The 139,452-nt window shown below is 53.5% G+C and overlaps 4 protein-coding genes across 32 annotated transcripts; 1 reads left to right on the top strand and 3 right to left on the bottom strand.

Annotated features, from left to right (window-relative positions):
• On the bottom strand, window positions 16,926-27,273 carry MIIP (migration and invasion inhibitory protein). Of its 4 annotated transcripts, none has more exons than XM_005665007.3 (11): window positions 27,190-27,273; window positions 24,967-25,163; window positions 24,428-24,751; window positions 23,843-23,939; window positions 19,776-19,884; window positions 19,642-19,694; window positions 18,889-19,018; window positions 18,625-18,721; window positions 18,168-18,293; window positions 17,572-17,703; window positions 16,926-17,273 (listed from the first exon to the last, which is right to left on the bottom strand). In XM_005665007.3, exons 2-11 carry the CDS (start codon window positions 25,078-25,080, stop codon window positions 17,187-17,189), a joined length of 1,269 nt encoding a protein of 422 aa, XP_005665064.1. In that variant the 5' UTR covers window positions 25,081-25,163; window positions 27,190-27,273; the 3' UTR covers window positions 16,926-17,186.
• On the bottom strand, window positions 35,468-65,395 carry MFN2 (mitofusin 2). Of its 24 annotated transcripts, XM_021095353.1 has the most exons (22): window positions 65,136-65,370; window positions 63,793-63,925; window positions 63,341-63,408; window positions 61,898-62,034; window positions 60,788-60,851; window positions 59,274-59,452; window positions 54,473-54,608; window positions 50,125-50,287; window positions 49,377-49,501; window positions 48,555-48,663; window positions 48,322-48,429; window positions 47,107-47,260; window positions 46,706-46,773; window positions 46,445-46,566; window positions 44,658-44,784; window positions 44,152-44,256; window positions 43,819-43,921; window positions 43,160-43,380; window positions 42,176-42,331; window positions 39,664-39,860; window positions 38,689-38,823; window positions 35,468-37,597 (listed from the first exon to the last, which is right to left on the bottom strand). In XM_021095353.1, the coding sequence occupies exons 6-22, from the start codon at window positions 59,446-59,448 to the stop codon at window positions 37,528-37,530; spliced, it is 2,274 nt and encodes a 757-aa protein (XP_020951012.1). In that variant the 5' UTR covers window positions 59,449-59,452; window positions 60,788-60,851; window positions 61,898-62,034; window positions 63,341-63,408; window positions 63,793-63,925; window positions 65,136-65,370; the 3' UTR covers window positions 35,468-37,527. The 24 variants fall into 24 exon arrangements, with proteins under 24 accessions (XP_020951012.1, XP_020951017.1, XP_020951018.1 ...); XM_021095358.1 differs by lacking the exon at window positions 60,788-60,851 and having other exon boundaries at window positions 63,341-63,425; XM_021095359.1 differs by lacking the exon at window positions 61,898-62,034 and having other exon boundaries at window positions 63,341-63,425.
• On the bottom strand, window positions 72,195-103,969 carry PLOD1 (procollagen-lysine,2-oxoglutarate 5-dioxygenase 1). Its single transcript, XM_003127577.5, has 19 exons — window positions 103,322-103,969; window positions 96,045-96,136; window positions 94,468-94,595; window positions 93,860-94,023; window positions 92,099-92,211; window positions 89,966-90,029; window positions 87,789-87,886; window positions 86,604-86,705; window positions 85,909-86,040; window positions 83,911-84,032; window positions 81,275-81,379; window positions 80,694-80,819; window positions 80,041-80,182; window positions 79,326-79,439; window positions 78,603-78,668; window positions 77,943-78,047; window positions 75,641-75,787; window positions 75,068-75,193; window positions 72,195-73,699 (listed from the first exon to the last, which is right to left on the bottom strand). The coding sequence occupies exons 1-19, from the start codon at window positions 103,395-103,397 to the stop codon at window positions 73,544-73,546; spliced, it is 2,178 nt and encodes a 725-aa protein (XP_003127625.1). The 5' UTR covers window positions 103,398-103,969; the 3' UTR covers window positions 72,195-73,543.
• On the top strand, window positions 110,233-115,896 carry KIAA2013 (KIAA2013 ortholog). Of its 3 annotated transcripts, none has more exons than XR_001309242.2 (4): window positions 110,239-111,427; window positions 113,232-114,085; window positions 114,879-115,000; window positions 115,645-115,896. XR_001309242.2 is itself a non-coding variant. In XM_005665001.3 (4 exons), exons 1-3 carry the CDS (start codon window positions 110,401-110,403, stop codon window positions 114,939-114,941), a joined length of 1,944 nt encoding a protein of 647 aa, XP_005665058.1. In that variant the 5' UTR covers window positions 110,239-110,400; the 3' UTR covers window positions 114,942-114,988; window positions 115,645-115,896. The 3 variants fall into 3 exon arrangements, 2 of the variants coding, with proteins under 2 accessions (XP_003127624.1, XP_005665058.1); XM_005665001.3 differs by having other exon boundaries at window positions 114,879-114,988; XM_003127576.4 differs by lacking the exon at window positions 114,879-115,000 and having other exon boundaries at window positions 110,233-111,427.

Genomic DNA, 139,452 nt, shown 5'->3' with positions numbered 1-139,452 from the left:
GTCCAAAGAGCTACTGGGGAAGAAAACCCTGCAGGGAGGATAAGCATCAGGTACATCGCCTGTCTGCCCCGTGCCCACTTCCCTGGGGGTCTATGCATCAGGGGGCTGGCCCTACATTTCAAATTGGCCTCCATAACCCAAAGGGAGCCGGCTATCCTGTGTTCCGTGATGAGGCAGAACATGAACTCAGGTAGTCAGTGTAGGAGCATGGGCTTTGATGCATTCTTTGATATGGCCATTGATTAACATTAGTGGTTGAAGGGCTCCAGAGAGTAATTCCCGACCGGCCTTGTTTACCATAGGAAATGTGCCTTCCCCGACATGGACCTCAATCTCTAACCCACTTCTCAACTGGTAGAAAAGGAATGAGGAAGGGTGACTCAGTCCAAGGGAAGAGAAAGACAAAGAAACCATAAAACTTAGGGGACATTTCCACCCCTAAAACCCCTATTGGGCAAGAACTGATAGAGGTAATTGAGCAAGGTCAATGGGAGAAAATCACATCTTTCTGGACTCCACCTTGGTACCCGCCCATCTTTAAGGGATAAAAACCCCTGCAGGACAATAGAGAGCAGGGGCTCTTCGCCCCACTCCCAGCAGCCCTGGGAGCTATGTGCTTTCCTGTAATAAAGGCATTGTTTGCCTGCTGCCTGAGTGTTTGCATGGTTCATTCTTCAACTGAGTAAACAAGAACTCAGATTCCAGTAACTTTCCGGCATCAGTGAGACCTAAACTCCAGACATTCGATGGCGTTCCACCCTCGTGATTGGTAGCAGTTAGAGTGGCCACTGCCTCAGCTGGGAGGGATGCTGCTCAGCCGATCAGGGGCCTTTCTGAGCCATCACGGCTTTCCAGCTCTGCAGCAGCCACTAGTCTGAGCCAAGTGAAGGACTTGCCAGCACCATGGGTCCTGGTGGCCATCTCTATGTTCCCAGCCCCTAAGGTGCCCTCCGTGCTGTACTCCAGCGGCCAGAGCTTGGCCATCTAGGCCTGGGGGGCATGTCAAGGAGAGCTGGGTGCCCAGCAAGACCTGGAATTCTGCCAGGCCCACCTCCCAGGGGACCAACCAGTGTTGTGGGTCTAACACACCTGCAGGAACAAGAATGTTAGGAATGAAAAAGAAAAAAAAAAAAAGAATGTTGGGACGAAAGAAACATATTTCTGCTTGTTTGAGGGGTAAGTGGTAGGAACTGTCCTGCCTTTGTTCCTTTATTCATTCAACAAACCCTACAGGGGTGTGGGCAGCAGGCTCCTGAGCTAGGGGCTGGGGATACAGCATTGAGCACAGTCAAAACACTCTGCCTTTGAAGAGTTTCCATTCTGGTGAGGGGAAGACAGTCAATACATAAAATAAATGAGTAAAGCACATGGGATTTTTGAAAGGGAGATGTGCTGTAAAGAAAAATAAGAGAAAAGGACGGAAAAAGCAAGTCTGCTGGGGTGGAAGAGTACACATTTAAATACAGTGATCAGGAAGGGCCTCCCAGAGAAAGTAATTTTTTGAGCAAAAACATGAAGAGAGAGGGAGGTGGGGAGCCAGGCAGAAGCGGGGGAACACGGAGAAGCCGGTGCAAAGGCACTGAGGTAGGTGTGAGTCAGCTGGGGAGGCTGGCAGGGGTGAGGACCGAGGAGCAATGCAAGGTTGTTCAGGGCCTGTGGTCACTGTAAGGACTTTGGCTTTTGCCCTTCCTCGGGCGGGGACAAGTCCGCTTTGAGCAGAGAGGCAGCACGACCCGACTTAGGGTTTTCCCGCAGTCCCTCCGGCTGCCGTGTTGGACATAGGACGGGTGGTGGGGAGAGGCCTGAAAGCAGGAAGGCCAGGTAGGAGGCTGACCTCAGCATTCAGGAGAGAAGGTGATAGAGGCTCGGACCAGAAGGGAGCTGCAGGGAAGAAGGGCAGGGGCCAGATTCTGGGTGAACTCGGAAGGTGGAATGGACTGGACTCGCTGCCAGGCACTGAGGACCATTCAAGGGATCTGGCCTGGAAAACCAGAAGGACGGAGTTGCCTTCAGCCGAGGTGGGAGGGTGGGCTAATTAACTCATCACCTCCAACGGACTGCTGGGAGGGAGGGCAGGTGCTGCAGAAGCACATGGAAGGGGCCGCCTAACTAGATTGCGACAGGGCTTCCCAGAGGAGGTGGATTTAAGCTGCGATCTGAAGGAAGAGCACACAGGCTGGGGAGGAAGGACGAGAACCGGCAGAGAGCAGGGCTGCTGGGAAGACCTCGACGAGGGCAGCTGGGGGGAACTTCCAGCAGCCTCAAGGGGCCCGTGTGTGGCTGAGGGCGAAGAGAGCAGGCTCCAGATGAGGCCAGAGGTGGGCAGGACCCGCTGGGCTGCTTACTCAGCACCCAGAAGCAAGGAGGCTTGGCCCTCGAGCAGCCCAATCAGACTGAGAAATGGAAATGGGTTAAGAAATAGCCGCAAATGAGTCATCTCAAGCCTCAATTCTGAGCCTGCTATGCAGCTCTCCCCAGCCTGCATCCTTCCCCACAGGGGCCCCTAATTTCAGAATGACCAGGTCAGGCAGGGCTCAGCCCCCAGGGCCCCCTGTGCTGGGAGCTCACTCCTGCAAAAGCCCAGATGGCAAGGCAGCCTTTCTTGCAGGAGCTGGGTCCCCATCACCCTCCACATGACTTAGATTAAAGCAAACAGGAGTTCCCACGCTGGCAGATTAAAAATCCAACTAATATCCATGAGGCTGCGGGTTCAATCCCTGGCCTCTCACTCAGTGAGTTAAGGATCTGGCATTGCTGCAAGCAGCTGTGTAGGTAGCAGAGGCAGCTCAGACCCGGTGTAGCTGTGGCTGCGGCATAGGCCAGCAGCTGCAGTTCAGATTGGATCCAGCAACTTCCATATGATGCAGGTGCAGCCCTAAAACGAAAACAAAAATTAAAGTGAACAGCATCCAGAAAGTCTTTTTCAGACCCTCAATGCTTCTTTTTTTAAAAAAGAAAAAGAAAAGCCCCATCCTCATAAAATGCAATTGAAGGTACTCAGGTCTGTGTTTGTTTTTAAACGTTTGGAAAAGTCAGACAAAGCTGGGTTCAAATCCCACCACAGCTGAGCAACTTGGAACAAGTTGGTTAACCTCCCGGGGCCTCTGTTTCACCCACTTCACAGGGTTGTGCAAAGATTAAAGGAGATGATAAATCTTAGCACAGAGCTGGGCACACAGGAAGCTCTCAAATATTCATTGCCCAACTCCTACAAAGACAAGGATCTCTTCTAAGTATGTGGCCACCTAGTGGGGCCTCAACCACATGAACAGATGGAGGCCGCCATTTTCCCGGCAGCCACGCCACCCCCAAGTCCCCTGGACCTCAACACTGGAGCACCTTGCCCCTGGCATCTCAGGACCTCCGCTGGAAGACACAATCTCTGTGCAGACGTCCTTGAAAAGATTGTCCAGGTCAAAAGCTGATGCGAGACATGTAGACACACCGGGGAGAATTATTTCCTCGCAATACTATAGGCGACCACTTACTGAGCAGTTACTAGGCACGTGCCAGACCTTATGACACTGGCCCTTGGATAAGTTTGCTCTGACTTCGGCAACAAAACGCCACAGACTGGGTGACTTAGCAGGAATTTGTTTCTCACAGTTCTAGAAGCTGGAAGTTCCAGACCAGAGTGTCAGCAGCTTTGGTTGTTCCTGAGGCCTCTGCCTCCAGCTTGCTAGTGGCCCCCGTCTCGCCGGGTCCTTGCATGGCCTTTTCTCTGCGGGTACACAGCCCTGGGATCCTTTCCTCTTCTTTCAAGTACCCAGTCCTACTGGTTATGGGCCCTGCACTGATGGTCTCCTTTAACCTTAATTTACCTCTTTTTTTTCTTCTTTTTGGGGCCATGCCCCTGGCACATGGAGGTTCCCAGGCTAGAGGTAGAGTCGGAGTGACAGCTGCCGGCCTACACCACAGCCACAGCAACGCAGGATCTGAGCCAGGTCTGCGACCCACACCACAGCTCATGGCAATGCCAGATCCTTAACCCACTGAGTGAAGCCAGGGATTGAACCATGGATTCTAGTGGGGTTCATTACCGCTGAGCCATGACGGGAAATCCCATAACCTTAATTTACGTCTTTAAACGCCTGTCTCCAAGTACAGTCACATTAGGAATCAGAGCTTCAACATATGGATTTGGGGGGAACACAACTGTGCTAAATTACACGAGCCCATTTATTCTCCCCTATATTCCACGAGCTAGGCATTATAATAGCACAGTTTCCTGCAATTTGAGTGAATAACATACTTCTCTGTGCCCCTCCCCCCAACTCTAAATAACGCCAAAGGGAGAGGGAGCCGTGGGACTTGGGGTCTGAAAATCCCAGAGCAGGAGGAGGCCGCTTTCTCCCAGGGACTGTTCTAAGACTTCTGGTACTTGACAGATCTGAGGTCGCGAGGGCACGAGCGCCTTGCCCAGAGATCCTCTGCCAGCAATAGCAAAGGAGACTTGAACGTGGGAGTTCCCGCTGTGGCACCATGGGATCTGCGGCGTCTCTGCAGCACCAGGACGATCCCTGGCCCGGCACAGTGGATGGAAGGATCTGGATGCTGCAGCAGCGGTGTCGGTCACGACTGCAGCTCAGATCTGATCCCTGGTCTGGGGAACTCCATAGGCCGTGGGGGTGGCCAAAAAAGAAAACGAAAGAAAGAAAACAGAAAAAGGAGACTCACAGTCTGCAGGAAGGGGGTGGGAGGCCAGCCTGGGGACCCCAAGCAGGATGGCTGGGGGAGGGGCGGCACCCCTGGGCCAGCAGGTGTCAGCCTCCTGCGGAGAGCTCTGTGATCAGCGGGCGACCCCAGCCACATCACATCAGGATGACCTCGGAACCCTCTCTGCCCGAGCACTTCTGGAAGGGCTCAAAGAACCCCCAGCTGAGGCGGTGGGAGGGCAGCCCCAGCTCTCGGGGGTCTGCCTGAACCCCGGGCCCCCGTGACACCACTTCTCCTCCCCCAGCCTCCCTCCCTCCCCTCCGTTCCCCCAAAGGCTGGGCAGCGGCAGCAGCGGCAGTGGGGGGACAGGGCCATCCCGGACCTGGCCCCAGAGTGGACCCATCGGACAGGCCAAGCGTGGCTGGGAGGTGTGGGGTGTGAGCTGCGGACGCAGGGCCGTCAAAACCACGAGAGAGATGAAAAAAAACTCCTTCCTAGTCAGAATGAAAAGTGAGACTGAGAGAAACTGAGTGAAAAGATCTCTGCAAAAGAAAAGCCAAATGTCGGCTTCCATGAAAGAAACGCGGCCAAGCAGGTTATTAAATGACTAAGGGTTAGGGCCACGGTGACAAGGACGGGGCCCCCTTATAGCACGTGTATGTGTGCATGTGTGTGTGTGTGTGTGTGCACGCGTGTGCGTGTGGAAGGGTGCATGCGAGGGTGTGTGAGTGAGGCTGTGTGCCCACAAGCGTAAGAGGGCGTGTGCCCTGGAGATTATGTGTTTGCACAGATAGAATGAACTAGTGGTTACCACTGGGGAGGGGCCGGATGGGGGGGCAGTGGTGGCTACACACTATTGGGTGTCAGGCTCCAGAGACGTCTTGTACAACACAGGGAATGGAGCCAATATTTTGTAAAAACTGTTACTGGAGAGTAACCTTTAAAAGTTACATAAGCATTGCTTTGAAGGTTTTAATTCAAAAAAAAAAAGACAAGGAGTTCCTGTTGTGGCTCCGTGGGTTAAGAACCCAACTATATCCGATAGGATGTGGGCTTGATCCTTGGCCTTGTTCCATGGGTTAAGGATCCCACGTTGCTGTGGCTGTGGCACAGGCCGGCAGCTGCAGCTCCGATTCAACCCCTAGCCTGGGAACTTCCATATGCCGCGGGTGTGGACCTAAAAAGAAAAAGAAGGAAAAAAAAAAAAAAGACAGGAGGTAACAAGTGTTGGGGGGAGTGTGGCTGGAGTAAGGACCGGTTGTGTGCTTATTGGTGGGGGTGTGAACTGATGCAGCCACTATGGAAAGCAGTATGGAGGCCCCTCAAAAAAAGGAGTATCACATGATCAAAGAAAAGGATCACAGAGTTCCCATTGTGGCGCAGCGGAAGCAAATCCGACTAGGAACCATGAGGTTGCAGGTTTGATCCCTGGTCTCGCTCAGTGGGCTAAGGATCCGGCATTGCCGTGAGCTGTGGTGTGGGTCACAGACGCAGCTCGGATCCCAGATTCTGCATTGCTGTGGCTGTGGTGTTGGCCGGCGGCTACAGCTCCGATTAGACCCCTAGCCTGGGAACCTCCATATGCTGGATGTGTGGCCCTAAAAAGCAAAAAACAAAAAAAAGAGAAGAAAAAATGACGTGCGTGTGCATGGCTGTGTAGGGTGTGCAGGCACAGGGTGTGTGTGTGCGGGGGCGGCTTGTGCATCTGCACGTGTGTGAGAGTGTGCCATCAGCCAAGCATTCAGGCTCTGCCCAGCTGCACAGCGGCCCCAGAGCAGAGATGCCCCTGTCGCCAGGGGAGGAAGGTGAAGCTTGGGGCAGGAAGGTCACATGCGAGGGTTCCCCAGCATGGGGACCACACTCAAGGGCCGAGCTTTGCAACTGCTCTCTGCTGAGCTGCCCCAGGAGTCCAACACAAAGCCAGCCCCAGGAGGCAAGACATGCCAGGATGGTTGTCCTTGTGGGGCCTGGGGTGCCGTTTCGACACTCAGACTCTGGAGTTCATAGGGGTCTGAGTTCAAATCCCAACGTGGTCATGTGCTAGCTGTGTGATCTTGGGTAAGTCACTTAACCTCTCTGTGCCTCAACCTCTCCACCTATAAATAGGGATAATAACCTTGCCTCAGAGGGTGGTTTGGGGCACTCAAAGAGTTAAGAGAGGCAGAGCTCTCAGAACAGCACCGGGCCCATAATAAGCACAGCATAAATCTTTCCCGTTATTCATTGCCATAGCAACGAGCTCCTGGATTTAATAAGTTCTGAGAACAGGTGAATCCCAAGGTTATAACATCCCGAGATGTGTCAGGAGTGGGAATGAGCCTGGCTGCGGGCACAAAGAGCGGCCAGGCTGAGTCCCAGTGTGGGGGTGACCGGGGCAGAGGCAGGTGTGGTGGGGCGGGCACCTTGTCCCCAGGCTTGTCTGCTGCCCAACACCCCCCACCCCCACCATCTGCCCGAGATCTTGCCAACTCTACACATGGACTAAGAGAGGCTGGTCCATCTGAGAAGAAGATTCATATTTCCAGGCAGAAAAAATGTGGTCCAGGCCAGGGCAGCAGGGTCCAGGTGGAGGCTCTACTGGTTTCCCCAGTCCCCTCCACCCCCACCAAGCGCAACCAGGAATTTCCTGGCCTGCAGGGTCTTGGTCGGCTTGGGCTGCCATGACAACGCCCAACAAATACAGGTGCTTCAACCACAGAAACACAGTCTCGCTGTCCTGGGGGCTGCAAATTCAAGATCCAGGTGTGGGCCAGGCTGGGTCCTTGTCAGGCCTCTCTCCTTGGCTTACAGGCAGGGAACCCCTACCCTGCAGAAGTCCCCCAGCCCAGTAAGGTGAGAAGATCCAATGAAGATCCAGAGACACAGGAAGATGCAGGCCAACGAGGCGGCCCGGTGAGGGCAGGCTTCCGGGGGCTGGGGTTCGGCGAATGCCTGCAGCCAGGCAGGGAGGCCAAGGCCAAATCTGGGCAAGAGCCCCAGAGGAGGAGACAGAGGGAGGCTTGTGTAACCCCCATGCCCACAGTGGCCACGTTCCCACTCTCCATGCCCAGACTTTGAACCCCAGGATTCTTGGAAGGGCCTTAGTGGTTTCCAGGCCTCCGACCCTCCCACTGCAGCCCAGCAGAATTCTCACCCCCACAACCAAGTCTCCCAGAGCTGCAGGCCTCTGGGGGCCCACCCTAGCGGGGACACTGGGACAGAGCCCTGCGTCCATCACTTACTGGAGAAACCACCTGAACCTGAGGCCTGGAAAATTCTCAAAGGGCTGAGGTGCCAAAGCTCCCGAGGCCTGGTCCCTGAGAATGGTCTCTTCACTCTGGGAGCTGGGGCCCAGTGCGCCTGCATCCTTCGGGGGCCCTGCCAAACGTCGGGGTCTGGGGAGGGGAGTCTTGGTTGAGTTTCAGGGGCTGGGCTGGGGGCTCCTGGGGAGGGAGGGAGGGAGAAGCCTCTGGGCCTCTGGCTGCAATGAGAGCCTGAGGGAGAAAAACCCTGTTATCAGGGCTCAGCCGGGTGCCACGACAGGGGGATATCCCCAAAGGCCACCTAAACCATCATCAGGCACCTAGTCATCACCAGGGCCCAACCTCATGCCACCCCCCACCAGGCACAGCGTGGTCCCATGGGGCTTGGGCTTCCCCTGCCGACTTCCTGCACAGCCCCAGGCGGCCACTTGCACGGCCCAGAGGCACAGGTGGTAGGCAGGGCTCTGGTCACCTCAGCCCCGCTGGCTGACTTAAACCCCCCACCTTCCTGTGGGCAAATCCCTAAGCCCTAACGTGCTAGACTGCTGGCACTGTCACCGCGCTGCTGCTCGGCCGGAAGGAGCGGTGGGGAGAGTCAGTCTCCATATCAATTTCCCTGATACTTGATTTCTTCTGGTTCTCTCTTATCTCCCCAGGGAAGGTGTGCGCTCAACAGACGTAATTCCATGGGGCCCATCAGGATGACATGGGTCCTGTGACAGGATGGGATGGGGGGACAGGAAGGGCTGATGACAATTGTGATGTCTTATGGGGCCAGCCTCTTCTCAGGCCGGCCCAAGAGCAGGTCTCTGCCTGTCTGATCGCCTTCCTTCTCCCTGGTACTTTCACCCTCTACAGACAATGACACTGCGCCAGACAGATGAGACGACATGCCCAAGGTCACAGCCAAGAAGAAGCCAAATTGGGGAGGGAGGGGTCTGAACCTCAATCTCTTTGAAGTCACGCTCTGTGCCCTTCCGCCACATCAGGCTTTCAATTCGGTCCCACCCTCTGCCCCCGGCCCCCTGCGTTGTGGCTCAGCAGAAACAAACCCACTTAGGATCCATGAGGATGCAGATTCCATCCCTGGCCCTGCTCAGTGGGTTAAGGACCCAGTGTTGCCGTGAGCTGCAGTGTAGGGTCACAGAGGCAGCCTGGATCTGCCATTGCTGTGGCTGTGGCCTCAGCTGTAGCTCTGATTCAACCCCTGGGAACTTCCATATGCAGCCCTAAGAAAAAACAACAAAAAAACAACGGTCCCCACCCCCCCCCAGATGAGCTGGCAGGTTCCGGGACGCGCTGAGTAGGCACTTCTGTTGCAACAAAATGTAAATCCTCAGAACATCAGGGTGCTACATGCTCAAGAGGCATCTGGGGAAATAACTCTGGAAGACTCTGTGCTTTGTGTTTTGGGGGCCATGCAGGGTCCACCTCAGAGTGGAGGAGAAGCAGGAGGGAAATGGTCCCCCACCCCCCCACCCCAGGGAGAACCACCTCCTAGAGGGCAGGTGGCAGTCAGATACTTCTGTTCTTTGGGAAGTTAGAAGGGTCCCTTGGAAGCCAGCTGGGGCTCCTTTGTCTCCACACCGGCCCCCACCCCCGCATCTGCTCACTGAGGGACTGGGACCCACAGCTGCGGTGGCCGAGGCAGATGTCACAGCTGGCCCCCACCTCCCATCCTAGGCGACCAGAGAGCCCAGGGGGCGCTGGCACTGAGCCAGACCCAGGACAGCATGGTGTTCTGAAAACTAAGAACAGCTCTGGAAGCTACAGCGCGCCCCTGGGGTCGCACCCCTGGGTGACACTCATTTCAGATCCCCCAGCTGTGTGGCCTCTATCTTCCCAAGACCTGGGGGCTCATTCTCTCAGCACCCAGTCATGGCACAGCCATCCTATGCCACGTGCTGTGCTAGGACGGAGCTGAGGTCAAGGCCGGCCTGGCTCCCGCCCCTGAGGAAATTTACAGCTGAGCAGAACAGGATCTGCTGGGGGCACAGAGGCGGGCCTCTGCCTCCGCTGCCTCAGCCAGTTCTGTGGGGTCAGGGAAGGCCTCTGAGGAGCGGTCATGGGAGCTGAGGCCAAGGAGGAGTTCGGGGGGTGAAGAGAGCTTTGGGCAAAGGGAATAGCGTGGGTGAATGCCTGGGGACCAAGGGGAGCCAACAGGCTTAAGAGCCAGAAACAAGCTTCAGCAGGGTTGGAGCCTGGCCTGTGAGGGGTGGGGGAAGTGAGAGGAGGGAGAGGGAAGCAGAGGTCTGGCCCTGCTCCCACCTTCTTCCCGGCCATTCCTGCTGCATTTATATATGTGGGTTCATTCTAGCTCCAGCACAGGCAGCGGGGCTCCATGGCTGGTGTCTGGTGCACCACTGTGCCCGCAGAGCCTGGCACAGTGCCTGGTCTGGCACATTAAGAGTTCGATGCATATGTGGTGAATGAATGAATGAGAATAAGTGAATGACCTGTGTGGGTCTGCGTCTCTGATGTGACACAGATGACAGAGTCAGACCCTCTGGTTTTTTTTTTGGTTTTTGTTTTGTTTTTTGGGGTGGCCACATCCATGACATGTGGAGGTTCCCAGGCTGGGGGCCCAATCTGGGCTGTAGCTGCTGGCCTACGCCAGAGCCACAGCAACGCTGGATCCTTAACCCACTGAACGAGGCCAGGGATCAAACCTGCATCCTCATGGATGCTAGTCAGATTCGTTTCCACTGATCCGAGGTCTGGAACTCCCAGACCCTCTGTTTGGTTTGGTTTTGTTTTCCCACATCTGTGGAATGTGGAAGTTTCCAGGCCAGAGATCACACCTGCACCACAGCAGTGGCCTGAGTCGCTGCAGTGACAATGCCAGATCTTTTAACCACTAGGCCAGCAGGGAACTTCCAAGACCCTCTGTTTTTCTTCCCAAATGACTGACACATCAATTTTGGAAAATGTGGGTGATCTTGCTTTTTTCCTTTGGAATTTATGCTACATACTTGGAGCAGACAAACAAACAAACAAAAACACTATTATTGAGCATGTACGGTGTCCACAGAGAAATTAAAGCATTATGCAGATGGAAAGCAGCCTGGAGGAAAAAGCCAAATCCTGAGCTACAGTTGAGTCACTACGTTTGAGAAAACAATAAAAAAGTATCAGTTAAGGAAAAAAACACCACCCCTGCTCACGTGGAGCTTAAATTCTGGCAGGAGAGAGAAAATCTTCAGCCATGAGCCTGATGGTTAGTGACAGCATGTGGGGGCTGAGATGGAGCAGAACAGGGCACGCGCAGTGTACAGTGGGATGGGGTGAATCCGAGGGGCCCAGGGATTCAGGGAGGCCCCCTTGAAAGACGAGACACTCCAGCTGAGATAAGGAGCTGGAAGGTGGGAAGTGGGGGACAAGAAAGATCACGAGCGCAGCCTCACATGGGGAGGGGAGGTCCAGAAGATTTAGGTGTGGCTTGCAGTGCCTGGGAGGGCACAGTGACAGTCCTGGAACAGTGGGGGAGCAGGTTGAGTGAGGCAGGGCTGAAGACGTGAAGCTCTGTGCAGGGGTCTCTCTGCCTGCGACCTACACCCTTGGAGTCCCTTAAGTTTGGAAAAGCCTATTCCTAGAGTTCCCATTGTGGCTCAGAGGAGTTAAGAACCTGACAGCACCCTTGAGGATGCAGGTTCCATCCCTGGCCTCGCTCAGTGGGTTAAGGATCCAGGGTTGCTGCAAGCTACTGTGTAGGTCACAGATGTGGCTAGGATCCCACATGGCTGTGACTGTGGTGTAGGCCAGCGGCTGTAGCTCTGATTCTACCCCTAGCCTGGGAACCTCCATATGCCGCAGATATGGCTATAAAAAGAAAAGAGAAAGAAAAAGAAAAAGCCTATTCCCCCAAAAGCCTATTCGTACAGAGTAGCTCTGGAGGGGCAGCACGGGCAAGACAGAGCCAGAAGCCTAAATTTTCAAAAAGAATTGTGGTTCCAGAAGAACCACTTGCCCTGACGAGTTAATGGACCCGGCACGGCAGTCTAGACTTGCATGAGGAAGAACCTTTTCTACCTTGTCCAGCTGTTGCTCTTCTGGGTCAGCTGAACTTAGAAGGTGACCTCAGCTGTCAACTTTTTGGCAGAAGGCTTCCAGATTCTCTTTTCCCTCTGGCTGAAGAATTTCCAACAAAACCACCAACTCCCACAGGCTCTGACTTAAAATCACATGTGGAACAACAAAAAAACCAAACAACCTGACTCAAAAAAGGAGCAAAGGACCCAAACAGACATTTCTCCAAAGAAGATATACCCAGGGCCAATAAGCACATGGAAAGACACTCAGCAGCACTAAGCATTAGGGAAAAGCAAAGCAAAACTGCAGTGAGAAACCATGTCACACCCATTAGGATGTTTTTTTGGCGGTGGGGGGGAAGGGAGGCAGGGGGGCGGAATGTGAGCCTACATCATGTAAATGTTCCCAGGCCAAGACTCAAACCCACGCCGTAGCATCGACCCAAACCACAGCAATGACAACGCCAGATCCTTAACCCACTGAGCCACCAAGGAGCTCCTTTTCTTTTCTTTTCTTGGATGGCTATTACTGAAAAAGCAGAAAGTGTGTGGGTGAGGATGCGGCGGAAGTGGAATCCTGCATTGCTGGTGCGAAGGGAAAATGGTGCTGCTCCTGTGGAAAATGGCAGTGGGTTCCTCAAAAAATTAAACACAGAATGACCATATGATCCAGCAATCCCTCGTCTAGGTTTATACCCAAAGGAGCTGAAAGCAGGGGTTCAAACAAACATTTGAACACCCATGTTCATCGAAGCATTGTTCACAATCACAAAAGGCAGAAGCAACTCAAGACACCATCAGCGGATGAATGGATAAACAAGATGGGGCAGATCCATATAATGACATACTTTCCAGCCTTAAAAAGGAAGGAGATACAGGGAGTGCCTGTTGTGGTGCAGTGGAAACAAATCCGACTAGATCTATGAGGACTCGGGTTTGATCCTTGACCTCACTCAGAGGGTTAAGGATCCAATGTTGCCATGAGCTGTGGTGTAGGTTGCAGATGTGGCTTGGATCCTGCGTTGCTGTGGCTGTGGTGGAGGCCGGCAGCTGTAGCTCTGATTCAGCCCCTCGCCTGGGAACCTCCATGTGCCACAGCCGCAGCCCTAAAAAGAAAAAGGAAAAAAAAAGGGAAGGCGATTTTGACACATTACAACATAAACCTTGAGGACACCATGCTAAATGAAAGAAGTCAAATAAGAAGCAAAAAATACTGGAGTTCCCGTCGTGGCGCAGTGGTTAATGAATCCGACTAGGAACCATGAGGTTGCGGGTTCGGTCCCTGCCCTTGCTCAGTGGGTTAAGGATCCAATGTTGCCATGAGCTGTGGTGTAGGTCGCAGACACGGCTCGGATCCTGCGTTGCTGTGGCTCTGGTGTAGGCTGGCGGCTATAGCTCCGATTCAACCCCTAGCCTGGGAACCTCCATGTGCTGCGGGAACAGCCCAAGAAATGGCAAAAGGACAAAAAAAAAAAAAAAAATACTGTATGACTCCACTTAGAGGAGGTTCCTGGAGTAGTCAAATGCATAGAGGCGGAAAGTGGAATGAATGGTGGTTGCCAAAATCAGGGAGAGGAAAATAGAGCGTTGACATTTAACTGGTATGAAGTTCCAGTTTTGGAAGAAAATGCTGGGGATGGTTGGTGGTGATGGTTGCACAGCAATGCAAATGGACTTAGTGCCCCTAAACTGCACGTGTCAACGGTGGTAAATTTTCTTGTGTATTTTTTTTTCTTTTGTCTTTTTAGGGCCACACCTGTGGCATATGGAGGTTCCCAGGCTAGAGGTCTAATCGGAGCTGTAGCTAGTGGCCTACACCACAGCCAAAGCAACGCCAGATCTGAGCTGGGTCTTCAACCTACACCACAGCTCACGGCAATGCTGGATCCTTAAACCACTGAGCGAGGCCAGGGATCGAACCCACAACCTCATGGTTCCTAGTTGGATTCGTTTCCGCTGCACAACGGGAACTCCAGGTGTATCTTCTCAAACAGCTAAACATACATTTTTAGAAATTGATAAGGGAGGAGTTCCCTAGTGGCCTGGCAGGATCCAGTGTGGCTCAGGTCACTGCTATGGCACAAGTTTGATTCCTGGCTCAGGGAACTTCCACATGCCTCAGGTGTGGCCAAAAAAATAAAAATTAAATAAGGGAGTTCCCTGGTGCTCTAGTGGTTAGGACCTGGCACTTTCACTGCTGCAGCCCTGGTCTGGGAACTGAGATTCCACATCAAGCTGCCACAGCCAAAAATAAAAAACTGATAGAAAACATTACATGTGGGGAGTTCCCATTGTGGCTCAGCAGGTTAAGAACCCAACTAGTATCCATGAGGATGCGGGTTCGATCACTGGCTTCACTTAGTGGGTTAAGGATCCAGCATTGCTGCAAGCTTCAGTGTAGGCTGTAGATGTGGCTTGGATCTGGTGTTGCTGTGGCTGTGGTGTAGACCAGCAGCTACAGCTCCAGTTAGACCCTAGTCTGGGAACCTGGATATGCCTCAGGTGTGGCCCTACCAAAAAAAAAAAAAAAAAAAAAAAAAAAAAAAACGTGCATGGAAGCGACTTTGCTGCTTCAGACACTAGAATCAAGTGGCCAAGCACAACCTGCTGCTGAATCTGCCCAGACACATATCGTTTGGATCATAGAGGCATTTGAACTTGAAAGCCTTGGGAGGGGATGTATGTTCGCCAGGTGGCCCTGAGCCTGCCTACCTCGCCTGCCTGCCTACTAGAGGCACTGGAGGTTGGAGCCCCAGATGCAGCAAAGGAAGACTTTTAGGGAAGAGTTCTCAGTACCTGTTATTTTTGCAAAGGGCCCCCGCTGCACAGGGCCTAGGAGGTGACTGACGACAGTAACACTCACCCAGTATCCCCCTCCAGGTCCTGACTTGCTGCTGTCAGGCACAGCCCATGTAACTAGTTTCAGCCAATGGACCAGGAACAGAAGTGACCTGTACGTCATTTCTGGGCTAAAGCAACCTTTTTTTTTTTTTAATCAGGTGCTCAAAAAAACTTTTTTTTTTTTTTTTGTCTTTTTAGGGCCACACCCGCAGCACATGGGGTCAAATCAGAGCTGTAGCTGTCAGCCTGTACCACAGCCACAACAATGCCAGATCCGAGATGTGTCTGTGACCTACACCACAGCTCAGACAACGCCAGATTCTTAAACCCACTGAGCAAGGCCAGATGCTAGTCAGATTCATTTCCGCTGAGTGACAAAAGGAACTCTGCAAACTTCTGATTCTTACAAAGTACTGTAGAGGAGTTCCCATAGTGGCTCAGCAGAAACAAATCCGACTAGCATCCATGAGGACGTGGGTTCAAACCCTGGCCTTGCCCAGTGGGTTTAAGGATCCGGCGTTGCCGTGAGTTGTGGTGTAGGTCACAGACCTGGCTCGGATCCTGCATTTTGGCTGTGGCGTAGGCCAGCTGCTATAGCTCTGATTCAACTCCTAGCCTGGGATCCTCCATATGCCATGGCTGCGGCCCTAGAAAGACCCAAAAAAAAAAAAAAAAAAAAAATACTGTAGAAATGAACCCAAACTAACAGGTGTACATGTACACATGTACAAAATTTTAAACTTCTGAAAAACAATCTATAAAAGTCAATGGTTAAAATAAAAAACAAACTTTTAAAGATTTAAAACCAGCACTATAAAACTGATTTTCTTAAAATAGTGATTTTTTTTTTTTTTTTGCTTTTTAGGGCCGCACCCACGGCATGTGGAGGTTCCTAGGCTAGGGGTCCAATTGGAGTTACAGCTGCCGGCCACAGCCACAGCCACAGCCATGTGGGATCCAAGCCGTGTCTGCGACCTACACCATGGCTCACGGCAACACCAGATCCTTAATCCACTGAGCGAGGCCAGGGATCGAACCCACAACGTCATGGTTCCTAGTCGGATTCATTTCTGCTGTGCCATGACAGGAACTCCCTCAAAATAACAGTAATTTTAAATTGCTTGTTGTGGCTGGCCTTCTAGGCTTATTTACATGCTTTATTATGGTCAGATACAGAAAGGGGTCTATTTTAGAATATCCCCATGGTGGAGCCTTCACTAGCCTGGGTCCCCAAAAGACATCAGAACAGAGACCCCATATGACCCAAGAGAGATGGGCAGTATGAGCTAGTGGGCAAGAGATAAGGCTTTACGTCAAACCACTGAGACCTGGGCATCAGTTTGTTAGTGCAGTATAACCGTGTTTATCCTAATACATGTGCTATGAACAAGGAGGAGAGAAAGGTTTTCTCGGCTTGACAAGCTCCAAGTGGGAGCCACAGGAGCCCACAGCCCTAGCTCCTCCACCCCTCTAAGCTAGAGATCTCAGAAAAAGCATGTGCTTTCCCTGGGCACGTTCCCCATCTATTCCATTGTTATCCTAAAAACATTCCCCCCAAAATCAGGAATTTCATATTGTTCAACATGTGCAGAGAACTCATTCAGAAGGTCAGATTTGGGCTCTTGGCCAATCCTGCCTCCAACTCCCCCCCTCCTGGCCTTTGCTTCCCCATGTGTCACTGCCAGGGCTTTGGATCACCCGTGGCTTCTAGGGCTGGGCTAGAGAAGGAGGGACAGAGCCACCTTGCCTAGGGACTTGAAGAGAGCCCTTTCATCCCTGGACCCCGGCGTCAGGTGCAAGGAACGGGAGGGGCTCATTCACCCTCCACCGTCAGAGCTCCGCCTCGACCCCAGGGGTCCCTCAACCACAGATCCTAAGTCCCTTCCTGAGATGGCTTTTTTTTTTTTTTATAAAAGTAAGCAATAGATTTATTAAGATAGGATGCTTGTGAGAAATGAAAGTGGGCAGGCAAGGCACTTGTCTGGTGGGGAGGCCATCTATCCAGAGCTGGAAGGTACACAAAGAGCCACACTTGGGGTACTGGATCCACCCCACCCAGTGCAGGTCGTCAGAGCACCCCTCCCCAGGTGAGGGGCGGGCGGTCCAAGGCCAAGGCATCTCGCAGCACTGAGGGCATCAGCAAGACAGACCCGGCACATGTGGGAACCTGGTGCTGCAGGGAGCTCTGAACTTTATTTACAAATGTGTCACAGCATCCCCCACCCCGACCCTGGGGTCCACTTCTCTGTCCACAGGAAGGACCAAGCCTGGATCCATTCACCTGCCCAGCCTAGGAAGGTGGGACCTGAGCCCACCTCCAGCTGAGGCTGGCCAGGACTCCCCTCTTGGGGGCACCCCTGCCAGAGGGCAGAGGCTGAGACGATGGCCAGGCCGCTGTCCTCCTCCAAAGGGCCAGTCCTCAGGGCTTCGGCCGGGGGGCACAGGGAGGGGGCACTGAGGGTTCTGACCAGATTGGGATGGGAGGTGGGACCCGTGTTGGCCCAGCCTAGACAGTGAAGGGAGAGGTGTCAGTGGGGGCCCCCATGAGGACAGATCACCCCATCTCTAGTCTCACCCGCTTCTGGATCTCAGACTTGGGGTCACCCTCCAGGATAGGGGGGGTATAGCCAGTGGGGAGCAGTGGAGCCCAGGGAGGTGACAGGGGTCGGGGCCAGGGTGGGGCGGGATCCCACAGAGAGTGGCTTCCAAACCTGGCACTCCCACCCCAGTCCTGCCCTCCAGGGACCCTGCAGGCCCCGGCTGGCCCCAGGCACCTGTCCCTCCCAGGGCACCCTGGGCTGTACCAGGTGTGACGTGGCAGCAGCCGACAGCTTCCGGTGCTGGGCCTTGGAGACACAGGACCAGAGGTCCAGGCTCTTGGGGGCTGAGCTCTTCTCAGACTTCGGAGGGAGAATGTCCCAGCCCAGCAGGCAGTGCTGTGGATAACACGGGGTTAAGGCACCTGCCTGGGGCGGGGCTGCCGGCAGACTGGGCACCCCCTCCTGGAATGGCAGCATCCTTTAGGACAGGACTGTACCCCCATGGAGGTAAAGGGGCCCCTTAGACAGCTACAGTGTCCCCCACAGACTGAGGCTGCCCCCAGAGCAGGGGCCTATGTCCACCCACTGTTACCCAGGCCTCCCTTTCCTCATCCTGCTGACCCAGGGCCTGGGCCCCCCCACTCCCATGGAGCATGTCCTGTGTGCCAGGCCCCACCCCCGGCCCCCAACAGGGACTGAGTCCCTCACCTGCCGCCTCATCCTTTTGCCTGAGGACAGCATGCTGTACCCCCCTCAGAGACGGGCAAACTGACTCTTCGGCAGCCCTTCTCTTCTCCCCAACCCCAGCACCCCCAGCCTCAGTTGGGACTGAGTGGGGTCCCCGCTGACCCCTATCATACCCAGGAGAGACAAAGGGCGTCTCTATGGGAGGCACCTCGGAAGCCTAAGGACCTGGGTTCAAATACCAGCGCTTCCTCCTGGCTGACCTTGGATAAGACACCTCCCCTCCGCCTCAGCCTCCTCATCTGTAAAGTGGGTGAATAGCAGAACCGACACTCGGCTGCTGTGGCTCCATGAGACAGTCCTCCTAAGGACTGTGCACACGGCACGCAACACACAAGGGTACGAGAGATGGGGCCCCCTCTGTGCCCTCCTAGAAGCCGGGGGTGGGTGGGGAACCAGGCCTCCCTCAGGGAAAAGCACAGTGCCAGTGACTCAAGTGGCCCAGCCTGAACTCCGGAGACTTGGGTCCTTGAGCCCAGCCTTGCTGTGTGACACTCCCTGGCCCCCTCTGGGCCTCTGGACCCACCCAGGGGTCCTGGGCCAGTCGGGGGGCAGCCCCATGCCCATCCTCACCCGGGGCAGGGCCAGCGTGTCGGAGGCGTCGAAGCTCTTCCGCCGGTGGATACGGTACCGATGCGGGGGGTCCAGGATGGACAGCGGGATGCTCACCCTGGGCACAGGGACAGTAGGAACACTGCTGCAGGTGCCTCCAGGTGCCATGGGGCTGCAGCCCCAGTCCCAACTCTCCCTCCCTCAAGACCGCGGGCCCCAGGCTCTGCTCTCCTCCTCAGTGGCACCTACAGCTCCCCCAGTGTCCTGCCTGCTCCGGCCACTCACCTGACCTGCACTGGCTCTGCCAGGGTCCCAGGCCCCCGCTGGTCCCGTGGCATCCTGCACAGGCGGCACGGGGTGCCGGGATCTGAAGGCGCGAGAAACAGGCGCCGGGTGACCCGGTAACAGTAGACACCTGCGAGACCCATGAGACACAGAAGCCCCCCTCAGCCAGGACCCCGACCACCCAGGTCTGGTCCGCCCACGTGCACACAGAGCACACACACGTGCTCACATGCCAAAACACAGCACTGCCTCTACTCAGGCATGACACACACGTGCATGTGTGCACACGCTGGCACCTTCACATGCAAACATCACCTGTGCAAACACAAAGCATAGCTTCAGAGTCACGTTCATGGACCAACGGGCACATAGCTACACTTGTAATCACACACACAGGACACACATGCACGTGTATCGCATGAACACGCCTCACACACATGCACACACGGGTCTGCTGCATGCTGCACGTGCAAAGGGGTCAGGTGCTCACGTGACTGAGCTGGCACCCCCACCCCCACAGACGATCCAAGTACAGAAAGGAGCGGCAGATGGGGGACACACTGGAAAAACGAGGCAGCTGGGAGGAGCATGAGGGGTGAGGCAGGTGACACAGGGTGGCACCACTCCCCAGGAGGCCAGGCCTCGACTCACCCCTCCCCAACCCAGGGCCTCCCTCCCCGAGTCCCCCACACCTCTGCTGCCTCCCCTGGCCTTGGCTGGGCCAAGGGGCGGCCACCAAGGGTTGACACTCACATTCGTGGTCCCTCTCCACAGTGCCGCTCCCCCGCAGGTCTGGGAACTGGGGTCTGTGAGGCCGAGAGGGTTAGCAGGCCCGGGCAACACATCCCCAAAGCCGCCCTGCCCACCCCTCACCCACCCCTGCTCACTCGGGGTCACTGCAAATACACTCCTCCTTGTTGGCTTCCCGGAACTCCTGCAGCTTGGAGAAGAAGGCCTCGGACTTGCTGGTGACAGGAGAGCTGTTGTCCAGGGACCCTGGGGGAGATAACGCACAGAACAGCTGCTGTGTGGCCAAGACACAGGGGATGCTCGGTGCCATCATCCCAGGCCACCTGCTGTGCCCCCACTGTGCCTCGTACAGACCTAGAGAGGACCTTCCATTCATCTGGCTGTTGATTTTGCCTCCGTGTCTGCCTACCCTCATGCATGTCCAACCATCTCTGCAAAAACTATTTTTAGGAGTTCCCGCTGTGGAACGGCAGGTTAAGGATCCAGCATTGCCTCTGTGATGGTGCGGGTTCATTCCTGGGCCCAGCACAGTAGGTTAAGGATCCAGTGTTGCCATAGCTGCAGCACAGGTCACAGCTGAGGCTCAGATTCGATCCCTGGCCTGGGAACGTCCATGTGCCACGGGTGTGGCCGAAAAAGGAAAAAAAATTCTTCCCAGACCCTTTACTATGGGCCAGACACTGTTTTATGTGCTGGGGAAAGAGCAGCTACCTGGATAAAACCCCTGCCCTCGTGAAGCTTACATTCTAATACATGGCGACAGATGAACTAGTCACCAAAGAAACCTGTGAAAATACTGAAAGGTGACACCTGCTGGAAGTAAAAGAGAGTGGGGAAACTGAGCTTGGCAGGGCAGGGGCACCAGGGGAAGCCTCTCTGCAGAGGTGACACCTGAGCAGAGACCTGATGAAGGGAGGGAGGCATGGGGACATCCCAGGCGATGGAAGAGCAAGTGCAAAGGCCCTGGGGTAGGCGTGTGCTCGCTCAGTATACACACTTGAGGGACACCCAGGAGGTGAGATGGGGAAGGGGGGGTGAGGGTGGAGGAGAGGACGCTGGGAAGCCGGGGAAGGGGTTGGGGACAAGGAATGTCACAATCAGATCAGCCATGTCCTTTTAAGGATTCCCCTTCTGGCTGCTGCAAGGTGAGGGGAGGCAGAGGCACCAGTTAGGAGGCTACTGTAGGCATCGTGGTGGAGACAAGGAGCCACATTCTACAAATATGTTGAAGGCAGGGCTACCAGGATGTACGATGTGTCTAAAGGAGAGGAAACACCAGGGCTGATGTCAAGATTATGGCCATTAGGAGTTCCTGTTGTGGCGCAGCAGAAACGGATCTGACTAGCATTCATGAGGACACGGGTTCAATCTCTGGCCTTGCTCAGTGGGTTAAGGATCTGGCGTTGCTGTGAGCTGTGGTGTAGGTTGCAGATGTGGCCTGGATCCCGCATTGCTGTGGCTGTGGTGTAGGCCGGTGGCTACAGCTCCGATTTGACCCCTAGCCTGGGAACCTCCACAGGCAACGGCACGGCCCTTAAAAAAAAAAAAAGGCAAAAAAAATATGATGGCCATTAGCTCCATAAATGCAATTGTCATTTACAGGGCTAGGAAAGACTGCAGGAGGGACAGGTGGGCAGAAATAAGGATGGCGACTTCGGCTGTGACACCAGTTGAAGACACCTACTGAGCTCTGCAGAGGAGGAGAGCTGGAATTCAGAGGAGCGGCATAGGCTAGAGACAAAAGTGGCGGAGAAGAGAGCGTGCAAAGCCTGGGCACTGTGGGGGCCCCCGGGAGCCTGGAGGTCGGAACGAGGAAGCGGATCCATCGGAGGAGCCTAGGCAGGGCAGCTGGGTTTCGGGGGCGAAGAGCCGGGGGAGTGCCTGGGCCTGGAAGCCAAGGGAAGCGAGAGCTCCAGGAGGGAGCTTTGTGTGCCCACTGCTCAGGGCCAGGCCTGAGACCTGAGCTGGGAGCCGGCGATGCAGGGGTCACTGATGACCTGGCTGAGGACAGCGACACGCGGGCGGTGCAGGGCAGGGGCAGCTGAAGCCCGACCTAAGAAAAAGTCGGGGAGAGAAACTGGAGACAGGGAGTCTAGAGGCCCCTTTTGAGGAATCGCGATGTAAAGGCAAAACAGAGGACATGGACAGAGAAGGAGAAGAAAGGGCGCGAGGCTTTATCAGGAGGGAAGTCAGGCTGCAGCTGTCACCGGAGCAGGTGTGAGGCTTGGCCAAGTTCCTCAGTCTCCCGGCACCCCAGCCTTGCCATCTGTCACTGGGGACCATGACAGCATCTACGGGATCAGGTTATTGGGGAGAGTCAAGGCCTTAATGGGAGCGAAGCAGAGGAAAGGAACCGCGCCCGGCCCACGACAGGCATGCAGCGGACTCAGTTCCCACTGATGTGTTTCGACGCTGATGGGACAGAAAGACGCTGGAGGGACAGAGGAGAGATTTACAGGGAGTAAACCCTCCGGGAGCCAAGAGGGATGTGAGCGAGTGGGCAAAGGCAGGGACAGGCCAGGCTGGGAGCTCAGAAAGGGGGGAGGGGAGCATGCAGTCACAGGACACGGGACGGCAGGGGTAGGCACCTCCACTCTCCCGGGGATGGGAGGCAGGGCAGTGAGCTGACGCCCGGGGAAGTCCTTGGAATGAGACCACCGCAGGGTCCGGGAGCCCCACAGGGAACCCATCTTGGAGCAGCAACTCGACCTCTCTGTCCCCGGCTTTGCATCATTTCCTTCCATTGTGAAACAGAGGATGCAACAGCACCACCCTCCTGGGCCCGCCCACTCACGCACTCACTCAACCAGTGTTGGGTTGAGGGCCTACTACGTGCCAGGCACCGTTCTAGGCTCAGGCTCCGGGAACACAGCAATGAAAAGACAGCCAGGCCCCTGTTCCATCGGAGCTTATGATCTACTGGAGGAGTCAGACAGGAACCAAGCAAACAGGAGGACTTCCTGATGGCTGATGCAAGAGGCAGTGATACAGAGGCAGCCATGCTGACATGGTGTTCAGGGCACGCCTATCATTTGAGCTGACTGCTCATGAAGAAAAGGGAACAGCCAGGGAGAACGGGGGGAGTAGTGCCAGACAGGGGGAACGGCAAGTGCAAAGGTCCTGAGGTGACTGTGAACAAGGCTGCTTCAAGGACGAGCAAAGAGGCCAGAGAGGCTGGAGCAAAGAGTCAGCATACAGCTCCAACTGGACCCCTAGCCTGGGAACGTTCATATGCCGCGGGTGCGGCCCTCAAAAAGACAAAGACAAAAAAATTTAAAAAAAAGTCTAGACAAGGATTCTGGAATTTACTAAGTACTGAGTGACGTGATCTGATTCCCATGTTTAAAAATTCATTCTGGGAGTTCCCTCGTGGCCCAGTGGGTTAAGGATCCAGCACTGTCACAGCTGCAGCTCTGGATGCAGCTATGGCACAGGTTTGATCCCTGGCATGGGAATTTCTACATGCTGTGGTGCAAGTGAAAAAAAAGAGAGAGGAGTTCCCGTCGTGGTGCAGTGGTTAACGAATCCCACTAGGAACCATGAGGTTGTGGATTTGATCCCTGGCCTTGCTCAGTGGGTTAAGGATCCGGCATTGCCGTAAGCTGTGGTGTGGGTTTCAGATCAGATCCCGCATTGCTGTGGCTCTGGCGTAGGCTGGTGGCTACAGCTCTGATTAGACCCCTAGCCTGGGAACCTCCATATGCTGCGGGAGCGGCTCAAGAAAAGGCAAAAAAGACAAAAAAAAAAAAAAAAAAAGAAAAAAAGAAAAAAAGAAAAAAATGAAAAAAGAAAAAGATTCGTCCTGGCTGCTGTGTCAAAAATGGATGGTAATGGGGTGAAAGAAGCCAGAGGGAGACCAGCCAGGAGGCCGCTGAGGCTGCTGGGGGGGTGGGGGGATGGGCGGTAAAATGTAAAGCGATGACACACATACAGCATTTCACAGGCGCCTGGCACACAATAAAGGCCAAAAAAAATATGGCAGCTCTGACTCAGTCATTCATTCAACAAACGCTCGGTGAGCACCTTCTGTGCCTGTTACTGTGCCAAGGGCTGAGAGAGGAGACACGGTACTCAAGGTGATCAGCAAGGAGGGTGGAACAGCCGGGGGAACAGCAACAGCGCCTGGTGGGGGCTCAGCAGGTACACAAGCAAGCTGGGGCCTCCATCCCCATCTCCCAGGTGAGGTGCGGGCGTGGGGCCATACCTGCAATCCAATCATAGCCCAGGTACGGTCTGAGGCGCCAGCTCCTCTCTGGCACCGGAGACTCCTTGTTGAAGGTGGTCTCAGACACGGACGATTCCTGTGAGGAGAGGGGCGAAGAGGAGCAAGGGCCAGGCCAGCGGGCCCAGCCCCAAGAGACCTCATCATGCGGGCAGAAAAGGGGCTGACGCTTAACTTACACCCTGACATGGGCCCCAGGGCTTAGGTGCTGGAAGACAAGAATTTGCCCCCTGCTCCGCTGCCTTCTATGTGTGACTTTGAACAAGTCTGTCCTCTAAGCCTCAGTTTTCCCATCTACATAATGGGGCTGGTCATCCTGTTCCCAAGTGCTGTCTGAGAAACAAATGGCCACAACTTATCAAGCACTCAGGCTGAGCTGGGTGAGACTCATAGTGTCTCCTGGGAGCCTCTCACCCTGGAAGGGAGGCTGCCCATGAGAGCACAGAGGCCTGGTCCTCCTCCTTGCTCCAGCCTCTGCAGTGTCCCAGGCCAGTCCCATCCCACCCCAGGCCTCAGTTTTTCAGGGCAGTGTCCATCGATGGACGACACCCCACTCTCCCAAGTTACCTTGCTTTGTCGAGCCAGGATGGACCCCTGAGCCTGTGCCTCCCGGGTTCTTCGGTCATCCAGCTCTGCTGAAAGCTCTGGGTCACTGGAGTCTGAGGTGGCCAGCAAGGGAGCTGAGTAGGATCTCTGTGGGCCCAGGGACTCCTGGTGTTGGCGCTTGGCAGGTGGGAGAGAGATCACCCTGGAACTGGCCCCACCAAGCCAGGATCTATCACAGGGGTCACTCTGGTTGGCATCCTGTGGGCAGGCCACCCTGAAGGCTACTGACGTCTCCTGGGAGGATGGTATCTCTGAGTCGCTGCTGCTGCAGGGGTCCTGGCTTGACTGGAATAGAGAGGCCAGGTCGCCCAGGTACACAGCCAGATGGCCTGCACCAGGCACAAAGGCCTGGTCGTCATCCTTGCTCCAGCCTCTGCAGGGTCCCAGGCCAGTCCCGTCCCACACCAGGCCTCAGTTTTTCTCATCAGTAAAATGGACACCCTGTAAGACCCCAAAGGGCTGGATTCTCCCTTGCCCAGGGACTTGGCCAAGGTGCTCACCTCTGAGGCTGCCTTGGCCACAGCCCGTCGCACGGCATCCTGCCCGGCCCGCAGCTGCCTCAGGAGCTCCAGGTTGAGCTGCCGCAGCTGCACCAGGTCCCTGGTCTCCACCATCCTGGGCGTTATCGGCTGGCTTCCCACGGCAGGTGTCACAGGCTCCCAGGTCACAAAGCGTCCTCACGGCTGGGTTCTCTCACCTGAAGCCAAGACAGACAGCATGGTATAGTGCTAAGGAGGCTACCCAGAGGAGCCAGAGGCCTGGGTTCAAATCCCTCCTCTGATACTCCCTTATTGTGCCACCTCAGACAAGTTATTTAACCTCTCTGGGCTTTGGTTTCCTTAACTGCCAAACGGAAAGTAGCAGCATCTAACATCATAAAGTTGTTGTAAGGATGAAAAGAGGTAATGCATATTAAATCTTAGTACAGTGCTTGGGACACAGAAAGCACTCAATAAATGGCTGTTATGATTAAACTGGCCAGGATGTTTCCTAACATGTCAAAAGAGAACAATCCCCTTTTAACGACCTTAACTACACATGTTTGTTTGTTTGTTTGTTTGTTTGTGGCTGTGCCCAAGGCATGGGGAAGTTCCCATGCCAGGGATGGAACCTGCAACGACCTTAACTACAAGTGTTTGTTTGTTTGTTTGTGGCTGTGCCCGAGGCATGGGGAAGTTCCCATGCCAGGGATGGAACCTGCGCCACAGCAGTGATCTGAGCCACAGCTGTGATAATACCAGATCCTTTAACTACCAGGCCACCAGGGAACTCCCATAACTAGTTATCTAAGACAATTAGGGCAAGCCCACAAATGTAAATAAAGCATTAAAGCTTTTTCTTTTTTTTTCTTTTTTAGCCACTTCCCAGCCTATGGAAGCTACCCAGCCAAGGATCAGATCTAAGACACAGTTGCGACCTACAATGAAGCTGGGGCAACACTGGATCCTTTAACCCCTGTGCCGAGTGGAGGATCAAACCTGTGTCCTGGTGGTGCAGAGACGCCTCAGATCCCGTTGCACCAAAGAAGGAACTCCAAGCATTATAACTTTTGGATTTAACACAAATCAGACTTCAGAAGGGACTCTTTCCTCTCTCCTACCCTGCTTTCTTCTTCCTTTTTTTTTTTTTTTTTTTTTTTTTTTGCATTTTTAGGGCCGTACCTGCGGCATATGGAGGTTCCCAGGCTAGGGGTCGAATCAGAGCTGTAGCTGCCGGCCTACACCACAACCACAGCAATACAGGATCCAAGCCATGTCTTCAACCTACACCACAGCTCACAGAAACGTGGGATCCTTAACCCACTGAGCAAGGCCAGAGATTGAACCTAAGTCCTCATGGATGCTAGTCAGATTCATTTCCACTGAGCCATGACGGGAACTCCCTCCTTTTATTTTTACAAATGAAGAAACCAAAGTTCAGAGGAGTTAAGCAATTTGGCCCAAGTCACACAGCTAGTAAGTGCCAAAGTCAGATTTTGAATCCAAATCTGGCTCCAGCCTTTCTTTCCCCAGGAGTGTGGAAGCTGCCTCCCCCCTCACCCCATCCAGGCTCAGGGATACACCCTAATCCGGAAAAGATTTCTGCAAGCTAGGGGAAGGGGCTTCCTCTTCCCTCTGAGCCTCAAGCCCAGACTCCTCCAACCAGAAACCCAGTCTCCCCCCAGTACACGTTATTCCTTTCTAACACTGGATTCAGTCAGATCCCCTACTCTCAGAAACCAGCCCTGCCCGGAGCAGAGAAGCCAGACTACACTGGACCCGCCCCCACCTATACCCGTGCAGTTAAGTGGGGGGCAGTGGAGATTCGAGGAGACCACTCCGCCGGAGTGCAGACAAGGGGAGCAAACAGCCTGATTCCCAGGACCAGGAGTCCCGGCCCCCACCCTTATCTGACCAAGTGTTTCTGGGCTAGACCTATACTCAAGGGTCTCCGTTTTCGCACGGGGTTAAAGAGAACAGCCTATCTGCCCTCCTCCAGCTCCGGCCGCGTTCTGGAGAGCTAAAGCTGTGCCACCGCAACCGGAAGGCCACATTCAAAAGGAAAACCGGGCAGCAAGAGTACCAGAGGTGGTGCCGGAGAACTCAGGAGCGGGACACTGGGAAGAGGGAGACAGCCTCCCTCTTCTTTCCCATCGCGGGCCCCGGCCCCTCCATGAGGACGAACGGAGGGCAACCAACTGAGCCGTTCCTCCGCATCCCTGACCCTGCCGCCCCGGCACTCACCGCCAGGAAACGCGGGCAACGCCCAGCCAGTAGCAGCCAGCGCGGCCGGGAGCTGTGCCCCGCCCACCCCATGCGTCACCGGCCGGGGCGGGGCCCTATCTGGCCTCCCTGATTGGTCAGATGCGGGAAGGCGGGACGCTCCCGCGAATGTAACTTCGCCTTCAGAAGCAGCAGTTTCAACATTGGGGCGGGGATAACAACGGAGCTCAACAGCTAATTGGTCGACTTCCTAGGTCGGGTACAAGCGATCGAAGGTCAGAATGGGGCGGGCCCCTGGGGAGGCGAGCTCCCATTGGTCAGGACTAGGCCGCGGGCTAGTTGGTGTTCAGTGGCGGCAGTTTCAGAGTCTGGATCTGTCTGCGTTCCAGAGCCAAACGATGCAACTCCGAGCGGGAGGGTAGGCGGCGGCTAGAGACGCATGATTTCCATACTTTCTTTCGAATGTTTGTGCCTATTTTGTGCCAAGGGGCACTGCACTAAACACCGGGATGAGGTCCTTGCCTGGAGCATGGCGAGTGGAGACAGTGGGTAAGATATGAACACGGATAACTTAAGACTCAGTCTGTAAAATATGGGCAAGTTTATAGGGAATGCCTACTTTTCACCAGGTATTGTCCATATCCCAGTGCATGCCAGCCTCATAAATGTGCTTTAAGGTGGGCATTATTGGGACTTCCCGTCGTGGCTCAGTGGTTAACGAATCCGACTAGGAACCATGAGGTTTCAGGTTCGATCCCTGACCTCGCTCAGTGGGTTAAGGATCCGGCGTTGCCCTGAGCTGTGGTGTCGGCCGCAGACGCGGTTCGGATCCTGTGTTGCTGTGGCCCTAGCCTGGGAACCTCCATATGCCGCGAGAAGCGGCCCTAGAAAAGGCAAAAAGACCAAAAAAAAAAAGACAAATAAATTTAAATTGACCGTATGACCCAGCAATTACATTGCTAGCTATCTACACAAGAGAAATGAAAATGTGTCCACACAATGACTTGTACAAGAATGTTCCTGGCAGCATTATTCCTAATAGCCACAAAAAAGGAGAAATAACCCAAATGTCCATCAACTCATAAATGGACAAACTAAAAAAGCTATCCAGACAGTGGAAACTACTTGGCAAGAAAAAGGACTGGAATACTGACCCAGGCTACCACGTGGATGAGCCTCAAACATTACACTAAGTGAAAGAAGCCATACATACTAAAAAAACATATTAAATGATTCTTGTTACGTGAAATGTCCAGAAAAGACAAACCTTTTTTTTTTTTTTTTTTTGTCTTTTTGCCTTTTCTAGGGCCGCTCCCACAGCATGTGGAGGTTCCCAGGCTAGGGGTCCAATCGGAGCTGTAGCTACCGGCCTACACCACAGCCACAGCAACGTGGGACCCAAGCCGCATCTGCAACCTACACCACAGCTCATGGCATTGCCAGATCCTTAACCCACTGAGCGAGGTCAGGGATCGAACCCGCCACCTCATTCATGGTTCCTAGTCGGATTCATTAACCACTGAGCCACGACAGGAACTCCAAGGCAAATCTTTAGAGACGTAAAGTAGATTAGCGATTCCCTGAGTATGAGCTGGGAACAGAGAATTACTGCCAATGGACTGAGGGACCGTTCTGGGGTAATGAAGACATCCCAACACGGGACTGTGGGGAGGAGGGCTGCACAGCTTCACAAATTTGCTAAAATGATTGACTTGTACCCTTAAAAAGAGCGAATTTTATGGTATGTAAATTATAACTCGATAAATTTTTTAAGTTAAATGTATATGACCCACTTATTCTACTTTAAGGCATTTATCTCAGGGAAAGAATATTGCCCATATGAAGGCTTATGTATGAATGTTCATAGCAGATATACTGTAAATCCACTTGTCCATCAAGTGGTGAATGGATAAACAAATTGTGACATATCTGTGCAAAGCATACTCTTCAATAATAAAAATGAATAAACTACAGGTACACACACACTATGGATGCATCGCAAAACAGTGATGCTGCGTGGAAAGGAAAGAGGACAAACGGTACCGTCCATCTATGTAAAACCTGAGAAGACGTAAACTATAGTGAGAGAAAGATCAGGGGTTGCTTGGAGACAGGTGGGAGGGAGGGATGATGAGAGGGCATGAGGACACTGGGGGGATGATGGCTTTGGTTACTTTTTTGTTCTCTTGGCCACCCCTGGGGCATGTGGAAATTCCCGGGCCAGGGATCAATCCTGTGCCACAGCAGCAGCCCAAGCCACTGCATTGACAATACCAAATCCTTAACCCACTGAACCACACGAAAACTCCTTATTCACTATTGATTGAGGTGATGGTTTCAGAGGTGCGTACATTGGCCAAAACTTATCAAATTGTTCACTTTAAACATGGGCAGTTATTGTATATTGATTCTGTCTCAAAAAACGTGTTTAAAAGGTATGAAGCAAGTAAACAAACAGAAATGTGGCTTTAGAGTTCCCTTGTGGTGCAGCAGGTTAAGGATCAAGTGTTGTCACTGCAGAAATGGACTGCTGCCACTCTTGCGCCACAACGCCCCCTCAGGAGTGGCCTTGGAGGGCAAGGATGAAAGTTAATCCTCCTAGGGGCTCAGAGCCATGAGCTGTGCACTTGATCCTTCCTTCGTGAGGAGGGATGAACAGCCTGAGGAGCAGGTGATACACATCTGCTGATCAGTGGCAAGGGGCTGGAGGTCAGATCTCAGAAGAGCAAGGTCGGAAGATGAGCCAAGGAGAACTGGAGAAAAGTGGAAGACGGACTGATGACGTCAGCGGGTGGGGACACCGAAGATTACATCTTTGTGTCTCAAGTTTCAAATCCATCAAAGAATGTCTGCTGCAGAGAGATGGTCTCCGCCAGCCGGAACGGATGCTGCAGGTGGTAAAAATCAGTTGGTCTCTGCTCAGCCACCCCAGTGTGAGTGCAGTGGGCCCAGGGACAGAGCAGCCAAGGTGACAGGGGTGGTGAAGTAGCCTGGGCTCCTTCCCAAAGATGTGTCTTGCTGCTGAACGCCTGGTCTGCAGGACCAAAGCGAGCCCTCCGTATAGCATCTCCAAGAGACCAGCCCGCCATTGACCTGGTGGCGGATCATTACATCAGACCCCCTCTGACCCTGGTGGGAACAATCAGGTTGACACATTGATGCCGCTCTAGGTAGGGGCTCTCCTGACCGTACTGCCTCCTGAGAGCTTCAGACTGCCTCATGTATGACAGTACGGCCATGTCTTGCACCAGGGGACCCATTTTCTTGGCAAAGCGGGTGGGACCATGACCATGTAATTAAAGAATCTGCTGATCTTACCCGGGACCCCAACACCCAAGTGGAAGTCCTGCTGAGGACTTAGGGTCCATGTTCTGCAGCTCTGCTCTCCAGGGAGGTGACCCCTGCTGCTGTGTCCCCTCTGACTAGAATACATGGGGACAGGAAGCTGAGGGTGGGAGCAGGGTCCTCTCCCACGTACTCCCAGTGACGGGATTGGCATTTCCTGTCCCTGCAAACACTGATTGTGTCAGGTTGGAGGTTCCAGGGCCTGGGGATGGGAAGCTTCTGCCAGGGGACACGAGCGAGAACTAGGGTCCCAGCGTCCCCATGAACTTGAAGATGTGACCATCATCTGGTCTTTGGGCCCCCTGTTGGGGGAAGGTGAAGAGAGTTGCTGTGCTGCTGAGGGTAATATCTTCCCATCCATCTCCGAGTGGAGTCAGGACTGCGGGCACAAAGTGAAGCAGAGGTTTGTCCAGAGCCTCCTGGGGTGTCTCTTGATGTCTCCACACCCACTGGTGACAGTAAGGGCAACTGTGGCAATCACAGCCCACCCAGGGCAAGACAGCCAAGGATGAAGGACTGGATGAGCTCACCAGACCAGCCACACCTCTGGCTGGGACAAGGACACAGAGCACAGGAGGACGAGCGACCGGCCGTACCACCTCGAAGGGGACTCTGTTGGATGGGATTTAGATCCTTCCCTCGGGAGCAGAGGGGGAGGCAAGAGCAGATCTGAGCAACTGGAGGGGTGACCCCTTCAGACCTTCTTGGCCTTACTTGCCTTTTGTTTCGGCTCTGCCTGGGCTGAGTGATCTGATCCAAATACCCCCTGCCTGAGCCCTGCCCCGCTCATCACCACCTCCATGGGCCCAACTGGTACCCAAGGGTTTTCCTATGCAACCTAGAAATGCAGAGTCAACACCCCACACGGCAAATCTTCAACCAACTAGAAGAGCGAGATGGTGGAGAAATTCTGCCCCCTTCATCCCCACCAAGAAATGATGCTGAGACCCATTTCATTGCTCCTCAGAGTCACCTTTGGTGACGGCCACTCCACCAAGCACACTTCTGCTGTTTCTCCCTCCTTCCGATGCCCCCCTCCCTCTCTGCGTCTCTCTGGATTTGTCCTGCCGATTAAAGTGAGGGTACGCAAGCCCTCTGCTTTGGCTCTGCCTTCAGGGAAACCTGGCCAAGGCGCCATCCACATGCTGACGCCCCAGCACGTGCATCTCCAGGCCAGGCTTCACCTGGACCTCAGGTTCACGTGGCCAACTGTGAAGAGGGACATTCAAGGCAGCCTGTCCAAAAGGAAGCGCCTGATCTTCGCCCCCCCAACCTGCTCCACCGAAGCTTCCCCGGCCTACCATGTGCCCCGGACAAAACTCGAGTCAGCCATGACTCACCCAGTCCGAGAGCACGTGACATCGTCTCCGTCTTCACAGGTCTCCCAAACGGACCGCTTATCCTCCATCTCTGTCACAACCACTGGTCCAAGGTCCCACCTCTCCTCCCTGATCTGCAGTCGCCTCCAGACCGCACTCCCTGCTTCCCTTCTTACTCTCTGTGTCCACTCTCCCCACAGCAGCCTGGGATCCCGTGGGGTGCGTCAGCTCATGTCACCTTTCAGCTCAGAACTCTCCCCTGGCATCCACCTCGCTCGCAGTAAAAGCGAGGTCCTCGTGGTGGCCAGCAAGACCACAGTCTTCCCTTTTATTTTTATTTATTTATTATTATTATTATTATTTTTTGTCGTTTTAGGGCTGCACCTGCAGCATATGGAGGTTCCCAGACTAGGGGTTGAATCAGAACTGTGGCCACCAGCCTACGCCACAACCATAACAATACAGAATCCAGGCTGTGTCTACGACCTACACCACAGCTCACGGCAACACCAGACCCTTAACCCACTGAGCGGGGCCAGGGTTGAACCCACATCCTCATGGATCCTAGTCGGGTCCACTAACCACTGAGCCACAACGGGAACTCCACCTGATTCCTTTTTACACCTTATCTTCTCCACTTCCCCGCCTCTCTCACTCCTACCACACTGGTCTCATTGTGTTCCTTGAAGATACAGGGCATGCTCACACCTCAGGGCCTTTGCACATGCAGCTCCCTCCCTCAGAGAGCCACAGGGCTTCATTCTCACTAAATTCATTCAGGTCTTCCTCCAAATGTCATCCTCCCAGCAAGGAGGGAGGGCCTGTCGCAGCCAGTCTTTCGTTACACCCTCCCTGCCCTCCCCGCCACACTGGCCCTTCTCTTCTCACACTCTTTTACTCAATGGTTTTGCCTGCTGTTTGCCTTCCCCCGCTAGCACATAAGCTTCATAACGGTCTTTATCTACCTTTAAATCTTCATAAAGATTCATAAAGCTTTTTATCTACCTTATTCACTGCTGCACCTCTAACGCCTAGATCCTGCTCAGCACACAGCAGGCACTCAAATATTCTGCTGATTTAATAAACTTCATTTGTTGTTCCTGCTGTGGCCCAGTGAGTTAAGAATCTGACTGCAGGAGTTCCTGTTGTGGCTCAGGGGTAATGAACCCGACTAGAATCCCTGTGGATGCTGATTCACTCCCTAGCCCCGCTCAGTGGGTTAAGGATCCAGCTTTGCCATGAGCTGTGGTGTAGGTCAAAGACGCAGCTCCGATCCCGCGTTCCTGTGGCTATGGCGTAGCCTGGCAGGTGCAGCTCCAATTCGACCCCTAGCTTGGGAACTTCCATATGCCACAGGTGAGGCCCTAAAAAGACAAAAAAGAAAAAAAAAGAAAAAATCCAACTGCAGGAGCTCAGGTCACCTTGGAGGGGTAGGTTTGATCCCCTGACCCAAGCAATGGGTTAAAGGATCAGGATCGGGCATTGCCACAGCTGTAGCTCGAATTCAATCCCTGGCCTGGGAACTGCCATGGTTATGGGTTTGGCAATAAACAAACTTCTTAAAACTTCTTCACTTGTACAAAGGGGAAAATTGATCACTAGATTTCTGAGGGAATTTGAAGTCTGACACAGGCTAAGCTCTCAATAAAAGTTGACTGTTGTAATCTCAAGCCTAAGAGTCTGACTCAGAGAAAACTGTGCTGTGGAGGCCAGAGTGAATTTTGCTGACATCTGTGAGGAGGCCCAGTGTTTGGAAGAGAGGCACATTCCTGGCTACATACTCTGTGATTAAATGCAGACACTGTTACTGAAGGGCCCAAAATCTCAGGCCCCTGATTCTCCAGAACTCTCTGTGGGCAGATGAGATGGCCTGAGAAACCACAGGAAAGAATCTGGATGGGACTGGCAATAAAGATCCAGATGCTGCATGAGATCAAGGGCATAGAACACCCTTTTGCAAACTACCAGTCATGACCCAGAAGTGGCTGGTGAGCAATTCAGTGGACTGCAAATGGCAGCTTCTTCATGAGAAAATACAGCAGAAAGCGGGTAATGACTGATGCCAAGTTTTTGGTTTCTCTTGCACGTATATGCGTGTAACTCAATCATGACGAATTTCTAATAATGGGTCAGAGTGAAAACAGTTCCAAACCCACTGGGCTCTGGGGAATGAGGACCTGGGCCCCGACCCAGGCTTTAGAGCCTCTGGCTGCTGAGGTTTGAGCTAGTCCCAACCTCTCTGAGCCTCCGTTTCTACAGTGAAACAGAACATGCTAATTTTGAATACACAACACATTTGAAAGCCCCTGGTGTCGTGCCTACCTAAAGGAAGTTTCCAGTAGTGTTAGTTCCGTCCCCCAGGGTTGGGGTTGATAAATGGGCAACTGTGTTATCAGGACAGGATCTGTCAATATGCAGCAAGTATTTACTGAGTTCTGATTCTGTGCTGGGCACTGGTCTAGATGCTGGGCGCATAGCATCAACAAACAAAACAGACAAAATCTCCTATTTTGCTTCTGTTCATAGAATCTTACGCTTTAGCAAGTGGAGACACAAAACCATATTACCCAGAGGATGACTAGGTGAGGCACTTGCAAGTGCCAGGGAAGAGGGGAGAGAGGGATTTGAATTGGGGGGGTGGTGCTGGGTGGACCTCAACGAGGCAATGTCTCAGGAGACCTGGCAGAGTTAGTCAGCTGTGGCACACCCTGGAAGAACAGGCAGAGGGTCAGGCCAGGCAAGGGCCTTAGGGACGAGTGTGCGCAGCAGTTTCGGGGAAGGGCAAGGACCTTTGTGGCTGAAGCAGAGGGATCGAGATGGGAGGGGCAGGCGAGGCAGCAGAGCCTCAAAGGCCTTGATTCTGGGTGGGACAGGGGGCCAGAGCAGTATCTTGAGCAAAGAAGTAACATAGGCCGAGTTCTATTCCCAGCCTATGTCAAGGTCACTCGGGCTGCTGCATGGAAGCAGGCATGAGAGGGCAAGGGTGGGAGAGGGGCTGAGGTAGGGGCAGCAGCCTGAGCCAGAGCCGGGGCTGTGCTGGAGTGGACAGGGCGGTCGGGGGCTAGGTGTATTTTGAAGACAGAAACTGATAGACTGGATGTGGCACGTGTGACAGGGGAGTCCAGGATCATGCCCCAAGTTTGTGACCTGGGCATCTGCAGGGACGAGGATGCCACCATCCACCGCGGGGCAGAGGTCTCTGAAATGGGTGAGCAGTGCCGGCAGCGGGCCGTGCAGACCCAGGGCACAGGTGTGCGGGGCTGGCGAAACTGACTAGTCATGGCCAAGCCACTGCTGAGGGCCCTTCGGAAAAGAAAGCAAGAAAAGGTCACAGCCAAGTTCTCAGAAGGCAAACCAGGGTGGACCAGTCTGAGTCATTACTTGTTAAGTGAAAAATGAATGGTTTAGAGTTATGGAGAAATCTGGTAAGAAATCACTCTAGATTTCCTGGCTCTGAAAGATCAGTTACGCCTTTTGTTCTTCTGAGAGTATCTCTTCCTTCTAAGAGTCTGGAGGAGCTCACAGGCAGATGACAGGGGGAACTTCCCCTAAATGAAGCCAAGGCCATTTCAAAATACAGCCTGCAGTCGTGTCAGAGAGAGTTTGCAAGAACAGTAAACTGAGGAGATCCCACAAACGCTTTCCAACTAGGCTTTATTTTAGTGTCCAGTATTATCAGCAATGATACAGGAGTAATTCAGGCATATATATCACCTTAAATACATCAGAGAAAACACTCACTGTCTCGCACTCCAGCAAATGAAACAGAGAACGAAGTTAGCAGCATTAAATTAAAGTGCCTTTTGCCACACTTCTTTCAGAAAGAATCTCGGCCTCAAGTGGTATAAATTTGATTTTACTTATTGTATAAGAAGCTCAAAATCCCATTCATTACCTGGGGGCCACATTCAAGAAAAATTCATTGTTACTTATTCTAAATAATCCCCCCCGGCCGAAGCACAAAATTCATTGGAACTGTGTGATTTCTCCAGACACGCTGGGAGCCAACCACCATCCGGGCCTGGCAAAAAGCTCAGAGCGTCCTCCCGCCCCAAGGCGGCCTTGGTGAAGTCCATGACTTTGTTCCACACGCCAGGGTAGACCAAGGGTGTGAGGGCCAAGTGGGCACCTGGAGAGCACACCGCCTGCGTGGCCACCCACCAGGGAGCACAGGCCACCAAGCCAAGTCATTTCCCCAAAGTTGGTGGGTGGCTGGATTCAAACGGGCAGGACAAGTCCCACCTCCTGCCTAGGCCCTGCCTCGCTCTTGGACAGAAGTGCTGCTGGTTTCTAGGAAGTTCTCTGACCTGTGCTGCAAGGGCTGTCACCCCAAGGCTGCTGGCTCCAGACAGCTGACACCTTGGAGGCGGGAACCTGCCCCCACTGTGACCAGTAACTATCCCCAAATTCAAAGACAGTAAACATTTCTCAAACTCAATGCAAGGCCCCATCTGTCAGCTGGAGGCCCTGGGGACAGGGAGGGTGGGAGGATGGGTGCTGGGTTGCCCGAAATGTCTCTTGGCCAAGTGCAGTATCACTGACACGGGAGACTTGGTCCAGAAGACTGGTGGCCAAGGGCGGCTTGGGCTAAGGGCAGTGGGGTGATGGGTGGGAAGACGTCTCTTAGGGGACATACCAGGCATGCCATCAAGCTAGCAGGGTGGGCTCTCAGACACCATGAGCCCCTCACAGGGCCCCTCAGGTCAAGCAGAAGGCCCTGATTCTCCAGATTCTCCAGCCGTCCTGGGTGGGGCCCACTCCCCCGGGCCTGCCGCCAAGGTCCCCTCCTTCCACCACCTTTCCTTCCACTACATCCTCTAACGCTCTGGACCAAACCATCAGTCACTCATAAGAAACCAGACTAACGGGCTAAGCACCCAAACCAGAGCCAGGGACACAATGTGAAAGGAGGCAGGTCCTGCCTCATCACGCCCCTGGCCACCCGCTGACAGCACGGGCTTCGACGCGCACCCTCCAAGGGCCACCTGTGCTGTGCTACGCAGCACTCCAGCTGCCTCTGCCTGCCCTCCCCGCCCCTTGTGGCACGAGGCCCGCTTGGGCCTGAAACCCAAGGCCCTCTGACCCCACCACCAGGATCGGAACCTGGTCTGGAAGGCCCTGCAAACGGGATGAAGCGTGAAAGCCAAAGGACCAAACTGACACACAGGCCACGGGCCCCCGGGGGATGGCCCCCGCCTCCCTGAATTCACATTCCCAGTGCCATCAGGGAAGAAGATGCAGCACCCCCTAAGGTGGCCTCTCTCTGCGGGTGAGCGGGGTGCACGGGTCAGCAGCCCATGGCCTGCATGTTGGCCGGAGCGGGGGTGTCTGCTGATACCTTTAAAGGCCCAACCAGGCCTTCTGCGATCCCAAGACCTCATCAAGCAATCGGATGAAACCTCAATCAAGGGAACCTGACGAAGCAGAGCAAAGACGGGACTCAACTCCTCAGTACCATGCTATCCAGAGTCATCATTAAAAGAAGGCTCCTCTGAGGGTAGGAGGTGGGAGATCTTCCTGCAGCAGCAGGCAAAGGAGGGGGACAGTAACTAGCGAGGACGGTGGGAGACAGTGGGGGCTTCGTTCTCACGGTGGCGGTGGCAGAATGGACAGGAGCTGCTCGGGCCCTGGAGGGAGGCCCCACTGGGCTGGCGGCGCCGCCCGGCCCCACTCAGGCTCCGGCTCGGGCAGCCCACTATCTGCTCGGCTGCAGGTACTGGTGCGTGAACATGTTGAGTTCGCTGTCCAGCCAACCAGCTTTATTCCTGCAGAGAAACAGTTACTTTGCAGCATAGCAGCTGACAGTAACGGCAACAGGCACCCCTGACTCCTACAGACTCACTGACTCCTCTGAGCACGTCCACTTCACAGATGGAAAAAATGGGGCCCAGAGACATTGACTAACTTCCTATGGTCACGTGACTGAGTCGTGACGGAAACAAAGGTCAGGCTTATCTGTTTGCTTCACCCTGGGACCAGGGCCTACATCCCTGAACAGCTGGGAACACAGCTGTGCTGATACGCAGCCTTTTCAGGTGCACCCTGTCCCCGTGTGTGACGAGCAGCAAACACCCCCCAATGCAGCCCCGTGAGATGCCACAGGGCATGAGTGGTGTGTCCGGGGTGGCGGGGAGGGAGGGCACATCCTTGTGGCCGGGGAGGGGAAGGCCCATTGATGCAGCTCCCCTCGTGCTGACGTCAGCGGTGGGGGCAGGAAGCACAGGGTCCCCGTGTACTGATGTTATCTCGGGCTCAGCGTGGAGGCTGTGTCATGAAATCTTACTGCATTTTACAGATGAAGACAACGAGGCCCAGGAAAGCCCAAGGATGGGCCTGAGTATGAGCAGCAGGACCTGAAGCCAGGACTCCTGACTCCTTAGACCCATTCCTGCTCTAGCAAACCGCCAGTGGTCGCTCTGGCTTTGGGCAAAGAGCCCTGGCACATCTGGGCTCTGCCAGTCCCTGGCTACCTGGCCAGCCTGCCTGTGGGCACTGGTGCTGATAGGCTGCCGTGCCTGGGCTCACAGAGAGATGGTGCAAAGTGAGGGTTCCCGGCCACTTGGGAGACAATACAGGACAGCCAACGTGTGGTGGGTCAGAGGGTGCGGGAGCCTCAGCACACCCGGCTTCTCCCACTGGCTTGACTGTCTACTGTGGGGTCCCACATGAGGTATCAAACCTCTGTAGGCCTCAGTTTTTCTTTTCATAAAATGCAAGTGATGATACAGCCCTGAAGAGACGGTGAAGATGGGGACAGCAAGTGTCATGTGCCCGAGGGGCTGCAGCTAAGGACGTGCCCATGAGCTGTCACCTCCCAGGACGGGGCTTCCTCTGCGGCCTCCGTGGCCAGCCTCACCTGAGCAGTTTGGCTTTGCTCTGAAGTGAATCGAGAACCTCGATTTTCCTGTTCATGGCGGCAATCTCCTGCTCCAGGTTCTCCCGGGTCACGTCGACTTGCTGGCACAGGTGAGCAAAGGTTCCAGACAGCTCCCTGCATGCGGAGAGAGTCAGGATCAACCAAGACATGCAGCGGCTGCCCACGAGGTCTGTTGGTGGTGAATCCGATGGCGGGCAGGGCAGCAGCCAGTCCACCTGTCACGCTGGCAGCTGTGCCCTGTGCCAGTCCTAGGCCCGGTCTGGCAGACTCTCCCCCCACCCCCTGCTGAGACGGTGGACATCATAACCAGCGCACACACCAGCACCACCCGGAGGGAGGGCCAGGAGCACAGGGCACGACGCCCCGGCTTGGGCACAAAAGTCCAGGACTCAGAGCCCGGCCCTGAGTCAGCCAATTGCAGGACACATGTGACTCCTCTTCAAATCTCCATTTCCTCATTTTGAAAAAAGGAGATGCCTATAAAGACACCTCCCTCAAAGCGTTCAGGGAGAAAAAGAAAAAATTAGGTGCAAAATGCCTAGCAGTCTGGCACATAGCAGCAAAAGGCAGGCAGCTAGCACCTTCCCCCTTGCCCCCCAGATCAGGTGATCCATCCCACATGACCTGGGATGCGCCACAAAGAACTGGCTGTGGCTCAGAACATCGAAGCTATACCCACACCCAAGCCCTTCAAGGGAACCCTCAAAAGATGCTACAAGTAATGGCCCTCATCCTCCCATGTCTTCTCTCCTTGGAGGACCAAAGGCCTAACTGGTCCCAGCCCAGGACACGAGGTGTCCCTAAGAGACTCCTCTCCCATCCCTGGCCTCCACACTGGCACTGCGCAGCTAGAGGCTGAGTCAGACAACGCTCAGGGCTACGGCTTCCAGGCCAGGCTAGAAGGGAAGCTGGGGGGCGTCCTGAACCACCCTTGGGGCTGACGGGGCCACTCACTGCTGGACTTGGTGGCTACAATTGGAGCCGGTGTAGCTGATGATGAGCTGCAGCTTCTCGCTGGCGTACTCTACAAACTGGCGCTTGAAGGCCCTCTCCTTGGCCTTGGTGGTCCAGGTCAGACGCTCGTAGACGTAGAGGAGGCCATAGAGGCCAAGGGAGAGCGCGATGAGTCTCCAGCCCACAGCCTTCCACACCTGCAGAGGCACCGTGTCAGCCGCCTCGGCCTCCCTGCCATCCCGCTGCCCATCTTCTCAGCCTGCTGCTGCCACAACTTTCCCAAGAGCCTCGGTCAGGGAGCCTTTGAGTTTCTACTCAGAACACGCCACCCCCAGGGCATGCAGAACTTCCCAGGCCAAGGATCGAACCCACATCACAGCAGTGACCACACCAGATCCTTAACCACTAGGCCACCAGGGAACTTCAAGAACTATCCTTTCAGTGTCTTCTTTGGTCCTAATGAGGTCAGAAGGGCAGGGACCATCTCTAGTTTGGAAATAAGGGAAGCTTAGTGTGGGCCACGTAATACAACTTGTACAAAAGGTGGGGGAGCCACCTCTGTGGCTTTGAGGACCAGAAGCACAGGTCCAGGCAGGAAGAAAAATTTTTTTTTATGGCTGCACCCACCATACGGAAGGTCCTGGGCCAGGGAGTGAACCTGAGCTATAGCTATGGCAACACTGGATCGTTTACCCACTGTGCCGGGCTGGGGATAGAACCCACACCTCCACAGCGACCTGAACTGCTGCGGTCAGATTCTTAACTCACTGCACCACAGCAGGAACGTCAGCAGGCAAAAATCTTAAAGACAAATGCTAGGTATTCTAAAGGGACATTCCATTCTGGCGACAACGACAACAAGCAGAATCCTGCATGTCGTTCCCCAGTAGATGGCTTCTTTTGGTCTGGTCTGTAATACTTTGGTTCAAGGCAGTGCAGTTACAGTCAAAGAGCACTGGACTTGGAGCCAGAAATTAAGGCTCTAAAACTGCCTGCAATCCTGGCTGTGTGACCTTGGGCAAATCTGTTTATGCCTGTCTCCTGCTAAAATAAGACGAATGGCTTCCACCCAACTCCCAGAGTTGTTTGGGTAAAATGAGACACTGATTATAAAAGGGTTTCATAACCATCAAGGGTCAGCTTCTCAGCTAATGACCTTCTGCCAGGTCACCGGCTATGAAAAAAGAACCAGAGCATGTACCACCTGCAGACCAGAAGGGGGTGGCCTCGGCTCCAGCAGACCCTAGTTTTACCAGCTGAGAATGCAGCTCCTGGCAATTCAGTTACAATTAGGTTCTGCCAGCATTCCCTAACGGCATGAAGAAAATTCAAGGCATAAGTTACTCTGGCTGCAGTGTGTCTTGGGACAAGACTGGGGAGTATCCTGGTTATCAAGAAGGGGTACCCTCGGTCATCAAGGAGTACCCTGGGAGTTCTCTTCATGGCTCAGCGGTTAACGAACCCAACTAGGATCCATGAGGATGTGGGTTCAATCCCTGGCCTTGCTCAATGGGTTAAGGATCTGGTGTTGCCGTGAGCTGTGGTATGGGTCGCAGACACAGCTTGGATCCTACAATGCTGTGGCTGTGGCACAGGCCGGTGGCTACAGCTCTGATTCGACCCCTAGCCTGGGAACTTCCATATGCTGCAGGCACGACCCTAAAATAGCAACACCCCCCACACACACAAAAACAAAACAAAAAAATGAAGGTGTACTCTGTTTATCAGAAAGAAGTACCCTGGTTACTAAGAAGGAATATGCTGGTTATTAATAAGGAGAACCCTGGTTATTAAGAAGGGTACACTGGTTATCAAGAAGGAGCACCCTGGTTACTAAGAAGGAGAACCCTGCTTATTAAGACGGAGTATGCTGGTTACCAAGAAGGAATACCCTGGTTATTACGAAGGAGAACCCTGGTTACCAAGAAGGAGTACCCTGGTTACCAAGAAGGAGAACCCTGGTTACTAAGAAGGAGTACCCTGCTTAGCAAGAAAGAGTACCCTGGTTATTAAGAAAGGGCAGAAAGGAAAGAGCAAGAGAACTGCAGATGGAGAGGTCAAGGCCCAGTGTGGCCTCTTTCCGTCTCAAGCCCTTGCAAGTTCTGCTCCTGAGTTTCCTCACCTACAAAGGAGAAACTCCCTGGTCATATCCACCTCTCTATAACTCAGGTTTGTCAATTTCTCTGTAGGGCCAGTACTTACCCATCATGTAGTACTGGCCCTACAGTGGGGGAAAGAATGTGACCCTGGCATCTGATGAGGCCAGAGATCAAATCCTGTGTGTCCTTGGCAAGCTAACCTCAGGTTTTCTTCTGTAAAATGGGTACAGTGCTACCGAAATGACATGTTAGCTGAGTGAGACTAGAATAAGTCCATAAAGGCATATTAAAGGCGGAGGCTGCACAGCTCCTGAGATGACAGGGAAAAGCTGCCATGAGGTGACGTGCTGGGCGGATGTGGGGACCACCACCCGCCTGCCCCCCACCCTTCCCCAGCAGGGCGCGTCACTGACCACTCCTCCAACAACGAGAATGCCCATGGAGGTCCTGGACGTCAGGGAGGCCAGGCCGGTGACCATGGAAACCATGAGCTCCTCTTGGGTGAGGGAGCCCTGGGGCAGCGGGGGCATGCTGGGGTTGGCCGGGGTCAGGGGCATGGGCCGCTGCGCCTGCAGAGAGAAGGAGGAGGCGGTAAGAGCAACATAGCAAGCCTCTCACTGCACGAAACTCTCGGTGACCCTCGAGGCCTGGAGTCTGGAACAGGGAGAGGGACACAGGGAGAGGCTTTTCAATCTCCAAGGGAAAATGAGCCTCGCACGCAGCAGAGCATTTAGGCTTCCTATCAGCCCTGCCAGCCTGAAGGTGGGCACTGTGGGATACCCCTGGGTATCAGCTCCCCACGCATGGGAAGTGGCCCAAGAGCAACACGTGAGCAACTCCGGTGCTACAGTGGTGGGGGGTGGGGGTTAAGATCTAAATGGAGTCAATGGGGGGTAGGCGGACAGGCCAGCATCTTTATTTAACAGTTATAGCCTTTTTTTTTTTTTTTTTTTAATCTTTTTGCCTTTTATAGGGCTGCTCCTTTGGCATATGGAGCTTCCCAGACTAGGGGTCTAATCGGAGCTGTAGCTGCTGGCCTACACCACAGCTCACCGCAATGCTGGATCCTTAACCCACTGAGCAAGGCGAGGGATCAAACCTGCAACCTCATGGTTCCTAGTCAAATTCGTTAACCACTGCGCCACGACGGGAACTCCAACAGTTACAGCCTTACTTGAACGTGTAATAGAAAAAACGCGGCTTGCATTTCACAAACGTTAGTGCCTAGGGTAAAACTCGGCTGATTTGTAGCACAAGCCTGACAGGGGTGTGCTGTATGGTGGCCCATGTGCCATGCCATGACCTCAGGGAACGCCATGAGGAAAGGTTCATATGTCTGGAGGCAGAGGGCAGCCTGAGCCCCCTTGAGGCCCAAGTGAGGGAGGGCCTTTGCTTGCCTGGTCGTTGTAGCCCATCAAGGCCCGGCGGCTGTTCTTGGGGCCCAGGAACCGATTCACCAGCATGGTCCACCCGAGGGAGAAGTGAAACTCGATGTCCTCCTGGAAGTCAGCGCACAGCTTGTCACAGTTGAGGTCGTAGCTGAGGGAGAAGCACTGCCGAGGAACCAGCATGTCTACCTGGCCCCGCACAGATGCGGGAAGGAGGGGTTTCAAGCCATCTGTTGGGAAGAGTAAGGGGAGAGAGCACAACCGCTCAGCCCCGTGCCACACCAGGCCACGCCTCGGAACGCCTGCTACTGCTAAGGTTGCTGGCGGTGAGGTCCAGAAGCTGGGCCTGGATGAGTAGCCTGTGGGCGGACAGGCCGGGTCGCCCCAGGGTGGAGAGGCAGGTGTGCGCTCAGACTGAGGCCCATACCTGCTAACGTGTGGCTCTGAGGAGCAGGCCAAACTCAGCCTAGGACAGTCCCATGTGGTACCCAAGATGGGCCCCCCATCCCAAGTGTGTGTGGAATGAACTCACAACACACCCCCAGAACCCGAAAGTATCAGGGTGCCTCATCATTAAAAGTGACAGGTAAGGAAAAGTCACTGTCTCTGCAGACTGGCCTGAAACCCATCTTTGGGCAGCCCAGGGCCGGCCCCGCCATGACACTGACCGATCATCTCCTGTTGCATGGTCTGCAGGGAGCTGGTGATGGCCGTGGAGCAGCGGTCCGACATGTTCCGGCCCAGGCCTTCCTCTATATGGCGATGCAGTTCCTGCGGCCGGGAGAGGGCGGTGAAGGGAAGCTGCACCCTCTGCCAGGGGAACCTCTGGGGAGCCCAGGAGCCCCAGGTGGCCGAGGAGAGCCTGGGGCTCGCGTCCCAGGCTGAGGGGCCCTGACTCAGACCAGAGCAGCTGAATCCCTGGCTGCTTGGGGATTCCACCCAGAAGCCGGAAGGAGTCAAGGGGAGGCCCTGCCCAGAGCACCGGCCGCTTCCTGACTCACATTCTTATACACCTTGAGGACCACGGGAGAAGGGTGGAAATCCATCTGGTACTCGTCCACCAGCACAGACAGGCGCCGGATCTCCTCGGCCATGGCGGTGGACACCTAGCGCAGCAGGAGCGTGCTGGTGAGCATCAGGGCAGAGCGTGGTTCAACCTTGCAGCACCAGGATTCGATCGGACTGGACATCCCTGCCCTCAAAGCTGCCATGTACGCAGCTGGTCTACGGAATTAAAGCTTTTGAGCTAGAGGGGGTGGGAGAGGCTGGCTGACCAGACACTCGGCTAAGACGCGGGGGAAGGGGTCCAGAGGAGGGGTCATGCCCGGGGCCACACGATGCCACAACAAACCCAGGGAGGTGCCACATTCCTGAACAGGGGCCGCAACCTCCTCCTGGTAGGCTGAGAAGCCCCTGAAGACGAGGATGCTCACGTTTTCACTCTTCTAGCGGCCCGGCCTCTCCTTGGGTCCTAATCCCCCAGGGTGCTTCCTCTCCCGTTTCTCACCTGCCTTTCGACTTCCTCCGTAATCTGCTTGATGCGCAGTTTGTAGTCCTGCGCCAAAAGCTCCAGCTGCTTGTCGATAAACCGCAGCCGCTCCTGCCGCTCTTCCCGCGTTTCGAGGCAGTAAACCCTGAAAGAAAGAGCGCTGGTTACAAGACGCAGGTCCCCACCTGATTAGGCAGAGGAGCCAGAGCAGACGCTGGGAAGCCTGTGCGGGTTCCGGCTGTGTGCCTGGCCACGGTGAGGCCCGGGCCGGAGCAGGTTCTTGCACCCTCTCGGAGGCAGGCCCTTCCCCTTCCCAGGTATGAGGGAGAGATGGCACCGACCACTCGTAAGTCTGCCAGGTCAGAAGACGTGCTCACAGATGGGGGAGGGTGCTTCCAGGGGGTTAGAACAAGTTCTGCCAATTAATACAGAAAAAACTGGGAGTTCCCACTGTGGCACAGTGGAAACGCATCCAACTAGGATCCATGAGGACGTGGGTTTGATCCCCGGCCCTGCTCAGTGGGTCTGGGGTCCGGTGTTGCCGTGAGCTGTGGTGTAGGTTGCAGACACAGGTCAGATCCCACGTTGCTGCGCCTGTGGCATAGGCTGGCAGCCGCAGCTCCAATTCAACCCCTAGCCTGGGAACTTCCATATGCCGTAGGACACAAAAAAAAGGAAAAAGACTCTTACAGATGTGCGCAAGAATACACACAAACTGGCATCCACTGCAGTAGGGTCTGAGATAGCAAAACAGTAAAATCTAACAATCTATGGAAAAATGAGATCTATTCATGAAGGACTACTCTATAGCAGCTAATAGTCCTAACTTCCAGCTACAGGTAACAACAAGGACAAGAGGCAAAAATGATGCTGAGTGGGAAAAGAAGCCAGGTGCAGCATGATCCTGTATCTATACATTTAAAGCACGTGCACACATTCCATTTAGAGTGGAACAGCAATGAGGTCCTGCTGTACAGCACAGGGAACCATATCCCCTCTCTTGTGATAGAACATGATGGAAGGTAATATGAGAAAAAGAATGTAGAGATATGTATGACTGGGACAGTTTGCTGTACAGCAGAAATTGACAAAACATTGTAAATCAACTATGCTTTAATAAAATTTTTTAATTAAAAAAAAAATACATGCACAGCAATGTTATACATTCTTCAGGATTTATATTAAAAATGTATATTTTTGGCCACTCCTGTTGCATGTGGAAGTTCCCAGGCCAAAGACCAAACCTGCGCCACAGCAGTGACAACTGGATCTTTAACCCGCTGCTGCCAGAGAACTCCAAAAAATACTCCCCTGCAGCATATGGAGTTCCCAGGCCCGGGATCAGATCCTAGCCGAGGTCGTGCTCTAAGCTGCAGCTGCGGCAACTCAGGAACCTGCGTCCCAGTGCTCTGGAGATGCCACCAATCCCACTGAGCCACGGTAGGAACTCCACCAAAAAATCCTTTTTTAAATGGATGATAGGACCATCCACCAAATTCATGACGGTGGTGGGACACTGGGACGGTGCTGAAGAATCAAAGGGTATTCAAGGTTTTTTGTTTTAACTTAAAAATATTAAGCAAATATATCAATTCTTTTTTTTTTTTTTTTGGTTGCCTGCGGCATATGGAGTTCCTGGGCCAGGGATCAGATCTGAGTCACAGTTGCAACCTACAGTGCATCTGTGGCAACGCCAGATCCTTAACCCACTGTGCTGGGCCAGGGTTGAACCCAAGTCCTCATGGACACTAGTTGGGTTTGTTACTGCTGAGCCACAATGGGAACTCCAGGTCCGGGGTTCTTACCGCTGCTCCTGTGCAGCGATGTGCAAAGAGTCCATGATGAGGCGAACTGCCTCTGCGATCTGCTTGGCCCGGACGGTGTGCTGCTCAAATTTGGTCTTCACAGCAGACTGGGAGATGCATTCCTGGAACAGACAAGAGGTGCCAAGGGAGGCAGAGGCCACCAGCCGAGGGCCAGGGTCTGGCAGTCACTGCCGGGACACAGCTGGCGAGAGCTGGGGAGGCACAGACTCTCGAGATGCCAGGATCAAAGGCCACGCTCACCTCAAATCTCCTTTCAAAATTCTGAAACTCAAACATCCTCACTTGAAAGCCTTCTGCAAGAGCGCCCCCTAGGAGAATTGCACCACATTAGTCCAGAAGTGCTTCCATGCCCCAGACTGCCTCGTTAGAGCCTGTGGACTGTCTTACTTGGGGCCCCGGAAGGAACGGAAGCTGGGGCCCCAAGTGATGAAGTGATGAAAGTGATGTGATGAAACCCCTCAAAAGCAGAAGTGGTGAAACCTCCCAAAAGCTGAGGCGACTTGGCTGAACCCTAGCTGGGGAGTAGACAGCTCCTTACCCCGGGCTCTTCTCAGAACTATTTCTACCAGCTGACTTAGCAGGAGACCGAAGGTCTCACATGTCAGGGAAGAGGAAAAGCAAGACTCCTGTTGCTAGGTCACCTCCTTCGGGCATGCCCTGGGCCTTCTGGATCCTGGCGTTGAGTGCCTCCTTGGCAGACACGAAGAAGATGCGGTCCCCGGCCTGGCCTCGATCCACCACGCCCAGCTCATCCACCAGGAAGCTGGTACAGCGCTCCATGTGCTGCCGCCGCACCTGGAGCCCAAGTGGATGGGGTTATGTGAACAGGTGGGGTACAGCAGGTGCTTTGTGACGGAGCCTACAGTCCTCCACTGCCTCTTTTCTTAAAAAAACCCCAGGTAATCCATTCACTCAGCTCCAGATTCAAAAAGTACAAACACATGCAGCCTCCGTCTATCACCATCTGTCCTCCAGCCCAGGCTCCCCAAAACCCATGTCACGGGGGTCCTTGGCAGACACCTGAAGCATTTCAGTGTAGAAACAAGCAGAAGTGCTTACATGCCCCAGACTGCCTTGTTAGAGCCTGTGGACTGTCCCACTTGGGGCCCCAGAAGGAAAGGAAGCTGGGGTTCGGGATACCCACTCCTGGACTCTGTACTAAAAGCCCAGTCCTCCCCAGGCCTCGTTTTTAAAATGAGTGAGTGCCTCCTGAAAATCCCTGCTGGCTCTGTAGCTTGAGGGCTCTACTGCTGAAACTTTTTTTTTTTTTTTTTTTTTTGCCTTTTCTAGGGCTGCTTCCCTTGGCATATGGAAGTTCCCAGGCTAGGGGTCAAATCGGAGCTGTTGCTGCCGGCCTACACCACAACCACAGCAATGCCAGACCCGAGCCACGTCTTCGACCTGCACCACAGCTCACGACAACCCACTGAGCGAGGCCAGGGATCAAACCTGCAACCTCACGGTTCCTAGTTGGATTCGTTTCCGCTGAGCCATGACGGTAACTCCTCCTTGCTCCTTCCTGAAGCTCCTCTCCTGGGTGTCTTTCTAAAGCTAAGCCTGTTCTGTGATTAATTCTTTATGAACGAAAGAGTGCACTGGCCCCAAGCAAGGGTACAGCTCATGTGAAAGGTGCTTCTCCCCCCCCCCGGGGACCAAAGCCTTCTGAAGCACAGAGGGGTCTGGAAAGTGACCCAGGCAAAGGGAGGGCTATTTCCAAAGCATCAGATGTGACCGCGGGGAACAAGTGGGACATCTCTGGGGATGGAATTCATGCTGGCACGTGGCCGGGGGAGGACACCAAAAGGCTCAGGGAGACACGCAGGGCGGCGCCCCCGCTGCCGAGCAGAGGCACCCACCTCCTCCATGTACTCGGGCTCCGAGGCGGACGCGTCCCAGCGGTTGTTCAGGATGAAGATGTTTGGGCGGGACAGGCGCTCGCTCACCTTGTGGAAGAACTGCTTTTCCTGGGTGAGGGAGGGAGACCTCGGTGGAGGAGCGGCCGTGCCAGTCAAGGCCCTGCCCGCCCGCCTGCCCGCTTGGCCGGGTCCTGGGGGCGGGGGGGAGTGTGGAAGAGGCGGGGGAGGGGTACCGTCTGCATCAGGGTGGACTCGGAGTTGGCCACCAGCACAAACACATCCGCGTCCAGGCAAAACTTGTCAATCCAGCTGTCCAGCTCTGTAGTGACATCGATGCCAGGGCTAGAGGTGACGGGTAAAACATCATCAGACACACAAAAGACAGGCCCTGTCCTTCTGCTTTGAACAGGCCTGAGGCCCAGGCAAAGGCAGAGAAGGCTACAGAACGGAGAGAAATCAGGTCAGGCCTGGCCCTTCCTGGAGGGATTTCTGTTTTTTCTCTCACATCCTTTCAGATTGTCTGAAAATGTGTTTTTTTGCCACATGCCTCTAAGACGTCTATAAAAACCTAATGATGGGCATTTTACTTTGGGGATCCACAATTAAGGTGAAGCTTTGTATTCATGTGAGTCCGGTAAGCACTGCATTTCTTGGCATAGTTATAGCCTGTCCACAAAGCAGGAGCCAAGTGTTCCTTTGAGAAAAATCAAATACAACACGGCCCTTACCACTGCAAGCTCCACCGCTACCCCCCAAAACACCACTACCATTGGATTGAGGCTGAGAACCTTCCCAACTTTTAAGCATCCCTCTGTGCTCTCTTTACAGACCATCGTTAGGAAAACTTCAGGGCCCTGACACCTGCCAAGAGTCTGACAGTAACCAGACTCCGGAGGAACATCCAAGAGGCAGCAGGATTTGGTTGAGTCCATCAGAAAGGCAATGTACTTAAGCAGAGCAACAACAGGGCCTAGCGGGCTGTAACCTGGATGATCCAGAAATGGGAACCTGGTGCCCTCTGGGTTTGGACCCCGGGGGAGGCACCTTCCTCTTACCTGTCCATCAGCACCAGGTCATCCTTGAGAAGCGGGCACTTGGAGTTGGGCCACATCACACTCACCAGGCTGCCGGCGTGCAGCTGCTCATCCTGGTGAAGGGCGTGGGCCAGCTGGTTCACAGTCTGACAGGGGAGGTGGGAAAGAAAGATCAGGGCTGAGGAAGAGCCTCCAGGCTGGAGATTGGGGACGCCTGGCCACGGCACAGTGGCCCGAGCCCGCTGCCCGACCTGACACCCCTTTTTCTTTCATTTCACACATAAAAGCCAAGAGCTGAGAGTTGCCGATGAGAACCGACTCTTCTTCACTCCTCTTTTAGGTTTTTTCCTTGGGTGTTGTTCTGAAGCTGAGGTGGCTCTGCACTAAGTAATTATTTATGAACCCACATGAACATCTGGCCCCAACCAAGAATGCACCTGGCTCACAGAAAAATGAAAGCATGCAGGCCCTGAGCGGACGTGTCACAAATCACAGAGCAAATGCAGGCAAGACCCCAAAGAACAAGGCACATACGTTCTTTGCGGCAAAGAGAAGCGTCAGATGGCCGGCCTAGCAATTCGCAAGGACCGTGAACCCCAACTCGGGGCGCTCCAGCAAACAGCCAGGCTAGGACACGGCTTCCCCCAACACCCCGCAGGGCACGACCTCTCCTTAGAGGGGCCCCCTGTTCTGTCGCCGTGGACACGCTAGGTTGGTCTGAGCCCAGGGCTGGAAGGCGGGCTGGGGGTCCCCAGGGCAGTGCCCTCACCTTGACGCTCCTCTTCTCCTCTGAGCCCTCCGTGAGGAGGAAGGCCTCGTGGCCGTCTGTGCCCTCCACCCGCAGGAAGCAGTTGGTGGTGTGGCCGATCCCAGAGGGCAGCACTTTGTCCCAGAGCATGGCATTGATCACGGTGCTCTTCCCGTTGCTCGTCCTATGAGGAAATCCTGGCCGTCAGTGGGGCCACCGCTATCTGAGTTCCAGGCTGTCCCCAAGAAGCTACCAGCCTGGAGGCTCAAGGCCCTGTCCCCTGCCGTGACACCAGTGCCCAGACAAGCAGAATGGCCACTCTGTACCAATGAAAATGGATGGGCCAGAAGTGGCAACACTCACAGCTTTGTAAGTATAAAGCGATGGTCACAACTTCCCTTTACTACGTGCTTTTATGAAATCATTCTCACCAATTTTTGCAGTTGCTATGGAATTCTCAGTTTGTTATAAAGAATATGTATGTATGGAGTTCCCATCATGGCTCAGCGGTTAAGGAACCCAACTAGTATCCATGAGGTTGTGGGTTCGATCCCTGGCCTCACTCAGTGGGTTAAGGATCCGGCGTTGCTTCGAGCTGTGGTGTAGGTCGCAGATGTGGCTCAGATCCCGAGTTGCTGTGGCTGTGGTGTAGGCCGGCAGCTGCAGCTCCAATTTGACCCCTAGCCTGGGAACCTCCATATGCCGCAGGTGCAGCCCTAAAAATAAATAAAAAGAATGTGTCGTCCATGTCCCTTTAAAGGAAAGACACAAGTCCACAGACAAATAGCTATCTTTTCACACTAATTTCCAATCCATTAGCCAGTGGGTCACATACAAGTACTGAAGACGTTTTACTGAGGTCTTATCACTAAACGATGGTTTTTGGTTTTTTGTTTTTATTTTATTTCCTTTTTTTTTTTTTTTTTTTTTTTTTTTGTCTTTTCAGGGCCACACTTGTGGCATATGGAGGTTCCTAGGCTAGGGGACTAACTGGAGCTGTTGCTGCTGGCCTACGCCAGAGCCATAGCACCTCGGGATTGGAACCGTGTCTGCGACCTACACCACAGCTCACGGCAACGCCGGATCCTTGACCCACTGATCGAGGCCAGGGATCAAACCCGCAACCTCATGGTTCCTAGTCGGATTTGTTTCCACTGTGCCACGACAGGAACTCCTAAACAATGGTTTTTAAAAGAAGCAAGTAAAACTTTTATTGTTTGAAAGCCCTAAATGAATGAATTGATTCACAGAATAATTACTGAATACCATTATGTGTCAGACACAGGCCCAGGCTTTAGATGTACATCTCTTGGCATGAATCTAACAGGCAACAGATGGTAGAAATAATAAATATATTAAATGGTACATTTGAAAGTACTAGAAAAACAGAAGAACCCTCCCTGCAGGTCAGAGGGGAAAAGCAGTGTATGATGTACTGAACGCCACTGAATGGCACACTTCGAATTTGTGAAGACAGAAAATTGTATGTTATGTGTATTTGGCCTCAATTTTTAAAAATGGAAAAAAAAAAAGAAAGAAAGAAAAAGGATGGACAAACACCTGTGGCCTGGGCTCTTGGTTCATCACGGCAAACCTACACGGGGCTCACGTAGTGTGGCGCCAGCTCAGACACCACCTGTCCCCGGGTGGGCCCGCCACCGACCATGAGGCTCTCACTCACTATGGAGACCACATGACTCTGAAGGATAACCCACTCCTCGCAGCGTGAAGCCACTGATTCACCCCCGGGGGTCTGCCTCGGTCTAGGTGACCTCAGGTAAACGACCCCAATGGGCCCGGTTTTCTGAGAAAGGCCTGTTTTGTTGCTCTTCTCCCATAGCGCTCCTCCGGAACATGAAGCCCCGTCCCTGGGTGCCAGCTGAGAGCTGCCTGCTGTGGGCAGATACCGTAGCACCTGCCCCACTCACACCCTCCTCCACGTTCTGCTTCTGGAAAAAACAACCCTACTCTGCAGACTCATCTGCTCCAGCTCACCAAAGTGGGGGGGCGGGGCACAGCTCTCAGGGGAGGATAAAAAATGACCACTCAGAGGGAGGGTTGAGGGCCACCCCTGAGTGGCGGTCATTAGGGGCAGGCCTCAAGGCACAGTGCCTGTCCCCAGGCTATGGCTGGGTACACAGCATCCAACCTGAGGACTTTTTTTTCCTGTATTGGATGTTTAATTTTCATTAAAGGTGCTGTGCTAGAATAAGAAATACATCTGGGTTTTGTCCCCAGTTCCTGGCACAGAGCTCTTAAAATCCTGGGAATTTCTGGAGTGATGAGAGTGTCCTTTGTCATTCATAAGGAGCCTCCCCCTTCCTTCTTTTGGCCACGCTTGTGGCAGGACAAAGTTCCAAGGCCAGGGACTGAACCTGTACCTCAGCAGGGACCCGAGCCACAGCAGTGATAACGCCGGACCCTTAACCTGCTGAGCCACATGGGAACTTAAGGAGCCCCTTTTTTTTTTTCTTTTTGCTATTTCTTTGGGCCGCTCCCGCGGCATATGGAGGTTCCCAGGCTAGGGGTCGAATCGGAGCTGTAGCCACCGGCCTACGCCAGAGCCACAGCAACGCTGGATCCGAGCCGCGTCTGCGACCTACACCACAGCTCACAGCAACGCCGGATCGTTAACCCACTGAGCAAGGACAGGGACCGAACCCGCAACCTCATGGTTCCTAGTCGGATTCGTCAACCACTGCACCACCACGGGAACTCCAAGGAGCCCCTTTTGAGCACACCAGTTTATGTCCAGGAACTTCCGTACTCGATGGGCACAGCACACCAAAAAAAAAAAACAACACAAAAACACCCCAAAACAACGACCAAAAAACCCAAACAACCCAATTTAAAAAACAGGCAAAGGACTTGAATGGACATTTCTCTCAAGACAAAGAAATGGCTAACAAGCATGTGAAAAGATGCTCAACATCACTAATCACTAGGGAAACACAAATCAAAACTAAAAGAGAGGAGTTTCTGTCGTGGCGCAGTGGTTAACGAATACGACTGGGAACCATGAGGTTGCGAGTTCGATCCCTGGCCTCGCTCAGTGCGTTAAGGATCCGGCATTGCCATGAGCTGTGGTGTAAGTCGCAGATGCGGCTCGGATCCCGCGTTGATGTGAGCTGTGGTGTAGGCCGGCGGCCATAGCTCTGATTAGATCCCTAGCCTGGGAACCTCCATATGCCTCGAATGGGGCCCTGAAAAGATAAGACCAAAAAAAAAAGAAAACCTAAAAGACATACTACTTCACACCCATTAGGATGGCTACTGTCAAAGAGAAAACAGGAGTTCCTACTGTGGCTCAGCAGGTAAGAACCTGACACTGTCTCTGTGAAGATGCGGGTTCAATCCCTGATGGTCTAGTAGTTAAAAGATCTGGCTTTGTCACTGCTGTGGTTTGGGTTTGATCCCTGGCCCAGGAACTTCCCCATGCCATGGGCACAGCCAAAAAAAATAGGGTCTCGGATCTCTGTACACCCACATTCACAGCAGCGTTATTCTCAACAGCCAACAAGTGGAAGTGACAAGTGTCCACCATGGATGAGTAGATAAGCAAGATATGGTATATACATACAATGGAATATTATTCAGCCTTAAAAAGGAAGGGGATGCTGACAAATGCTACAGCATGGATTATTCTACAGGACACTGTGGTAAGTGAAATAATTCAGCCACAAAAAGACAAATACTGTATGCTTTCACTTACATGAGGCTCCTAGAGTAGTCATATTGATAAAGACAGAAAGTAGAATGCTGGTTGCCAGGGGGTAGAGAAGGGACCAGGAGTGGTTATTTGATGGGTACAGAGCTCCAGTTTCGCAAGGGGAAGTTCTGGAGGTGGATGGTAGTGATGGTTGCATAAGAGTGTGAATGTATTTAACAAAACTGTACATTGAAAAATGGTTACCATGCGGAGTTCCCGTCGTGGCTCAGTGGTTAACCAATCCGACTAGGAACCATGAGGTTGCGGGTTCGATCCCTGGCCTTGCTCAGTGGGTTAAGGATCCGGCGTTGCCATGAGCTATGGTGTAGGTTGCAGACGAGGCTTGGATCCCGAGATGCTGTGGCTCTGGTGTAGGCCAGCGGCTACAGCTCTGATTAGACTGGGAACCTCCATATGCCACAGGATCGGCCCTAGAAATGGCAGAAAGACAAAAAAAAAAAAAGGTTACCATGCTAAGTTTTAGGGTATGTGTGTTTTACCACAATTAAAAACAACCAAACGAAAATAAGGAGCGTGCTGCCTCTGAAGTCTGTCAGCTGCTTCCCTGCCCTGCGGCTCGCAGACCCACCATCTGGCACAGAGCGCCTCCCTCCCCACTCCCTCCCAGTTGGAAACAGGTATGAGGACTTCAGGACTCACCGGCCAAAAAAAGCCACTTTCATGTGCCGCCGGGCGAGCACCTCGCTGATGCCCCTCACTTTGGACAGGTAACCTTTGACGTCCAGAACTTGCTCTTCTGTCGTCACAGGATCCAGCTCCTCATTCCTATAGGTGTCTGGAGGTGGAGATGGAGAATAACTCACCGCAGGGTCAGAGTTCCACGTCACAAGTCTGGAAGGGACAGGGTCCACCACCAGGCTCCCTGCCATCCTGGGCTGAAGGTCCAGACTCCCTGCTGTGGGCCGTAGCAGTAGCTCGGCTTGGGAGCGGGACAGTCTGGGTTCTGGCGCAAAGAAGAGCTGGTTCCTACCTCTTCCCAGCCTAGGGGCCTCACGCAAAGGAACCTTTCTGGGTCTCAGTTTCCTCACCCTTAAAATGCAGATAACAATAGGACTAGAGTGCCCAGGTGGCCTAGCGGTTAAAGATCTGGCACTGTCACTGCTGTGGCTTAGGTCACTGCTGAGGTGCAAGCTTAATTTCTGGCCCAGAACTTCCACATGCCCAGGGCAAGGCCAAAAAAGTAAAGCCAAACCAAACCAAACCAAAACCAATAGTACCCACTTCTTGTCACTGGTGAAAGGATTAAATGAATTAAAACACAAAAAGTGGAGTTTCCATCATGGTGCAGCAGAAACGAATCCAACTAGTAACCATGAGGATGCAGGTTCAATCCCTGGCCTCGCTCAGTGGGTTAAGCATCCAGCGTTGCCATGAACTGTGGTGTAGGTCACAGACTCGGCTTGGATCTTGCATTGCTGTGGCTGTGGTGTAGGCCAGCAGCTGTAGCTCCAATTCCACCCCTAGCCTGGGAATCTCCATGGGCCACAAGTGTGGCCCTAAAAAGCAAAAAGTAAATAAAAATAAAACACAAAAAGTGCTAAGGATAGGGGCTGGTACACAATGAAGACCACGATGTCAACTGCCATCTTACATAGGTAGCTTCCTTTTCATTTTTGTCTTTTTAGGGCCGCACCCGCCACATATGGAGGTTCCCAGGCTAGCGGTCGAATCAGAGCTGTAGATGCCGGCCTACACCACAGCCACAGCAACGCCAGATCCTGAACCCCCTGAGCAAGGCCAGGAATCAAACCCACGTCCTCATGGATACTCATCAGATTTGATTCCACTGTGCCAAAATGGGAACTCTTGCTTAGGTTTACTTAAATGCTTAGCAAGTTCTCATTATATGCCATGCACTGCTCTGATTACTTTTCAAACACGGTCTCACTTAATCCACATCCTGTACTGATCAGAGTTCACACACGGCAGAGCCAGAACTGGGACCGGGTCCCCGTGCGCCTTCATGAGGCCCTGCCTGACCTGGGCCCCCTCACTGCTCAGGCCAGGTCTCAGGGACTCCCAGCCTCACGTTCCGCCTCACCATATCCCACACTCACCGTGCTCTAGGCTTTTGCTCAGCACCACAACCCCCTCCACAACTCAGAAGAGCTAAAGCCCGGCCTTGGGGTTCTCCAGCTCACTCCCACTTAGCCTGTCCTGACCCTCTCAGTCTGAGTCAGGTCCCCTTGGCCAGGCTCCCACGGCACGCTGTCCTTCTCCCATCTTAGCCCTTATCTCACCACAGGATAACCACCTGGCTCACCCGTCTGTATCACTTACTACCTGAGTGCCAAGCTATCTGATCCCAGCACCCAGCAGTTGCACGTTTGCTAAGCAAACAAATGCCAGGATCACTGCACTGCTTTTTCCCCAGGGCCCTTGACAGGCAGATAGATAACATGTTATGACAGACGGGAGCTACCAAGCAAGATTCTGCCTCTCCCATCTAGTACCTGCGCAGAAGGTGCAGCGGCTGGTGTTTGCCCAGCACACTCCTGCTGCTGCAATGACTAAATGTTTATGTGCTCCCAGGTGACAGTGTGATGTCCAGCGGACCCCTGAACAAGGGGGTTAGTGTGTCATTTAGTCAGCCCTCCACTGCACGGTCCCTCCATTTCCATGGTTCCACATCCGAGGATTCAACCACCACGGATTGTGTTCTACCTGTTGCATTTACTGCTGAAAACAATCCCTGTATGAGCGGCTCCGTGCACTTCAAACTCATGCTCTTCAAGGGTCAACTGTATACAGTGGTGGAGCCCTAATGTCTGGGATTAGTGACCTTTAAGAGACCTTTAAGAGAAGAGTTCCCACTGTGGCGCAATAGGATCAGCAGCATCTCTGGAGTGCCAGGACACAGGTTCGATCCTCAGCCCAGCCAGTGGGTTAAAGGATCTGGTATTGCCACAGCTAATGCAGCTCAATTCTGATCCCTGGTCCAGAAACTCCCTCTGCCATGGAGTAGCCAAAATAAATAAAAGAGAGAGAGAGACTCAAAAAAGTCAGCTAGCCCCTGTGCCATGTGGTTACCTGTGATCTTACAGAGAAAAGACAGCAGTCTAGGAAGTTGGCCCTCACCAGACACCAAATCTGCTGGTGCCCTGATCTTGGGCTTCCCAGCCTCTTAAGCTGTGAGAAGCAAATTTTTGTTGTTTACAAGCCACCCAGTCGATGGTACTTCTGTTACAGCTGCCCAAACAGACTAAGACACTTGTGAACCACCAGGCTGACAGGCCCCAGCCCTGAGAGCCCTCTCACAGGATCCAAGCACGACAAGTGAGCTTCCCCCGCAGCTGGTGCCACGAAAGGAAATGAGCAAACAAACAAGGTTTCCCCACGTCCACTGGCCATCCCCTTCTCAGACACCCCTGTGGCGCAGTGGGATCAGCAACACCCCTCAACATCCCTCTCCCCTTGGGTGGCCACGTGGTTGTGGCCTTTGGAGTGCACTTAGGAGGAAGCTGCCTCTAACACCTGCGGCTACATTTAAAAGACACAACCAGCAGGCAGACAAGTCTCATCACCTGCCCTTTAGAGAACAGTCCTAAGGCTGAAGCCATCCCCTCCCCGTGCCAAGACGATCCCAAAACACTCAGGATGGCTCCAGTTCTCTCCCTGCCAGTTCGCTAACAGGCGAGGCCTCATGTTTTCACAAAAAGAGAACTCAAAACACCCACTCCTGATGGCTGTCACATAAAGACCGTCACCATGAAGCATGTGTTCATCCACAGAACCAGCTGCAAGGGAGTCAGAGCATCACGGAGGGCCAGCCTGGGCTCCAGGGGACAGTGGCCTGGCCAGCCCCATCCCCGCACGCACAAGGCCAGGCACACCAGCCCTACTGCTACAAAAAGGGGTAATGAACTGGAAGCATTTCAACCACCAATCTTACAACGTGGAAATGCAAATTTTTAAAGTTAACAAACACTTTGGGAACAACTGTCTCTGACATCAAGCACCACGCTGAGGGCAGGGCATGAACAGTCCATTCTTAGTCTGCTCAGGCTGCGATAACCAAATTCCATGGCTGTGGCTGAGACACAACAAAAGTGTCCATGGTTTGGGTGCCTGGAAGTCTCAGATCAGGATGCCAGCCTGGTCGGCGGAGGGCCCTTGTCCAGGTCACAGGCTTCTAGTCCTATCCTCAGGTGGCAGAAGGAAGCAAGGGAGCTCTGTGGGGTCTCTTTTATAAAGGCACTAACCTGGAGTTACTGTCGTGGCTCAGAGGAAACGAATCGAACTAGGAACCATGAGGTGGCCTCGCTCCGTGAGGTAAGGATCTGGCGTTGCCGTGAACTGTGTAGGCTGCAGACATGGCTCGGATCTGGTGTTGCTGCGGCTTTGGCATAGGCCGGTGGCTACAGCTCCAATTGGACCCCTAGCCTGGGAACTTCCATATTCCGCAGGTGCAGCCCTAAAAAGCAAAAAATAAAATAAAACAAAAATAAAGGCACTGACCTCATTGGTGAGGGCTCCACCATCATGGCCTAATCCCCTCCCACAGGCCCCTCCTCCTACTACCATGCTGGGCCTCAGGAGTCCAGCATGTGACTATTGGGGAATGAACTCTCAGACCACAGCAGTGAACCGATTCCCTTTCTTTAAAGGGAGTAGAAGTAGCAGTTTGACACGTAAAGCACCCAGAAGCCAAGCTGCTCTCGTGGAAGCAAAGTGGAGAGCAGTGCGTCCCTGGGCATATGCCCACTCAACTCCGAGGCTCCTGCGGACTGGAATCTGGTCTCACCTGAGCCCCTCTTTCACAAATGATGACACCAAGGGCAGGTAAGACTCAGCTACCAAGTCTTCACTGACAATGCCAGGACCTGGAGCCAAGGGCTCCCTCCCTGCCTTCTGGAAAGGGAGCCTGAGAAGCCAGTGGCTGGAGTTGGCACCAAGTAAGGGGTGAGCAGGGATTAAAGGTTACTCAAATTAGTAACTAGAGGAAAAGGTGCTGGTGACGTGTGTTTCTTATTCACAGTCCTGCTGTCTCAAAATAGCAGAGAGAGCACGCCCTGGTTAGGAACCACCAACCCTCAGACAGTGCCCGGTACCAACGGCAGCCAGACCAGACCAAGGAAAGCACCTGGACTCTGGCGTCAGAGACGCCTGGGTAAAGCCTGCTGTGTCACTTATAAGGGATCGAACAATGCAAAACCTCAATCCCCCTGCCTCTTCAATGAGGGTACCATTCACCTACCCCTTGTGACTAAACAGAACAGAATACGGTGAATTCTTCAATGATGGGTCCCTTGTTTTCCTGGCCCAATCTCCCTGGAGCCCAAGTCCACATGATTGCAAGAGCAGAGCCATGCTGAAGGTGACAACCCACCTGAGCATGAGCTCCCCTTGAGCAGGGCTGTACCTCCCCACCCCCAAATCCGGCCACCTAAATACTGAAACCGATAGCAGCGGGCCTGGCTGAGCAGCCGGCCTGTCTCACCTTCGAGGAAGGTGGCGCTCTCCTGGATGTAGGCCCCCAGCTGCTCAAAAATGCCATTGATCTTCTTCTTGGCAGTGACAAAGTGCTTGAGCGGGGAAGCGTTCACTTCAGCCATGTGTCTCTTATCCTTCTTGACTGTGACGATGGAGTTACATCGAGAGAAGAGCAGGGACATCGCGCTGCAAGAGAGGGAAGACGACGTGCATGAACCCAGGGAGGCCCAGCTCAGGACCTTCTGTGGGGGGTGTGGCAGGGGGACCGGGACCGGCTTGAGGGTCCATCCAGAACACAGGCCCTCCAGGCCGAGACTAGGGACAGCACAATGTGAACGAGCCTCTCAAGGGTAGGAAGGCCAGTCTCCCTGTCACACAGTGTGGGCCGCCGGACGCCTGGAGCCAGGGCCCTGAATTCAGGCCGAGTGTGGGCTGGGCCCTGCCTGGCGAACAGGGTCAGGCCTGCCTTCCCCACCTTAGAGAGAGACATCACCCTGGAGAAAAAGCACTGAATGGTGAAAGCCAAGTGTCGCTCAAGCTCAGGCACTGCCCCACCCTTTCCTGGCCACACACCTGCCCAGTCCCAACGGCCCCAATTCCTAACACGGTTCTGCTTTTTTATTTTTGGTTGCAGGTGGGGGGGCGGGGGAGGCAATGGCCAAGGAAGGGTGATCCTCAAAAGAGACAAGTCTACTTCTACAACTAACTGACTTCCAAGTGCCTACTGTTCTCTTTCATTGAAAATGCGTATACCGTAGAAAATGTGGAAACTAAAGGAATACAAAGACCCCCATTTCCCCCCATTCTGTGATAAGCACTGTTAACACGTGCTGATCCTCACAGGCTGTTTTTGTGAGGGGGGCTCTCTTGCTCTCACTCACTCACTCACACTCATCTTTGCAGCCTTTTTTTTTTTCCTCCCCCTTATGGTAATAATATGTTAGTGGTCACGAGGCTTAACGCCAAAGTCCGAGAGATCTTAGGTCAAAGTCAAAAGAGGCAGACGGAAGAGGGAAGGTGGCACCTCGCTGTGGCTGGAGTCCCTACCAGGCACAGACCCACATCCTCAGAGGAAGCCCTCTGATCCAGGGAAGTCACGGGAAAAGGGCGTGCCAAGGATGACGGCACAGCTGCAAGTGCCCGTCCTACCCTCTCCAAGCCTCAGCAATTTCTCGTCACCCCTCCCAGGCCGCCCTAGTCACTGCACCGCCCGCTCCGAACCTGATCCAGCACTCGCGCTATCTGCAAAGTGAGCGGGCACTGCCCAGGAGTGAACACGCTCGAGATCCTGCCAAAGCCTGCTGAGCCAGTTCCTGAGAAGCAGCGGGAACATCCAGAAAAAATGCCTAATAACGGAAAACTCCCCACGCTTTGGGAGGAACTAGCCATCCCAAAAAGTGGAGAGAAAGGGAGACCCACATGGAAGTGGGAACCTGAGTGTTTTGCCTAAACCTACAAATTATTTTGCAATGTCAATGATTTCTGCAGGGATGAGAGAAGTGACTATATGACCATTTGTACCTTCCTCCTCAGGATATGCCACATCTGTGAGATTTTCTTAGCTTGGAGGCCACGTGTCAAGGCCCTAAATAAGAAAGACAGCAAAGGAGTTCCCATCATGGCTCAGTGATTAACAGACCCGACCAGCATCCATGAGGATGCAGGTTCAATCCCTGACCTTGCTCGGTGGGTTAAGGATCTGGTGTTGCGGTGAGCTCTGATGTAGTTCGTAGATGTGGCTCGGATCCAGCGTTGCTGTGGTTGTGGCGTAGGCCGGCAGCTATAGCTCCGACTGGACCCCTAGCCTGGGAACCTTCATATGACGAGGGTGTGGCCCTAAAAAGCCAAAAAAGAAAAAAGAAAAAAAATAAAAATAAAAAATGAAAGCCAGCAGAGCTCTGAGAAGAGTAACTGGGGAGAAAAATACCACTGGCTCCTCCAAAGCGGAAAAGGAAGAGTACACTGCAATCCAGCTTACCGTGACCCCACAGGAAACCCCTAGAGAAACAGGGAACACATGGAAGCAGAAGAGGAAAGTCACTGAAAGGAGAACAGGGGTCTGGGAAGGCATGAGGTAACCAGGTGACAGATTCTGGAATCAGACAGAGCTGGGTTCAGATCGTGACCGCACTATTTCTGGGCATTTAAACTTGAGCAAGTTTTTTAACCTCAGAGCCTTGGATTCGCCAGGTGTACAGCTACGACACGGCACAGACCATGAAAAGATGAACGATGACCTGACACAGCTCAAAGGCAGATTTACCTGTTATAAAACAACAACAGGAACAAACTCCACCAGCAAGATCACAAGACTCCCCCAGGAACAGCCAGCTTCCAGGGGAGGGCAGAGGCAACTCCACCACAGACACACCCACGGCTGCCCCACAGCTGGCATGTGGATGGAGGACACAGCTCTGCTCAGGGGTGAGGCTCAGCAGTGCCCTGCCCCAGAAGGGACTTGCCTGAAGGCAGAAAGTTCCCAGAGGATCAGCTGGGCTTTTAGAAGCTAGTGCTTTCAAGTTCTGGTCATTGTTTGCAAGTCCAAAGGTTATGATACCAAAGGTATTAGTGCTGGAAAATCCAAGATTCCAAAGCATGCACACTAGTTAAAGCTCAGTGCTTCAAGGTTACCTGGTCTGCTCAGAGGTCAGCCCGTCCAGGAGGTGACCTGCTCTCACATTCCTCAGCCTGCAGCTGGACGTTCCTCTCCCATGGGACCAACTGCCAACCCCTCCAAACTGACGTCTCTGGCTCTTTTGGGGCCCAAGCTGAAATTCCGTGTTCATGTTACATGTGCTGTTTTCAGATTGGAAGCCTTTCCTTTTTCACCCACTTGGCCTACTCTTCCTGTCCTTCTAGACCCAACTCTGGTGTCACCCCCTCATGAAGCCGTCTATGACATCCCCACAGAGGCCATGCAACCTTACAGACTTTAGGTGGTTTATCACACTTTCTCCCCATCTAATCTGTGAGTTTCTAGAAAGTCAGTCTCTGATACAGAACAGGGACCTATTTCCGTTTCTATTTTCCTCTTCCACAACTGAGAGACATGGGTGACTTAGTGAATGCCTCTTAAGGGGATTGCTTTCCTACCCTTCCAAACCTGAAATACATAGTTACTTTTTTCTTAAAAAGCAGCCTTTGGCTAAGCATCTGTTTCTTAGTATTTGGAGCTCAGTAAGTCAAGAGAGTTGGACAAACCTTTCAGGTTCCAGAATGTAATCCTTCCAAAGAGCAAGCTGGGCATACACGTGCACAAACAGACCAGAGCTGCAAAATACACGCACACACACCAGCCAAGAGGAGGCCCCTGCTATCTTGAGGCTTCGCCTGCCAGCTTCCAACCCTTCCAGAGTCAGGGGAAGCAGCTTGTTCCTGTTCATCCTCTGCAAAACCCTGATAGCTCCTCCTTCATTGGAGGGTTCCCAAGAGGCACGTGGGGTCAGCCCCCAGACACAGCTGGGCCAGAGTCCAGCTCCGATATCAGCTCTATACTAAGCTGCATGCTTCAGGCTGCTGTGACTGCCTCAAAGTGCTCTTGAGGTCATGGCTTCAGAGTTTACAGCAGCATTTCCCAAAGTGCGGTCCACAGAACTCCCGTGCACCCCACGTTCCCTGTAAAAAGGGCTCCCTAGTAGAACTGATTTGTAAAACACTAAATGCTACCCCCTGCACTGGAGCCACAGGAGCACAGCAAAGACTTTGGGAAGGAAAGCTTGTTGTAAAGCCCTGATGCAGGATTTCATCAATTTATCTGAAGAAACCCTTCTTTTGCATAATAGTTTTAAAACCCCTGAGGATCATACTTTTGGAAAAGCCTCACTCATCCCTGTAGTCTCCCACTCCCACCAAAAAAGTTCTGGGAGCACAGTATTAACAGATATTAACTAAGACCAGAATCAAACGCAAGTCTAAACTATTAGCACTCCATGGTAATCAAAAGCTTTGCCTCAACCTAGGCCGTTAGTTAAGGAGGATTAGGTGCCTTGGGCATAGGGACAGCAGTAGCAAAATTCACTGCAAGGTGTGTTTGGATCCCAAGCACAGTTCCTGAATCCACACCCACCTCCTTACCCAGTTTCATGCACAGCAACTCCTAGCAGGGAAAATAAAATGGATCCACAGATCGTCTGCTGGCACAACTGGAACAGAGGAGAAGCTGAGAAATTAAAACAAGAGAGTATACAGGGTAAAGGGGCAGGGCAGACTCTTAGAAGAGCTGTGATAAGGCACCAAAGAGCCAACTTCCACTGGACAGCAAGAGAAGGAGGATCCAGCAGCAGAGACCAAACAAGGGAGCCAGAGATCCCAGCCACTTTCTAAACTGTCAACTTTTAAATGGGCTCTCTCAGCAACTAGTGAAATCCTCCATGGAAGTTGAAAGGAGATGTGGCTTTTTTCCAACACAGGTTAGAAAACTCCGGATCTGTGCAAAGATGACCCCATCTGAGACTTGCCGCTGAATCAGAGCACCCCCTTTCCACTCCACCCAGAGCAGCATGCCAGATGTCACACCCACCACTTACTTTTTGGATGGTGAGAGAACTTCACAGGGTAGGCATCATGGACGCGGCTAGAGTCAAAAAGACGAAAAGAATTTGAGTTCTCCTCTGTCCTATCTCACGTTGAGGTTGGCTGCTGATTGCGTTGACTCCAATTCTGACTTGTTGGAAAAGAAAAGGTACAGGTCAACAGGCAGCAAAAAAGAAAAAAAACAAAAACTAAAAACTGGTGCCAAACAAGTCTAACCAAGTTGAAAAGCCAAGCAAACTCATCCCCGAGGGAAGCTTACTCATTGAGGCACTGGCGTGGTATGTGAGGAAGTTCCCTGAGGAAAAACACAACACGCAGGTGTGGGGCCAAGCCTAGGTGTGCACAAACACGTGTTCAGCCATGTGCTGGGGAGAAGCAGGGACCCTGGCAAAGGCACAGCCAGAGGCGCGAGGAGTGGGCAGAACAAGGACAGGGACTGGGCTGAGGACTGTGGAATGGAGGACTAGAGATGGGAGGGTGGAGTTGAGACACAGAAGTGCAACTTATTGAAAGCCTCCACCTGCCAGATGCTGTAAAATGTCTTAATTCTCAATTCTGTGGTGCAAAGAGTTATGCTAGTTAAGTGGCCAAGCTGCAACTGAGATACTCCCTCCTGGTGACTGCAAAGCTCCCTTGCTTTCTATTAGGTGCATCTGTCTCACCCCACCCTTGGAGAGGGAAAGGGTGACAGAGCCCCTAATGGGAGGAGGAAAAGAGAGAAAATAAAGGAATTAAAGGAACAGGGCAACACAGACTTACAATAGAGGGGAATGGCAGTTTTGGCCTCATGATCCAAGCAGCTAATTATTCGGCATCTTCTGTCTGCCTTGCGTCTGTGTGTGTTTGTGCCAGGCATTAAAGTTAGGGATGGATAAAAAAACAGTCCCTGCCTTCAAACGGAGCTTACCGTTCATTTAGAAGCCAAACAAGTAAAGAGACGACTGTGCGAGAGCAATAAGTGCCCAAATTTGGGGAAGTCGGAGCAGGGCACCTACAGTGATGAACGTGGGCACCTATCATGCGCTGAATACGTGCCGGCAAATACAGAGAACTGGATGAGAAATGGGGAAAGGGTTGGGGTGGAATGCGGCGGTGAAGAGTGAGCAAGCAAAGGGTGACAAGTAGCCTCAGGGATTCCCCCCCCCCAGTCCAGCGTCCCGCCCCCTCCTCTCTGGGCCGCGGAGAGCCCGGCGGCGAGGCTGGAGCGTGGGGGCGCCTGCCAGCCCGGATTCGGAGCCCCCGGGAACCTGGTGTCCCACTGGCGCACGCCAGGCTACTCAAGACTCGCCGGGCTGGGCTGGCCCCGGCCCACCGCCCAGTGTGCTCGCCCTCTCACCTTCACCTTCCCGGCCTCCTGTCAGCCATCATACCCCCGACGTCACCAACAAGCGCCACCCCGGGGACAGGCGGGAGGAGAAGGGCGCGCGAGTCACCAGCCGCCTCAGGTTCGCCGTTCTGACCTCGGTGAGTCCGGGGACTCTGAGCTCAGCGTGTTCGACCCTACTAGTTCCTATGGGTCAGGGGGTCCTCTGGCTCAGCGCCTGGAGAAGCATCTCAACTCGTTTATTCACCGCCCTGGCGTCCCAAACCGATGACGCACACGCGAGGACACGCGCTGCATCATGGGGGCTGTAGTTCCGCTGGGCGCCGATCAGGGGCTGGGGTGGGCGGGGCCTCGAGCTGTCAAGGGGAACAGAAACCAAGGGCCTGCATTAGATGTTCCCGCTCTTTCGTTTGTTGCTCTAGAGTTTTACCCTAAGGCTTCTGCCAGCTCTGGAATCCAGCTTGCGCTTGGTAATTTTAGAAAAGAGCTCCCAAGAGAAAGACAGAGAGTAAGCCTTGGCCTGCCGCCCTTCAGTTGACTTTGAGGAAGTAAGAACAGCAACCATCCCTGAGCAGGAGAACCTAACATACTTCACGTGAACCTTCACAATAGTACCAGTTGGCTCAGAGGGGAGATGATTCCAGCTCACATATGGCAGATCACTGGGAGCCTTATTATGTGCCGGGCACTGGGATACAGCAGTAAACAGTCTCTTGATGGCCTCAGGGACAGCGGGGGAGGCTCTAAGCCTGCGCTGTCCAGACTGGTAGCCACCCAGCCACGTGTTGCTATGAAATCCTGAAATGTGGCCAGTGCAAACTGAGATGTGCTGGAAGGCTGGAAGGCTTGGTAGGAAAAAGAATGTAAACTATCTCACTGATATTTGTGTATTGATTACATGTATAATAATAATATTTTGGATAAATTGGGTTAAATAAAATATGCTGCTAAAATTAAGTTCTCCAGTTTCTTTTTACTGTTGAGAATGTGGCTACTAAAAAATCTAAAGCCACACAAGTGGCTTGCTGTGATATCGTGGGTTTTTAAAAAATATTTTATTTTATTTATTTTTATTGTATTGTATTTATTTTATTTTTGCTTTTTAGGGCTGCACCTGTGGCATATGGAAGTTCCCAGGCTAGGGGTCGAATCGGAGCAACAGCTGCCGGCCTACACCACAGCCATAGCAACACTGGATCCGAGCCGCATCTGCGACCTACACCACAGCTCACAGCAACACCGATTCCTTAACCCACTGAGCAGGGCCAAAGATTGAACCCATGTCCACATGGATACTAGTCGGGTTTGTTTTTGCTGATCCACAACAGGAACTCCGATATTGTGGTTTATAATAAGCATTATAGGAGTTTCCATTGTGGCTCAGTGGCTTAAGAACTTGACTAGTATCCATCCATGAGGGAGCGGGTTTGATCCCTGGCCCCACTCAGTGGGTTAAGGATCTGGCATTGTCACGAGCTGTGGCAGAGGTCAAAGATACAGCTCAGATCAGGTATTGCTGTGGCTGTGGCATAGGCAGGCAGCTGTAGCTCTAATTCAACCCTTAGCCTGGGAACTTCCATAAGCTGCAGGTGCAGCCCTAAAAAGGGAAGAACAAATTATATATTTGGTCTCCTTCCCCTGTTCATGATGCAGAACTCCTAAAGCCCTGGTTTACCCACATAAGAGCCATAAGGGCATCTTTTGCTATAATGTTTAGTTTGCCCTCAGTTTCCAAAATAGCTTCAGAGCCATTCAGAATTGAAATGAGGAGTTCCCTGTGGCACAGCAGGTTAAGGATCTGGTGTTGTTACTGCAGCATCTCAGGTTACTGCTGTGATGCCTGTTCAATCCCTGCCCTGGGAACATCCACACGCCTCAGATGTGGCCAAAAACAAACAAAAAATGTGAAATGAGTTTTTCATAAAAAGTTCCTTTCAACTACACCTGAGTTTATGTTAATGAGGTGACTTTTGGAAAGCCCCTTTGGATGGAGTTGGTTGCCAGGGGAACCAATCATGTGATTAGAAGTTTGGAAATTTCAGCCTCACCACCGCCCCCCAAACTCCTGAGAGAGGGGCTGGAGATTGACTTGATCACTAATGGCCAATGATTTAATGTACCATGCCTGTGTGTGTGTGTGTGTGTGTGTGTGTGTGTGTGTGTGTGTGTGTGTCTTTTTAGGACCTCACCCGAGGCACATGGAGGTTCCCAAGCTAGGGGTCTAATCAGAGTTGTAGCTGCTGGCTTACATGACAGCCACTGACCAGATCTGAGCCGCATCTTCGACCTACACCACAGCTCATGGCAACACCGGATCCTCAACCCACTGAGCAAGGTCAGGGATCGAATCCGCATCCTCATGGATCCTAGTCGGGTTCATTAACCACTGAGCCATGATACAAACTCCTATAATGAAGTCTTTATAAAAATCCCTGACATAAGGTTCAGAGAACTCCCAGGTTGGTGAACATGTGGAGGTGCTGGGAGGGAGGCACAACCAGAAATCATGGATGCTCCTCATCCTTCCTGAAACAGCCCATACAGAACGACAGAGCCATTGAGGATACAACAGAAACTAATTAGAATCAACCAGGTCCAAGAATGGTAGAAGATCATCCAGTGGACATTGAGCCTTATTATGCACTCACTGTAACACGTTAGCATGCTAAATGACATAGCCACAAGTGCCAGGACAGTTCACAAAAGGGCAAAGAGTGGCCCGTGGCCCTATTCCTGGAAATCCCAGCCCCCTCACCCCCAGTAGTTGAAATAATCTTCCTACTCATTAGCTTATGAAATTACCCAGCCCTTAAAAACTCACCACCCTTGGAGTTCCCATCGTGGTGCAGTGGTTAATGAATCTGACTAGGAACCATGAAATTTCCAGTTCGATCCCTGGCCTTGCTCAGTGGGTTAAGGATCTGGCGTTGCTGTGAGCTGTGGTGTAGGTCACAGACGCGGCTTGGATCCCACGTTGCTGTGGCTCTGGCATAGGCTGGTGGCTACAGCTCCAATTGGACCCCTAGCCTGGGAACCTCCATATGCCGGGGGAGCGGTCCTGGAAAAAGCAAAAAGACTAAAAACAAACAAACAAACAAAAAATTCACCACCCCCACATCTCTGGGCCTCTGGCCTTTCGAGATGGCCCACACTCTCTGTGAAATATGTTTCTCCCGAGACCTCTCCCTCACCTTTTGAGACAGACTACATTCTGTCTATGGAATGTGTGTCTCCTGGGCCACCCTCACCTTCCGAGACAGCCCACACTCCAGTTCTCTCTATAAATCTACTTCTTACCTATCACTTCGCCTCTTGCTGAATTACTTTGTTGCTGAGACATAAAGCACCTGAATTTCAGGAGTTCCCAGTGTGGCTCAGCGGGTTAAGAATGCAACATAGTCTCTGTTGAGGATGCAGGTTCGGTCCCCAGCCTCTGGAAGTTAAGGATCTGGTGTTGCCAGCACAGTGCGGCATAGGTCGAAGATGCAGCTCAGATCCCATGTTGCTGTGTCTGTGGCATAGGCCTCAGCTGCAGCTCTAATTCAACCCCTAGCCTGGGAACGTCCCTATGCTGCAGGTGCAGATGTAAAAAGGAAGAAAAAAAAAAGAACCTGACTTCCATAAGTCCTGAGACCAGATCAGTGATTTTTAATGAAACAGTCAATTCAAGTCTCAGTCTGGGTTTTGGCTGAGTTAGAGACTCAGCCTATGGGTTCAAGTCCTGGTCAAGGTGCAGTGTTTCATTCCCACGTACCTTGTCTTATGCATCCCTTCCATCTGGCTGTCCCTAAGTGGTATCTGCTTATACTAAACCAGAAACCTAATAAGTAAGTGGTTTTCCGGTGTTCTGTGAGCCCCTCTAGTAAATTCATCAAACTGAGGAGGAGGTGGTGGGAATCTCCAATTCAGTCAAAAGCACAGGTGACAACTTGGACTTGCAGTTGAAGTGGGGACAGTCTTGTGGGACAGTGTCAAAATCGAGTTAAATTTGTAGGACCTCTTTTCTGAGCCACGGAGAACTGGACAACTGCTTGTTGTGGGGAAAGCCCGAATACATTTGGTGACTGGAAGTGTCAGACATGGATTGTTATGTGGAGTGTAAGGAAAAACAATAGAGTTTCTCTCTACACTGGGATGTGTGGTTCACCTTATACAGTCCTACATGCCTCAGAATCCACAGGCGATTGGTTCTAGAACCTTCCTCAGATACCAAAATCCTCTGATGCTCAAGTCCCTTCTGTCAAGTGGCACAGAACAGCTCCTGGCCAACTTTATTTCTACAGATCGGCTCTGTGCTCTACCCATGGCAGAATCTTGCTGCAAATACCTTGAGACGAATCATTAGCATCTGGACTGACCAGCTTATCAGTTCCTGGTGAGGTTGGTTAGACGTCACTGTCCCAGCTTTTCTGTCCTGTGTGAACTAGTAGCCTCCCATCCTGAAAGCCAGGCTCTGGACTGGGAGGCCACACCAGACCCTGCCTTGGATGTGACCAGGCCTCTGGGATGGGACCCAGCACAGCTGTCTGATTCCTTCCTCCTCCAAACTCCCTGGCCTCCCAAAGGGGACAGTTAATTCTCCAAGGGCTGGAAGCGAAGGTCATTTCCCCTCTCGGGCAGAATCTCGTCCAGTCAGGAGGAGGCCTGGATGATTTCCCTCCTGAACATCTGGCCTGACCTTCTCCTCCTGTGTACTCTGGCCGAGGCGCTGGCCGCTTGCCTCGGCTGCTGCAGGAGCCTCAGAAATCATTCCCAGCCTTCCAGCTTCACCCTCCCCAGTACCCCGCTTTCTCTCCAAAACACAGCTTCAAGCTGTGAGGCTCCTAACAGCAAGGCTTCCCCTGCTCGGCTGTCGGTGTTAGTGTTGGGGTACAGCCTGGGGTGCGAGTCAAGCTATCTTCTCCACATCACCTATTTCCATTTTGATGGGCTTCTCCATGGTGGACAGGAAATGCATTTGTAATCCGAAAAAATTTAAAATCAACCCTAAGATACAATATACACACATATAGCACAGATCAGCTCAGAAAAGACACCAAGAAACAGATTTGGCACCGTCACTTCTGGGGAAGCCGTGGGTGAGAGATGGGAAAGGACTTAAGATTTGTGCTCTTTGAATTTCCCATGCATTAATTTTTATTTTTTGCTTTTTAGGGCTGAACTCTTGGCATGTGGAAGTTCCCACGCTAGGGGTCGAATTGGAGCTACAGCTGCCGACCTATACCACAGCCAGAGCAACTCGGGATCTGAGCCGAATCTGCAACCTACACCACAGCTCATGGCAATGCTGGATCCTTAACCCACTGAGCGAGGCCAGGGATTGAACCCACATCCTCATGGATCCTAGTCGGGTCCTTTAACTTCTGAGCCACAAAAGGAACTTCCCCTGTGGGTTAATTTAAAAGCAACAATTTATCTTTAGAGGGGAAGGTTAAATTAGGAACTGAGGATTAACAGACACTAATGGATCTAAAATAGATAAACAGCAAGGACCTACTGTATAGCACAGGGAACTATATTCAATATTTTTAATAACCTATAATAGAAAATATATATACACATACGTGTATACATATGTATATAACCAAATTACTTTGCTATACAGCTGAAACACAGCAAATCAACTACACTTTAATTTTCGTGTGTGTCTTTTTTTTTTTTAAGGGGCTCACCTGCGGCACTTGGAAGTTCTCAGGCTAGGGCTCAAATCAGAGCTGCAGCTGCCAGCCTACACCACAGCTCACAGACAACACCGGATCCTTAACCCACTGAGTGAGGCCAGGGATAGAACCCACGTCCTCATGGTTACTAGTTGGGTTCGTTACCGTCGAGCTGCTATGGGAACTCCCACTTCAATTTTTTTTTTAATTAAGGAAAAAAAAAAAGATCTTTAGAATGCGTATGCAACCCCCATGGGTAACTCCAATTAAATAAAGTCCAAACTCTCCTTAGCCTGGGAAAATGGGTTTTGCAATCTGACCCCTCCACCCAACCCACATCAGCCAACCTGCTTTTCAAATGCCACCTGTGCCTTGCTGGCTCCAGTCCCTGATCTGGAGAGTCTCTCTGCCTAGTAGAGACTCCTTCCCCTCCAAGGCCCAGATTAAAAGGCATTTGCTGGCAGCCTTCTGTCTCTGAACTACTGATATATTCGGGGTTGGGTAACTCTTTTTTTTTTTTTTTAATGGCTATACCCACATACGAAAATTCCTGGGCTAGGGATCAAATCTGAGCTGCAGCTGCAACCTACACCACAGCTGTGGCAATGCTGGATCCTTAACCCACTGTACCACAGTGGGGACTCCCAGCTGAGTAACACTTTGTTGCAGGGCTGGGAGTGTCCTGTACCTTGAAGGAGTGTCCCTGGCTCACTAGTGGCAGTAGCCATCTACCCCTCCTTCCCAGGTTGTGACAACCCACAGTGGCTTTAGACATTGCCACATGGCCCTTGGGGGCAAAATCATCCCCCAGAGAATGTTACATAAGCTGCTGGTCCCTCCTGCTCCCCACAGTTTTTCTAGCCATGGTGGCATCTATCACACAGGGTCCACAGTGAACTGCATTTGGGTCTTTCTGTCTCCACAAATGACTAGAGGGCACCTGGGGTGCAAGGACCAGATTCCTACTGTAATCATATTCAAATATCCCTACCACTTCCTTGCTGAGTGATTTTAGGGTAATTATATTATTTGGCCTCTCCAAGTCTACGTTTCCTCTTCTAAAAAGAGGCAATGGGGAGGTCCTGTTGTGGCTCAGCAGGTAAAGAACCCAACAGTGTCCATGAGGATGCAGGTTCGATCCCTGGCCTTGCTCAGTGGGTTAAGGGTCCAGCGTTGCCATGTATGTCGGTGTAGGTCGCGGCTCAGATCTCAAGTGGCTGTGGCTGTGGCATAGGCCAGCAGCCGCAGCTCCAATGTGACCCCTAGCTCAGGAACTTTCATATGCTGCAGTGTGGCCATAAAAAGAAAAAAAAAAAAAAAAAAAAGGCAATGCCAGCCCCGACCCCAGAGGGACTATGCACTGAGTGGCCAACATGCATGATGTCCAGCCCACAGCAGAGATGGACAGAGATGAGCCCTTATTATTATTTATTATTAATAAATGCCCTGAAGTGTTATTGGCGCCTCAAGTCTGCCCAGGGTATGGTGAAGCCACCAGAAGTTCTCTGTTCCCAGACATCCACGTTTGCAGGAAGGATGGTTGGCAAAGGCTTCAGAGCAGGTGACACCTGACTTGGATCTTGAGAGATGACCCCGCTCAGATAGCCGTACCCGGCTCACACAGCGAGTTAACACAATATACACAGGACACCAAGATCGCACATGACTGGGTGTGGGAAACGCAAGTCTGCTGGCGTGGCAGCCCTCCTTGCCACCGCTGGGCTGTTAAAACCTCTCCCCGCCAACACCCACCCTGACACCTGCACACCCTACCCCCCAGCATCTCCCACTCAGGGGTTTGAATGACTTTTTTTTTTATCTTTTTGCCTTTTCTAGGGCTGCTCCTTCGGCATATGGAGGTTCCCAGGCTAGGGGTCTAATCGGAGCTGTAGCCACTGGCCTACGCCAGAGCCACAGCAACGCGGGATCCGAGCCGCGTCTGCAACCTACACCGCAGCTCACAGCAACGCCGGATCCTCAACCCACTGAGCAAGGCCAGGGATTGAACCGGAAACTTCATGGTTCCTAGTCGGATTCGTTAACCACTTCACCACGACGGGAACTCCTGAATGACCTTTAATGGAGACTCTCCTGTTTCTGTCTGGCCCTCTCTCCAGAGGGATCCAGGGCAGGGGAACACAGTGCAGTGTGTGGACACACCACTCCCTGCGCCGCCCCCCAGCAAGGGTCAGGTAGAGGATGGAGCGGTGGCGTCAATGCATTTCCTATCTCCCGTGAGGTATTCTGAGTCACTGTCTCAGAGGAACAGAGCTCTTCAGCAGTCCCACGGTCAGGGTGGAGACTTGAGACTGATCCAGATCTTGGTGTCAACCCTGCAGCTTGAAGCTGATGTCCCTGGGGCTGCAGCTCTGGGGGTGGGGGAGAAGCGCCAGGCGTGGCGTCTTGCCCCTAGAGTCTCTCCAGGCAGCTGGGTCCGCCCTGGACCTGCTCAAGCGCTGCCCCCTGGAAGAAGCAGAGGAAGTAGGACCGGGTCTTTCAGTGGGAAAGGACGAGTTGCTGCAAAGCAGGGAAAGTGGACAGTTTCTCCCGGGGCTGCGTCCAGAGCCCCAGCAAAGTCCCAGCCAAGGAGGTGTGCTCTGCCTCTGGCCTATGGCCCCGTCTCCCATGGCGGCTCCAAGAGCAATGAGAGGTCAAGAGCCTGGAGGCTGGACTGGTCCCTGGGACCCCGAGGTGCCCAAGGCTGCTGAGCAGTGGTTGTCAACACAGAGGAAAAGGTCCGAGGTGGCCGGGTCTGGCCACTTAGGGATCGACGAAGGAGACGGCGATGTAGCGGGTGCCTTTGGTGGTGGGGAGCCCCTCGTGGTAGTGCGTGAGTCGCCCAGGGTGCATGAGGGTCCAGCCTTTCCGTGGCGCTCGGATGGAGCAGTTGTAGCGCAGGAAGCGACAGCCTCCGCCCTGGGAGATACCAAGTGTCAATTTCCCAACAGGAAGCGACAGGTCCCCAAGAGATGCTGGGCCCTTCCCCTCCCCCTACCCCCTATTCTCCCATCTGAGCCATCACGGCCAAGTGGCCCACAGCACCTCCTGCCTGGGGATGCCTTGTGGAGCCACGGCCGCAAGCCACCTAAGGAAAACACACAGCAAAGAGCAAGGGATCAGCAGCCTTGGCCTTGGAGTTGGGCAGCCCTGGGCAAAGTCAACTACCTCCTTTACCAAGTCCATGTCCAACCTGAACCTCAGTTTCCCCTTCTGGAAAATGGGCATTAGACTGCACAGGGCTGTGAGAATTAAACGAGATGAGTCATTCTGTGGTCCTCTGCTTTGATAATAAATATACTTGTATGAAAAGCAGCATTCTTGGGAGTTCCTGTTGTGGCTCAGTGGTTAACGAATCTGACTAGGAACCATCAGGTTGTGGGTTTGACCCCTGGCCTTACTCAGTGGGTTAAGGATCTGGCATTGCCATGAGCTGTGGCAAAGGTTGCAGATGCAGCTTGGATCCCCCGTTGCTGTGGCTGTGGTGTAGGCCAGCAGCTACAGCTCTCAATGGACCCCTAGCCTGGGAACTTCCATATGCCAAAGGAGAAGCCCTAAAAAGAAAAAAAAAGGATGAGAAAAATGAAAACCCTAAACTTATACTAATAGCTATCATTCCCTGAGTACTTATTATAGGTCCATGTAAGCAATTCCCAGATGAGCTCATTTAATTCTCACAACTCTACTGGGGGGCAATCTAAGTTTTTCCCGTCTAAGACATGAGGAGATTGAGATGTTAAGAAATGTGCCTAGCCACAGGAGTTCCCATCGTGGCTCAGTGGTTAACAAATCCGACTAGGAACCATGAGGTTTCGGGTTCGATCTCTGGCCTCGCTCAGTGGGTTAAGGATCCGGTGTTGCCATGAGTTGTGGTGTAGGTCGCAGACGTGGCTCAGATCCTGCGTTGCTGTGGCTGTGGCTTAGGCTGGCAGCTACATCTCCGATTAGATCCCTGCCTGGGAACCTCCATATGCTTCGGGTTTGGCCCTAAAAAGACAAAAAAAAAAAAAAAAAAAGAAAGAAAGAAATGTGCCTGGCTACATGTGATACAGAGCTGGTGCGGGGGGAGGCAGGACCCTGGCCCAGGCAGTCTGGCTCAGACCTCCTGTGCCCTTGCTCTACTATGTCTAAAGCCCCTCCCCGCCACCGACTTGTGCCCTGAACCCAGCCCTTCCAGGAAGCCTTCCCCATGGGCTGGTGCCCTTTCTCTCTGGTTCTCTCTGGTTCTCTCGTACCCTGGGCCCCTCTGCCTGTGAGCTGCCCCCGCCCAAGGTGGCCCCAACCCACCTCGTAATCCACCCCGACCCGATTCAGGGCAATGTTGATGGTGAAGGTGGAGGCGTCGTGGTGTGGCATCAGCGAGGGCTGCTCATCTGGCTTGTAGCGGACAACAAAGGCCAGGTCGAACTGGGCCTGCGTCAAGGAAGCAGGACAAGAGAACTGGGGTTAGAGGCTCCTGAAGGCCAGGAAGGGCAGGGGTGCCCAGAAGGGGCCCCTCACCCAATCAGTGGAGTGAGCTGTGGTGTAGGTCGCAGACGGGTCTCCGATCTGGCGTGGCTGTGGCTGTGGTGGAGGCCGGCAATTAGACCCCTGGCTCCGATTAGATCCCTAGCCTGGGAACCTCCATATGCCGTGGGTGCAGCCCTGAAAAGACAGAAAAACAAAAACAAAAAACAACAACAACAAAAAAAACAAAGACGTGAGTCAGAGGCTAGAAGGCAGAGTGGTGCCCCGAGGCCCCACCCCCCGACGGGTGGGACAACTCCCTGATACCAAAACCCAGGAACCTCTCCCCCACGCCAGGAACCCCAGGCACCCCACCACCTGCCCTCGTCCTGGCTGCACCCCAGGCATGCCCACCCTGGTGTAGTAGCCCGGGTAGAGCTTCTCTGTCATGGGGGCGATGTACTCCACCAGGAACTTGTGCCACTCCCGCTCAAAGCTGATCTGGTTCATGTGGATGTCGATGGTTGGCACGTTTTCGTAGCCACCCTGGATGCGGTTGTCCTGGAAGGGACCAAGCAGAGGGTGGTAAGCAGAATTCGAAGGTGGGCCCCCTGGCCCTGCAGTGCTGGCCCCCGAGCGCACAGGCTTTGTCTAATCCCCTCCCTTTGATCAGTGAACGCCATGGCACAAGGGGAGACATGACGAAAGGGATAGAGAGCACAGATTTGTGGTGCCAAGGGGGAGGGGGCTGGGGGATGGGTGGATTGGGAGTTTGGGATTAGCAGATACAAACTAGTATGTATAGGATGGGTAAATACGGTCCTACTGTCGAGCGCAGGGAACTATATGCAATATCCTGTCCTAAGCTGTAATGGAAAAGAAGATGAAAAATAATATATAACTGGGTCACTCTGCAGTATAGCAAAAATTAACATGTTCTAAATCAACTATACTTCAGCAACTTTTTTTTTAAAAAAAGGGAGGGGTTGGGAGTTCTGACTGTGGCTCAGCAGGTTATGAACCCAACTGGTATCCATGAGGATGCAGGTTCCATCCCTGGTTTCACTCAGTAAGTGAAGGATCCAGCATTGCTGTGAGCTGTGGTGTAGGTCACAGACGTGGCTCGGATTTGGCGTGGCTGTGGCTGTGGCGTAAGCTGGCAGCTGCAGCTCCAGTTTGACCCCTAGCCTGGGAACTTCCATATGCAGCAGGAGCAGCCCTAAAAACAAAAAAAAACGGGGTGGGGGAGAGTGAAGGGGTTGGGGGTTCCTGTTGTGGCTTAGCAGGTTACAAACCCTACTAGTATCCACGAGGATATGGGTTCAATCCCTGGCCTTGCTCAGTAGGTTAAGAATCCAGTGTTGCAATAAGCTGTGGTATATGTAGGCCAGCAGCTGCAGCTCAGATTTGCCCCCTAGCCTGGGACCATCCATGTGCCACGGATGCAGCCCTAAAAAGCCAAAAAAAGAAAAAGAAAAAGAAAAGTGAAGGGGTTTAGCAGATATAATTAATTTCACCAGTCTGTCGACTTTGGGATAAAGGGGGATTATCCTGGGTGGGCCCTTTAAGGAGGATTTTTTTTTTTTTTTTTTTTTTTTTTTGGCTTTTGTCATTTTAGGGCCGCACCTGTGGCACATGGAGGTTCCCAGGCCAGGGGTCCAATTGGAGCTATAGCTGCCAGCCTACACCACAGCCATAGCAGCGCCAGATCCAAGCCGCATCTGCGACCTACACCACAGCTCATGGCAACGCAGGATCCTTGACCCACTGAGCAAGACGAGGGATCAAACCAGCAACCTCATGGTTCCTAGTCGGATTCGCTCCCACTGCGCCACGACGCGAACTCCATAAATGGGCATTTTAAGCTGATAGGCTTTGTGGCATTTGTTACACAGCACAGAAAACCAATGCAGAGGGCCACAGGTTAGCTGGGGCACGAGAGTCCCAGGGCGGGCCTGGTCACCAGACCCCACACCTGGGCTGTGCCAATTCCTGGGTTCTGGAGATGAGCTGTACCACCCAGTTTGTGGATCAGGCAGTAAAGAGACCCCTGCTTAGTGTACCAGCCAGCCCGAAGGTCAGCTGGTCTCTGAGGCACATGGGCTCAGAGGCTCATGTGCCTTTAAAAATGGCTCCTGAGGTGCACAGGTGGTTCAGTGGTAGAGTTCTCGCCTGCCATGCTGGAGGCCCAGGTTCGATTCCCGGCCCATGCAGCAGCTCTGTGCTGGAGTTCTCGTGGTGGTGCAGCCGTATCGAACCTGACTAGTATCCATGAGGACGTACAGCTCGAGGACCCACACACCATCTCACTTCTCCATCCCTTTACCCCTATGTGCCTACAGGCCCCCCTGCCAGCACCCCCATCTAAAGAGTCCCATGGGGGAGGGAGTGGGATGGATGGGAGAGTTTGGGGTTCATAGATGCAAACTATTATATGTGGAAGGGATAAGCAATGTGGTCCTGCTGTATAACACCAGGAACTACTCCAGTCACTTGTGATAGAACATGATAGAAAATAATATGAGAAAAAGAATGTATATATATGTATGACCGGGTCAGTTTGCTATGCAGCAGAAACTGCTAAAACATTGTAAATCAACTAAAAACAAGAGTCCTAGAGAGGCTGGCTAGCTTGCCAGGAAAAAGGCCCAGAGGGCAGGCATGGGCGGAGGGGCCGCCTCCCCACCATCCCCGTCCAGGTATCTGGGGCCCCCACCTTGTTGTCTCCCAGAGACCACTGGCCGTAGTGCTCCATTTCCTCCACCAGCTCGTCACAGGCCGTCTCGGTGAAGATGGGGAACCAGTAGACGTCTGGGCATGGCTGGGAAGGGCAGGGACTCAGTCACAGGGTCCGGAACAGCATCAGCGCATCCTCCCCCTGCTCCCCGCCACCGCCGCCCAGCCATCTGCAGAACCGGCTGCAGACAAGCCCCCTTTGTGATCTATGCCTGGCCCCACGCCCCCATTGGTGAGACCTCTGAGTGTCCCCATGGAGCAGGGGCTCAGTGAGCTCAAAGCTGGCCCTTCTCAGCCGAGGTCAAGGAGCTGCCAGGGCCAGGCTAAGAAAGGAATGTGTGTATCAAGGGAGCAGAGGCCTGAAGGCGGGGGTGGGGTGGGGGGGAAGCAGAGAAGCGCTTGTTTCTCACTCCAGGCCCAAGGTCCACAACTGAGACCACATGTGGGGACATTTATCCTCTTTCCTTCTTGGGTCAGGGAAGAAGCCTCAGGCTTCCCAAGGCCCCTGCAGATGCCAGCTGGAAAGTGCCAGCAGGAGGAGGGGGCCACCCTACCGCCCATCCTCCAGCCCCAAGCGCAGCAAGGTGCTCCCCTAGCCCAAGCGGGTTTCTGTCCTCAACAGCAGGCGCCCTGTCCTTACCGTCTCCACCAGCTTCCCCGCCAGGGCCTTGGTGTAGTTCTCGTGGATGTATTTCTCCTTCCAGTCCTGCGGGAGGAGGGGAGCTGGGGTCCTGGGGCCTGGCCTGGGGCTCCCCCCTGGCTCCATTGCACGGGCTGCTCTAAGAGGTGCTTCCCCCGCCACCAGGCCCCATGGAGTGGGGGGCACCCGTATGCACCTATGCCCATGGGGTCACGTGAGCTGTCTGGGGCACACAGTGTGCCCACAGGAGTGGGTGTTTGCAGATGTGTGTACACATGTGTGCATGTGTGTAAGGTCTCCCTATAGGTCTGTGCATGCAGCCGCAGTAGCCACAAGCTTGCAGTATCTAGGGATGCTGTCACAACTTCCTCCTCTTCTGCTCATCCCAGCACCCTCAGAGGTGAGGCAGGCTGCAACAGCACACCCATTTTAGAGCTAAGATAATTGAGCCCCAAGGATGGAGGGGCTCGGCTAAGTTACAGCTGATGAGCCACACGCCGAGGCCTCTGCCTCCCATTCCCTCCGCCAGGTGGCGCTGCCTCTGGAGACACTCTCCTCTCCCCACCTAAATCCTGCCACACAAGCCACCTGGGGCGGAGGGAGAGAGGGAGGGGGCGCCTGGGGTTCCAGCCAAGGTCAGGCTCTGAGATGGAGGCGCCTCAGGCCACAGGATCACGGGGGTCCCATTCTGCTCCCACCTTGCCCGCCCACCCAGGGCCTCACCTCGGGATTGCTGAACACCTCCCAGAGGTCGTTGTGGAGGTGGGTGGTCTGGTAGCTGTCCAGGGAGAGCAGGTGGCCAAAGGCGTGCCGGTTGGTCAGGAACATGAACACGTCCTGGGGAAAGGAGGGTGGATGAAAGAGGCCCTCCCCTTTCCCTGGGGGCACAGGGGCTCCCCTGCCCACCAAGTTCAACGTTCACAAGATCTGGAGACTGAGCGTGGGTCATCCCATCCCCCGGAACCTGGCCCAGGTGCGACACTGGGGATGCAATCAGGGAAGACTTCCTGGAGGACTGAACAGGAATGAAAGAATAAATGTGCCAAAGAAAGGATGGGGTTCTGATCCTGGAGTCGTGGGCACAGGGGAACTTTCATCCTGTCGTCATATTTTTAAAAAATAATCACAACATAATATTGGATGGGGCACAGGAATAGGGTACAGGTGTCTCGGGCACTTTGGAGTAAAGGTGGAAAGTTTCGTTTTCTTTAGGCTCCGTCCAAAAGGTAAGTGAAAGAGTGTAAAAAGTGGATCCACTAAAATGATTCCACAGGTCCCGAGGACCAGCCCTCATGCTTGGTGCCCCAAGTGTCCCCAGCAGGGCCTGGCAGCCTTTGGGCAGCCCTGCTGGGATCTGAGAAGCTGCAGAGCCTATGGCGACAAGGCAGCCCATCTTCCCACCCACAGGGCCTCCTCTGCCCAGCCAGCCCGGGCTGACCTGCTGCCGGATATTGGCACAGAAGGCCATGTCGGGGTCCAGCTTGCTGTGGTGGAACAGGTCTGTCTGCTGCAGTTCAGCCCGCAGGGCACTGCCCTTGATCAGGTACACGTTCGAGATGTAGGGCACATTCCAGACGCCACTAAAAGAGAGAAAGGAAGATGGAGGGGCCACAGGTGAAGGTGAAAGGTCACAGGCTGGCGGGGGGGCACAGGAATGTCTTCTTTTTTTTTTTTTCTCTTTTTAGGGCTGCACCCGTGGCATATGGAAGTTCCCAGGCTAGGGGTCAAATTGGAGCTGCAGCTGCCAGCCTACACCACAGCCACAGCAACACTGGATCCAAGCCACATCTATGACCTATGCCACAGCTTATAAATCCACTGAGTGAAGCCAGGGATGGAACCCACATCCTCATGGATACTAATTGAGTTCCTAACCCACTGAGCCACAACAGGAACTCCCATGGTAGTGCTGATTTGACTCCTTTTCCCTTGGCCCTTGGGCCCAGGACAGTTGTCAGGAAGTCCTTCTGCATGTCTGACTGCAATCTTCCTTGCTTCAGTTCAACGAGAATTCAAGGGCAACATGGAGAGGAATACTGGGGAGGCCAGGAGGAAGACAGTGAGGGTGCCCCGTCTCCTGCAGGTACTCACACACGCCGCCCCTGCACGATGTCCACGTAGTCCTCAGAGCGGGCGTAGTAGCCATCTGCACTCAGTGCCCCCCAGAAGTTCGACCACAGCCTCCCGTGGCGGGTCATCAAGGGGGCAAGGACGTTCCTGAGAAAGCAAGCACCTCAGGAGGAGTCCCTCTGCCCATGGGGAGGCTGGGGCAGGTCTGGGTATGGGGAAGGGGAGGGAGCGTGCCTTCAACCTGCAGGCACCTCCCTGGGGTAGGACCTGGAGTGGGGTCTGGCCCCTCTGGTGTCTGCTCCCTCCCATGGGGTGGCCAGGAGGGGGGGCAGGGGAGCGGTGGTGGGAGTGGGGGGTGGGGGGGGGCTTGGGGCTTGAGGCCCAGGTGGTGGGGAACATCCTAGCCAGGCTGGGCCACCTCTGGGGTCACAGGTGAGGCCAAGGCGGAGGAGGAGGAGAAAAGCAAGGGTCGGGTTCCCCTGCCCCCAACCCCTGGGCCCGGGCCCAGGCCCACGGTGAGCAGTGCTGGGCTGGAAGCCCTGGCGCTGAGGGTCCGCCTGCCAGCTGGCCGCAGCCCACCCACGGCCCACCCACAGCCTCACTTGTTCTGCTCGATCAGCAGCCGCAGGGTTTTGGGCTCAGTCAGGGCCACGTCGGCATCCACGCTGAAGTAGTAGGTGCAGCTACGGTCCTGCCGGCACAAGTCCCTGCAGGGGACAGGGACATGGGGTCAGTAGGGCTGGGGCTCTGGTCCCAGCCTCCCACCCAGGATCCCAGAACTACCCTGCAGCTGCACTCCCCACCGCTGCCCACATCTGCAACCCCCGGGTACCAGGGCTTTAGAGAGCTCAGGCCAGCCCAGTGCAGGCTGGGACCAATAGCCTGGACAGGCCCTGCGGACCCCGAGACCCAGCCCCTGGGCTACTTGATGTCAAGATAAAGGCCCAGGAGTTCCTATTGTGGCGCAGTGGTTAACCAATCCGACTCGCAACCATGAGGTTGTGGGTTCGATCCCTGGCCTTGCTCTGTGGGTTAAGGATCCAGTATTGCCATGAGCTGTGGTGTAGATCGCAGATGCAGCTCAGATCCCGGGTGCGGCCCTCAAAAACAAAACAAAACAAAACAAAAGATAAAATCCCAGAGCCTGGCAACTGGCATCACGTGTTCCGAAAACCTTGGTACTGGGGAGAGCAGGCCTAGACTCAGGCCCTGACACTGCCTGGGGCTATGCGTAAACTGGTCTGTCTTTTGGCAGGATAATTTGGCAAATTGTACCAAAAGCCTTAAAAATCTCACACTAAGTGAAGTCGAAGACAGATATATGATATCACTTATACCTGGAATCTAAAATATGACACAAATGAATTTATTTATTTATTTTATTATTATTAATTTTTTATTTTGCTTTTTAGGGCTGCACCGCAACATATGGAGGTTCCCAGGTTAGGGGTCTAATCAGAGCTATAGCCGCCGGCGTACACCACAGCCATAGCAATGCCAGATCTGAGCCACATCTGCAACCTACACCACAGCTCATGGCAAAACTGGATCCTTAACTCACTGAGGGAGGCCAGGGATCAAACCCACAACCTCATGGTTCCTAGTCGGATTCGTTTCCGCTGTGTCACGATGGGAACTCCGACACACATGAATTTATTTACAAAAAAGAAACAGGCTCACAGACATAGAAAACAAATTTATGGTTACCAATGGGGAAAGGGGAAGGGAAGGGACCGATTTGGAGCATGAGATTAACAGGTACACTCTACTACATATAAAATAACAAGGATTTATGGTACAGCACAGGACTCTATACTCAATCTTCCATAAATAACCTATAATGGAAAAGAATCTGAAGCTGTACACCTGAAACTAACACAATATTGTACATTAATAATAGTTAAATTTTTTTTTAAATGTCCTTTTTGTTTATCTGGTGCCAGGCTCAGCAAACTATGGTCTACGGTCCAAATCTAGCCCACTGCCTGATTAGTTCATGATCTAAGAATGGTTTTATATTTCTAAATGGTTGGGGAAAACAAAAATCAAAAGAAGTCACATGAAGGTTGTATGATATTCAAATTTCAGTGTCGATAAATGGGAGTTCCCTGGTGGCCTAGTGGATAAGAACTAGGCATTGTCACTGCTGTAGCTCAGGTTTGCTCCCTGGCTCAGGAATTTGTGTGTGCCAGCGGCAAAGCCAAAAAAAAAAAAAAAGATTTTTTTTTTTTCTTTTTCGGGCCAAACCTGCAGCATACGAAGTTCCCAGGATAGGAGTCGCAGCAGAGCTGCAGCTGCTGGCCTACACCACAGACACGGCAACACCGGGTCCAAGCTGCATCTGTGACCTACACCACAGCTCACAGCAACGCCAGATCCTTAACCCACTGAGTGAGGCTGGGGATCAGACCCACATCCTCATGGACATTACGTCAGGTTCTTGACCTGCTGAGCCACAACGGGAACTCAGAGAAATTTTTTTTTTTTTTTTTGTCTTTTTGCTATTTCTTTGGGCCGCTCCCACGGCATATGGAGGTTCCCAGGCTAGGGGTCGAATGGGAGCTGTAGCCACCGGCCTACACCAGAGCCACAGCAACTCGGGATCCGAGCCACATCTGCAACCTACACCACAGCTCACGGCAACGCCAGATCATTAACCCACTGAGCAAGGGCAGGGACCGAACCCGCAACCTCATGGTTCCTAGTCGGATTCGTTAACCACTGCGCCAAGACGGGAACTCCAAGAAATTTTTTTAATAAAAAATAAATTTAAAAAATTTTAAGAATGAAAAAATAAAATGTTATTGGAGCACACTCACACTCATGCTCAACAGCGGGGCTGAGAGGTATCAAGAGAGCCCAAGAAGCCAATTTACGCAGCTTACTAGCTAGTCCTTTTTAAGCAGTTTACCAATCTGGGGTCTGCACTTTTGGTTTCTTTTACAGACAACACACATAACCTGTTTGTTTTCATAATAAAGGAAAAAAATCAGAGATGGTTCAGTTGTCAGCAGTTATCTACTCCAGTTCTTCCTCTTTCTCTCATTTGCTTCCCAAACCCAAAGGAAGAGCTGAGCCCCGCCCATGAGCCCGGACGTCATCAGGACAGAAAGTACTTCTCCATCTGAGAGATGGGAACAGTGACGCCCAGAGAGGGGCAGGACTTGCTGCAGACCACTCAGCCCCTGGAACCTCTGTGCCCCACCTGGTGCTCCTGACACCACAGTCCCCAACTCACGCGCCCATGTTCCTGGCGTCAGCGTTCGCCACCCGAACCTCAGGGCCCACCAGTTTCACGGACTGGTACTCGTCGCCATGCTCTGCCAGGAACTGCTCCACTAGAGCCTTGTGGTGCTGCTCCTGGGGATGGGGAGATGGGGGCGGTGAGGCTGCGGCCCCACCCCAGGGACCACAGCATCTTCCGCACTGCAGGTGCTCCCTGTCTTCCCTGGCACATCCCTGGCCGTCTGCTTTCCTGTCTTCAGAGTTCTGCCTACACTGGACCTTCTGCCTAGTGTGCCCTTCCTCGCCATCCTTGGACCATCCTCCCCTGAGCAGGCCAGGCCACAGGCCTCTTGAGAGCCTCTATCACCAGGACAGTGCCCCTCGCCCTGCAGGCCCCACATCCAGAGGTGCCAATTCTGCTGGTCCAGGGTGTGGCTCTGGGGATCTCTTTTGATGTAAAATGCTCCAGGCACTTTTTTTTTTTTTTTTTTTTTGTCTTTTTGCCTTTTCTAGGGCTGCTCCCGCAGCATATGGAGGTTCCCAGGCTAGGGGTTGAATCGGAGCTGTAGACACTGGCCTACACCAGAGCCACCGCAACGCGGGATCCGAGCCATGTCTGCAACCTACACCACAGCTCACGGCAACACCGGATCCTTAACCCACTGAGCAAGGCCAGGAATGAAACCTGCAACCTCATGGTTCCTAGTCAGATTCGTTAACCACTCCCGGCACTTGAAAAATAGTTTCTAACCTGGAGCCCCTTGCAAGGGAAAGCAGAAAGAGCAGGGTGTTTAGAAACAAACCCAGGGTGCAGAGCACAGCCCGGCTCTGCCGCAATTAGCAGCATGACTTTGGGTGGGTCCCTTCCCCCGTTTCAGCTTCAGTTTCCTCCCCTGTACAATGGGAGGGTGATTGTGCCTCCCTCAGAGTCACTGCAAGGAGTCACCAAGTCAGAGCACACAGTAGGTCCTCAAAGACTGCCTGCCACGGTTCATTGTTTCCACACAGAGTCACGATTCACCAGGGTGAGGTTTGACCTCTCCAGGGAAGCTGGGGGCCTCCCAAGGGCGGGACCTACACTGTCTCCTATTTCCAGGTGGCACAGCTGCGTGAATGTCTGGGACGCAAGTGGACCTGAGCTGAGCGTAGGACCAGAGGTCCCTGGGAGTAGGGTGCAGACAGGGCTGAATGGTCTCAGGAAAGGGTGACACTAGATGGGGCAGCTGAGAAGACTCTGCAGAAGACCAGAAGTCTTGACAATAGGTTTTGGAGAATGTATGGGTTTCTCTCAGCAGAAGCTGGAAGGTGGGACTTTATCCCGCTGGGAAGGAGAGGCAGGCAAGGGGGGAGCTGGGAATGCTGAATCCAGGCCTCAGGGCCCTCCCTGATTATTCCCAGGAGGGGACTCAAGGAATGAAAACCAGGAATTCCCTTGCGGTGCTACAGGTTGAAGATCTGCTGTGGTGCAGGTTCGATCCCTGCCCAGGAACTTTCACAGGCCACGGGTGCAGCAAAAAAGGGGCGGGGTGGGGGGTGAAAGCCAATTTGGCTATCACCAGATCAAATCAGCGGAGACCGGGCCAAGGAGGGAAACAACGGTAATGACATCAGCTAAGAGAACCTACTGTGTGCTTCCAATGCACCAGCAGTCTTAGAGCCAGGCACCCTTCCACTGGCATCACAGGTCAGCTATTTTAACGCTTGCAGCAATTCTATGTGGCCGACTTTAATAGCATCCCTATTTGGCCTAATAGAAGAGCAACTGAAGCCCAGAGAGGTTGAGTAACATGCCCGAAGTCACACAGCCCATATAAGCAGCAGCGTTAGGATTCAAACCAGGCCAGTCTGACTCCAGAGTCAACCCAGCGATTGGGGATCCAGCCCATTGCCCACTTCCATTAGCCCCAGATAACCGTGGTTCAGTCACTTCCTCAGAGGTCTCAGGGCATCCTGTGAGACTGGGCTCTTGACCTAAGCCACACAGCGACCTCACCAAGTTCCTGCTACTCACATGGTTGTGAATGAAAAGCCGCATCCGTTTCCGGGGGTATTGGAGGCGCAGGAGCCGCTGGAAGAACAGGGACAGGAACGGCGTGGGCTGTTCGATGAACAGGCCGACCAGGACTGTGGGCAGAGCTTCATCCTGCACAGACAGAGGCGGCACAAGAGTCTGGAGATGTCCAGCCACTGTGCCACCGCTGAGCCCCGAGGGTGGCATGAGGGATCGAGCGCGAGAGCCAGAGGCATGTGGACTTAGGTAAGGGGCCTGGGCCGGGAGGACCCTGAGCAGGGATGTGGAAGTGACACAGGCAGGGACTGGCAGGAAAGCAGCAGGAGGATGTCCCTGCTGGGGACAGGGAGCAGCGTGAGCCTTGGAGCGAGGACTACTTGATTGACGGCACGCTCTCTGGAGAGGCTGGCCGGCATAGGGTCTGAAATGGGCCATAAATGAGGAGTAAGGTTCATGGGATGGGACTCCAAGGGACCAGGCAGAAGAAACCGGAACTTAGCATCTAGGGGAAGCTAGACCCGTGTGTAGTCTGAGATGGCTTCCAGGAGGAGGTGCCTGGGTGAGGAGGAGGAGGATGGAAGCCCAGACAGGGAGGTAACCCCTTGACCTCCCACCAAGAACAAGGGAGTCTCCTCCAGGATCCCCCCATCCTTCCGCACCCCAAGAGACAGAGCCCTGATGTTGGGCAGCCTCACCCCAATGCCCTTGAGGCTGCGCAGGCCCTCATCACACACAGAGCACCCCGTCTCGAAGGTCCAGAAGCGCGGGATGTAGTTGCCCAGGTAGTTCAGCTGCAGCTGTTGGGAGACCCGGGTCAGAGAGGAACCAGGCCAGCCCCCCTTCCCCCTCCAACCACGCAGTCACATCTCCCTGGGCCCCCTGGTGGGCCCAGACCCCAGCCCTCTGTCTCCCCTAAGAGGACAGGAATGTGGCTTTATTTGGGGCGGGACTGAGAGAGCAAGTCCGCCCCCCTGGGGATCACCAAAGGTGCTCTGGGGGAGGGCAGAGAGAGGAGTCAGTGCTCCGGTGCTTCTTCATCTACGGATCTCTGGGAGCTTGTAAAATGCAGGTTCCTGGGCCACACCCCCTTCAGACATTCCCATGGAGTAGCTCTTCTGTGGTATCAGAAAATCTGCATTCCCCCCTCCCCCCTGTTTTGGCCACCCCGTGGCATTTGGAGTTCCTGGGACCAGGGATCAGGTCTGAGCCAATAGCTATGACCTAAGCCAAAGCTGCGGCAATGCCGGACCCTGAACCCACTGTGCAAGGCTGGGGATTGAACCCGTGTCCTAGCACTCCCAAGATGCCACCAATCCCCCTTGAGCCATAGTGGGAACTCCAGGAAATCTGCCTTTTAACACAGCCCTCTTCCCTCCCACGCATGTGATCCTGGCAAGGGTGGATGAGAAATGTGCTGTGATTGGGGGCAGGTCCCCAGGGGCTGGTTAGGTCTGGCCTGCACCCCCCACCCCTCCTGTAGCTTCAGGGCCACAGGGAACAGTCTGTCCTATTCAGGACCGACTATGTCCCCTGCCCTGGTGCAAACAGTCAAATGGTTGTTGAATGTAGAAACAGGTCTGCCCTGGGGGTGACAGAGTATGGATGACTCAGGGCAGCCCAGTAGGGACCCTAATCCTGTCCCCAGCCCAGTGGGGACAGCAGCCTCTTCTGTGGTCCAGCAGAGATGGACAGAGCATCACCCAGCACTGCAGCAAGGAGAGAAGGCACCAGACTGAACCCAGGTGTGAGGCCAGAGGCAGTGAGCAGGTCCCAGGTGGGTGGCCCTGACCCCAAAGAGAGGCTGTGGGGTCACAGTGAGAGAACAATCAGGATCCAGGCACCCCCCCACACCCTCCGCGAGAACTGGGGCCCCTCCCTACCTTGGTGGGCCCATTGCCGTGAATCAGGACCGGGAGGGTGTCGTAGGCCAGGTTCCTCGCTCTCACTTGGCCCATCTCGAACTTGAGCACGACCTCATCTGGGGGGTCAGAAAGCAGAGACCTGTTCAGCGTCAGGCCCAGAGGCCAAGCTCTGGGACCGACAGGCTGGGCAAGAATCCCAACGCTACCCTCTGTGAACAGGGTGGGACCCTGAGCTAGTCACGTCGCCTCTCTGAGCCTCAGTTTCCTCATCTGTAAAATGGGAGTTAGAGGGGAAGGAGTCTGTGTCTGGCGAGGACTGAGCACCAAACCAGGCACATAAGGAGCACGCAATCCATGGCAACCCCTGGTGTTTACTGTGATTACTTCTTAGAGGCAGAAGAGGGGATTGGAGCAAATGAAGACTAGAAACATCCCAGCTCCGGGTTCAGCTCAGCCAGGCAGGGAGGCCCAGGTGGGGCAGGGACAGGTCCTGTCTTGGAGGAGAGAGAGCCCCTGCAGTACCGTCCCAGTACCTGAGTTCTAACCCTGTTAGTCTGCAGGTAAGACAGCGGATAGGGGCTCCCTTGTCCATTAGTTATAAAATGCAGAAGGGTCTCTTCCCCGAGGCCTGAGAAGATGCCGGGGAAGGAGGCCTTCGGTGGTGGGGGATCATGTAAGGGGAGCCCCTCTGTGTAAGCTCCTGGCCCACCCAAGAAGTGCTCTGGACCCAGCTTCTTTTTTGGAGGCCATACTCACTCTAATGGAAGTTTCCGGGTCCTCTATACTGCAGCTATGGCAACAATTTTCACCCACTGTGCCAGGCTGGGGATTGAACCTGAGCCTCCACAGTGACTTGAGGTGCTACAGTCAGATTTTTTTTTTTTTTGGTTTTTAGGGCTGCACCAGAGGCATATGGAAGTTCCCAGAATTGGGGCTGAATTGGAGCTATAGCTGCCAGCCTACACCACAGCCACAGCAACTCAGGATCCGAGCCGAGTCTGCAACCTGCACCACAACTCATGGCAACACCGGATCCCTGACCCACTGAATGAGGCCAGGGATCGAACCTGCATCCTCATGGATACTAGTCAGATTCCTTCCTGCTGCACCACAACAGGAACTCCCTTAGATTTTTAACGCCCTGTGCCACAGTGGGAACTCCAATCAGGACCCAGCATTTTTTTTTTTTTTTTTAAGGCTGCATGTATGGCATATGGAAGTTCCCAGGCTAGCAATCAGATCAGAGCTACAGCTGCCAGCCTACACCACAGCCACAGCAATGCCAGATCTGAGCCACGTCTGGGACCTACACCACAGCTCAGGGCAGTGCCGGATCCTTAACCCACTGAGCAGAGTCAGGGATGGAACCTGCATCCTCATGGATCCTAGTTGGGTTCGTTACTGCTGAGCCATAGCAAGAACTCCTGGACCCAGGTTCTTAACCTAGGCTCACAAACTCCCCGAACCCATAGGCCGGAGGGTGCGATGCTTCTGCACCTCTCTGGGAGGGAAGCCGGAGCTCCCCTCAGGCTCTCAAAGGGGTCCACTAAATCACCCATCACTGATCCAGTTCAACATCTCTTTTCTAAAGATGGGAAAACTGAGGCCTGAAAAGTGAGTGTGAGAGTGTGTGTGTGTGTGTGTGTGTGTGCGCGCGCGCGCACACGTGCGCACTTTGCCTGAAGTCACCTAACAAGATAGCGGCAAAGCAATGTCGTCACAAGCCACAAATCTGGGATCAAGCCAAGAGCATTTGTGGTTTCAAAGACCAAGTGGCCTCTTTGCTTTCCAATTCATCCATCAACTCCATGCCGGTGTAATCCCTGGCCACAGCCCAGGAAGCCTTCCCCTGGGAAGGAGGTGAAGCAGCCTCACCTCTGAGGACCAGGGATGCGGAAGGCAGGGCGGGTACCACTGAGTGCATGACCCAGCTCCTCCCAGGCTGAGCGGCTGCCTCCTGGCCCTGGTGGCCGCTGGGCTCTGTGGACTCACCTCTTGGCCCTCCTTTCTCCACACCCAGAGAGACACACTTATGGCCCCAGAGGACATCCAGCTGGTCTCTGGGGACCTGGGAATGAAGTGGGTGACTTCCCTGCACAATAGCCAGAGAGGAACCTCCTTGACTCAGGCCCAGCCTGGAATCCTCACCTCCTTACGACCCCTCTCAGGGTGCCCCTCCCAGTGGGATTGCTCACCCAAGGCTCCATCCAGATTCTGGAAGATACGGCAGCGGTGGTCCAAGGTGATATTGATCCGCTCCTGCAGGAAAAAGGGCACCAGGCTGCAGCAGAGAAAGGCCCTGGCAGAGGACTCCCCAGGGTGGGGAGCCTGCCCTCTCACTTCTGCCTCTTCCTCTCCTGACACCCACTTGGCCCCGTCACATCTGGGCAGCCCTGGGATCTAGTAGTCTAGTAGCTCTATTCACAGAGAACCAGGGATTCTCAGAACTGGAAGGAATCTAAGCAATTCTGATTTTTTTTTTTTTTCTTTCTTTCTTTTTGGCCACCCTGTGGCATATAGAATTCCCAGCCAGGGATCAGATCCAAACCACAGTTGCGACCTAGCCACAGCTGTGGCAATGCTGGATCCTTAACCTGCTGTGCCAGGCCAGGGACTGAACCTGTGTCCCAGTGTTCCCAAGAGGGCACCGATCCCTTTTCAGCATGGTGGGAACTCCTGGATGGAATCTAAGGAAGCAGCTACTTCAACTAAAACAATCACAACCAGAATAACAACAAATGCTTACTTAGCACTTTAGAATGTGCCAATCACTATCGTAAGTATTGTATGCATGCTAATTTTTTTTTTTTCTTTTTACAGCCATACTTGCAGGCTAGGGGTGGAATCAGAGCTGCCGCTGCTGGCCTTGGCCATAGCCACAGCCACAGCAATGCGGGATCCAAGCCGCATCTTCAACCTATGCCACACCTGTGGCAACACCAGATCCTTAACTGGTTCAACTGAGCGAGGCCAGGGATGGAGCCCAAATCCTCATGGATACTAGTCGGGTTCTTAACCAGCTGAGCTGAAATGGGAACTCCCGTATGTATACTAATTTAATCCACACAGCATCCTTAGGAAAAGCATCATCATCATTGCATTTTATAGATTTGAAAACAAAACACAGAGAGGCTGCCTAACTTGCCTAAGGTCACACAGCTAGTAATTGGCTAAGCTAACATTTGAACCTGGCAGCTTGGCCCTGAGGTCTATGTTCTCTGCACAGAGCTGCCTGCCTCTTTGAGGCCTGACTGTTTCTCATGAGCCCTAGGCTAGGCCAACAAGTGGTATTCTAGGCTCAGCCCTCATCCCATAGAGAGCAGCTCCACTTTTTGGTTTTAGACCAGAGGCTTCATCTGGCAATGTCACTAGAGGCAAAGAGGAAGGAGGAGAAAGGACTGAGCTAACAAAAAGATCAAGTTCATGGTTTCCACTGCACAAGGCCAACCACTTCATTTCATTATTTCGTGGTTAATAAAAATCGGGCCCAGAGAGGGGAAGTGACTTACCCTGTGTCACACAGCACAGCATAAATGGGGGCTGGGGGGTAGGCAGGGCAGAATCCAGGAATACTGACCCCCACAAGGGCTCCCTGAGTTTCCTCCTGCCCAGAGGACACTGGCTAGCTTTGGGGCTACACTGACTCCGTTCAACCACCTCCACTCCCCTCAAGGACCTGTGCCTTGAGTCAGGCTCCGAGGTCTGGCTTCTGAGATCCAGGTCCAGTTCTCATCAGCCCCCTAGAAGCCCCCCAGGTAGAGTGGGGACAGGGGCAGCTCAGCCTCTCAGTTCTTTTTATGACCATCCTCACTAGCTGACAGGTGAGGGTCTTCCTAACTTAAGGGTCCATTAGGGCAGAGCCCCCCAGATGTCATATTCATTGCCATATCCCTGCCCACACCTGACAGCGTCTCACACACAACAGGTACTCAATAAATATCTGCTGAATAAATGAGTGAATTGAGGAGTTCCCATCATGGCTCAGTGGTTAACAAATCCGACTAGGAACCATGAGGTTGCGGGTTCAAGCCCTGGCCTCGCTCAGTGGGTTAAAGATTCAGCATTGCCCTGAGCTGCGGTGCAGGTTGCAGACACGGCTCGGATCCCGAGTTGCTGTGGCTCTGGCGAAGGCCAGCAGCTACAGCTCCAAATAGACCCTTATCCTGGGAACCTCCATATGCTGCGGGGGTGGCCCTAGAAAAGACAAAAAAGAAAAAAGAGTGAATCTAAGAATAGATAAATGCGGTGTCAATGCTCAACCCAAGAGGTCAGGCACAAGATCCCACAGCCCCCACCCCCACTCCTCAGCCCCACCCCCAGCCTCTTACCCTCTTCTCTGGGTCCAAGAAGATCTTGGTATAAAAGAGTTGGTCGCTGTCGCTGTCCTGACCCTCCCACTCAGCCACCAGTTTGCTGAGGTTGGGGGCATAACCAATGAAGCCTAGGGGTGGGGGAACACAGACAGACACTTAGCTTCTGGCCTCCGAGCCAGGGGCCTCTTCCCAGCCTTCCCTCTCATCCACCTCCCACTTCTTTATCCATAAGCCCTGCCTCCTCTCAGAAGTCCTCCTGGATTGAGGGGAGGTGATGTCTATAGGCTGCAAACAGCCCATTAATGCCCCTTGGTGATACGTTCCTGCTGAGCCCAGAGAGAAAAATCAGTGTTGTCCATTAAGCTGCACCAGCTCAGGCCCTGGGACCACATAGGTGGTGAATATAAATCAATTAGACCAGGAGCTCAGGAGAACAGGGATAATGGGGCATAGGCTTGGAGCCCCTTTCCTTTTTAGGGCCGAACCCATGGCATATGCAAGTCCCCAGGGTAGGAGTTGAATCGGAGCCACAGCTGCTGGCTGACACCGCAGCCACAGCAATGCCATATCCAAGACGCATCTCTGACCTATGCCACAGCTCGCAACAATGCTGGATCCACTGAGGGTGGCCAGGGATAGAAACCGAATCCTCATGGATGCTAGCCTGGTTCTTAACCTGCTAAGCCACAATGGGAACTCCTGGAGCCCCTTTCCTTTTCCTTTTGGGTTTGTTTTTTTTTTTTTTTGCCTTTTTCTAGGGCTGCTCCCGCAACATATGGAGGTTCCCAGGCTAGGAGTCGAATCGGAGCTGTAGCCACCAGCCTACGCCAGAGTCACAGCAACGCGGGATCCGAGCCACATCTGTGACCTACACCACAGCTCATGGCAACGCCGGATCCTTAACCCACTGAGCAAGGGCAGGGATCGAACCCGCAACCTCATGGTTCCTAGTCGGATTCATTAACCATTGAGCCATGACGGGAACTCCTGGAGCCCCGTTTCTATAGTTATCTGGGAATCTTGACACAGAGAAGGACAGAGGCTATGCCAAGGTCACACAGTGCAGAAGGGCTTGGAGGGACGAGCCCACACAGCTCGCTGGCTACAAGACAAACTGCTGAGAGGGGAAGAGAAAACGGAGGAGGTGGACATCCAGAGAGGGCCCTGCCCCCAGGGGACACCTCTGTCCCTGGGCCAAGCCACCTGGACTGCACTAACTCTCTCAGCCAGTGGGGAAGGGGGCGGACCCCCCTTCCATGGCTGCACAAAGGAAACCTAGAATAAAATATGGATTTTATTCTCTGTGCAGTGGAAGCAACTGAGTGATGTCTGTGGACTCGCATCTGGCTGCTGGGTGGAGAAGGGGCTGGAAGCGGGGAGAGTGGAGCCTGGCAGAACAGTCTAACAGTCTAACAGACTAACTGCCACCTCCAGGGACCCTGGGAGGCAGTGGCCATGGGTGTGGATGCCAGAGGGCAGATTCCAGACATCTTTCGAAGTGGGGGTGGTGTAACCTCCTGAACATCTGAGAAGGGAGCAACTGGGGTGACTCCTGGTTTTGCCCTGAGCAGATGGGGGGCCGTTTAATGAGATACAGAAGACTGCAGGGGAGTGGATTTAAGGGTTAAAAAATCAGGAGTTCTACTGAGGGCGCTCTGTGTTGAGGACCCATGAGACGTCAATCCCACGGGGGATCCTCGCAAGGGCAGAGGTGGACCCCACTGCACCCCCGCACCTGCCTGGCCCCACCCCTCATGGCGCACACAGGCTCCTCACCTCCAGAGCCCAGGAACCTCTTGCCGTCGGAGACGGCCGGGTACTTGGCCTCCAGCCTGCGGTCCGGGTAGATGAGCTCCTCTGCCGAGAAGACCACCTGGCTCTTGGCCTGCCGGAACTTCTTCAGCAGCTCTCGGGGCCCGGAGGCAAACACCACGTCATAGCTGTGGCCGGAGCCAGGAGAAGACAGGGCAGAGGTGAACAGGGGCTGGGGGCGGGGGTGCACGAGCCGGAGGAGACGGGCGATCACGGCTCTCCCCCCTCCTCCCATGCCAGTTCCTGCCTGCCACGCTTCCTCCTGCTCCCTGGGCAGAGGGACAGTCCCCGTAATCGGTGCCGCCTGCCACTCGAAGCACAGCTCAGCATACCTGGGCAGGTGCCCTGACGCACCTTTTCACCAAGAGCCGAGTCTGTGACCTACACCACAGCTCACGGCAACGCCGGATCCTTAACCCGCTGAGCGAGGCCGGGGATCGAACCCGCATCCTCATGGATACTAGTCGGATTTCTTAACCACTGAGCCATGGCGGGAACTCCCAAGGGCTTCATTCTAGAATATTCTCTCTCTCAGCAGAGAAGCCCAGCCCAGGAAGCCCCTGGCCGCCTACCTGTCTGTGAAGAGAATGACCAGGTTCTCGTCTGCATGCTTTTCCAGGGCTTTCTTCAGCAGCCGAACCTTCAGCCCTCCACCCGACGATGCCTCCTTCTCATTCCAGTCCTCCCCCAGTCCCAGCGCCTGCAGAGAAAGGCCCCTTAACATGGGCTCTTGGTGAAGAAATATCTGGGCCAGCTAAGTTTCCACCCCCACCCGGGGAAGTGAACATCTTTGCTTCTGTCTGGCCAGCACCTCCTCCCCTCCCAGTGGGGACACCATTCCAAGGACATGTGTGAGGCTGAGCAGGCCCCTGGTGGGGTCACGTGACCACAGCTGGCCAATCAGAGTGTCCCTCTCTCCCACAGCCATGGGTTTGAGTCTGTGACCCAAGTGACTGTTCTGTTAAAACTGAGGACATGCTGGCTTGTTCTGCTGAGGTTGAGAAGCTGGGGCTTGAAGGTCTGTGGCTGGTGGTCATCCTGCCACTGTACAGAGGAAACATGACTGCAAATGAAAACAAATGAGGCCTAGAGATGGAAAGACAAGGCCCTTCTTGAACTCCTAGATCCAGCTATGCCTGAAGCAACCCTCTGCTTCAACCCTCATTCATGTGAACTAATCCACTTTCTTTCTGGCTTAAAGCCACGAGATCGCAAGCTGTGTAGGCAGTGCTGTGGTCTGTATCATACATCTTTCTGTCCCCAGTGTCCACGACCACACTTGACACAAGGAGGCACGTGGCATGCTCAGTGAAATAGAGGAAAGTCACCCTGCAGGGCTCAGCCCCACAGGCAGCATGGACAGAACACCAACCCCATGGCACTGAGGCATCAGCTTGTGTTTCTTTTTCTTTTTTTCTTTTTCACCTTTTTAGGGCCACATCTGCAGCATATGGAAGTTCCCAGGCTAGGGGTCAAATCAGAGCTGCAGCTGCCAGCCTACACCATAGCTCAGGGCAACGCCGGACCCTTAACCCACTGGGCAAGGCCAGGGATTGAACCCACATCTTCATGGATACTAGTTGAGTTCGTTATCACTGAGCCATGATGGGAACTCTGCTTGTGTTTCTTTAGATCAGTGCTTATACAGGTAAAATCTCTAAACTAAAGCCATCCCAAAATCACCTGGGGGAGACTCACGGAAATGCTGAGTCCCAGGCACTGCCCTCCAAACTAGCCAAGGTCCCCAGGTGGGTCTTTTTTTTCTTTTTAGGGCCACACCAGTGGCATATGGAAGTTCCCAGAGCTAGGAGTCAAATCAGAGCTGCATCCGCGACTCAAGCTGCAGCTTGCAGCAACGCTGGATCCTTATCCCACTGAGCGAGGCCAGGGATTGAACCCACATCCTCATGGATACTAGTCAGGTTCTTAGCTTGCTGAGCTACAGTGGGAACTCCCCCAGGCGGGTCTTACACACACTAACGTACCCCTCCAGTCTCCCCTTCCACCTGCCCCCGACTTCGCCTGTGTTCTTCCCATTCTGCTTTTCCAGAAGCTTTCCCTGAGGCCCCAAGTCAGTTTGGGAAGGGCAACTACCCAGCTCCTGGGCTCTCCCCTCGGCTGTCTCTGCCCCCCTCAGGGACTCTCTTACCTGGATCTTGTAGTTGAAGAACTGGGCTGAGCGCTTGAAGCGTCGGAACCCCTCGGTCTCCTTCGTGGCCACCGTGAGCACCAAGAGGTTGTCTAGGGACAGAGAAGGGAATGGAGGATGAAGAGAGGTGACAGCAGAACCAGGTCACTGTCCAGCAAAATGTATCAAATCTCATAGGATACATTTTCATGTCAACCCATTACAGTCAAGGGCCCAGGGCCTGGGTAGAAAGGGACGTGCTTCAGGTCGCTCAGCAGGTTAAGGACAGAGCTGCGACATGACCTGGGTCTCCTGATTCTCCTCCAGGACTCCACCCACCTGGTAAGTGTGGACATGGCAGCAACCACCGGGAGCAGAGGTGTCTGCACTTCGCACTGTGGGACTGGGTCGCTCAGGATTTAGGGGGCTTTGGCCTCCCACGGGAGCAAAGGAACGGATTCACTCTGAATGCTGAACACCAGGAGGACTTCTCCCGCCAGCATGGGACATTAGCCTGGGGACAAGCACGGCTCTCCATGCCTGCACTCAGGGCAGACATTGCTAATCAATCCTTACAGACTGTCTCGCTGAGCCTCGGCCACCCGGCCTTAGATTCTCCCCATGACATGAGAATGAGGGAGAGTTGGCCTGCCATGGAAACCGACTTGAAATCCTGTCCTTTGGCCAGAGAGGCTAACAAGAGACCTCTCTGAGCTCTGTCGTGTGGCTTCACCTCTGCAATAGAACCTGCTGGAAACACTCCCAGATGCCATCTCTGGAAGCCCTGGGGAAGCCCCTCCCAGGCTACACACTGAGGCTGTGATCTCTGAGAAGGGAAGGCTCTGTCGCTGGCCTGGTTAGACTCCTAGCTCTGCTCCTGACCTTGGGCAAGTCCTTGACCCTTCTGAGCTGCAGCTTTCCCCCTTGTAAAATAGGGATTGTAACAGCACCTCCTTTCCAAGGCTGCTGGACTAATTAAGTGAGATCAGGCCTGTAAAATCCTTCTTGGGATGCTGGTGCCCATGGAGAGCTATTGTTGGTGCTGATCAGTGCATTCAAGGCCCCTGCTGAATGGCCTGGTGACAACTCATTTGCTCCATCTAGCCCTCCTCCAGCCAGCCTCACCTTGCCGGGCTCCTCCCACCTGCCAGGGCTGCCTCTCTGCCCTTTCTCTAACCTTCTTCCAGGTCCCAGGGCTAGGGACCCATCTCCCCTGCCACCACTTCCATGAAGCCTTCTCAGATTTCTCCCGGCCTCTCTCCTGCCCTCAGAGCCAGGACCCCACATTGCAGTGCCCATGCCTGTTTCACGGGGCGAGCCTTACTTCCCTGGGGTCCAGGACATAAAACCCTTTTCTGGGTGAATAGACCACCAACTGGCCAGGCCAGCACAGGCAGGTAAGGCCCTCCTATCCTGACCTCCCTGGAAGCTGGAACTTAAGAGGAGCCTGGGCTAAAAGAACAAAGGAGTCCAGCCTGGCAGAGTGGGCTGAGCCGAGGGGCAGGCTGCTGGTCCCAGGGCAGGGGGCTGGCGCCAGGCGGCCCAGCCAGGATTGGCAAGATCTGTTGGGGGTGTGTCTGGAGGCTGGGGGCACAACAGGGCAGATTCACTAGGCAGGTATGGAAAGGGGGTCCAGGAAAGAGGGGTGCCGCTCACACTTGGGGAAGAGCTCCCCCAACTCTTGCCAGGATGGTTAAGTCTGCCCCCAGGCGAGGAGAGCCAGAGCCCCACCTCTGAGGCCCTCTTGTCCACAACAGGGGCTGCTGAGGACAGAAAGAGTGTCACATTTCACAGATGGAAAAAGCCAGTGTGTGCATGGATGTGAGATTCCGGAGTCTCCACTGAACCAGGGCTCCTGGAATCTGGCAGCGGGGGAGGGGAAGTTAGAAACCCAAGACTCAGATGTGGTGACTTGCCCAGGGGAGCCAGGAAGTGGCAGCACGGCGATTTGGACACAGATACCTGGACCGAGTCCCCTCCCTTAACTTCTGCCCACACTGCTTAGGCCTGGGACGGTGGCCAGGCGTCTGTCTCCATCTGTCCAGAGAGATTGTCCAGCTGAGGAGGAGGGGCAGGCCCCGGGCCATGCCAGACCCTCCCCACAGGCCCGCCTTCCCTGCCCAGGTGGTCTGCGCTCCAAGGGTGTCTTAGCAAATCCTGGGTTCCTTGGGCCACACAATGCCCACACTCCTGGCCAAGGACCCCACAGAATCACCCGGTGCAGAGCGTCCCAAACCTGCCTGCGTATCAGCATCACAAGGCAGGCTATGAAATTCAGATTCCTGGGCCCCAAGACCAGAGGTCTGAGATGGACCCAGGAGTCTGGACTTTTCCTACCTCCCTGGTGATTTCTTTCTTTCTTCCTCCCTCCTCCTCCTTCCTTTCTTCCCTCCCTCCCTCATCCTTCCTTTTTACAGCTGCCCCTAGAGCACATGGAAGCTCCCAGGTTAGGGGTTGAATCAAAGCTGCAACTGGCAGTTTACATCACAGCCACAGCAGCACCAGATCCAAGTCCCATCTGCGACCTATGCTGCAGCGTGCGGGCACCCTGGATTCTTAACCCACTGAGCAAGGCCAGCGATCACACCTGTATCTGCACGGAGACCACCTCGGGTTCTTAACCTGCAGAGCCACAGTGGGAACTCCCCGTCCCTGCTGATTTCTGAGGTCAGCCACATCAGAAACCTCTGGTCCAACCCATCCCCTGGTCCTCTGACGCTGGGCTCCGATGCAGGGACCCCGGAGGTGGTTCACGGCAAAAGAACTCAAGGCAGGCCCCTCCCCCAAGGGACCCTGGCATCCCCTCTCAGCAGTGGCTTGATGTTCTCAGTTTCCAGACCAGGGATTAAACCCCAGGCTGGGGTGAAAGCACCAAATCCTAACCACTTAGACCACCAGAACTCCCGCTTGGCCTTTATTAGACACCATGTACTGGGTGAAGAGTATTATTATTATTTATTTATTTATTTTTGCCATACTGCAACACGTAGAAGTTCCCAGGCCAGAGATCGAACCCGCACCATAGCAACGACCCAAGCTGCTGCAGTGATAACGCCAGATCCTTAACCCACTGGGCCACAAAAGAACTCCCCATGTTCATTATTGAATGTAACCATCAACACCCCATGCAGTGAGTGATATTTCTACCCCTCTTTCTGCACGTGAGGCAACTGAGGCACAGAGAGATTCAATAACTGGCCTAGGGTCACAGAACCCCAAAGGGAGGGGCAAATGAGCCTGAACTCCCAGTGCCCAAGCCCTTCCCCTCGCGGTCTCCCTGTCCAGCATCTTGGGACACTGGGAAGCCCAGCTGTGGACAGAAGCCAGCCTTTCCAGCCGCCTCCCCAGGGTGGGCACCAGGCTCCAGTCACGAGGTGAGGTCTCTTCCCAGCTCACCCACAGCCAGAGCTCTGGGCAGCCCACAGGGTGTCAACGTGGAGGATTCCGCTTCTGGGCCCCAGGGCCCCGCCCACCTGCTTCTGTCTGGTCCTGCCAGCTGCCCGGGCTGAGGCCAGGGCCCACGTGAGGCCCCACATCCAAGGCTCTCGGTCCCCCAACCTACGGCCCAAAGTCCAGCACTGGTTTCCCCAGATGCCCCGTGACCAGGGTCCGCAGAGATAAGCCAGATCGCAGAGTGGGGTGGCAAACTGCCAGCAACAGATGGCTGGGTGAGAAACAGCCCCTCTGCGCCTGTTTCCTCTGTAAATGGAGCAATAATTACAGGATCTTCCTCCGGAGGCGCTCGTGAGGGTTGAATGAGCTCACGTCCATGAAGGGCTGAGCACAGTATCTGGCGTTTCTGTCACAGGGAACCTCCCCTAATAGAGGTGCTGCCCTGGGGGTGAGGGCAGGGATGGAGAGGCGCCACCTTCCTGGGAGCTGGGTGTGCTAGTGGGGGTACAGACACCTCTGGGAGCCTAGGAGAAGGCTGAGGACTCGGGCCTGGTTTGGCTTCTGTTAGATGCCACCTCCTCTCCCCAGGCACTGCCGGCCCAGGCAAGGGAGCAGATGGGCAGATGGGCAGCGTGTGGCCTTGGCTTTCAAGGCATGGTTATGACGCACCCAGTCTGCTCTCTGGGGACGTGGGAATGAATGAAGCTCCCCCCTCATCCCCCACGCCCACCTGGGGCTGGACCGGAAGCCAGGAGATGGTGATTCTCAGGGCCAGAGCCGCCCACTCATTTCCGCCACCTCAATATGCCCCCCTCCCAACACACACACACACACACACAACCAGCTGGGCTTGCCTGCTTCTCCATATCCTCTGTGGAACAGGACGACCCCTGAAGCTCCCCCAGCCCCAACCCCAGCTGACACCCCTGGAGCCTCAGATCTCAGCGGCTGTTGGGTTCCGGGCTGGTCCCTCCCTCTCCATGGCCAGAGGAAGGCCTGCAGGGAAAGGTGTGAGTCCAGGGAGTGAGCAGGGGCTCCGTTAGAAACATCTACAAATGGGAGAAAGGACCCTGTGGCATCTGGACTCCCCCACCCCCTCGGCTCTGTGCAAATTTGCTGGTACGGATGCTGCTCTAGGCCTTTCTCTGTCCCCCTGCATCAGTCTGGGGACTTCCCCAGGACAAGGTTCTCTGGGGGCAGAGGGCTGTGTCTCCCCACCAGATTGGGCATCCCCTGGGGTGAGAAGCTCTGTGTCCCCCCTGGGACCGGGAGCCCTGAAAGTGAGAACCGCCGTCTTTCTCTCCATGAGCTGGACCCTTGGGGATTGGGATGCGGGTGGATTCGCTGCTGAAAGCATCTCCACCCACCACACCCTGCACAGCAAACCCCCTGCCTGACTTCAGGCCTTGCTGTGCCCCCAAGGGACACAGGGCACCATCCCTGGGCCTGTCCCAGGGGAACACTCCTCAGCAGCTGCCCCGTCCTAGACACCTGGTGCTGGCACTCCTCAGCAGCTGCCCCGTCCTAGACACCTGGTGCTGGGCTGGGCATCAGCACCCAGCCCGGGGAGGAAGAAGCTGGCCTCTGCGAGTGGCTGATGGCTGTGGGCAGCTTGGGCAAGGCCTACAGGAAAGAACCCCCACCCGCTCTGTCTTCTTGGCCAGCAGGCTGCAGGGGCCCAACTAGCTGGGTCTGGCAGAGTTGGGGAGACTCCCCCAGGCAGCATCTCTGGGCAACATCCCCCCCATCCAGAGGTAGGGGTCAGCAGGAATGAGCAGAGGGTCTGAGTCCCAGATGATGACGCCACCTCCGACCAGCTGTGGCAACCTGAGGCCAGGTGCTCAACCTTTTAGAGACCCCGTCTTCCCAGGTGCAAAATGAGGCTAATGAGTCCTTATGTGTCAAAAGGGTCTGAACAGAGCAAGGAAAGCACAAGGCCTAAACTTGACAGTGACCTGCCACCAGCCACGGGTCTGAGGACCTGCTTACTGTCTATGAGGTATTTTAGATAGTTCCAATTAGACTCCTCTAGCCTGGGAGCCTCCATATGCTGCCCAGGTGTGGCCCTAAAAAGCAAAAAAAAATTTTTTAAATGTTTTTAAAAAGAAGGAAAATGCTTTTATTTATTTATTTTTATTTTTATTTTTATTTTTGGTGTTTTAGGGCCGCACCCACTACATATGGAAGTTCCTAGGCTAGGGGTGCAATCAGAGCTGTAGTTGCCGGCCTACACCACAGCTACAGCAACACCAGATCTCAGCCGCGTCTGCAACCTACACCACAGCTCAGAGCAACACTGGATCCTTAACCCACCCAGCAAGGCCAGGGATCAAACCTGCGTCCTCATGGATACTAGTCAAATTTGTTACTGCTGAGCCATGATGGGAACTCCCAGAAAATGCTTTTAAGGGCTGGGCATTGAGCTGAACTCTCACCAAAGGCCTCATCCCACCGAATCCTTGCAAGAGCGCTAGCACTGAGGTACCATCACCCTGGTTTTACAGGCTAGAACACCAAGCCTCACGGAGATAAATCACAACTGCTTTACCACGGGAGACATGTGGCTTTGGGCAGAACATGGCACCAAGAAAGTACTCAAGAAATGGTTTCCTGGCACAACACTGTAAATCAACTATATCTTTTTTTTTTTTTAGGCCACACCCACATCGTATGGAAGTTCCCAGGCTAGGGGTCCAATAGGAGCCGCAGCTGCCAGCCTGCACCTATACCACAGCCACAGCAGTGAGGGATCCAAGCCAAGTCTGTGACCTACACCACAGCTCAGGGCAACGCCGGATCCTTAACCCACTGAGCAAGGCCAGGGATTGAACCCATGTCGTCACGGATACTAGTCAGGTTCATTATCACTGAGCCACAACGGGAACTCCCTGAATCAACTACAATTAAAAAAAAAAAAGAAAAAAGAAATGGTGGTTCCCATCCCTTCCCCTGGCCCAAGGGTCTGTTAACCTACTACCCTGCCCCACCCCACTCCGAGGTTCTCTTGGAGGTGGGGGGGACGGGGGATGACGGAAGGTATGGCCAGTTCCATCTCTGCTTTGCTGGGACTGTCCCCGGTCTACACCCTCCTGGGACTTTCAGAGGCTCACTGGGCAGCCCTGAAGGTGGTCCACGGAGGGCTGGGGAGGAGAGAGGCACTCGCCCCCAGGATACTGGGACACACTTTGAAACCCAAGCTGCCTTGAGGATGCAGAAGGAGCATGAGGCGCAGAGTGCACCAGATCTGAGACCACCCTCTCCAAAGCTGGACAACCTGGGCAGCCACCACACCTGCCTGGGCCTTAGTTTCCTCAGGTGCAACCCAGAGAGGGGAAGACCCACCTGGCAGGGGCAGAGCAGACCACAGAGGACACAGGTGAAGGTCAGACGGCTCCCCATTGTGAGCCACCCCTCCCACCCCTACCCCTGCCCAGGGGCCCCTCACCCCCAGGTGGTGAGGCCTGGGTGTGAATCCTGGTTCCAAAGCCCACATGCTGTGTGACCCTGGGCAAGTGAACCGACTCTAGGGCCTCAGTTTGCCCAGCTGGAAAATGGGAATGGAAGGATGCACATCTTAAGGATGTGATCCTGCTAAACTGATGCCTGACTCAGAGCGAGTGCTCTGTAAAGAGTAGCTACTGTCATTATTACCAGCGGTCATATTACTTGCCCCTCTGGGACTGAACGGGACTTTGGCCCTTCCAGCTGAGCGACTGTGGGAACCCCAACCCTAAGAGGGAAGTGTTTTGTCCAAGTCACCAGCGAGTCAGTGGACATGGAGTCTGAACTCAGAAACCCTCCGAAGCCCAGGCCTCCCATACCGATGGGTCCTAACCGAGACGGCCCCCAGCCCAGCCCTCCCCCACCCCCATCCCTCTCTCCCGCTCCGGGCCTCGGGTCCTCACCCTCCGGTTTGGCGTCACCCTTCGTTTCGGTCAGAAGCAGCCAGCCCAGTGGGGCCAGAAGTAGCAGGAGCCGCATGGCCAGGGCCTGGGGACGTCCGGCTGATCCAGCGGCTCTCGCAAAAAAGCTGGAAACTTCGCGACGGGGCCGGTGATCCCGCTGCCACGCACTGGGCCCGCCCCGGGGGCGGTGTCGCCCCGCCCCCACCGCCTGGGGGAAGGGTTTTCTGCAGACTCGCCCGAACCCGCGGCCTCTCCGAGTCCGGGCAGCTCCCTCCGGCCTGTCTCTGCGGCTCCCGGGTCCTGCCGCCGCCGACTTCCTCCCACCTTTCTCCAGGGGGCTGCACTCCGACCAGGAAGAGAAGGGGAGATGGGGGCGAGGCAACAATTTCCATACCCCAGACTCCGAGCCAAGGCTGGATGGTATCCTGAGCCTCAGTTTCGCCCCGGAGAAGTGGGATTTATAATGGCATCTATTCCTCGGACTCTATGCGCGGATTAATGACATCGTTACCTGCAGTGCGTTTAGAACAGCGCCTTGATAAACCCTCTAAATCTCAGTTCATGAGATTTCCTGAGTCCTTGGCCAGGGCCATGGCTATCAGGGTCTGAGCCTGGAGTGGGTGAGGCAGGGCAGCAATGTGTTCAGAAGCATCCACACCCCTGCGGAGCGGCTCCTGGCTGCTGGAAGTGAAGAAAGCACATGACCCCCCCCTCCACACACACACACACCATCCTTGCAAAAAGAGACTCACTTAGTCTGCCTTTTTGTCCCCGGGAGGCAAAGGTAATCTCCCATCCAGGGAAGGTCTTGTTCATGAGGTCCCATTGAATGAATGAATGAATGAAAAAGTGTTCCCTGGTGGCCTAGCAATTAAGGATCTGATGTGGTCACTGCTATGGCTTGGGTCACTGCTGTGGCACAGGTTCCATTCCAGGCACAGGAACTTCTGCATCCCACAAAGCGAAAGAAAGAAAGAAAAAGGGGAAGAGGTGCTCTCATCGTGGCGCAGCAGAAACGAATCTGACTAGGAACTATGAGGTTGCAGGTTCGATCCCTGGCCTCACTCAGTGGATCCGGCATTGCCGTGAGCTGTGGCGTAGCTCGGATCCCACATTGCTGTGGCGGTGGCATAGGCCGGTGGCTACAGCTCCGATTAGACCCCTAGCCTGGGAACCTCCATATGCCACAGGTGCGACCCTGAAAAGACAAAAATTTAAAAAAAAAAAAAAAGAGGAAGAAAGAAAGGAACCATTTAGGGTCTTTTCACAGATGTGGATCTTCAAGGCCCAACAAAGAACTCAATGGTTTTTAGAATGAGAACTCCTGGAGCAGAGGTCAGCTAGAGGCAACCATCTCTTGAGAAACAACAACAGCAAAACTCCCAAAACTCCCTTCCTTGGAAGAGACCCTGAAACAGAGGTGTGGGGGCCTATTTTCAGCAAGTTAGGCTCCAGAGAGGTGGGTAGTGAGTACAAACCTGGGTGGCGGAGGGAAGAGAAACGTCCTGGTTATCAGTGAGCAACGAATATACACCATATACAGTCCAAACAAAGCCAACACATGTTCTTGTTTGAAGGTAGGTACAACCCCTGGCCACCAAGGAGGTCATCTCATTGTAGAGAGATTTGTTACCGTAAAGACGGTAAAAGTGAGGCCTGGGGGGCGGGGGGGGGGGTACCCAGCAGCACGGTCAAGGTCAAAAGGCAACTAAAGTGAAGAGACATGAATGCAATCCAGAGCCACCCATCTGGGACCTGGAACTCAGGGGTGGGGGTGGTTTTTGCAGCTGGGGACAGGATTTGGTGCCAGAGTCAACCGGATGTTTTTGCATGCAGGAGCCTGCAGACTGAAATTCCAGCTCCTCCAAGGAGGAAATGAAAGGATAAGCAGAGGGGAAGAGTCGGAGCATGTGTCGGCTGGCTCAGTTTTCAAAGCTCTGACTCAGGCCATGTTGCCCACAGCCCTGCGAGGTGGGCAGTCATGGCTCCATTTTCCGAAATAGGAAACCGGGGCTCAGAGAAGTGACGCCAGTTGCTCGAAGTCACACAGCTGATGTGGGACCACATCAGGGAGGTGACTTAGAAACTCAGCTCACCCTTTGCATTTGCTGGGGCCCAAGGAGTACCTGGATGATGATGTACTGTGGGCAGAAAGAAAGATCCTTGGGGGCCCCCAGAGTCATTGTAAAACTGGAGAGGGATCAACCTTGGAGGCTGCTGCCCTCCCTCGGAGAAAGGATTCACCCTGGCGAGACCTGCCTGCCGCAACTTCGGTATTTATTTCCCTGCTCCCTTCGCCAAATTGCTGGAACTTGAACTCGGTCCAAGCGTCATCCAAAAGGAGGGCCGGTCTCTTTAAGCAGCTTGGCTGCTGCCCAGATGTTACTCCTGGTACGTGCTGCACGTGTTGTGTGTAGTTAAAGGCAAAGGACTCTGCTTTTCTGGGAAGGAACTGGAAGGAGAGCTGGGCTGGGGGCGCTATTGTCTGCTACCATGAGGGGCTTTTCCCCCTTTCATCCTGTGCTTTTCTCCACTCTTACCATTTCCTTTCTTTTCTTTTTCTTCTTCTTTTTTCTTTTTAGGCTGCCCCGAGGCACATGGCATTCCCAGGCCAGGGATCAGATCTGAGCCACGTTTGTCACCAAGGCTGCAGCTGTGGCAACTCCAGATCCTTAACCCACTGCTGAGCTGAGGATCGAACCTGCATCCCAGCAGTGCAGCGACACTGCCCATCCCGTTGCGCCACAGCGGGAACTCCACCGTTTCCTTTCTTGACCCTAGGCAGAGCGATGACCTCAGTGGACAGCCACATTCTGTGCTGCCAGCGGGCCTCCTCCCTGCCCCACACCTATCAGCTGGTCCCACGGGTAGCTCCTTCGATGATAATAATAATACTATGTTTTCAAATTGTCCCTTTAAATGAAAAAAAGTAACATACAAGGGTAGATCATATGCTACAATTTCCGTGAAGGGAAATGTAGACATCTATGTGTATGTGTTTGTGTATCTGTAAGTGAGTAAAATTTCTGGAAGAGGATCCGAGGAACAGGAAGCAGTGGTGGCATTTGGAGAGAGGAACTAACTGGCTGGGGGTCCTAGGAAAGAGGAAGACTTAATGGCCACTCTTCACCCTCTTGTATATTCTGAATTTTGTGCCATGTACACGTTTCCTAGTAAAACTGAAGAGTGAATGGTTATCTTAAGCCAGGTAGTATGCTAAATGCTTAACTTGTTTGTGAAAACGTCACATCTCAGAGGACTCCTGTGCTGTCTCGTGATCCCCATTTTATGGATGGAGAAACTGAGGCCCAAAGTTAGCTGACTTGCTAGCAAGGGACAAGGTCAAGATTCAAAACCCAGGCAGCCTGGTGCCAGCGTTCTTGGTCTTGGCCTCCTGGCTTTGCTGTGGCTGTGTTGCTGATCCTGGGTTGTGATTCCCTCCCAGGGGCGTGTTTGAGAGCCGTGAGGGAGTTCAGAGCACCAATAATAAACCTTGTCTTTGATGTAGAAATCTACTTCCAATAATTGCTCCCCCAGAAGCAGTCACAAAAGTGGGCCAAGTTATATGTCTCTTCCATGGATGTTTGTAATGGCAAAAATAATGATGTGGGTTTTCATTGAGTGTGCACTTACCCATGTCATACACCCGGCTTGCTTTGCCTGCCTTAACTTATTTGTTTCTCAAAAACCTAAGAGGCAGATTCTCTGGTCATCCCCCTTTCAAGGGTGGGTTCAAGCCTGCCTTAGTCCTTTGCTCTCACCTCACCCTGCCTCCCAACTATTTCTGATTCCCGGACGGGGTTGGAGGGATTGCCTCTCTCTAACTGTAGGTCATGGATTCCTGCACACCCAGGAACCTCTTCTGTGGGGTTTGTTAAGTCCTGGTTGGAATTAAGAATTTTGTGTTGGGAGTTCCCATCGTGGCTCAGCGGTTAATGGATCCGACTAGGAACCATGAAGTTGAGGGTTCAATCCCTGGCCTTGCTTAGTGGGTTAAGGATCCGGCATTGCCATGAGCTGTGGTGTAGGTTGTAGATGTGGATTGAATCCCGTGCTGCTGTGGATCTGGTGTAGGCCGGCAGTGCAGCTCCAATTCAACCCCTAGCCTGGGAACCTCCATATGCCGCATGGGAGTGGCCCAAGCAATGGCAAGAAAAAAAAAAAAAGAATTTTGTGTTGACGTACAATGGAATATTAGTCTTAAAAAAGAATGAGATTATGCCTGCCCTTCGCAAAGACATGGATGGACCTAGAGATTATCATACTAGGCGAAGTAGGCCACAGTCCAAGATCATGATATCACTTATATGGGGAATATAAACATAAAGGATACATGGAGCTCCCGTCATGGCTCAGTGGTTAATGAATCCAACTGGGAACCATGAGGTTGCGGGTTTGATCCCTGGCCACGCTCCGTGGGTTAAGGATCTGGTGTTGCTGTGAGCTGTGGTGTAGGTCGAAGACTTGGCTCAGATCCCGCATTGCTGTGTCTGTGGTGTAGGCCGGCAGCTACAGCTCTGATTAGACCCCTAGCCTGGGAACCTCCATATGCAGCAGGTGTGGCCCTGGAAAAGACCAAAAAAAAAGAAAAGACACACACAAAAAAAGGATGCAAATGAACTTATATACAAAACAGAAATAGACCCACAGACATAGAAAACAAACATGGTTAGCAAAGGGGGAATGTAGAAGAAAGACAAATTAGGAGTTTGGGATGAACGTATATACACTGCTATATATAAAACAGATAACCAGCAAGAACCTACTACATAGCACAGGGAATTATATTCAGTATTTTGTAATAATCTATAAGGGAAAAGAATCTGAAAAAGAACATGTACACACACACACACACACACACACACACACACGTAAAACTGAGTCACTTTGCCGTGTACCTGAAACTATCACAACATTGTAAGTCAACTATTCATCTCTAAGGAGTTCTCACTGTGGCACAACAGGATTGGCAGTGTCTTAGGAGTGATGGACACAGGTTTAAGCCCCGGCCCAGTACAGTGGTTTAAGGATCCGGTGCTGCTGCAGCTTTGGCTTAGGTCCCAACTGCGGCTGGGATCTGAACCCTGGTCCAGGAACTCCATATGTTGTGGGGAGGCCAAAAAAGAAAAAGTAAAAAAAAAACCCTGTATGTCAATAAAACTTAAAAAAATAAATAAACTCTGTTTGTGCTTAATGACCTTAAACAACAACAACAAAAAAAGATGAGCAAACTGCAGGATCACCTAGACAGGCCCCTTCTCATAAGGCCCTGGCTCTAGAACTCCGCAGACCCATCTGTGTCTGCTCACAGCCCACAAGAAGCCACCTCAAATGACCGCTCGATTTTCAACAACTGGGAAGCACTGTCCGGCTTTGGAATGCCCTGAAACCAAAGTGGAAACAATTACCCCAGTGTCTGCCCCTGTGCTCGTATTGAATTTTTTTTACCCAGAAACAGAACAAGAATTCTCTTTTGCATTGATAATTCACAATTTAAATGCATTTTCTTTCTCTTCTCTTTTAATGGCCACACCCATGGCATATGGAAGTTCCTTGGCCAGGGATCAAATCTGAGCTGCGAGAGTGGCAGCCTACCCACAGCTTCGGCAACACCCAATCCTTAACCCACTCCATCGGGGCTGGGAATCAAACCCACAACTCTGGGAAGACAGGAGCCACTGCAGTCAGGTTCTTATCCCACTGTGAACTCCTAAACATGTGTTCAAAACAGGAGACCTGAGTGTTTTGTTTTGTTTTCCTTTCTTTTTAGGGCTGCACCCGAGGCATATGGAAGTTCCCAGGCTAGGGGGCCAATTGGAGCTACAGCTGCCGGCCTATGCCACAGTCACAGCAACATCAGATCTGAGCCATGTCTGTGATCTATAGCACAGCTCACGGCAATGCCAGATCCTTAACCCACTGAGCAAGGTCAGGGATGGAACCCGCATCCTCATGGATACTAGTCAGATTCATTTCTGCTGCGCCACAATGGGAACTCAGAGACCTTAGTGTTTTACGTTATTTAATAAGTTAAAACTCAGAGTTGACATGAAGTAGACAGCTTGGGGAGTTACTGCTGTGGCACCATGTTATTGGCATCAGCAGTCTCTGCAGTGCCAGGGCACAGGTTCGAGAAATGGACAGTCTCCATCCTGGTTTGTGTCCAATATGCTGTATATTCAGCCACAACAGGTCTGGAAGAGTCGTCAACAAAATATAGCCTAGGAGGTCTAGTTTACCATGGTTTCTTTCTTTCCTCCTTCCCTCCCTCCCTCTCTCTCCCTTCCTTCTTTTCTCTCTTTTTTTTTCTTGGCTGCACCTGCAGCATGCAAAGTTCCTGGGGCAGGAACTGAACTCCCGCCACAGCAGCCACCTGAGCAACAGCCGTGATAACACGGAATCCTTAAGCCACTGCTCCACAGAAGTCCCCATGATTACTTTTCTTTCTTTCTTTCTTTCTTTTTTTTTTTTTGGAGGGGGAGTGGAGGAAAATTTTGTACAGTTCCAATTTTTTTTTTTCAATGAGGATCAGTTTTACAGAGAAAAAAGTTTTAAAATAATTTTTTTTTTAAATCTTAGGGCTGTTGAATCCATCAGTAGCAGACGGGGGCCCACCACGTGCTCGGTTTGGGTAACGCGGTGTGGTTCTCCCTCCCCCCCCAATTAGTTGGATGTTTCCAGTGCTCCCTAGACCCCTCTCTTTTGGCCTCGCTCTTTTGGCCAGAGAACCGGCGGTCCAGCCTGCGGTGCCCCCGCCCCTCCTTCCTCGCCTGGGCACCTGCTCCTTTTCTGGGGCCCGCCTCCTCCTCTCTCCTCCGCCCTCCCTCCCTCCCTCCCTCCCTCCGCCCTCTCCTTTTCCATCTGTCGCAAAAGAGTCGGCGGCGCTTGACGGCCGGTGTTGTTTGACGGCCGGAGGCAGTCGAGAAGGAGGAGGAAGCAGTAGTGGCAGCGGCTGCGGCGCCTGTGAGGGGGGCCGGGGTGAGCGCCGCGATCCAGGCCGGGAGTGAGGCGCGGGCGGCCGGGCTGGTGGGCTGGGCGGCGGGCCCGGCGGCCGCCCCCACGCCGCGCCCGGTGGCCCGATGTGGCTGCAGCAGCGGCTTAAGGGGCTGCCGGGACTGCTGTCGAGCAGCTGGGCCCGCCGCCTACTCTGTCTGCTCGGCCTCCTGGTGCTGCTTCTGTGGTTCGCGGGCTCCGGGGCGCGGCGGGCGGCGGGCGGCCTGCAGCTGTTGCCCTGGCCCCGCGGCAAGCCGGGCGCCGCTGAGCCCTCTGCGTGTCTGGAGGCGGCCACCCGCGCCTGGCACGGCCTGCGGGAGCGGGGCGAGGCCGTACCGCTGGGCCCTGGAGTGCCGGCCCTGGTGGCCAACGGCTACCTGGTCCTGGACGTGGTCGGCAACCGGCTGTGGGTGACGCCTGGGGAGCGGGAGCCCTCCGTGGCACCGGACTTCTTGCCCTTCGTGCAGCTGCGCCCGCTGAGCGCACTTTCTGAAGCTGGAGAGTCAGTATTGCTGCTTCGGGAAGGGCTGCTGCGGAGGGTGCGTTGCCTACAGCTCGGGACCCCGGGTTCGGGCCCGGCGGCCGCCGGCCCCGCCTCGGCCTCTGGCTTTGTCACGGGATCTGGCCGAGACTGCGTGCTGCTGCAAGAGGACTTTCTGGCGCACCGGGGCCGACCCCACGTCTATTTACAGCGCATCCAGCTTAACAACCCCACAGAGCGCGTGGCCGCGCTGCAGGCTGTGGGGCCCACGGCGGGCCCGGGTCCCAGGGCCTTCACCAGCACCCTGGAGAAGGTCGGAGACCATCAGTTCCTCCTCTACTCGGGCCGGTCCCCGCTTTTTTCCACGGGTCTAGTGTACCTGGTGGTGGTGGCCGCCAAGAAGCTAGTGAACCGTCTCCAAGTGGCTCCCAAGACGCAGCTGGACGAGACTGTGCTGTGGGTGGTGCATGTCTCAGGCCTACTGGACGCCCATGGGCTCAGAAGCAAAGCCGCCAAGGAGCTCAAGGTGCTCCAGGACTTGGCACGGAAGGAAATGCTGGAGCTTTTGGAGATGCCCGCGGCTGAGCTGCTTCAGGACCACCAGCGGCTCTGGGCTCAGCTCTTCAGCCCAGGTGAGGCCTGGCGAGTGTTTGACTCACTGTCCACAACTTGCACCAGGGGGAGCACGGTCCACCCTAGAGATGCCCCTCCAAAGGCTGCAGAGGGGACACTGAAGGGGAGAGTCCTGGGGTGGTTTAAACTTGGGCCTGGCATTTGATCTGGGCCTGCCTCTCTTGCTCCACCACTTAGTATCTGTGTGACCTTGTATGGGTCGTCTAATCTCTCTGGGCTTGTGTTCCATAATAACAGTAGCACCTGCCTCAGAAGCTTTTTATGAGATTCTAATGAAAGAAGGGTGTAAAGGGCAGATCTTATTGGTATTTGTTCCTGTAGATGAGTTTGAGCAGAGTGGCTTGGGGGTTAGTTTGTAACGGATAAACCCGGGGGCCTGGCCCATCCCGAGTCTTTCCTCTGTTCCCACAGTTCTGGCTAGTGACAGGGAGGGGCTTTTTTGTTTTGTTTTTTGGGTTTGTGTGTGTGTATCTTTTTAGGGCTGCACCTGTGACTTATGAAAGTTCCCAGGCTAGGGGTCAAATCGGAGCTGCAACGGCTGGCCTACGCCACAGCCACAGCAATGCCAGATCCGAGCCGTGTCTGTGACCTCCACCACAGCCCATGGCAATGCCGGATCCTTAACCCACTGAGCGAGGCCAGGGATCGAACCTGCATCCTCGAGGATACTAGTCAGATTCATTTCTGCTGAGCCAGACGGGAACTCCAGGAGGGGCTTTTTGATGTGTTTCCACTAGGCTGAGGTTTGGCCTGGCTGTTGTGGCTGCAGCATTTTCATGGGGCGGCGGTGGAATCTCTTCAGCAGGAGAAATGTTCCTGTCACGTGAAAACTTCTTTGTTAAAAAAAGGAAATCCTAGCCTAGAGGAGAGAGAGACTGAGAGATGTTGGTTTCTAGTTGTCCAAATGCATGTATTTAGTTGCTCAAAGAGTCTTTAATTTATTCAAGTGTTTGTTGAATGCTTCTGCCAGGAACAGTTCTCCCCATGGGCAATATGGAAGCAGACAGAAAGTTCCTGCTCTCATGGTTCTTAAATGCTGAAGTGGATGTTTGTGATACTTTGGGAGTTGGAGCCCCCCGGGGCTTTCCGGGGAGTGGCTGTGGGGAGTGAGGCCCTGAGGGGGACTCCTGGGTTTTGGGTGGCGGGCCCTAGCAGGTGTCTGCAGACAATTTAGGGAAGGATTGGTGCGGGGCTGGGAGAATTCAACCTTGTCGGGTTCCGTTTGCCTGTCAGACATCCAGGTAGAGACCCCACGCAGGCAGATGGCTCTCTGAGCCTGGGGTTCATACAGATCTGGGGGATCCTTTGTTCAGGTGTGGTTTGAAGCCACAGGCCTGGTGGGAGGAAGACGCAGCCCATGACTGGCCAGGGCATTGATGGCAGTTCTGGTGTTGGGGATGGGACTCTTGGCGCTGGAGGTTTGGCTGAGTCTGTGTCCTTCCAGGCTCTGGCAGGAGGCCCCACTGCCTTTTAACAGGATTTTCGGTTTCAGGCCCACAGGGTTCAAGGTGGTCACGTGAGGAGGCCTGGCAGGATGACGTTCTGTACTCGAGGGAGACTGGAACTGCTGCTTTCATCCTCAGGGACAAAAACTTCCTGTGTCTGCTGCCGTTTCTGGGTGGGGGCGCTGCTTCACACAGCAGCTTGATGTAGGGATTGAACCTGGGCCACAGCGTGAAAGTGTTGACTCCTCACCACTCGACCACCAGGGACCTCCCTCTGCTGCTCCTGATCTTTGTTTCTTAACCTCAGCCTCCCAGCCGTGCCTTTTCCTCCTTAACGGGCAGCCTTTGTGCGTTACAGGCGTGGAGATGAAGAAGATCACCGATGCGCACACTCCGTCCGGCCTGACCGTGAACCTGACACTCTACTACATGCTCTCCTGCTCCCCGGCCCCGCTGCTCAGCCCCGACTTGAGCCACCGGGAGCGGGACCAGATGGAATCAACACTCAACTATGAAGACCACTGCTTCAGCGGCCACGCCACCATGCACGCTGAGAACCTCTGGCCAGGCCACCTGTCCTCCGTCCAGCAGATCCTGCAGCTCTGGGACCTGTGGAGGCTGACCCTGCAGAAGCGCGGCTGCAAGGGGCTTGTGCGGGCGGGCGCCCCAGGCATCCTGCAGGGCATGGTGCTCAGCTTTGGCGGCCTGCAGTTCACCGAGAACCACCTGCAGTTCCAGGCCGACCCCGACGTGCTGCACAACAGCTACGCCCTGCACGGCATCCGCTACAAGAACGACCACATCAACCTGGCCGTGCTGGCAGATGCCGAGGGCAAGCCGTACCTGCACGTGTCTGTGGCGTCGCGAGGCCAGCCCATCAAGATCTACGCCTGCGAAGCAGGCTGCCTGGACGAGCCTGTGGAGCTGACCTCAGCGCCCCAGGGCCACACCTTCTCGGTCATGGTCACGCAGCCCATCACGCCGCTGCTGTACATCTCCACGGACCTCACGCACCTGCAGGACCTGCGGCACACGCTGCACCTCAAGGCCATCCTGGCCCACGACGAGCACATGGCCCAGCAGGACCCCGGGCTGCCCTTCCTCTTCTGGTTCAGCGTGGCCTCCCTCATCACCCTCTTCCACCTCTTCCTCTTCAAGCTCATCTACAACGAGTACTGCGGGCCTGGCGCCAAGCCCCTCTTCAGGAGCAAGGTACCGAGCCGCCGCGTCTTCAGAGCCTGGGCCCCGGCCTTGCGTTCCGTCTCGAGGCTAGGATGGGGGAGGCCGGGGCAGGAGTAGGAGGTCCTTCCAGCCCATGTCCTCAGCCCTCAAGACAGAGAGAGGAGTGAGCGCGTTTTGAGAGGACAGTAAGATTTGCCTTCCGAGAGGTGACCGTAGGAGGAGACAGCTGTGGAGTCCAGGCGGGCGTAGACCCCCTGGCCTCCCAGGGACATGGGCAGCCCCCCACCCACCCATCCCTCCTGAATCTCAGCTCAGTTAAAAGTAACAGCAGCCAGGCATTCTCACTGTGGCTCAGCGATAATGAACCCATCTAGTATCCATGAGGATGAGGGTTTGATCCCTGGTCTCAGTCAGTGGGTTAAGGATCCGGTGTTGCCGTAAGCAGACTTGGCTCTAAGTTGCAGATGCGGCTTGGAAGCCGTGTGAGTGTAGCCCTAAAAAGAAAAAAAAAAAATGATAACTTCAGCAAACCCCTAAATTGACCCAACGCCTCTCCTGAACGCCTGGTGGGACCCCGCCCCCACCCCGGGAGCCTGTTTACTGAGTCCGAGGTCCGTCCCTCGCTGAGGACTGGCCTGAGGTGGTCGTTTGATCAGCCAGGACTAGACCGTTCCCCTCCTGTTTCCTGAAACGTCTTTGCTCCCAGGAAGCGGTGGTTTTGACCGCGGGCGCTGTGGGGCTCTTGTCGGAATGTATCTTGGGGCTCAGGATCGGTGTCCCCAGGAGGCTCTGCCACCCAGTCTTCTCTGCTTTCCCGCTGCAGGGCTTCCCGGGAAAGCACAGGAGGGCAGCCCTTGTCAGCGGTCCCGGGCGAGGGCGCTTCTAGAGGGCCGAGCTGGTTCCCCGCCGCCTCTCGTCCCTCGTCAGACTGTAGTGAGTTGCAGGGTGCGTCCAGCCCCAGGGCTGTGCTCCTCCCGGTCGTCGAAGAGCCCTGGCCCCGCAGGAGGAAGGCCCCAGCCCCTCCGCACAGGCCTCCGTGGCTTCTGGTTTCTAGTGTCTGGCTCGAGGCCGGGACTTGGAGAAGGAAGTGGCGCTTGGCCTGCAGAAGCGGGAGCAGGGCAGAGGCAGGTCTGGGCCCCTCAGGCTTGAAGAACACGGGAAGTCGGGTCAAAGAGAAACGCGCAGACGGCCTTCGCGGTGCCCGTCCCCGGACATAGGGCTACATTTGCACCCCGGGGGTCTGGCGGCCTCCGTTAGGCATGCGGGCTGAGCAGTGGCTTCTCTGCCCTTATTCCGACAAGTCCACCCTTGGGGTCCCACCCATCAGTGGGACGAGCCAAGCTGCCTTCCCGGGTCCTGCCCCGGAGAACGCACGCCCTCCCGTTTACTCTCCCTCAGGCCAGGCCTCCCCACAGCAGAGCCCAGGGGACTCGCCACCCCTGCCAGAGGGTGTGTCCGGCCCCTGAGTCCAAGGCAGAGCCTGGGTGGGGGGCCACCGGGGCGCCTCCATCGCCTGCTTCCCTTGAGCGTGCTTAGCTGTCCATCGGGCCCGGCGTGTGCAGTAACAGCCTGTCTTGTCAATTGCACAGGAGGACCCCAGCGTGTGAGGGACACTCAGTCCTGCTTTCAGGCGCCACTTGCACAAGACGCCCGGCACTGTAAGTCGTGCTGCTGTGAACAAGGGATCCTTCGGAAGCACCCTGCCTTTTGTGCCTTGTTGGGGGACACCAGTGACGCAGAAGCACGTGTTCAGGAGTTTGTGTTGGGGAGCAGGGGAGGGGAGGGGCCCGTGGCCGCTTTGTAAGCTTTCGACTCAATAAAATGAACCTGTACGGAAAATACTTGAAATTGAACTCACTCCTTCCACTTTCCCCCTTCTCTGTCCCAGGAAATAGATCCTTTGTTGAAAAGACTCTCGTCTAGGAAAAATTGTGTTCTTTTCCTAATTTAATGTGTTCTTTCTCGAATGAATTTTTAATTTATTGTTGAGATTTTCCCGGATGGCTTTGCATCCACTGCAGGGAGCGAATCTCGGCGGCGATGTCCGGCCCAAGCCGCCTGGGTGGGTCTGGAGGCCCACACGCCCGCTGCCTGCGTGGAGCGGGGCCTGGGTCACCTTCGGGTTTGCACATTGTCTCTTTCTAGTCCTGAGCCTGTGGAGATCTGGGGTTTTGTACTCTGGGCTTTGGGGGAGGTGTTTCACTTTCTAGTGATTGATGATTGTTGGGTTTTGAAATACCAAAGCTTTTTTTTTCTTCTTTTTTTTTTTTTTTTGTTCAGTTTTTAAATAAATCTCTTTCAAACTTTGTGACCAGTTTGTGTGTGGTTGAGTCTGACCCAGACACTTGGGTAGAGTCTGAATCACAAGCTGCCCGGGGGGTGATGACAGTATTCTTTCCCTGCGTCTTTTCCTCTTCAGAGGTCACTCGGGATGTAGAGTGGCCCCCCTCCCCGTACTACTCACCTGGGGCCCCTGCTGTGTGGACCTGGCTGCTTGAGGAGTGTTCTCTGTCCCTTCCTGCTGCAGCGCCCCTCCGGCTACCTGTGCCCAGGAGCCTGCCATTGGCCTAGTGGCAGGAAAAAAGCCCCAGTGGGCCTCCTGCTGGTTGTTCCCAAAGCTAAGGTCTGAGTTCTTCCTTGTGGGGAGAATGGAGCAAAGGGGGACCAGGCTCCCTAGTGTCCCGAGGTTTCCCTGCTTTCCCAGAGGAGTGTTTTAAGCGTCCCCAGGAGCCAGGCGTGCTTTTGCCTAGTTGCCGAGTGTCCGGCTGGGAGAGGAGGTAAGCAAGGTCAGGGGCGACGAGCAGCCCTGCTTTTCCTGTGGCCTCAGTCCCACGTACCTCCCACTGTTGTTCTGGAGGGTGCAGGGCAAAGGAATGCGTCCCCCTTTTAGCCGCGGGCATTGGCTGGCAGGGGTGCGGGCGGTGTGATTAACCACGTGACATGCCCTCTAGTCCTTGCGTTAAACGAAGCCACTCGACAGCAGGAGCAGTGCTTCATGGCTCCCACTCACTCAGTTTAGCTTGAAACCAGCCGCCCTTAAATGTTTGGAAAACACCGGCCGAACCCTGGAATATCGGTGGACAAATATTCGTAAATTGTCACGCTTAATGAAGTGCGCATGCGCGTTAGGTATTTGCCATCAGCACGCCCCGTGCAGGGAGGAGGTTGCTGAAGGTTAGGATCCCAATTTTAGAGCCGCGGAAACAACCTGGGAATAATTTGCTCAAGGCCACGCGGTCCAGGCTGGGATGCAAACCGGGGCTGGCTGTCTGCCCAGCCTCTCAGCCCCTACACCCCGCTTTTCTCCGCCTGCTCCTCTGATGGCCCCCGCGCGATGGGATCGGGTTTAACGTATTTTCTCCTCTCCTCTGGGACCGCATCTGCAGCCCCTCTGAAAGCAGCTGGGTGTCTGCCACCCGAGCAGGGGGAAGGCTGCTCTCCCACCGTCCAGTAATGCACCGGAGGTTCCTTCTCGGGCTGGATGCACGAAGACGTTTTCTCTGGTTGCTTTTCAGGGGTAGACACCTGGATTGGAAAATCCTACCCAGCACTTCCCAACAGCTGAAAAGTTGGTTTGGAAATGTATTAGCAGCCCGAAAACCTCCGGGCCCCTCGTCCTCTCAGCCCCCTTTCACCACTGCCATGGTTGCAGCCCCCAGCTCTTACCAGGTGTGAGTTCCCGACAGCACCTGGCTTCAGTTTCTCTCTGACCTTCTGGAAGCTGTTCAGCATTCAGCACATGTGTCGCCTCAACACAAGCCAAGGATAATGCTGCTTGGGGCAGCCCTCCTCCCAAGGGTGATGGAGGCAGTGGACCAGCGCTCCCTCCTCAGACCCCTGGGAGGACAGCTCTGAGACACAGCCCCTCAGAGGGCAGGATCAGGCCCCTGCCCCCAGAGTGGGAAAGAGCCCGGAAGACACCCTTGATGTGTTTCCCTGTTTCCACCCTCCCCTGGGTTCCCTTCTGTCCCCTGGGATCTCTTTCTAAATAAACCACCTGCACACCACCAGTTCTTGCTTCAGATCAAGACATTGCCCAGGAGACCCGTGGCTCCTCCGGAGGATTTTTCCCAAGAGGAAGTTGGATCCTCCTGTGGGTGTTGTTATGGGATGAGTGTTGCCAAATGAAAGTTCCCAGGCTAAGAGTCGAATCGGAGATGCAGCTGCCAGCCTACGCCACAGCCACAGTAATGCAGGATCCGAGCCACATCTATGACCTACACTGAAGCTTGCGGCAATGCCGGATCCTTAAGCCACTTAGCGAGGCTAGGGATGGAACCCACATCTTCACTGATACTATGCCGGGTTCTTAACCTGCTGAGCCACAATGGGAACTCCTCCTCATATTCTTAAAAAAGTGCCTGACACTTTCAAAAAAACCTTAAGAACAAGCAGTACCCGATGTACCTGATATTAGTTAAGAATCCGACTGCAGCAGCTCGGGTCATTCCAGGCACGGGTTTGAGGCCTGAGCAGTAGGTTGAGTCTGAAGTTGCTGCAGCTGTGGTGTAGGTCACAGCTACAGCTTGGATTCAATCCCTCGCCCAGGGACTTCCATATGCTGTGGGTGTAGCCATTAAAAAATATAATAATAAGACCCCCAAAGCACAAGACAACCTGCACTTTGGGGTCTTTTTCAGCCTCCAAGAAGTAGCAGTGGTCTGACCTGCCGTCTGCTTAGGGGGCTGGTGATTGGGTAGATCACCCCACTTGCTGAGGGGCGCTCCCTGCAGGAAGGAGCCTTAGGAGTTCCCATCATGGCTCAGTGGTTAATGAATCTGACTAGGAACCACGAGGTTGCAGGTTTGTTCCCTGGCCTTGCTCAGTGGGTTAAAGATCTGGCATTGCCGTCAGCTGTGGTGTGGGTCGCAGACGCGGCTCGGATCCCTAGTTGCTGTGGCTGGCTGTAGGCTGGTGGCTACAGCTCTGATTAGACCCCTAGGCTGGGAACCTCCATATGCTGCGGGAGCAGCTCAAGAAAAAAGGCAAAAAGACAAAAAAAAAAAGAAAGAAAGAAAGAAAGAAAGAAAGAAAGAAAGAAAGAAAGAAAGAAAGAAAGAAAGAAAGAAAGAAAAAAAAAAGAAAAAAGAAAGAAAAAGAAAAAAAGGAGCCTCGCCTGAGCTGCTGGGTGCTGGCTGAGCAAACAGCCTTGCCGTGAACAAGCTACCTGGTCTGACAGTCCTACTTCCTGGGAGCCCCTGTGGACTTTGGCCAATGGAAGCTTCAAATAAATCATTTGATTCAATAAATGTTCATTGTGAACCTTCTAGTTACCCATGCATCTGGCCCTTGGGTGACAAAGGGGGAAGGTTAGGTTTGATGAATACCTGCGGTGTGCTTGGTACTTCCCCACTGGCTCAAGTTCCATGAAGGCAGTGGCTATATCTGTCTTTCACTCTGGATGGCCAGAGACTAGCCCCTGCCTGGCACTGGTAGATGTTTAAAGAATACTTGTTGAATTGTGTTTGTGGCACATGGAGTTTCCCAGGCTAGGGGTCCAATTGGAGCTGTAGCTACCAGCCTACACCAGAGCCACAGCAACACAGGATCCAAGCCGCGTCTGTGACCCACAGCACAGTTCACATCAGGGTGACTAAGCACAAGGGACAAGAGGACGAAGGTGAGAGTAATGTTAAAGGAAAAAGAACAAATCTAATATGAAGCCAGGTTTGTTCCTCCCTCTTACAAAAGGGCCTGGGAAAGGGTGATCCCTGTTCTAGCCTCTGATAGGCTCCCTGCACGAGGATGGCAGAGGTGGCCACAGGGAAGAGGCCGGGCGCCGAGAAATGGAGCCCAAGGGGATGGACTTCCTCCCTCCTTTATGGGGCAGCCACTGCTAGCTTTCTTCCCCAGTGTTCCTTCTCTCCCTGCAAGGATCTCACAAAGAAGGCAAAGCGCATAGCTGCGCGGAGAGACTGCATGTCCCAGGCTTCTTTGCAGCTAGGCGGGATCCGGAAACTCATTTCTGGCCAATGGGATTGGTTAAAAAATTCACTTCCTCTTGCGTTTTAGCAAATCTATTATAACCATGATCAAATGTCTTTCTTGACTTCTCTTTTTAATAAGTGACCCGGTTCTAGTTTCAAAGCTAAATTACTTCAACAGACAAAACAAAAACCCAACATCAATATTTATAAATACTCCGTAGAGAAAGCGATGGGAGTTCCCACTGTGGTGCAGTGAGTCAAGGATCCGGCGTCGCCACAGCTGCGGCTGGATTACATCCCTAGCCAGTGGATTTGCATATGTGCCGAAAATCTTCCATATGCCCAGCGGGTGCGGGGCGGGGGGGACAGGGGAGGCAATGAATCGCATTTAAGCTTTTTTAATTTAAAAAATTATTTGGGCCGTCCCCCTGCAGCCACAGCTGCCACCCACGCCACGGCCACGACTTCTGCAAAACTGGATCCTTAACTCAGCGAACCAGACCCCTGGATAGGCATACAATCGGTGTCTCCACAGACACAAACGCCGGATCGTTGGCCCACAACGCCACAGCTGGAACTCTCACATTCACGTTTTTACAGAGGTCACCTCATCTTCGTTAATAAACTAAAAGACGTCAGTTTCTCGCGAAAAACCTCACGACGTTCCGCGTGACTTCAAGGACTACTGAAAACACTTTTGCGCATTTCAAAGTCCAGAAAAAGCTGAAAAGCAAAAACATAAAATCTTTTTTTCTAAACGATTTTATTAGCCTTGCAAAGCGCAAGGCCTCCAAAAACTGGGTAAAAACTCAGAATTGTTCCTCTCCACGGAAATCTTTAGTAAAAGGCGAAAGATTTATGCGATCTGAAGAGAAACCAGAGTATACCGGGGAAGGCCAGCACACATTACTCGAGGAACTGCTACCCCTAACACAGTAACGGTGACTTTCCAAAGGAATTAGTCACATCTTCCTTTTTTTCCCTACAACTCTATGAAATATCACTCATATTTAGGAAAAAATAGATCAAGTAGAAAGGAAGAATTAGTAATTTTAAGACGAAAAAAAATGTGCCGGGTGAAATGCATTCTGGATATGCAAATAATAATCTCAGTCGTCACACTCCGGTTTCCGGAAATACCTTAAATAGTTTATTCAGCTCTGTGCTGGGACCGAGATTACCACCAGGGGGCAGAGCGGAGGTCAGATTTAAGGGGTTAATATACAGACCTGAGCCTAATCCCGCTACAAAGTCAGTTTTAGAGTTCGCACTTTAGGTAAAAATTTATTTTCAATTCAGTTCAATTCAATTAGATTAAAGTAAATAAAAAATAAAATAAAATAAACCTTGAAAGTCACTATCTTCATTCATTCATGCAACAAAAGTATATGGAACATTGTTAAACCCTGTGCAGGGCTCTAGGGAGAGATTGATCACGTACATGTCACCTTCACAGAGTGCTCAGTGTGATGGGAGCCGGGTGTATGTGATGAGCACTGATAACAATATTTTGGTGACACCCGGGCAGAACATTAAAGGACCACAGGAGCAGGGTGGTGAGGGTATTCTAGGCAGGGCGATGGGGCGCCGAGAGGGTAAGTGACCAGGCGGCTGTCAGTGCCGGCTAAGTGCTTGGATTTACCTTGAAGGCAGAGGGGAAGCAGTGACGAGTTTTAAGAGAGACCATGTGATCCGATTAGTGTTTTTAATACAGTGGTCCTGGGATCAGCGGATCAGTCTTACCTGGATATGTGTTAGAGACGCAAAGGTTTTGAACTCCTCCTGGATCCGCTGCATCTGAAACTCTGGGGGTGGGGCCCAGCAGCGGGGTTTTAATAAGCCCTCCAGGTGACTGAGATGCTGGCTGGGTTGAAAACCACCGTTGGGCAACCATTCTGGTTAAAGTGTGGCTATGGTCGGAGAGCAAGAAGTTTTGGGGTGGCGAATTATTAGGAGGCTGATCATTAAAGCCAGGGAGTGGGCAGGAGAGGGACCGGGCAAGGCAAAGGGTGGAATGTAAAGAAGAAAAAAAAAGAGTTCCCATCGTGGCGCAGTGGTCAAGGAATCTGACTAGGAACCATGAGGTTGCAGGTTCGATCCCTGGCCTCGCTCAGTGGGTTAAGGATCCAGAGTTACTGCAAACTGTGGTGTAGGTCACAGATGTGGCTCAGATCTCGCATTGCTTACGGCTGGATCCTTAACCCACCGAGCAAGGCCAGAGATTGAACCCAAAACCTTGTGATCCCTTGTTGGATTCGTTTCTGCTGCGCCACGACAGGAACTCCTTTAAGTCTGTTTTGACACCGTCGAAGCCCACATTTCCTCCCTCTCCAGTGAAGCTCAGGCGGATCCTCTGTGCACAAACAACATTGATCTTGTGGGGTTGTTTTTTGTTTTTGTTTTTTTGTCTTTTTGGGCCACACCAGCAGTATATGGAGGTTCCCAGGCTAGGGGACCAATCGGAGCTATAGCAGCTGGCCTACACCACAGCTCACAGCAACGCCAGATCCTTAACCCACTGGGAGAGGCCAGGGATCAAACCCGAAACCTCATGGTTCCTAGTCAGATTCGTTTCTACTGCACCACGACGGGAACTCCGATCTTGTGGGTTTTTTAAAAAAATTTGGCCATGCCCACCACACACAGAAGTTCTCAGGCCAGGGATGGAAGCCGAGCCACCGCAGTGACAACACCAAATCCTTAAGCGTTAGGCCACTAAGGTTTAAGCAAAATTGAGCAGAAAGCACAGAGAGAAGTTCCCGTCATGGCACAGTGATTAACGAATCCGACTGGGAACCATGAGGTTGCGGGTTCCATCCCTGGCCTTGCTCAGTGGGTTAAGGATCCGGCGTTGCCGTGAGCTGTGGTGTAGGTTGCAGACGCGGCTCGGATCCCGCGTTGCTGTGACTCTGGCGTGGGCCGGTGGCTACAGCTCCGATTCGACCCCTAGCCTGGGAACCTCCATATGGCGCGGGAGCGGCCCAAGAAATAGCAAAAAGACAAAAAAAAAAAAAAAAAAAAAAAAAAGCACAGAGAGTTCCCATAGACCCTGCCCCACCACTCACGATGTCCCTACTATCAATATCTCCAACCAAAGTGGGGTACTTGTTAGGATCTATGAAATTGCACTGACATGTCATTACCCTCTAAAACCCCTAGCTTACATCAGGGTTCATTCGTTTTTTTCAACCAGTGGGCTGCCAGAGGCATAGCTAGCGACATAGTGGAATGAAGGATAATAGTGACACTGGCTGGCCTCTACGCACTTGCTCTAAGCCAGGTGCTGAGAAATGCTTTTGGATCCATTGAGCCCCCGGCCAGCCCTGTGAGGCAGAGGAAAAGCTGCTGTTCGATACACTCGGTGTCCAGCAGTGTAAGATACAAAATGACAAACCTGACACTAATCAGGCTTGCAGAGCTGATGTCCGGTTTACAAAAAGTGTAGAGGCTATGGGAACAAACTGAATTTGGAGAAAGAAGTACCTACAAGAGGGGGAATCAGACAAATTCAGAATGAGGATTTTCCTTACAATGGATCCAGTCCTTCAAAAATCACACATGTGCGCATACGCGCGCACACACACACACACACACACACACACGCACACACACACGAGCACACATACGCTTGGTGTCAGGAAACAAAAGAATTTCGGATTAAAAGAGACTGAAAAAATCCCGTAATTACAGATGAAATAGGTCCTTTTTGGATCCCCCTTCCCCCTTTTTAAATGGCTGCATCCAAGGCACATGGGAGTTCCCAGGGCAGGAATTGAATCTGAGCTGCAGCTTTGATTTACACGATGCTGGGTCCTTTAACCCACCGTGCTGGACTGGGGGTTGAACCCATGCTTCCGGAGTGACCGATACCATTGCAGTCAGATTCTTAACCTACCCCTCCTTCCACCCTCACCCTCACCCCCTTCCCCCCGGCCTGTGCTCCCACATTTTATTATACGGTGTGGGGTTCGATCCCTGACCTCACTCAGTGGGTTAAGGATCCAGCTGTGAGCAACACGGGATCCGAGCCACATCTGTGACCTACACCACAGCTTGCAGCAACTCTGGATCCTTAACCCACTAAGTGAGGCCAGAGATTGAACCTGCATCCTCATGGAGACTATGCTGGGTTCTTAACCCACAGAGCCGCAGTGGGAACTCCTGAATCTCAGGATGAGGCGATCTGTGCTTTGTAAAAAACAGGCCCCTTAGATACTTAGAGAAATCTCAGGGGAAATAAAAAAAATCTGTTTAACAAACCCAGATTCTTGCATCTTCCCATGCATAGGAAAGACTAAAATTATTTTTTTTTTACTTTTTTTTTTTCTTTTTAGGGCCACACCAGCAGCATATGGAGGTTCCCAGGCTAGGGGTCCAATCGGAGCTACAGCTGCTGGCCTACGCCATAGCCACAGCAACACCAGCTCCTTAACCCACTGAGTAAGGCCAAAGATCGGACCTGCAACCTCATGGTTCCTAGGTGGATTCGTTTCTGTCTGCTGTGCCACGATGGGAACTCCATAAAACTATTTTTTATTTTCTCTCTCTCTCTTTTTTCTTCTTCTCTTTTTATAGCCGCATAGCTGCGGCATATAGCTGCGGCATATGGAAGTTCCCAGGCCAGGAGTCGAATTGGAGCTGCAGCTGCCGGCCTACACCACAGCCACAGCAATGCCCGATCAGAGCTGCATCTGCGATTTACCCTGCAGCTGCAGCAACACCGGATCCCTAACCCACTGATCAAGGCCAGGGTTTGAACCCGCATCCTCACAGAGACTATGTTCTTAACCCTCTGAGCCACAGCGGGAACTCCCATCTATTATTTTCTTAATTTTTTTTGTTTTTGTTTGTGTCACATGGAGGTTCTTGGGCCAGGGATCAAACCTGTGCCACAGTAGTGACCTGAGGCACAGCAGTGACAATGCTGGATCCTTAACTGCTAGGCTACCAGGGAACTCCTTCGTTTATTTAAAAGGCAACTATTTAAAACAAAAACAGTCATTTTTATTTGGGGGAGTTTGTTACCTAGGTAGACGTGAAATACATAACACTGAGAGCACAAAAGAGGAGGCGCAATGGAATTATACTGGTTTAAAGTATTTACTTTTTACTTGAAGTGGTAAAATATTAATTCTAGTTACACTCTGGAAAATTAATAATGCATATAATAATCCCTAGAACAATATGAAAAGATAGCTAAAAAACTAGTAAAAGAAATAAAATGGAATATAAAATTATCCAATTAGGGAGTTCCCGTCGTGGCGCAGTGGTTAACGAATCCGACTAGGAACCATGAGGTTGCGGGTTCGGTCCCTGCCCTTGCTCAGTGGGTTAACGATCCGGCGTTGCCGTGAGCTGTGGTGTAGGTTGCAGATGTGGCTCGGATCCCGAGTTGCTGTGGCTCTGGCGTAGGCCGGTGGCTACAGCTCCGATTCAACCCCTAGCCTGGGAATCTCCATATGCCACGGGAGTGGCCCAAGAAATAGCAACAACAACATCAGACAAAAGACAAAAAGACAAAAAAAAAAAAAAAAAAAAAAAAAAAAAAAAAAAAAAAATTATCCAATTAGCCTAAAAGAAGTCAGAAAAAGACTAATAAAGAAGTAGACTAAATAGAAAACAAATAGGAAGATGATAGACTCAAACTCAACCAGACCAGTAATCGCATTAAATCTAAATGAATGAAGTCTTCCAATTAAAGGCCAGAGGTTATCCAACAACATAAAACCATGAGACTCAGCTCTCTGCTCCTAAGTAATCCTCTTTAAATATAAAGGCACTAATAGTTGAAACTAAAAGGATGGGGGAGTCCCCTTGTGGCTCGGCCAGTTAAGAACAAGACGTAGTATCTGTGAGGATGCCTGTTCAATCCCTGGCCTCGCTCGATGGGTTCAGGATCTGGTATTGCCACAAGCTGTGACATGGGTTGCAGATGGCAGGGTTCAGGATCTGGTGTTGCTGTGACTGTGGTGTGGATCTCAGCTGCAGTTCTAATTTGACCTATAGCCTGGGAACTTCCATATGCCACAGGTGTGGCCCTTAAAAAAAAAAGGAAAAAAAAAATCTTACAGGATATGTTGTCTGACCACAAGAGAATTAAGTTAAAAATCAAAACCAATAAGTTATCTAGAAAAGCCCTAAATAATTGATAATAAAATGGCATCCTTCTAAATAATCCATGGTCTAAAGAAGAAATAAAAGGGGAAATTAGGAGCTATTTTGCAGTCGCAATAATAATAAAAAGTAACACATCAAAAATTGTGGCATGCAGCTAACGTAGCCTTTAGAAGGAATTTTTAGCTTTAAATGAAAGATTTTAAAATAAACATTTTAGGAGTTCCTGTCTTGGCGCAGTGGTTAACGAATCCGACTAGGAACCATGAGGTTGCGGGTTCAGTCCCTGCCCTTGCTCAGTGGGTTAACGATCCGGCATTGCCGTGAGCTGCGGTGTAGGTTGCAGACTCGGCTCGGATCCCGAGTTGCTGTGGCTCTGGCGTAGGCCAGTGGCTACAGTTCTGATTCGACCCCTAGCCTGGGAACCTCCATATGCCGCGGGAGCGGCCCTAGAAATGGCAAAAAGACAAAATAAAATAAACATTTTATGTTTCCATCACCTTAAGAGGCTAGAAAAAGAAGAGCAAATTAACCCCAGAGAAGGGATTAGTATGGGTCATAAACTTGAATATTAAAGCTACAACCAGGGAGTTCCCGTCGTGGCTAAGTGGAAACAAATCTTACTGGCATTCATGAGGACGCAGGTTCAATCCCTGGCCTCTCTCATTGGGTTAAGGACTGGGCATTGCCGTGAGCTGTGGTGTAGGTGGCAGAAGCAGCTCAGATCCTGCGTTGCTGTGGCTGTGGCGTAGGCTGGAGGCTACAGTTCCGATTCCACCGCTAGCCTGGGAACCTTCATTTGCCATAGGTGTGGCCCTAAAAAGCGAAAACAAACAAACAAAAGCTACACCCATACTACTTCTAGAAGAAAACAGAATATCTTTATGACTTTGGCATAGGCAAAATTTACGTTAGAGACAGCAAAAAGCATCACATATAAAAAAAAATAATTTGCATGCCACCCACAGTGAAAAGTCCTGCTCATTAAGCAGTGAAAACAAAAGCAAGAAAATGAAAAAGCAAGCCTCAAACAGGGTGATCATTGTCACGATTCATCTGGAAAAGGGCTTTTATGTAAAATAGATAAGGACATCTTAGACATCCATATGTAAAAATAAAACCCGAGAGAAAACTGGCAACAGACTTGAGTGAACACTTCCCCAAAGAAGACATATAAATGCTCATCTCTCATCAGGAAGATGGAAATTAAATCCGCAATGAAATACCACCCTTTAGAAGAGCTAAAATGAAAAATACTTTCTTCTCCAAATGTTCGCGAGGACTCTATAGCATTGACTAAAGCGAAGCTGTTTATGCTAAAGCTTGTTATCACCTGCAGTAATTCAAATAGTCTGGTATTGGTGCAACGATAGACCAGTGGAACAAAATGCAAAATCCAGAAATAGAGCCCACATATAGTCGCCAGAGGTTCAGGAGTACACGTGACACGTTAGTCAGCTAATGCACTTTTTAAGAGACAATGCTATATCAATTGGACATCCAAATGGAGAAAAAGGACTTTTTTTTTTTTTTTTTTTTTTTTTGTCTTTTTACGGCCGCACGTGTGGCATATGGAGGTTTCCAGGCTAGGGGTCACATCAGAGCTGTTGCTGCCGGCCTACACCACAGCCATAGCAATACCAGATCCAAGCCTCGTCCATGACCTTGAACCACAGTTCAAGGCAACGCCGGATCCTTAACCCACTGAGCGAGGCCAGGGATCGAACCTGCAACTTCATGGTTCCTAGTCAGATTCATTTCCACTTCGCCACAATGGGAACTCCGAAAAGGACCTTGACACCTATCTTTCCCTTTACACACAGACCAGTTCCAAGTGGATCATAAACCTAAATGTCAAGGTGAAATAATAAACCTTCTAAAAGAGGAGGGTATTTCATGACCTTGAAAAATGTCTTAAATAAGAATCTAAAAACACTTGTCCATGAAGGAAAAGAAAAGTAACCTGGTCTGTATTAAAATTAAGATCTGCTGGGAGTTCCCGTTGTGGTGCAGTGGAAACGAATCTGACTAGGATCCATGAGGACGCAGGTTCGATCCCTGGCCTCGCTCAGTGGGTTAAGGATCCAGCATTGCCGTGAGCTGTGGGTATGGCGCAGATCTGGTATTGCTGTGACTGGGGTGTAGGCCAGCAGCTATAGCTCCGATTAGAGGCCGAGCCTAGGAACCTCCACATGCCTTGGGTGCTGCCCTAAAAAAAAAAAAAAAAAAAAAAAAAGCAAAAAATAAAAACAAAATGTAGATCTGCTGGAGTTCTCTTGGGCTCACTGGGTTAAGGATCTGGCATTGTCACTGCAGCAGCTTGGGTCACTGCTATGGCACAGGTTCACTTCTTGGCCTGGGGACTTCCACATGCTGAGGGTATGGCCAAAAATTAAGATCTCCTTAGACATCATTAAGAGAGTTAAAAGATAAATCACTAAGTGGGAAAAGAGATTTGCAATGCATATATTGAGCAAAGGATTTCTATCCAGACTATGTAAAAAATTCCTACGATCTCCCCTTCCTGGTCACAGTCATGGTTGATGAGACCCTGTGTGTAATGTGTGGACACAGGATGGGGCACAAAGGACACACCTGACAGATGTTAGCTGTGAAGAACAGCCTGAAACTCCTCCTCCCCCTCCAATCCCGGGTCTGAGCTGCTTGCTCCTCCTGAGGTCCTGAGGCAGGTGTCACCCCAGGTCCCCCTCGGTGAAAGCTCTGCCAGCACTTAGGCGGGGAGGGAAGACAGGGGAGGTGTATGTGAGTGGCCGCAGGCTCACTAGTGGTCATGATTGTTGTGAACATTTCAGGCTGATCAGAAATAGAGATGACATAAGGCTCCAGCTGGCCTCATGGCCCTGGACTCAAACAGCCAGGGCATTGTTCAGAAAATTGTAGAAAATTGCCCTGTTTCCATGCTACAGCAATTAGCCAGCCTTCCTCCTAGCCTGGCTCTCAGCAGCCGACACGCCTCCATCCGTCCGTCCGTCTGTCCATCCATTCGTACTTGCAAAGTCAGGCTCCTGCTTTGTGCTCCAGGTGCAGCTTTCTAAGGTTCTGGCAGGAGGAATACCCACACGTGTGTATGTAGGGTCCAGTATAGGACTGACCTGAGAGGCAGCCTGGCTGCTCCCTGTCTCCCATCAGACCTTACCCCCAGGGGACAGAGATAATTCGCTCTGGGGATGCAGCATCCATGAAAGATGCTGCCACTGCATGTCCAGCAGGTGGCGCTGAAGGCCCGCTTTTCACCTGGTGACACGGCCTCTTCTGTCCTTGCTTTGGGAGGCAGCAGGCAGCTCCGATGTGGGAAGACCTGGCAGTGGCTCAGCCCAAGGCCAGCAGCAGACCAGGCAGGGGAACTCTCACTAGAAATCTTGGTCTTTGTATGGGAATTCCTGGATGGTGCGGAGAGCCGCCTGTCTTCCTTCTGGTCAGGGATCAACTGCACGGTAGTCAGAGCCAAATTCACTCTTTCTCTCCTCTTGAGAGTCATACCTGGTGCCTCGGAAAGGGCCTAGACCTTGCGGTTCCGTGGATCTCAGTTCAAACCCCAGCTCTGATGCGAAGGGCTGTGTGACTGTGGGCCACTTGCTTCCTCTCTCTGAGCTTCAGCTTACTCGCCAGTGAATTGGGGCCATAATGCCCACTGCTCAGGTGAGCAGCAGATTCAGTTGATCTGCATATGCAAAAGCACCAAAGCACGATAGGTGGCCAGGGAGAGCTGGTTCCCTCTCCATCTGCAGGCCGAGTGTTGGTGGCCTTAGGAACAGTCAGAGCCCAGCATGGGGCTGTATTTCTTTCTTTTTACTTTTTATGGCCGCATCTGCAGCATATGGACATTTCCAGGCTAGGGGTTGAATGGGAGCTGCAGCTGCTGGCCTACACCACAGCCACAGCAACACTGGTTCTGCAGCACCTGCAACTTACACCACAGCTCACAGCAATGCCGGATCCTTAACCCAGTGAGCAAGGCCAGGGATCCAACTCACAACCTCACAGAGACAATGTTGGGTCTTTAACCACTGAGCCACAATGGGAACTCCAGGGCTGTATTTCTTTTTCTTCCTTCCTTCCTTCCTTCTTTTGTCTTTTTAGAACCACACCCCAGGCACATGGAACTTCCCAGGCTAGGGCTTGAATCAGAGCTGTAGCTGCTGGCCTACACCACAGCCACAGCAACATGGGATCTGAGCTGCATCTGCGACCTACACTACAGCTCACGGCAAGGCCAGATCCTTAACCCACTGAGCAAGGCCAGGGACTGAACCTGGTTCTCATGGATACTAGTCAGATTCGTTTCCGCTGTGCCAGGACGGGAACTCTGGGGGCCGTATTTCTTACTACTGGACACCATTCCCTGAGCAAGGACAGAATTGGGCTCCTGGTCAGACAGGACCGAGGGGCAGGGCACAGCAAGTCCGCTGCTGCTTCCTCAAGCCCACCATCGGCCACACGAGTGTGTCCCCCACTTTGGGAGACCTTGGTGCCTGGCCCTGACTTTCCAATAACTCTTGCTTCTCTGACAACAGGCTGGAGGGAAAAATTCTATTTCAAAAATAATTTCTCTCTAGAAAAATCCCGGCCAGGCAAACATCATAATGTTAATATATGAAGTTTACAAGACCAGGGATTTTCTTGAAAAACAACAATAAAATCCAGTCTTAGAGGCGAGGGTACAGTTTAGTTCCCTTGAAAAGGCTGGGTCTGGCCCTACTGGGAACCCCTGTGCCTGAGGCCTGCTTTTGAGCAGGGGCAGCAGAATGTCAGTGGCCTGGCCAGAGCCCCCAGAGAGGGGAGAGCAGGAGAGTGAGAGAACCTGCAACAGACCCTCGCCCAGGAGCTTCAGGGAGTGATTAAACTGGGAAGGGAGGGCAAAGCGCCAGGAGTCCAGGGCCAGGGAAACTGCTAAATGCATGTTTCTCAAATGTGTTTGTGTCTTTTTTTTGTCTTTTCAGGGCCGCACCCTCGGCCTGTGGAAATTCCCAGGCTAGGGCTCGGCTTGGAGCTGCAGCTGCAGGCCTGCCCCACAGCCACAGCATCACCAGATCCAAGGCGCGTCTGTTGCCTACACCGCAGCTTTCGGCAACACCGGATGGTTAACCTACTGAGTGAGGTCAGGGATTGAACCTGCTTCCTCATGGATACCAGCCAAATTCTTCACCCACTGAGCCACAACGGGAACTCCACTTGTTGACATCTTGGGTGTTCAGAGGCTGGAACCTCCTGTTAACAAAGCTTCTTTGGGGTCTCCTTTAGGGCACTGGGAATGCCGCCTGGTCTCAAGGCAGGATTCACAGCAAACGTGTCTGCTCCTGCCTCATGGAACGGAGGAGTCCAGTGGGAGGGTGTCTGGGAGCTCCGGGCTGCAGGACCCCAGGAGGCAGGTCAGCCCCAGTGATGCAAGGATTCTTTGGAAGGAGAGGAGCCAGGGCTGGCCAGACACAGAAAACCTACGGAGGGGGAGGTGGTATCGCAATGGTACAGGTTTCCGCCAGAGCCGCTGGGATTGACACTGGAGTCTGTCCATCACAGGCACCCCGTCCATCACCTGACTCTCTCTTCTGCATTCCTCCAGCCAGACAGGGAGGCGGGGCCATCTTTGGAGCTGCAAAAATCCTCCTGTCACATGCCCCATCAGCATCTCGGCAAACTTATCTCCATGCTTTAGCTTTGCTCAGGGTGCTGAGGTCAGGGTGACAGGATGGGGTCAGCTCTCCATTCCCTCAGGTGGTGGCACCCCTCCCCTCGCTGCACAGCCTTCACCCCTTGGGGCATCAGAGAAACCTGAGCTTACATCCTTCCTCTGCCGGGTGACTCTTGCCAAGGGCTCCTCTCACATGGGCCTCGGGTTCCCAAATCTGTCAGGTGCACACAGTCCACCTGCCCCGGCTGCTCACAAGGTCAGGGAGACGATTACACAAGACCAATGTGCTTTGTCAGCAATGAAAGCACCATCACACAGCAAGTGCCACCTCCTCAGCCCTCTCCATAGTTGGATACAGTTTGCAGACACTTTTTCTTATTTTTTTTTTAGGGTCACACCCGCAGCATATGGAGGTTCCCAAGCTAGGGGTCAAATCGGAGCTCCAGCTGCCAGCCTACGCAATAGCCAGAGCAAGGTGGGATCTGAGCTGCGTCTTCGACCTACACCACAGCTCACGGCAATGCCAGATCCTTAACCCAATGAGTGAGGCCAGGGATCGAACCCACTACCTTATGGATACTAGTCGGATTCATTTCTACTGTGCCACAATGGGAACGTCCCAGACACGTTTTGCTAGAATTCTCAACAGGGAAAAAAAATTGGCCAAGATTAAAGAATCAGATCTTTACAGAAGATTTTTTTTTTTTTTTGGCGGCAGGGGGTCGGGGGCGCACACTGGGGACAAGTGAAATTTCCCAGGCTGGGGATCCAACCCAAGGCACAGCTGTAACCAGAGCCACGGCAGTGACAACCCCAGATCTTTTTTTTTTTTTTGTCTTTTTGCCTTTTTTTGGGTCTTTTTGCCATTTCTTGGGTCGCTCCCATGGCATGTGGAGTTTCCCAGGCTAGGGGTTGAATCGGAGATGTAGCCGCCGGCCTACACCACAGCCATAGCAACGTGGGATCTGAGCCGCATCTTCGACCTGCACCACAGCTCACAGCAATGCCGGATCCTTAACCCACTGAGCAAGGCTGGGGATGGAACCTGCCACCTCATGGTTTCTAGTTGGATTCGCTAACCACTGCGCCACGACGGGAACTCTGACAACCCCAGATCTTTAACCTGCTGAGCCACTGGGGACTCTAGAAGATTTTCAATTTACTTCTGCATCTGACCATACAGGTGCCCCCGGCGCCTCCATCCCACCCCAGGAGAGCTCTCAGCAGGCTGAGCTGCTCCTTCAGGCAGGGTTCTCCAGATCATTCCAGCCCTCCTGTGCCCTGTTAGGTCCTCAATACCTGGGTCAAGGGTCAGGTCCCATTTGTCACCTGGTCTGCTTGGCTCCTTACATCACCCTCTGGCTCCCATAGGTGATGGATCATTTGTCCTGCTGATGACTTTGAGGCTTGGCCCCTCTCCCTGCTGCTCCGTCAAACCCTGGGTGTGTGTCCTCCTGCCTGCCCCCCGGCACTGACTCTGGGGTGGTGGCATTTAGGAAAGTTGTTGGTTTCTGGCTTCTTTCAGAAGGGTGACTCTTTATCCACTCAGACAATAAGTTACACTTTCCTGTTCTCTCAGCCAAAGGCTGCTTGGACGAAGCTACATAGTGTGGGGCTTGAAGAAGCTTCCCGAGGCCCCGGCATGCTCTCCTCCCCTCTGGCTCACTGCACCCATGTCTCTGTCTTCCCTGCATCCCACTCTGGCGGCTGGTGAGCATGGTCAGCACGCAGGCCAGGGACCCACGGCAGGAGCTGGGCCTCGGAGCCCCAAGAGGGTGCGACAGCCACTCAGGGTCACTCCGGGAGCCCCCCCGGGTGTGGGGTCTGGGCTCTGGCTGCAGCAGGAGGTGGCCGGGGAAGGCCCATGTCAGGTTCTCTCCTTTGTGACTTGTCCACTTCCCAGTAGGACCCTGGGTTCTCATGGGCAGTGTCCCCAGAGCCTGCTGAGTCGTGTCCCCCCAGCCCTCAGCCCCTCGGCCTGTTGGTGGCCCCTCTAGAAAGCCTTTCGCTGCTGAGTACAGGGGCCAGTGAAGAGAAGGGCTGCTAGCCAGGGCTTCCCAGACCCAGATGCTCACGCTGGGTTGGGTCCTGGGACCACCTTGTTTGTCTAGATGTGACTGACTCATCTGTCTCTCTTAGGGGAGGTGCAGCCTCCTTCCAGGAATGCCGCCTGGATCTCAGAACTCTGGAGCCGGGTCTCCATCCACCACCAGTGTGCTGTGTGACTTCACGCAGCAAGACAGCCTCTCTGGCTTGCTAGAAGCCAGGAAGCCTGGAACTGTGTGGATAGAGTGCTCCCGGCAGGGGGCTAGGATGAAGGCAGTGGAGAGGTCTGTTGTCAGGGTCCAAAGAGGTGTTCATCCCGCTTTAAAAAAATTTTTTTTTCTTTTTAGAGCCACACCTGCAGCATATGGAGGTTCCCAGGCTGGGGGTCGAATTGGAGCTGCAGCTCCCAGCCTACATATGCCATAGCCACGCAGGACTTGAGTCACGTCTGCAAACTACACTGCAGCTCATGGTGACTCCAGATCCTTAACCCACTGAATGAGCCCAGGGGTCGATCCTGCATCCTCGCGGAAGCTAGTTGGGTTCTTAACCCATTGAGCCATAGTGGAGAGTCCCCAAGGATGTGTTAAATAGTGACACCAGCTGAACAATGAAGCAGCGGGCTGGGGGTCAGAGCTCCTGAGTTGGAACCTCAGGTCTCCTCTAGGTGGCTCTACACCCTGGGGACAATAGCAGTACCCACCTCGTGGGGTGGTTGAGAGGATTCAATGACATCAAGCGTGAGAAGCGTTTGGCACCATTAGTAAGTGCTCAGAAAATACTGTCATTGTTACTGTGGTTACAAGGATGGCACAGAATGTACAGAATGGGGAGTTCCCGTCGTGGCGGAAATGAATCTGCCTAGGAACCAGGAGGTTGCAGATTCGATCCCTGGCTTTGCTCAGTGGGTTAAGGATCCAGCGTTGCTGTGGCTGTAGTGTAGGCGGGCAGCTGTAGCTCCGATTTGACACCTAGCCTCGATTTAAGTCCTAGCCTGGGATCCTCCATATGCTGCAGGCATTGCCCTAAAAAGCAAAATAAACAAATAAATAAATTATAAATTTAAAAAAATTAAAAAAAGAATGTACAGAATGGAAAAGAGAGGCTCCCCTGGCTCAAGGTGTCAGTGGACCCGTAATCCCCAAAGGAGGCAGAGGCTGGGATTCGCAGGCTTGATTTCCAGTGGGGAGGAGACCTGAATTTGGGTCACAGGAGTGTGTGCCCTGCCTGCGCATGGCAGATAGACGGGGAGGAGGCGGGGGTGAACTTGCAGGACCCATGGCATGGTGGCAGGGTGGCATGGTGGGCACTGAGCTGCCCTCCCCGAGGAGAGCCCTCGGGGGGTGGCAGTCACGGGGAGCTCGCTGCAGAGACTTGAGTCCCTCCGCCGGAGACCCATACAAGGCCCGGTATGGCCGTGGGCTGCACTCCTCAGCCCGGATCACGGGGATGGCAGGGGTTCACCTTCAAGGGGCAGGGACTGGAGGGAAAACAGGGCGCTATTTCGGGAAGGTGTCGAAGGCCAGGACACTAAAATTAGACCCATGGTTCCTAAAAAGACATTGGCGCCAACCAAGGCCTTGGAGAGGGACTCTTCAGCGCGGAATGTGACCCCAGGAAGGGCTCCGCGGGCCTGGGCAGTGAGGTCAGCCTGTGGGCCCGACGGCAGCGCTGTGGCTGGCAGTCATGGGCACCTCTTCCCAGCCCCCCGCCTGCAAAACTCTGGAGTTAGTTCCAACCGCTTCCTGTCTGTCTGCGCCAGGCGCGTGTGGGAAGGTGAGGGGGGCAGAGCGGCCCAGTCTGGCTACGGTTTTCCTTTTTTGACTGTCCCTTTGCCTCCTGGGCGTTCTTTCTGCTCCAATCTGGGGGTGTGCATGGGGGGAGGGGGAGGGCTGCTCAGATGCAGCGACCACCTTGGCCCTGGGAGTCCCGGGCCTGGGCTGGAGTGTAAGCTGGTGAGGGGCCCGGGCCCCAGGTCAGGGCAGTCCCCGCCCCTGTGCTCTCTCTCCTGTGTCCTGCCTCCATCCCTAGGCCTCACTTCAGCCCTCAGGGACATGGCTGATGAGGACGTGGGCAGGGGTTGGGGGGGAGATGCCCCCTCACCAGAGCCCTGGCCTGGGGTCCAGAACTCGGTCATTTGCCCTCGCTCTGGTCCCAGGTTGTTTGCTGGGGCAGGGAGGGTGTAAACGAGATCCCGTCACCACACCTGTCTGAATTCCTTTAACAACGGCTCATGGGACAGGCCTGAGGTCCAGCCCTGCCTCTCACCCCACCCCCGGCTGCTCAGCCTTTCTCGTTTCCAGCTCGCCAAGTCCCTCTGGTGAGGCCTGCCCACCTGCCAGCCTCCCCTCCTTCCCGCTGAGCCTCACGGGCTCAATGTCAGCGTCACCTCTTCAGACAGGCCTGCCCAGGTCCCACACTTGGTCAAGGCTCCTTTCTCTCGGGACCCTCTCCCCGTGGCCGCCACTCATCCCGCCTGCAGCCTGTGGCCCCACCGGGATGGGAGCCCCGTGTAAAACCTGAGGCTCAGGACTTCTCCCAACTGTGACTCCAGAGTAGGTGCCGGAAACACATGCAGTCGAGGTGAGGTGGCGCCCAAGAGGGCAGAGCCCTGGTCCCTCTTGGACGACAGGGGCCTAGACATTGGGGAAGTGGCTCTGCCCCTCTGCAGCCCCGCAGCCCCCAGCAAAGGAGGAATGGTCCCCAGGAAGGCCGGAAGTGGACGTGGGGGATGGCGCAGCTGGAACGTGTCCTCAGGGCTCACTCATCACCTACCGGCCGGCCCGAGGGACCTGCCTGTCCCTGTCTTTGCTCTCCAGCCGGGGTTCCTGCAGACTCTCAAAGACTAGAGCAGACAAGCTGACGGGGTTTGAATCGACCCTCAGGGACCCCCTGGAACGTTCAAAGCACGAGTAGGAGGAAGCCGTGAAGAAAACGAATATACCTGAGTTTTCCCAAAGTGCGGCCCACTCGTCCCCTCTGAACTCCTATGGTGTCCCCAGGAGCCTGTCCGATGTGGAGACTGATGGTTCAGAGCCTGCGGGGCTTCAGAGCCCGGCCCCAGGCACCTTCCACTCCCAGGCCTCCTGTCACCTGCTTGGAAACCTTCAAAAACACTCAGAAACGATGAGTTCAGCTGTTGATCTAAGTTCAGCTTGGCTTTAACTGGATCCCGCTCATGACTCCTTCTAGGACAGGGATGGCTGCTCTGCATCCATCACCCAGTTCAACACCCCCCTGAATGATGCTCAGACGCGTCCTGGTTTGAACCTCACGTTACCATCGGGTCATCTGCGTTCATGTAGAATCGTCTCTAAGATAATTTAACTTCGTAATTGATGCCTTAATCATTGACGTTAACAGGCAGAAAAATGCCAATCCTGGATGCACACCCAGATGCAGACGTGTGTGCCCTTGTGTGCAGAGGAGCTCTCACGGAAGGACACGGAAGAATTGGACCAGTGCTGGGAGTAGAAATGAGGTGTGAGTTCGGAAGGGAAGTGCTCTTTTCAAAAGCTTGATTTCCTTTTTTTTTTTTTGTCTTTCTAGGGCCGCACCTACGGCATATGGAAGTTCCTAGGCTAGGGGTCCAATCGGAGCTGCAGCTGCCAGCCACAGCCACAGCCACAGCAACTTGGGATCCGAGCTGTGTCTGTGACCTGCACCACAGCTCACGGCAATGCTGGATCCTTAACCCCCTGAGGGAGGCCAGGGATCGAACTTGCAACCTCATGGTTCCTAGTCGGATTTGTTTCTGCTGAGCCACAGATGGGAACTCCTTGATTTCCTTTTTATTACTGTGAACACGTGTTACATTTTCTCTAACTATAAATTTAAAATCAAGGGCTGGTCATCTGCCTCTGCCCCGCCTTCTGCCCTCACCCTCACCCCCTTCCCCTGGCCTGTGCTCCCACGTTTTATTATATGGTGTGGGGATTTCTCCTTTGTTATCTTCCTATCATTTATTTCTGGGTTTGGGCAGGAAACTTTGTGAGATCTGGCCTTTGCATGTATTTTGCGGTTGTCGGGTTTTTTTTGGGACCCTGCTTGCGGCAGGCAGAATTTCCCAGGCCAGGGATCGAACCCTTGCCACAGGGATAGCCAGAGCCACAGCAGTGACAAGGCTGGATCTTTAACTGCTGAGCCACGAGGGAATGGGCCTTTGCATGTAGTAGCATATAGTGAAGTCAACTACAACCAAAAAATGCATTGATCTTTCCCTTTGTCTCGACTACAAATTCCTTGAAATCAGGGACATTCGGGGTCGTCTTTGGCCAACAGAGTGTCAGGATCATGGTCAGTATTAACAGATGTTTGCTGAGTCCTGGGGATGGAGGAGGACCCAGCAGATCTCCCAGTCCTGAGGATCTCTAAGGGTGTTGGTCCCTGGCTGTCCTTCCAACCAGGGCAGCAGATACGGTCCATCTGGTGAGGGAGGGGTTCTGGTGGAGGCAGCTCCAGGCCGGTTAGAGCAGCTGCTGGGCTGTGAGATGGGAGTAGGTTGCTCTGCGTGGGAAGATGGGGCAGCCCTCCTATGTGACAGCAGCCCAGGCGCTCAGCAGACCGCACACTCCCCCGGGTCCCACCAGGGGCTGAAGAATCCCAGGAATGTGGCGGAGCTGCTGACAGCACTTCACACTCTGCGCTCTGCGTGTGATCACCCGTGTGACTTCCGCAGGGAACTGGCTTTTCCATGTCTGGGTGGGCATTTGGGGCCCCACTTCCAGGCTTGCCCCTGTGTTGCCCGCTCAAGGTCTCTCAGTCTCCACATTGTTGGTATTTGGGGCCAGATCCCTCTTGGCTGTGGGGCTGTCCTGTGCGCTGCAGCCCGCTTAGCGTCTCCCTGGCCTCTACCTACTAGAAGCAGGTAGCAACCCCTCCCTAGTTATGACAAGGGAAGTGTCTCAGACACTGACAGGTATCTTTCAGGGTCAAGATCACCCCTGGGTCTAACTGGCTGCCCGAGGAATGGCTGGGTTGTGGCTGAATGTCCATGTATGGTTGGTTAGAATCCCACATGGAACCGTTTGCAAATAGAGGCCCGAACAGCCCTTGGGGCAGAAAATCTCCATCACGGAGGACCCACTCCGTGTCCTGAGTGAGCTGTCCTTTCCAGACCTTCTGCTGCAAGCCTAGCTCCCTGGGGTCACATCCCAAGGAGACTCTAGCCTGGCCTAGGCACGATGGCCAGGGCTTAGCTGTAAACAGGCAGCAGGAAGCCCAGAGCAGGGCTGGGCTCAGGAAGGCTGAGCCAGGAGTAGGTGTGGACATAGTGCTGACAGGCCCAACTTATCAGGACCAGAAGCCCAGGCTCTAGACGGGCAGGTCGTGGGGCTTTATCAGCCGTGAGAGTGACAGAGTTTGCAACAATCCTGCTGGCCGAGGCTGCTGACAGCCAGGATCTCCGTGGACGCAGCTTCTGCTCAGGGCCTCGCGTTCCCATTAAGGGCGGGAGGTGCGAGGTGCAGCAGCAGAGCTGAGAGGAGAGGAGAGGAGAGGAGGGGAGAGGAGAGGAGGGAGGGGAGAAAGAGAAAAAGAGGTGATCAGAGGGGCTTGCTTCCCCGCCCCTGCCACTTTTCTCCCTTCCAAGAGTTTAAAAAATGTGTGCACCATTTCAAAGCTGAAACCAAGTACAATTATTTTACCAAAACAAGTGAAAT

The sequence above is a fragment of the Sus scrofa genome, chromosome 6, assembly GCF_000003025.6.
Source record: "Sus scrofa isolate TJ Tabasco breed Duroc chromosome 6, Sscrofa11.1, whole genome shotgun sequence".
NCBI lineage: Eukaryota > Metazoa > Chordata > Mammalia > Artiodactyla > Suidae > Sus > Sus scrofa.
The sequence above is the reverse complement of the archived record's forward strand: the minus strand, read 5'-3'. Positions and strand labels throughout refer to the sequence as shown.

Coding starts and splice junctions, on each gene's coding strand:
- KIAA2013 (XM_005665001.3), top strand. CDS start 110,401: ATGTGGCTGCAGCAGCGGCTTAAGGGGCTGCCGGGACTGCTGTCGAGC. Junction 111,428..113,231: donor GGCTCAGCTCTTCAGCCCAG/GTGAGGCCTGGC, acceptor TGTGCGTTACAG/GCGTGGAGATGAAGAAGATC. Junction 114,086..114,878: donor AGCCCCTCTTCAGGAGCAAG/GTACCGAGCCGC, acceptor TTCCCGCTGCAG/GGCTTCCCGGGAAAGCACAG.
- MFN2 (XM_021095349.1), bottom strand. CDS start 59,448: ATGTCCCTGCTCTTCTCTCGATGTAACTCCATCGTCACAGTCAAGAAG. Junction 48,664..49,376: donor GACCTGGTGCTGATGGACAG/GTAAGAGGAAGG, acceptor CGTCACCTCTAG/CCCTGGCATCGATGTCACTA. Junction 42,332..43,159: donor TGATGGGCTACAACGACCAG/GCAAGCAAAGGC, acceptor TTCTCTCTGCAG/GCGCAGCGGCCCATGCCCCT.
- PLOD1 (XM_003127577.5), bottom strand. CDS start 103,397: ATGCGGCTCCTGCTACTTCTGGCCCCACTGGGCTGGCTGCTTCTGACC. Junction 94,596..96,044: donor TCTTCAACTACAAGATCCAG/GTAAGAGAGTCC, acceptor CTTTCTCTGCAG/GCGCTGGGACTGGGGGAGGA. Junction 92,212..93,859: donor GAGGTTCCTGGGCTCTGGAG/GTGAGGAGCCTG, acceptor CCCCACCCCTAG/GCTTCATTGGTTATGCCCCC.
- MIIP (XM_005665007.3), bottom strand. CDS start 25,080: ATGGTGGAGACCAGGGACCTGGTGCAGCTGCGGCAGCTCAACCTGGAG. Junction 24,752..24,966: donor TGGCCAAGGCAGCCTCAGAG/GTGAGCACCTTG, acceptor TCTCTATTCCAG/TCAAGCCAGGACCCCTGCAG. Junction 19,885..23,842: donor GGGCTATGATTGGATTGCAG/GTATGGCCCCAC, acceptor TATCTCCCCCAG/GGTCCCTGGACAACAGCTCT.